Genomic DNA, 126,303 nt, shown 5'->3' on the forward strand with positions numbered 1-126,303 from the left:
CGGAAGAATGAAAAATGCAAAAAAAAAAGTGGAAGATATCATGTAGCTTGATTGAGTTTTTCCTTCTCCCAATCATTTATTCTTTCTTGTTGAATTTTCTGTTTTAATTATAATGTTCCATTTCACTTTCCAGAGTTACGCATCGATTCTCTATCTAAGGCTTCCTCCTAGCTTTCGAATAATTCTCCGTGGGAAAGATGTGGAGCACCACAATATAGTGAATGACATGATGATGTCTCAGGAGGTTACATACCGACCACAGCCTAGTGGTGATGGGGTCCCAAAGGATACAAATGTAACACAAAAAAAAATAATTTTGATTTTATATTCTTTTCTGCTGTGGTACATAAATTCTGATTGTATGCAATTATTGTCATCAGATGATTGCTGTTGTAACTATCGGATTTGTTAAGGATGCGAAATATCATATTGATGTTCAAGGATTCAATGTTTATCACAAGAATCGGCTTATTAAGGTATGATTTTCTATAATTACAATATGGAATTATATTGTTTTTTGACAACCCACTCCCCCTCCCTTTTTTTCCTTCTCTTTCTTTAAGTTCTTTAAGATTTGACATCCTCACACAAACTGGATCCTTGCATTTGGTAGAATGTCTTCCAAACTAAGTCTATTTTAACAAACAGAACCTTGTTGCTGTTATGTATGAGAAAACCAGTTGAGATGCGTTAATGACTGAAATATTAGAAAATTGAGGAAGGGGTGTGGAACACAAATAGGAACTTTTTGCAATGGTTGATATATTAGCCTTGTGGCAATTTCTTGAAACAGTATTGTTGACCTTCTCCTTGCGTTACTGCTGATTTGATAATTTCAGGTTTCATCAAGTTTTCTACTTCTTTTTGGTTTTTCTTTTGGCTTCTGTATTCTTGGAGTTTCTGCATCTTACATGAGTCTGTTTGAGGCATGATAGTCGTTTCATTGTCTGAAATTCAAAATGAGGTTCTTCTTGAAATCGTTGTTAAATAAGGTTTGTTTTTTGCCAGCCATTCTGGAGGCTTTGGAATGCTGCAGGAAGTGATGGTCGCGGAGTTATAGGTATTGTTTTTGCTTTGAAGTTTTAGATTGTTGACTCAAGCTCACTTCAGATGCACTTCATTTGTGCTTTGCAGGTGTATTGGAAGCTAATTTTGTTGAACCGGCTCATGATAAGCAGGGATTTGAGCGTACAACTGTTCTTGCAAGACTTGAGTCACGGTTAATACAAATGCAAAAGAATTACTGGTTTGTTTTTCTTGCCTCTCACTTGACCATTACTAGTTTTACTTGCAAAGTTGATATCCTCTTGTCGTTACTAATGGCTATATTTCTTTTAGGGGCACTAACTGTCATAGAATTGGTTATGCTGCACGGCGTAATAAAAAATTTCTAGCTTCAGCAGACAGTGGTAATTTTATGAATTTCCAGCTTATTAGTTTTTTTTCATTAATTTTGGAACCAAATATGGTGCTTGCTTTACTTATCTGGTGGTGAATTATTTCTAGAATGACACCTTTTCCATTTCTTACAACTGTCTGGCTTTGCAGAAACTTCTCTTGATTCCCTTCCCCCCCTATCTCAGTCAAAAAAGAAGAATAATGCCTCAAGCAGCAAGACCCCGTTTTCAAATTTAGAGAAATACTCATCACGGTTAAATCAGAGGTACGGACGTAAAGAATCAGAGAATTTCCAGGGATATGGGGATGGTCATTTGTCAAGTAAAGGGAAAAATAGAGTGAACACTCCTACAGAATCTGGAAAAAGACACGATTTTTCTGAACCATCATCACCTTCTGCAGAAATTGAAAGTGACAATGACGTGCATATAGATCTACCTCAGAAACAATCAAATGGTAGTGGTCATAAGGCATTCCCTGGTATAAAATCTTTTGGGAAAAGTGCCTTGCATACTAATAGAGCATCTTCAATCATGGATGATGCTGAATCTCAGCAAGATTGTGCATCAGGTGGAATAACTGTTCGTCCCTCCATGCAATCCCATTCAAAGGTAATTTTCCAGTCATTCTTTTTGAACTTATTTTGTGTCGAATTAGATGATAATAGAAAGTATGCTAATGCAGACCATTGCTTAATTGTTGCATATCTGGAGATTCTTCCAATGCAGAAAATACCTTTGTTTATCATTGCTAACTTCCATTATGTTCATATTTTTTATAAGATTTTATTAATATTTGATATCCAAGTGAAGTGAGGTGTCCTTGAAGAGATGTTTAATACACCAACCACTTTAAAGGGAGGGTAGGGAGTTGTTACCCTTGCTTCATGCTGAAAAACGTTTTCGCCTGCACTTATAATATAAAATCTATTGAAGCTTTGTTACATCTTAATATAATTGGTGGGCCATCATTGTTCTATTTGATGGATCTTTGGGTTTGAGTCATCCAATTGGTCGTCTTCTATATAGGTCAGTTAATAGAATCTGCAACTCTCAAAGATGTCTTACTGTATTAGGTAAACTAATTTTACAGACAATCTCTTTATGGTTAAAGTTCAGCATTGGTCTTATAGTTGATTAAGTCTGTGATGTGCTCAATTGCTCATTGTTATGAATCAATGATTCTAAGGTTTGTCAAGATGAGCATTACTAATGCCTCTGTTGAACTGGCAGGTAGGTGATGTTAATTGTAGTGCACCTTCACTTTCAGACTCTGATTTACGCACTATGGAACAATTGAAAAAAGAGAATCAAGAGTTGAGGAAAAGGTACTCATTCTGTCATTTATCAAACATGAGTTATAAATGTTCAATGCAGTAACTACGGCATCATTATGCTCAAACTTAGCTTCCCACCCAACCCCCCCCCCCCCCCCCCCCCCCCCCCCTTTTTTTCATGTGGTGTAGATTTGAGAAAAGGGAGGGAGAAGTTTTAGGTGAATTGCTGCACGATTTGCTGTCTGAAAGAGACAAGTGTAAATCTCTTGAAGCTCAGGTATGCGCCTTCTATCTTGGTAACTATATGCTGGAAGACAGAATAATTTTCAAGTAGAAATGGCTCTGTTTTGTTCGGATGATAATTGAATTTCCTTGTACAAAATTTTTCAACTTGGATCTGTGCCTACCATTTATGCATCCAAAGGGAATTTTATTTGTTTTAAAATTTAGTTGGGCAATTCCTGTAGGAGGTTTTTTTTTTTTTGAATCCTGTAGCAGGTATCATTTGACCTGGCATTCTCTTGTTTGGGGCTTGATCGAGTTTAGTAGCCTTCTGAATGACCATTTAATTGCACTTCATAATTACACTTGGGTTGGACTTCATTATGACAAATTTGGCAAGTGCCTTATAGTTCAACTGGTTGGCACCTCATGGTGTTTCTAGGGTTTCAATCCCCCCTCCCCTAATTATTGAATTATCAAAAAGAAAATGAACCCCCCCCAAAAAAAAGGAAGACTAAAAGGGACTGTGTACCAGAGTACCACTGTGGGATCTTTAGTATACAACATCAGTTAATTTCTCAAAGCTTGCAATGTAATCATTTGGTTATCTTTTAATTTTAAAAAGTCCTTATGCTCTTTGATCAGCTCCTAGTGGCGCAGCAAAAGATTGATGACTTGACCAAGGAACAAGAAAGTTTGATTGACATATTTGCAGAGGAGAGGGATCGAAGGGAGAATGAGGAGCTAAAATTGAAGAAGAGGCTACAGGTTCAATTCCCAACCAAAAACAATAAGTTTGGAATTGCATATTTGTATTTTTGTTTTGCGATAGTCCCTTTTATTGCTTGTGAGGATCACTCATGTGTAGAGCAACGTTGTTTGTGTAGGATGCAAATTCTACCATCGAAGTGTTGCGTGACAAGATAAGGCAGCTAGAAAAAAGGCATTCTTCTGTCAGCAAACATTGAAGAAGTCGTGTATGATGTATGAATAGATACTATGCCCCATCTGCATCTTTGGCTTGGCAGGCACAAGGGTTTTATGATGACTCTGCTAAATATAACTTAAGCTTCCTAACTTAGATATACAGTCATTCATTTTGTAAAGTTTGTTGACACTAGCCGTTGGTAGCTTGATCACCCCCAATTGTTTTCTCGTAGGCTAATAGGTTAGTGTACAAAGGTAAAGAAAACAGAGACGTGAGCCCTTGGGTTGTTATCCTGAGTTGCAAATGCTGAAGTTGGTGCCAAATTTTGAATCCAAAACGCATGATAGTGCACTGATGTATTTAATATGTGAATGTAATTATTGGTAGTTCCACACAAAGAAAATGAAAAGAGTAGTTTATGGAAGTTTCCATTACTGTATCAAGTATCAAAAGTATATCTAACCATCACATCATTTTCTTTGGAGTATAAATACTGATGAATGGTATTCCAATTTATAAATTGGCAAGGAAAGGTAAATTTTTATTTTTATTTTTTGAGAGAGGTAAATTGATTATGTGAGAGTGAGAGTGTGAGACTACTCAACAAGTTTGACATTGAATCATCAAAGGGTTAAAGTAGGGAAATTGACTATTATAAAATAGTTTGCAAGTTGAAGAAAATCTGTTCTTGTAATGCTAAACTAGATTTTTTTTTTGTATTTAGCTTTAATTTTGAAATATTTTAGTTAATTACCATGTTTGCAAAATTATTCAGCAAACTAGCATCTTGAGTCTTAGAGACTTGAGTTCCATCTTAGAACTCAAGTTGCATGTGGTAACAATTTGATGTGGAAAAAAAATTCATGTGGAACTCGAGTTTTAAATACTTGAGTTCCTGCATTCACCTACTATTCTTCTTCCTCCTCTGTGGGTGTTTGGGTAGTTCTTTCTTCTTCCGCTATTCTTCTATAAGTTCCCTTTCCGTGGGTTCTTCAAATCCTTCAAATCATTCTTTTTCTTCAGATTTTTCGTCTGTTTTTCTTCTTCCTCCATGGGTTCTTCTTCAGATCTTCTTCTTTCTTCTTTAGATTCTTTATCTTTTTTTATGGAACTCGAGTCTTAGAAACTCAAATTCAGGTGGCAAAAATCTCCATTTTAGCAATGAGAACTTGAGTTTGTGAGGCTTGAGTTTTGTCACTGAACTTGAGCCTCTAAGACACGAGATGTTACTTTCTTATGTTGTTTCAAAGCCTTGTTTACTAATGATATAATTTCTATATATGATGCTAGAGGGAAAATATCCCTGCTAAATTTTGTACCCATTTCCATCACGTAGTAAAAGCTTTTGCTTTCAGTCAAACTGTGCAATCTAGATCTAGTTGCTAGCAAGTGTTTGAACTTTGAACTAGTGAAATATGAATGAAACATTTTTTTTTTTCATGATTTTTAAAAATATGGTTTGATGTGATTAGGGTATGATAAAAGTGGTGTCGATGATGAAACAAAATATGCCACTGATTGTGAACAACATTATATTTTCAATATTACTCGTTAATTCTATTAATTCTACTTTAGATAACGAACATTTTGTCTATTGGAATGAGAATGTAGGAATAAGATTGTTCGAGTATATTTGGGGGTGGAAGGGGGGAAGTTTTGGTGGGGCCAGGGGCAATTATCTTGGACTTTTCCCTTGCACCTAAGTCCAAATAGGGTTGTAAACGAGTAGAATTGAGTCAAGTATTTGTCATTTAATTATTTTTTCAAATAAGAGTTGAGCTCAAACCTATCATCAAGCTAAAATTAAGATGACATGTTTAAAGTTGATTTAATATTTGTTGAATAAGTTTGAGCTTTATTCGTGATTTGTTTGTTTAGTTTATTCTTTTTCTTTTACCTATCAAAAGAAAATTAATTTATTTTTATCCTATATAAATAGTAAAATGCCATAAGTAAATTTTTTATTTTTTATTTTTGATACAAGATAGAATTCTACTCTAGCCTAATCTAAGTATATATGTGTGTGAAGCTCCCTCCTAGAGACTTGAATCTCGGCCCTTGCCTCTCACACCCCACAAGCACTTATACTTGTGGAGTGACCATCGTACCAAGGGAGTGCGGTGGTATAAGTAAAATTTGTTATCGCTTCACAATTAGTAATTAAATTATAGTTTAATTATGGTAATAGTTATGCTTTATAATGTAAAATAGTACAATCAAACATAATAGAATTTTCTTTCTCAAAAAAAAAAAAAAAACATAATAGAATTTTTATCAGCTAAAAATATAGATTTATTAATTCAAATATTCAATAGAAAACAAGGGTTATATTTTTGAAATTTTAGTCTATTACAATTTTTTTGTTATTGGTAAATATTTTTAGTTTAATATATCCTTTATTTTTTTTTTCTATCACTTATTCTTTATAAAATAAAAAAATAAAATAAAAACCATTTTTAACAACCATTTTTTTCTATCTTGATAACTGTTTTCAATTAATTCAGAAATTAATCCTGAATAGTTGTGACATGTCAACCGCAACAGTCTAGAGTTGTGGTACGATTGTTTTTTTGTCCCTACTTTTTTTAGAAAAAGGTAAATAAATCTTATTAATGAGTAAAATCCAATTAAAATACATTATACAAATCTGATGTTAGTTTATCTAACCAGATATCAATATTTATAAGTCAAAATTGATTTTCAAGTGAGGGATGACATAACCAAGCTTGTTACCATTTCTCTTATTTGTTTATTTCTTCTAATGAGTGCATAACCAATGTTCCTGGGTAGAGTACAATTGAACTTGGTAAGAGTGTCTACAGATTTGGAGCTAGAGACACTTCTCATTTGCAAACCAATGAAATTATACAGGATTTTGTGATGTAGAATATAGATAAGGTCAATATCTAATCTAAACTTGATTTGCTTTCATTTTTTCATGTAACATGGTTGCTTTTTTACAAATCAATACATTAAACAGGCTAGTTTTATGAAGAAAAAAAAAAAAAAAAAAAAACTTGCTGCCTTTTCCTCTTGTATAGATTTGTTTATTTTAGTAATAGTGTTTTAATTCTTCCTATTTATCCGTTAAAGATCTAGTTGGTTGCTAAGAAATCAAAATATAAAGTATTATCCTGTAGCAAATTTATTTTTCCCCAAAACCGCTCATTCCAACACTTTGAAAAAGACTAATTTTCTCCACTTTCTAACCAAAATCTTGGTTCCTCATTGTGCTTTTCGTAAGTGACATGATGTATTGTACCACTTGAAAACCCCAATGTCGGTTGGGGCAATTGAGAGATATGCAGGTTTGGGGTTATCCAATTGTGTTTAAGAGGTGGACCAGGTGGTCATGGTCGTTCATGGAAGAGGGGACAAGGTAAAGTAAAGATGGGAAGGGGGAAGAAAAAGAATAAAAAAAAAAAAAAAAAAAAAAAAAAAAGAGAGATTTTGTTTATGACAGAAACTATAGGAAAAAAAAAAGAATAATTAAATTGAATAAAGAGAAAAAAAAAATGGTAAGTGTGTGTAGGGACACGATTTGCGTTGGACCACGGTAGGGTTGGGTTCGCACGTAAATGGACCCGTGCAATATCATTTGTAGAGAGTGGGGTCGAAAGGCTAAGTCATGTTTACTCGGCTGTGGTTTTGTTAAGTTTTTTTCTGCATGATTTAGAGGTGTTCACCCCTTTGGTCCTCTCCTTTCCGGAAGCCCCCGTTCTTTAGGTTGCAAATTTTCCTTTTATATTAGCATGCATTCAATTTCCTTCGTCCACGTGTAGGGTCGAACTTTCCTAGCCTGACACTTGTCCCATCAGTTTAAGACATGAGTTGTTGGGAGTGGTTGAGTAGGCTAAAGAGACACGACTCTGTGAGAGGCAAGGCTCCGTCTAGGGCAGGTAGTTTGGGCAGCCCTTCCTAGATATTTTAGATTTCTTACAAGATTATCCCTATGCCGCTTTTACCCCTTTCCTTAGTGTAGTTCTGGGCTAGCCGAGGGCTGTACCCTCCTCGGCAGTTTCTATGGCCCATTGGTGCTTTGCGTTTATTGGGCTGGGACTACTATCCTCTTCGGCCTGGGCCTTAAACATTCCTGTGAATAGGTGGATCTGGCCCATCTGTCGTCGGGCCCCACAGTGTGAATCATGCTATGGTCACAATTTTTTTACAACCTAATTTATATGTTATAAGAGTAAAAGAAAGTCGTGAATTTCACACTTTAAATAAAGAATTTTTTAGTATCTAACTCGTAACTTGTAAAAGAAAAAAAAGAGTAATTTTTTTAAAATAAAAGAAACAAGTTTCGTGCTCAAAATAAAAGAAACAAGTAATAAATAATTTCATCAATTGAACCAACTAACAACAAGAACGAACAATAAATAATAATTACAGTTGAAGCAAGCGTTGAAAAACTCCTCACCTCTGAACTTGCCCCATTATTAAACCCACATATTCATATTTGGTTCCTTGATATTGACCCCCAATGCCAAACAATTTCAATTTGACCTATCTTTGAGAACCACAATTTTTTTCCCTTGGGACCACATTTTGTTGCGTGGGTAATCGTACCGACGTTACATCCATTCAATACCCTGAAAGGGAATGAATCCCATCTATACACAAATACTTCGAAAGAGAAAAAGGTTGTGGGCCTCTATTATAAAAATCATTCTCTAGTGACATTCTACGAATATCAACTATAATGCACTCAAACAAAAAAAATTCTTGATTCTCCAATCACTACCCATGTATCAAAAATGTGTTTATTATAGTATGCATTAGGCCAAAAAATAGTATCTCCTGTATTAAATATATAAATCGTAACCCTATTTATAAAAACTCATGTTATAAGAGGGAATATGTGTATAATAATTTATCTTAGTTTGCAGCCAAATGCAAAATAAAAAAATAAAAATGGCTCAATTTGACTAATACTACTGTTTTCGTGTGTGTTCAAATAAGTATTATTGTGTTTACTAAAAAAAATGGATGTTTATCTCACATTGATTGTGTCTCTCTAGTGTCCGCCGTTTATAAATTCAATCTACAACTACAAATGTTAGACCCTTTTATAGATAATTATATAATGTATTATAAACCCAGTTTAAAACACTAGTATTACTATTTTCGTATATGTTCTAATAAGTATTATTGTTTACTAAAAAAAAAAGGTTCTAAAGTCACCCATATTAATCAAGTATTCAAGTTACACGTGTAAATTTGCAAAATTTCTACCATAATCATGAAAAATTTACATTGACACTATTTAATTTTTTACATATCCTAATGATGAATGAAGAGAGTAGAAGGTGGTTGTTGATTTTTTGTGTGTGAAGAAAGAAAAACAAGTAATATTTTAATGAAATATGGTTTAGAATCAATAATATAATGTGAGTATTTTTTTTTTTTTTAAAGTAGTTATGTAAAATGAAAAATAAATAAAAGTTGGTTTTTATGTTAATGTAAATAGGAATTTTTGAACCAAACTTATGAGTTATTGAGTTATTGGGTATATTTCCAATTCTGTTATTTCTGTATACCTTGTATGCCTATAGATTATAGTGATGACCAAATCCGTACATGTACTATTTTGCTTTCTCGTTACATCACGGTGTAGACGTGTACTCTTATGTCACATGCCAATTAAAACAAAGAAATAAATTGCATTATTCTTTTTTCATGACTTTCAGTTTATCATACAAGTAGTAAAGAAAATTTAAAGTTACTGTTTATGCACCTTGTCCTAGATGTGGAATATATCAAATTTTGAGTTTTTACAAAAATATCTATTCTGACCCAGAGAAGAATTTTGTGGTCAATGCAAGGATTTAGCATAGAAGAAGGCAATAGATATTGGAAATGAGTGTAAAATTGAAAAGACCTACGTGTGAGGAGAAGAAATTAATGAAACATTAAACAACATGTTGTAATTTAATGGTGAACGTGCCATTTAAGAAGGAAAAATGGTAGGTTGTTATTGATGGATATTGGTTGATAAAAATTGGGGCATTTTTTGTAGATAGGTACAATGGCCAAAATTGTGGTATATTCCCATTTAGGCCATTATACTTGTCTACAAAACATGCCCAAAACTATCTCATTTTTATATATTTAGTAGAAACCTTAAAATGAGTTTAAAAACTATCTTTTATTTTCCGATTTGAAAACTTTACGTGAGATATAATTGTTCTTCAAAAATATTTAGTATAAAACAACTTTATCCTCTCATGTCAAGTTATATAAGAGAAGTTAAGAGATAATTTTCCTTTAACCTATTTTTTTTATACTACTAAACATAGGAAAATACAAAAAAAAAAAAAATCTTCATATAAGATTTTTCGTTGAAACAAATTGAACCATGTCAAATCCACTATAGAATATCAAAATCCCTAAAATCACCATCAAACACTACTTAAGAATAATAAGAAATCAGTTTTGGTTTCTAACATGTATGTCTTAACCCATATCTATTTATGTTCAATTTAAATCCACTGTCCTTAAAACCACTTTTAAGAGGATTATTAAGAATAGTGATTCGTTTTAATATAAATTGTTTACATTTGGTATCCATTTTAGCTTCTTAGCTCAACCAGTTAACACCTTCTAGTATTTGCAATACATTCAAGGTTCAGACCCCCTCTTATCCTCTGTGTCAAATTCGAACTAGTCTAACCCGATCCCATCCCACTCTAGCACATCAAATTCCTAGGGCACGTTTGGTACACTGTAATGATTATTACATGGGAATAGGAATAAATATTACAAGGAATACATTAAGTTGGAATGTAATAAATATTACTATTCATTAGTTTGGTGACTATTTAGGAATAAAATTCTGAATATGCATCCACAATTTAGTAGAGTATAAAAGGAATGTGTAATTAAATCATTTTTAAGTCAAATTTCCTCAAATACACTTATTTTAGAGTGTTCAAAATGGAGCTAATTATTAACAATAAAGAAAATTTATTTTATTTCCTTTTGAAGATGTGACAATTAATGGCTTTTTAGAAAAATTTTTAAAAAAGTTATTACATAACATGAAGGAATATATATTCAGTACTTTTGATAAGGAATAATTATTCTTCATTTTGAAGAATAGTTATTCATAAGGAATAACTATTTATTGTAATAAAAACATAACCAAACAACGGAATAGTTATATCATAGGAATAACTATTACATTACAGTGTCTATTACAGCCTACCAAACGTGCCCCTAGTAACCAAACACCCTCCTAAGAACTCCTTTTAACCCATAATCAACCCCCACGTAATGGAATGCTCTCTCTCTCTCTCTCTCTCTCTCTCTCTCTCTCTCTCTCATAGCTCCCACATCCCCACCCTAAAATGCGAGTCAGCCAATCATTACCCAATAAACCCATCATTCCCACTTTAAACCCTAAACCCCACGTGCAACCTTAACCCTAGTTAACCCCTTAACCCAACCTGTTAAACACGCCCTAATCCCCCTCACTATATATACCCCACAAACCACAAAATCACAAACTCACTCTTACATTGCCTCTCCAGACTCCAAATTCTCAAACCCGAAAAAGGTTCTCTCTCTCTCTCTCTCTCTCATATAATCATACATGGATTTTCAGGCTGCTTTAGCAGTGTGTACTGTATGTTTTGTCATTTGTGGCTTAAGCACCACCACCATATCTCACTCTGCCATGTTTGTCTCTCTTTCTCTCTCTCTCTTTTTCTGCTTTTGCATGCATACACACACACTAAAAAAAAAAACCGCCTCGCTCTCTGCGCTCTCTGTAGCTGTTCGCTTTGTCTACTCTCTCTCTCTCTCTCTCAGTACTGCCAATTTATAGGGTTTCACTCTTAGTTTCTCTCTTAAATCTGTTTTTTCAAAACACTTTCTAGAGAGTTCTGCTTTAGAAAGCTCTTTTTTGTTGATGGAGATTTCGCTACGTGGTGGGTTTCACTTTCAAATCGCCGTCGTTTTGAGCCTACTTCTAGTGTAAAAGTCTCTGTCTACGTACTCTAGACCTTTAAAAGCCTAGTCGGCTAGTCCATCACCACCCGTGAGTTTTGGCCTTTGTTTTTTTTTTTCTTAAACTTTTTTGACTCTTTTAAGTTGTCAAATCTGAACCATTCTTTTGCTCGGATCGACGGCTCTGGTTCTATTCTTTGTGCCTGATTTCATTGATGTGATATATATGCATATTTCATCATAGCTTTGTTGACCATATCACTTCGTTGTTGTTGTTTTCAGGTTTTCGTATCTCTGTGAAAGAGAGAGAGAGCAATTTGGCCGAGTTTTTGTCTGTGACTCATAAAAAGGAAGGATGAGGAGAGAGTTGAAACTCGCTGTGGCTCTAGCTTCGTTGTTGCTGTTGTTGTTCTTAGCTGCTTTTGTTGTTGTTTCTGGTTTGCTTCTATATTCCTATTTCTCACTATTATTCTATTTAATTGAAGAAGAAAAAAATGTTTGTTACATTCTTTGTTTTTGTATTTATGTTATTTTTTAAGTATAATATTTTTTTAATGTTTCAATAATTTCTATGGTGTCTCAAAAATAGTAACAATTTCTGTGGGTTTGGTTTGTGGTTCCTCTTTCACAAACACAAGGGACCTCTGTGTTCTCTTCTTATATATAATTCAATTTCCTTCTTATTTTGGCAACCAAAAAAAAAACAAAAAAACCAAGTATAATTTAATCTCTAATTTTTTTATTATTAAGGTGTGGAGAACTCAATAATCTTCCAAGGAAAAACCAATATCATCAAGCATCCACATCGCAAGCTTCTCGGTGAGATTCGAATTCCTTAATTAATTTAGTTTTTTTTTTTGTTTGTTTGTTAATGCAGGTGTAAGGATTTTTGTTTTTTTTTGTTTTAAATTATATTTGGGATAATTGTTTAAGTGTCAGATGTGCACGACTCAATTATTTTATAGTTATGGGTTAGGCTATAAACGTGTGCACGAATTGTTAAATTAGAATTGGACCCCTCCTACCTAGGAATATTATTAGGACTGTTTAGAATATCTTCTTGACAAGATCCCAAATATCTTTGACCTTTTTATACCCCTTTGTTCTTCTTCTTTTGGGTGTGTGTGTGTGTCACTTTTTTAATTTTTTAATAATTTTTTGATTGGGATTGGTTTGATTGATTAGCTTGTATACTCATAATAGCCCTTCTAGATTCTAGGTGCTGTGCGCATTGTGCCTAGTGGACTTGGCGCAAACTAGCAAATAGCAACCCATCTCTCCTTTGTGTGTGCTAGCTGTAAGCTTGACATGTTTCTTTGAATTGTATAATGAAATTTGAATTCATTAATTTTAGTACAAACATTGCTATTATTACCATGTTAAAAAATTTTCATAATTTTTGTTTTTGGGTACAATTATTGAGTTGAAAAACTGTAATCATATCAATAAATATTTGTTAAACAATTTTTTCAACGACTTGGTTGAAAAGTTGGGATATGTGGAAAAGCAAAGTGGCAAAGGTGACCCTACCACATTGGCCTTTTGGGGTTCCTTTGTCTGTTTCCCATTTAATTTACACACTAGAATTCCCGTGAATTCACCTCCAGAAAAGTGTATTTTGTCTGTAGATGATGCAAGTATGCAACCCAATTGAAAAAAAAAGTTGGTGGGTGTGTAAGTGTGTTCACACTTTTAATGCTTTATAGTTTATACTTTTGTTGTGTATTGTTAATAGTGTGTGTGTCATCAATGTTATAAGCCGTGTCCTTTCACCATCCAGAATTTATTGCAAAGATCCCTTTTCTTATTTGTTCTTGCTTTACACAGCAATTGTGGAACCAAACCGAATATTTGGCGAAAAGTGTACCAAATCGGACATTGTGGTGAACCAAGGCCCCACAGCTCCACTGCCTAGCGGCATTCCCACCTACACAGTTGAGATATTGAATGTCTGCGCTACTAGTTGCAACATTGCTGCCATTCACTTGAAGTGTGGATGGTTCAGCTCAGCCAAGCTTATCAACCCCAAAGTTTTTAGGAGGCTTGGATTTAATGATTGCCTTGTCAATGATGGCAAATCTTTGGGTGTTGGTGAATCTCTCTCTTTTCAGTATGCCAATACTTTTTCTTACCCAATGTCGGTCTCTTCAGTAGCATGTGTTTAGTAAAAAACTAAACACATTATAGTTTTTGCTAGCCCAACCCAAACTATACCAGTTTACATTCATATAAAAGCATACAAAGCATGACCAGGTATAGTTTTTTTTTTTAAAAAAAAAAAAAAAAAAAAAAACTCAATACCCTTGTCTTGTTTTGTTTTGGCTTTATATGTTTGTTGGGGTTTATTTCCATTTCTGGGGCTTTTGTATACTGTAAAGGGGTCTGATTTGGATTGAGGGATAGGAATTTGGTGGATAATGACTGATGTTTTTGTTTTGGAGTGGATATACATTGTGATATAGACCACATGGTAGTAGTATTACACATATATGGAATTTTACAATGCGAGATTTGAAACTGTGATTAGAGGGAATATTTTGTTTGTCTTGTTTCATGATGAGGATGTGGTAAACAGCATATTAGATATATATATATATATATATATAGTCGAATTATGCTTTGATTCGGACAGTTTCTTTTTTGCTGTCCATTGTTTTTGGACGTGGTAATCACTCTATGTGCATGATGACTATTTGCTTGTGGTGGTGGCCTTATGTTTGTACTGTCTGTCTCTCTATTGTCCCCACTGTTTTTGTTTATTTGTTTCGGTAATCCCTACAACATTGATATAAATTCAATGCCTGGCCCGTCAGATAAAGTTATGTCCATAATTTGCTATTAATTAGTCTTATTAAAAAGTGAGGCTTAAAAAAAAAACATATATTTGCAATTGGATTAGGTAAGACAATTAGATTGGAGGCCTAATAATAGACTTTAAAATGGATATTGAGGACAATCAACTGGTAGTTTGGCAAGTTTCTACGTGTCATGTATAGAAAGTTGAAAAAGTATGGTGTGTATCCACTATCCAATCATTATCCATCCTAATTGTACTTTTCGGCGTACAAAATGGTAAACAGCAAGAAATTTGGCTCACACTCCAAATTAATCACAAATAGATCTGGTCATGTACCATGGTACAGTCTCATGGATATTCAACAGCTCAATTTTGCCATCCTTTTCTAACTCTAACTTTTGCATTTATTTTCTTCTCGAAAAAAAAAAATTTGCATGTTTCTTTTTGGAATAACACGTTTAGTTAAAGTTGGGGTTGCAATGGAGTGGGGTAGAGTTAGATCATGGGTGTCACAACCCTGTGATGGCTGTGAGAATGTTAAAATTTTAAATGATAAATTATAGGTGAGATGTGGATGAAAAAAAAAAGATTAAATTATATATATATATATATATATATGAATAATTTAAACAATAAAATATATAAACCTTTGGGCTGGAGTGGGTCAAGATTCAAGAAAGATGGGACTAGACTAGCAAAACCTATTCTTGCCTAAAATGGAGTGGGACAACGTGAATCATGAAGGATGTGGAATTTTTTACATTCCAAAATAAAGTTCTTCGTGACAACTTTTAGAAGTTTCTCTTCGAACCCGTATGTTTAATCTGAAAAGGGCTAGATTGGGTTTGCCTTCTTCCATCTATTACAAATGGATAGTAGCTAATTCCACGAAGCCCAATTCAAACTTGTAATAGGAGTCTTCGACCCGCAAGAGACAATGGAGGCATGAAAATAAGAAATCTTTCTTTATGCCCTAAATGAAATCACTGATTTTTATTTTCTATATATATATACATATATATTTTTTATATATTTTTCTGTCTCTATAATTAAATATCTATATAATAATGCTATCAATACTTTTTCAATTCCTGAGAAATTTTTTTTAAAAAATGGTTAATTATTGTGTGCCCTAAGGGCACATATTAGCAAAATCCATAGTAATTATATATTGAATAATAAAGAGGTATAAAGAGAGGGCCCTTTTTCAAGCCTTACTGTTTTTGTGTAATATAATCTAGTAATTATCTTTTTTTCAATTTGGGGAGACTGCTGAGTGGACTAAAGCGTCAAATTGCTAATTCGTTGTACGGGTTTTTTGTACCCTCTTTTCATATCCTATTTGACTTATGTAGTAATTTTTATTTTATATATGTTTTTATCAATGAAGTTTTTATTTATTTATTTAAATAAAAAAGATAAAGCTTTCAATTTATTTTCTGCCTCTTGTCTTTTATCTGATAAGAAAGGGAAACAAAACAAGAGGAATTGTAGAAATTGGGGAGCTATAGTAATTACAAGCTTAGCTAGTGCCATACCTGTAGTAGGAGATACCATAGTGACTTGGCTTTGGGGTGGTTTCTCTATGGACAATGCCACCTTAAATCGTTTTTTTAGTCTTCATCATTTACTCCCCTTTATTTTAGTAGGCGCCAGTCTTCTTCATCTAACCGCATTGCATCATTCATTGATTGATTCAAGGTAGCTGTAGCTTGCTTTCAAGTCCAAGCGCTAGTGGTAGAAGCTAGTAGCCAAAAACGAACTTCCAGGCTGGGAAGGAGCCAACAAAGGGTCAAAAGTCCAAAATAAATGATTTTAGCCCTTATAAAAAGAAAACGGATTCTTGAACCCCTTTCACGCTCATGTCACATCAAGGTCTAAATTTTCTCTAGATTGATAGATGATGCTAAACCAAGACATGTGCTGCAACCTAGGGATCACCAGACAGCTCTTTCCCTCTATAGAAAATAAAAATCAGTGATTTCATTTAGGTAAAGTAAGGGCTTGAAAGTGATATCTCTCTCGAATGTGATATCTCTCTTGAATGTTCTCAGTTCCGGTATGTAGACCAAATAATACAATGCAAGCAAAAGTTCCTATATTCATGGAGATATAGAACAGCATATAAGTTATCATGCTTGAATATCCACCATTTGAGTCTCCAACAATTATTCCAATAATTACATATCCGATTTGACCTATAGACAAAGTCCTTTCCAATTTCTAACTGTGAAATCCAACATCTATACCTTACAAATCTCATCGGGCCCAACCAAAATCCCATGCTTTTTTTTTCTAAAAGAAAAAAGCCAGTGCTTTTGTTGACTAATGAGTAATGACACTATTGTCAAATTCAAAGTAGTACACACATTATGCTTATATTTAATAAAATTAAATTAAAAAAAATAGCCGAAATTTTACTTCCAAAAGTTTGTGGCTCCACTGTGTTTGAGTGACGAAATTGGTAATTTTATATAAATTCTTAAGTTAGCCATTCCTTAGTTTAGATATGAACTAAGAAATTAACAAATTAAACTGAAGGTTTGACTCATTACCTTTTATACTTCAGGTTTTAATTTGTGACTTTTTTGAAATATTAAGGTATAATTTGCTACTTTTCAAAACTCCAACCATGTTAATGCCACAACATGTTTCTACCTACAAACTTAATTCGTTGTTGTTAAAACATACATATACATTCCAAACCTTGGCTTCTTAAATCATCTAATTAATACAGGACAGTTACTTAAGGAGGGGAAGCATTGAATGTCCATAGAGATCAGATAGCTAGCTTCATTGGTGTTTTATATAACCCAATCAAGATATTTTAGGGGCAAAATGTCATTGCCAATGTGATACAAAATGAGATCTGTTAGGTTGGCTAAATCAAAGATTAAATCAAATGATAAGTTGAATAGTTTTGGGTTGCCACTCAACTGGAGGTAGCGGATGCCACTCAACGCTACTAATCGTGGATGTCACTCAACGGTACCAAGTCACACACTTGATTGTTAGGAGGAATTGCTCAACTCCAAAGCAAGGACACTTGCAAATAATTTTCTGAATAAAAACTCCCTACCTTCTTCTAATTTCTCATTAATATTTATAGGTGAATACATTGCATGTGAAATAGATGCTTAGAGCATCAGCAGTGGGCCTTCTAAATGTCAAATGTAAGGTACATTTAGCATTTAGGCCCAAAAACATGCTAGCAACTGGAAGGTTAAAACTGAGAAATGCCAAATTTTTTTGGCATAGCGCTACAGTGCCATCTAGGATGGTAAGATGGCACTGTAGCGCTATGCCAAACCAAAATAATATATTTTAATCCTTTTATTTTTTCTCTCTCCTCTGTGTCATTGTAGCATCTCTGAGTATTTCGTCTCCCTCTCTCTCTCTAACTTCTCTCGTCTCTCTCTCTTTGTGCTCCTCCAGTTGAAGAACTCGGTCTTTGACCCATTAGCTTTGCTCTCTACTTAGGACTCTGATGATTACTGCCCGTGGTTTGGTCTCTCCTGTGACTATAATTCCCGTGTAGTTTCACTGAACATTACTGGGAATGAGCACAAAGGTAATTCTTGTTCCAACTTTGCTCAATTTCCGCTTTATGGGTTTGGGACTAGGAGGGACTGTTGGACTAGTAGTGGAAAATTGGTTGGGAAGCTGTTGCTTGTGATTGCTCAGCTTACTGAGCTTAGGATTTTGTCACTGCCCTTTAATGGTTTTCATGGTGAAATTCTTGCTGATATTTCGTCTCCTTGGAGTCACCGGTGGCGGCAGAAGGGATGAGTTTGGTGTCAAGGAGCTTGAGGATTTCATCGCAGATGTTGGAGAGCTCCGACTCGATCCGGGTCAAAAAGCGCCGCTGAAGTGGGTTGTGATCCGGGTTAAGAGTGGGTTGCGCCGCCGAAGTAGAGAGTCTGGTGTCAAAAAGCGCCGCCGAAGTGGGTTGCGATTCGGTTCTTCTGGGTTGCAATCTGGGTTCTGTGTGTGTGTGTGTGTGTGTTTTTTTTTTTTTTTTGGTTGACCGACGGCTTAAGGAAGAGGTGGATTTTGCTGTGATTTTTTGTGATTTTTAGATTTGTTCTTCTGGGTTGCGACATGTTTAGATTTGTTGTGATTTTGTTGGGGTGGCAGGTGGATTTCTGGTGCTTGTTTGATTTGGGTGATTTTTTGTTGTGATTTTGCTGGGTATGGGTTTGCTAGAGGTTGAGGCCGGTGCTAGAAGTTGAGGGAGAAGAGAAGAAAAGGAAGAGAAAAAGAGAACTATTATGGTAAAATAGGAAAATAAAAGTTGGTGGTGGTGGTTTCAGTGGAAGAGAGACAAAGGAAGAGAGTTAAAAATCAGAGAGAGAGGAGAGAGATGGGAGAGAATAGATATGGATTTGGGATATATTATTTTAAAGAGTAGAATAGGAAAATAAAAGTTGGGATGTTGAGTATGTTGTAAAATTGTATGGTATAATTGATAAAGTTGCTTTTTGGGATGGTAAAATAAAATAGGATGGGATTTCCGGCTGCGGATGCTCTTACAATTAAATGCTTGACAACTTCCGACACAGATGACAATTCCTTAGATTGACTTCACATCATCCTATGATCAAATTTATTAAGCTGGAAGTCTGGAACAACTACCAGCAAGACTCATAATTAACTTTGACTGAATAATAAAGATAAATAAAAGACAACTGGACTTAAAAATAAATGACACATGTCACCTATGTGGCTGCCAGATTAGTTGTCACTATGCTCTGCATCATAGTGATGACAGCAAACTTAAAGATTTGAAGAGAAAAATCACATCATGAAATCCTAAAATGAAACTTATGGTGGGAAAGCATTCAGAAAGAGGCTTAGGTAGGCTTAGTTGACTAGAGTCTCAATATCACTGATCTAAACACAAACCTACTTGGCATGCCATCTAGTGAAAGTAAAAACAATTTTATGATTTGTTCATCCATATCATTGTCAGCACACTAAATTCAAGGATTAGCAAACTCAATTCAAGGCTTGTTTTTATTATTTACAATTTTTTATTTCTGTTAATGGGTACTCAAAGATTAGCAAACTAAATTCAAGGCTTCAATTGTAACAATTATTACAAATATTATTATTTAATAAGCATTCGATTGACACCATGAAAAGCAAGACCTCATACCTACAATCTTAGCATTCGACCAATCCCAATTGAAGGCATTAACAAGACTAGTGGCAATTTTTGGGTTTCTTGCATATAATTATGGTGTTAGAAGCATTTGCAAATGATCTCAACCCAACATCTTTTCTAGCTCACTCAAGAAGAATATAATCAGGATTACAATTACAAATTATCTTCTATATTTTAGGGCTTCATGGGGCCCATGGCCCTTAAATAATATCCTTGACCTTAAGTCTTGACATTGACAGACCACAGTTTGCAAGTTGCAAGTCCCATAAAAGATTTAGTTCAGAAATATATACTTAATCTCCTTAATATCATGCTACATTTCTCAAAATTTTTGCATTCATGAATCACATGCTCCAATAAACAATCTGCCATTCAGTGTGATTGAATCTTGTGATATAGTTTCTTCCTAGATTCAAAAAAGTTCATGAAGAAAATTTTCATGAAAGAAAAGACCAAAGACATAAATTCACATTTTGTGTGTTCGTACAATGACTAAGATTCTTACTCTATGATTATTAAATGCATGGTATTTTGTTTTAATAAATTCAAGCAGCATTGCTATTCTGATCATCTCTTCTCAAATGGCACAGAAATTGTTGTACGAAGGGCGGTATCACAAAGGATGCTCGATCTATGATCAGTCCAAAAAGAGAGAGAGGGAGAGGAGTCCATACTTCATTTCAAAGAAACTTCATTAAAAAAACTCTGTTTTTTTTTTTTTTTTTTTTTGGGAGTAATGTTATAATTTGGAAATTTTTTTTTTTATTTGGATCCACTACTAATATCATTTTTTTTAAATAAATTTCCTAATAACTATTCACAACATTAGTTGTCGGTAAAAAAATTTGTAAAATAGTTTATCCACTATTGATATCATTTTTTTTTTTTTTTAATTTTCTAATAACCATTCACCACATTAGTTGTCTGTAAAAAAATTTGTAAAATAGTCTATGACTTTAGCATTTTTCATTTTTGTTGGAAATAGCCAAATTAGCCATGGCCACCTCAACTGTATTAAGTGAGAACTCGATTTTACAAACATTGAGTTCTATTACAAAACAGGGCTTTTCAAAAATAAAAATATTATGTCCACAATATTTTTACAACAAATTTTAAGTAACAAGCTATTACTAGTTGTAATTGGTTGGTAAAAAAATAATTTTAATAGTGAGTCCAGATTAGAACAGAATAGATATTGGGAAAAAGAGTTGGTTTTCAATTCTTTTATTCTATCACGATTAGACCGATCGAATTAGTGATGTAGTAAATAATTTTATTCTTGTCTTCCTTCCATTCCACTCTAGAATATCAAATTCCCTAAAATCATGGTCAGAGAGTTACCCAACGAACCATCATTCATTCTCACTTAAAACTTAAAACAAAGAAAACCCTAACCCCACGTGTGCACCTCTTTAACCCTAGTTAACCTTAGCCTTAACCCAACCCCAAACTTTGTCCTTAATGCCCTTTCTATAAATACTTATATATATATATATATATATTGAAAAAAGAAGAAGAAGATTTTAGGTATTAGTGTTTTTTTTTTTTTTTTTTTTTGAGAGAGTTTCAAACTATGTTATCCGCTCCTGATTGTAGCTCTTTTATCATCAAACTAAGATATCAAACGATTTTTGACGTAGGAAGGGATTAAAACTTAAATCTCTTATTCAATCATTAGAGACTTTATTAGTAGAACTAACTAAAACCAGAAGGGAGAGGGAGAGGGAGAGGAATCGCTTGTCACCCACTATTAGTGTCCTTAATGCCCAAACTTTGTACTTTCTCTCTACTCAATGCAGATGGCATCATAGACTTAGTGTTTATTTGGCATGATTAATTTTGCCTATTTATTTTACTATTCAGCTTATTTTTGCTACTATTTATGGGTTCCATTACACTTTTTGGTACTATTCATGAGTTCTACTGTACTATTTTAGCTAATTTTTACTTTTATCTACAGTATTTTCAGCAAAAAAATTTCAGTTTCAACAAAATAAGCGGATCTCAAATAGACCCTTAATTGGAATATTTCTATATGGACCATCGAAAGCCTCTTCCATCCTTAATTCTATGAGAGGAGGGTGAATGGCCTTTTCTTGATTTTGAGTGCTTGAGATCAATGGTTAGATTGTTCGATATTGAATGTGGATCATTAAAAGCACTTAATATGGTACGAATTAAGAAACACACGAAATCCTTGGCCAACATTTGCATGAGTGGCGTTTCAAAGGTCTTAGTAGAGGAAGCTTTTGTGGCCACTTGTAGTGGCCATGACCCATGACCCTGGCCTATTGCATCATTCCATTCAAGGTTATAGTCTTTAAGAGTATCTTCTTGACAAGATATGAAAATATTAGTATATGTTTAGTAACAATAGTTTTTGCTAGCCCATTTGAATTATTTTATTTTATTTATTTGTGGTTATGATATGCTTGTTCGGTTTATTATATTTTCCGGGTTTTTTTTTTTTTGGTATAGTGTAAAGGGTCTGTTTTGGATTGAGGGTAGAGAGAGAATTTGGAGGATAATGAATGATTTTGTTTTGGGGTGTGGTGTGGTGATGTAAGAAGACCATATGGTGGTATTAATAAATCTAACTTTGCATATTTATTAATAACTATTTTTGTTAATAATCTTTATAATAACCCAAAATGTCATCAGATTGACACCCAAATGCCTACCTTTTAAATATCATTAAAAATCTCATTTGTTGACTACATGCATTTCTTTCTTTCTTTTATTTCATATCTTGAAAAATATGTTAACTTCTATATATAAATATAAATAAATATATATATATATATATATATTTTAATGATTATTGCATTAACTTGATTTTAACCAAATCAAGTTGGGAATATAGCTATTCTCGCTCCATCCTCTCGTTGGAGTGAAAGTGGGACAAGTTAAGGGTGAGCTGGATTTGAAATATTTTGTCATTTCTAATTAGGTAATTTCAAAATTGACAACATAAAGATAAAAAATGAGGAAATATCGTCATGAGAATGTGAATCACGAAGGTATTTTTTGCCATTCCCATTAATCAAGTTCGTTGTGACAAGTTTTAGAAGTTTGTTTCCGAACCCATTAGGTTTAGTTTGAAAATGGCTGAATTGGGTTTGCTTTCTTCCATCTATCACAAATGGATTGTTACCGATTCAATGCAGCCCAATCCAAACCTCATATGGTCATTCCCCAAGTCCAACTGTCAACTCCAACATCTAGACCTTACAAATCTAATCAGGCCCAAACAAAATCTCTTGCTTTTGACTAATGAGTAATGACACTACTACCAAATTCCAAGTAGGAGAGAGTAGAGACATTGTGATTTCAAAAAATAGTCACTTCATAGATACTTGGGTGGTATAGATACTTGGGTGGTGTGGCTCAATAGACTTAAAAAGATGTGTCACATATTAGAAACTCTTAAGTTTTATTTATCACACTATCAGTTTATGGGATTTTCGAAGTATCTTATAGGCAAAGAGTAGAATAAACAAACTTAAGGTTAGAATCTCATTTCCTTGAAATCATCCCATTTTGGTTTCATGTTTGTGTTAGTGTGGCTTGAATTTTACCACAAGCCCATAAGGCCCAACCAAGCCCAATCCGGCCATAAAAGTGACCTAATACAAGTTGAAAAAGGAATCCCACTTCTGCCGACTTTCATAAAGTAACATATATATATATGCTTTATTATATGCGGCAATGTTGTAGAGAATTGAGTAGAGAGAAATTCTAATTAACCTAGTAAGGAGCCACATGAGAGGAAATAGAGAAAAGAGAGGCAGTCAGCTTCTATTCTTATTTTTTCTGTGAGAGAGTGCTAGGGTGTAATTGGGATTTGGGTTTCTTGAGAGTGTTCTTGTGCACTATTGTATTTTCCCTGATAATAGTGAAATCCCTGCAACTCCGTGGACGTAGGCAAATTGCCGAACCACGTAAATATTGTCTTGTGCGTGTGATTATTTTCTTTGACGTGTGTTTTCTCTATTTGTTTTGTTTCTCACAGGTTGGGATTTTTGGTTAAATTCCCTACAACTGGTATCAGAGCCTAGGGTTAGGTTTAAGTGAGAGCAATGGCAGAAGAAGCAGGAAAGGCGTCTGGAATAGAAAAGTTTGATGGCATAGACTTCGCGTATTGGAGGATGCAAATTGAGGATTACCTTTATGGGAGGAAATTGCATCAACCGCTTCTAGGGGAAAAACCTGAGGCTATGAAGGCTGAGGAATGGGCTCTTCTTGACAGACAGGTACTAGGAGTTATCAGGTTAACTCTGTCTAGGTCTGTTGCACACAATGTTGTAAAGGAGAAGACCACAGCAGATCTGATGAAAGCTTTGTCTGGTATGTATGAAAAGCCGTCAGCAAACAATAAGGTGCACTTGATGAAGAAACTGTTCAATTTGAAGATGGCAGAGAATGCATCAGTAGCACAACATCTGAATGAATTTAATACTATCACAAATCAATTGTCGTCTGTAGAAATTGATTTTGATGATGAGATTCGTGCTCTGATCGTCTTGGCTTCTTTGCCAAACAGTTGGGAGGCAATGAGGATGGCAGTAAGCAATTCTACAGGAAAGGAAAAACTCAAGTACAATGATATACGAGATTTAATTCTGGCTGAGGAGATTCGCAGAAGAGATGCAGGTGAATCCTCAGGATCTGGTTCTGCCCTAAACCTTGAGACAAGAGGCAGAGGTAATAACAGAAATTCAAATCGGGGCAGATCAAAATCCAGAAATTCTAATCGGAATAGAAGTAAATCTAGATCAGGCCAACAAGTACAATGCTGGAATTGTGGGAAAACAGGTCACTTTAGAAATCAATGCAAAAGTCCTAAGAAGAAGAATGAAGATGATTCTGCTAATGCTGTAACAGAAGAGGTACAGGATGCATTACTTCTTGCAGTAGACAGTCCACTTGATGATTGGGTTTTGGATTCAGGAGCTTCGTTTCATACCACTCCACACCGAGAAATCATACAGAATTATGTTGCAGGTGATTTTGGTAAGGTGTATTTGGCTGATGGTTCAGCCTTGGATGTTGTGGGTATGGGAGATGTTCGAATATTGTTGCCCAATGGGTCTGTTTGGTTACTGGAGAAGATTCGACATATTCCTGACCTGAGGAGGAATCTGATTTCTGTTGGACAACTTGATGATGAAGGACATGCAATACTATTTGTTGGTGGTACTTGGAAGGTTACAAAGGGAGCTAGGGTATTGGCTCGTGGAAAGAAGACTGGTACTCTGTACATGACCTCAAGTCCAAGAGACACAATTGCAGTTGCTGATGCAAGTACTGATACAAGCCTATGACACCGAAGACTTGGTCACATGAGTGAGAAAGGGATGAAGATGCTGCTGTCAAAAGGAAAACTACCAGAATTGAAGTCCATTGATTTTGACATGTGTGAAAGTTGCATCTTAGGAAAGCAAAAAAAGGTGAGCTTCTTGAAAACTGGCAGGACACCGAAGGCTAAAAAATTGGAGTTAGTACACACTGATTTGTGGGGGCCTTCTCCGGTTGCATCCCTTGGAGGTTCAAGGTACTACATCACTTTCATTGATGACTCAAGTAGAAAGGTATGGGTTTATTTTCTGAAAAATAAATCAGATGTATTTGAAACCTTTAAGAAGTGGAAGGCCATGGTTGAGACAGAAACAGGTTTGAAAGTAAAATGTTTGAGGTCAGATAATGGAGGAGAGTACATAGATGGAGGGTTCAGTGAGTATTGTGCTGCACAGGGAATTAGAATGGAGAAGACCATTCCTGGGACACCACAGCAGAATGGTGTGGCTGAGCGCATGAATAGAACTCTCAATGAGCGTGCTAGGAGTATGAGGTTGCATGCTGGACTACCAAAAACTTTTTGGGCTGATGCTGTTAGCACTGCAGCTTACCTGATAAACCGAGGACCTTCAGTTCCCATGGAGTTCAGACTTCCTGAGGAGATTTGGAGCGGTAAAGAGGTAAAGTTTTCACACTTAAAAGTTTTTGGTTGTGTTTCCTATGTTCATATTGATTCTGATGCTCGTAGTAAACTTGATGCAAAGTCTAAAATATGTTTTTTCATTGGCTATGGTGATGAGAAATTTGGCTATAGGTTTTGGGATGAACAAAACAGGAAAATCATTAGAAGTAGAAATGTGATATTTAATGAACAGGTTATGTACAAGGACAGGTCAACTGTAGTGTCAGATGTTACAGAGATAGATCAAAAGAAATCTGAGTTTGTCAACTTAGATGAATTGACTGAAGGTACTGTCCAGAAAAGGGGTGAAGAAGATAAGGAGAATGTAAATTCACAGGTAGATCTGAGTACACCTGTAGCTGAAGTCCGCAGATCTTTCAGAAACATTAGACCTCCACAGCGTTATTCACCCACTTTAAATTATCTCCTGTTGACTGATGGTGGTGAGCCAGAATGTTATGATGAAGCCTTGCAAGATGAGAATTCAAGCAAGTGGGAGATAGCCATGAAGGATGAGATGGATTCCTTGTTGGGGAATCAAACATGGGAACTGACTGAATTGCCAGTAGGAAAGAAGGCTTTGCACAACAAGTGGGTATACAGAATAAAGAATGAGCATGATGGTAGCAAACGTTACAAGGCCAGATTAGTTGTTAAAGGGTTCCAGCAGAAGGAAGGCATTGACTACACAGAGATATTTTCTCCAGTTGTGAAGATGTCAACAATCAGACTAGTACTGGGAATGGTGGCTGCAGAAAACCTACATCTTGAGCAATTAGATGTGAAGACAGCATTCCTTCATGGTGACTTGGAGGAAGACCTTTACATGATTCAGCCAGAAGGGTTCATTGCTCAAGGACAAGAGAATTTAGTTTGCAAACTAAGAAAGAGCTTGTATGGCCTAAAACAAGCTCCTAGACAGTGGTACAAGAAATTTGACAGTTTTATGCACAGAATTGGGTTCAAGAGATGTGAAGCTGATCACTGTTGCTATGTTAAGTTTTTTGACAATTCTTACATCATATTACTGTTGTATGTGGATGATATGCTTATTGCAGGGTCTAGCATTGAAGAGATTAATAATCTGAAGAAGCAATTGTCCAAACAGTTTGCAATGAAGGATTTGGGAGCTGCAAAGCAAATCCTTGGTATGAGAATCATTAGAGACAAGGCTAATGGTACATTGAAGCTTTCACAGTCAGAGTATGTGAAGAAAGTTCTCAGCAGGTTCAACATGAATGAAGCTAAACCAGTGAGTATACCCTTGGGTAGTCATTTCAAACTAAGCAAAGAACAATCACCGAAGACAGAAGAAGAAAGGGACCATATGAGCAAGGTGCCCTATGCCTCAGCTATTGGCAGCTTGATGTATGCTATGGTGTGTACAAGGCCAGACATTGCACATGCAGTGGGAGTTGTGAGCAGATTCATGAGTAGGCCTGGAAAGCAGCATTGGGAGGCAGTCAAGTGGATTCTGAGATATCTGAAGGGTTCATCAGATACATGTCTTTGCTTCACAGGTGCAAGTTTAAAACTGCAGGGTTATGTAGATGCTGATTTTGCTGGTGATATTGATAGTAGAAAGAGTACTACTGGGTTTGTTTTTACTCTGGGTGGTACAGCTATATCATGGGCTTCAAATCTACAGAAGATTGTTACTTTGTCTAGTACAGAAGCTGAGTATGTGCAGCAACTGAAGCTGGAAAGGAGATGATTTGGCTACATGGTTTCTTAGATGAATTGGGTAAGAAGCAAGAGATGGGCATTCTACACAGTGACAGTCAGAGTGCAATCTTTCTTGCCAAGAATTCAGCTTTTCATTCAAAGTCGAAGCACATACAGACAAAATATCACTTTATCCGTTACCTTGTTGAAGATAAGCTGGTAATGCTTGAGAAGATTTGTGGATCTAAGAACCCGGCAGACATGTTGACTAAGGGTGTCACTATTGAGAAGTTGAAGCTGTGCGCAGCTTCAATTGGTCTTCTAGCTTGAGGACAGGAGGACGAGTTGCAGGGATGAGGGATTGTGTTATGGAGGATTGTGGTTGATGTTTGCAGCTTGTGAGCCCTTAAGGGCTAAGGTGGAGCTGATGGAGGAGTTTGCTAGTGTATCTTGATCAATTCAAGCCAAGGTGGAGATTTGTTAGTGTGGCTTGAATTTTACCACAAGCCCATAAGGCCCAACCAAGCCCAATCCGACCATAAAAGTGACCTAATACAAGTTGAAAAAGGAATCCCACTTGTGCCGACTTTCATAAAGTAACATATATATATATGCTTTATTATATGCGGCAATGTTGTAGAGAATTGAGTAGAGAGAAATTCTAATTAACCTAGTAAGGAGCCACATGAGAGGAAATAGAGAAAAGAGAGGCAGTCAGCTTCTATTCTTATTTTTTCTGTGAGAGAGTGCTAGGGTGTAATTGGGATTTGGGTTTCTTGAGAGTGTTCTTGTGCACTATTGTATTTTCCCTGATAATAGTGAAATCCCTGCAACTCCGTGGACGTAGGCAAATTGCCGAACCACGTAAATATTATCTTGTGCGTGTGATTATTTTCTTTGACGTGTGTTTTCTCTATTTGTTTTGTTTCTCACAGGTTGGGATTTTTGGTTAAATTCCCTACAGTTTGTAGTTGATTAAAGTAAAACACATTGGCTCCTATTATTGCAAACCCCATAAGAAATTTTTTGTTAAATAAAACATTTAATGTATCGTTATTAGATTTATAATCCATTCATAGAGCAAAACAATCATAAAAGAATCTATCATTAACAGACAGGCATTTCTTATTGAAATTCCATTGCAGATTTTGTCTTTCCATAGAGAGATGTATACGGTAGTATGACAAATCATTCAGGCTAACTTAGAAAATTCAAGAAAGAAAAAAGAAAGCACTTAATCCATAGTCGTAAAAATCAATAGGGTACTTGATGTTGTCAATCCTCCAACCTTCTGTAGAAAACTCTGACACTAATCAAAACTTACACAACAAATTTTTTAAATACACATTGTTAAAAAGGGTTTGCTTTTTGTCAGCCATTCTGGAGGCTTTGGAATGCTGCAGGAAATGATGGTTATGGAGTTATAAGTATTGGTTTTGCATTCAAGCTCACTTCAAATGCACTTCATTTGTGAAGCTAATTTTGTTGAACCGTCTCATCATAAGCAAGAATTTGAGCGTGTAACTGTTCTTACAAGAAAAGCATTACTAGTTTGTTTTCCTTGCCTCTCAATTGAATATTACGAGTTTTACTTGAAAGCTGATATCCTTTAGTCATTACTAACGCTTATTTTTCTTTTAGGGCCATTAACTGTCATAGAATTGGTAATGCATAATAAGAAATATCTAGCTTCCGCAGACCGTGGTAACTTTCTGAATTTCCAGTGTATTAGTTTTATTTTTCATTAATCTAAGAACCAAATATCATGAGCGGAACACATGTGCAAAAGGGTATGCATCATAACTAAGGAACGAAATAAAATATCTACACTAGTACAACTCAATATATTTTATCTGGAATATTTTAGAGTATTTGCATTAATTTATTGATCAGTACAAATGTACAATATATACCCCAATCGTATATGAAGAAGGTATTGACTACCTTAGTCCTAACTAAATAATAATTAATTAAAATATAAATAATTTACTATAAGCTTATAAAATTAGTAAAATTGGCTACCAAAAAAAAAACACACATTTAAGTAACTTTTAAAATGTAAGTTTACAATTTTTATAAATCAAATCAAATAAAAATAATTGTAATAAAATATTTAGGCGTTAGATTAGTTAAAATAATATTTATACTAAACTATAGTAAAGAACAACGCCAAGACACACCCTTTTGAGGTTTTTTTTTTTTTTTTTAATTTTTATTTTTAAATTGGGTAATTAAATATGGAGGAAGGCGGGAGATAATGGAAATGGTGGCACCAGCAGGACCAATGTTCCAAGTTGTGACCTTGAGTGGAAACACATTGACAATGACCTCAGGCACACACTCTTTCAAGGATTGGAGGAGCCAAGAAGTTAACAAAAATTTAGATAAGATCACAGGTACTCTTGTTCAAGTTATATTTGATGTTGGGAATAAGGCAGTGCATGCAATTTGTGGTTGGTATATAAGCGGAATGTTTGTGTTTTTCTTCACAGAAGAGCCTCTTTGCAACGTTTGGGATGCAAAGAAGGGTGATACTGCATAGTTTGAAAGATTCTAAAGTGTGATGCTGAAGCAAGGAATATATTTTGCTCCTTCACATTTTGAGACTGCATTTGCAAGCTTGGCACATACTCCTGAAGAGTGAAGATATCCAAAAAAAAACAATAGCAGCTGCTGAGCAGGTTTTAGTGCAGATTTAGGGTGGCAATTCCTGCGTCCATAGCCTTTGATTTTCTGTTGCCCCTCAAGCATAATTGTTGTTTTGTAGGCGAATTGAGAGTGTGTATCGCTATTTAAGTTTATAATCGATTTTATGGAGCAAAACAATCATAAAAGAATCCTCATTAACGGACGGGTGTTTCTCATTGAAATTTCATTGTAGATTGTCTTTACATAGAGAGAGATGTATACATCAATATTGTGAGTCTCTAGCAAATCATTCAGGCTAAACTTAAAAATAGGCAAGAAAGGAAAAGGAAGTACTTAATCCATAGTTGTAGAAATCAACAAGGCATTTGATGTGTCAATCTTACTACCTTCTGATAGAAGAACTCTGACAGTCATCAAAACCACAGATTTTTTTATAAACACATCATCACCAATATGCACTTGTACAGATGAATGCTGGAACAGACACAGTATTCTTCTGTAGCTAAAGCTTGGACACCGGGGCAGGCTATTCCCCAACTCTACACAATTGCTTTTACATTATAGAATACGAGCAGACAATTTTTCTAGGTGTATCATCAATCTTCTTTTCTGTTCAGACAAAGCACCACGCAATATCAAACTAAGCAGCATTCAGCAATCACAAGCTTAAAAGAAATTCTTAGGGCTGGTGAATCATGGATGCCCTAAAAATTGACTCAATCAATATCCACATGTAAGCAAACACACTTGTCAACACTAACAAAAATCAGCATAAGATACCAATTACCAATTACCAACAACTTTCAATATTCAATTAGATTAATAATAAAAAATTAAGAGGCTAAAAGATAGGAAAGGCATCCAACAATCTTCTTTTCTGTTCAGACAAAGCACCACGCAATATCAACCTAAGCAGCTTTCAGCAATCACAAACTTAAAAATAAATTGTTAGGGATGGTGAATCATGGATGCCATAAAGAGTCAACTAACAGTCTAACATCAGGAATGAGAGAAGCTTTGCAGACGAAATATATTCAAAGAATGGTTGGAAACTATCTGTACATACCTCAAATGCAGGGCAATGAAATGCTTGCTTTTCATCCTCATCCTCCCAACCAACTTTTTTCCCATTTCAACAATAGAATCGGTAAATGTTAGAGCATGGTAGTTAACTAAAATTTCTTAACAATCACACCCAAGTTAGACTAATTCAAACCTAAAAGTCTACATCGAAATCAAATTTGGCAACTGAATCTTATACTAATAAAAAAAAAAAACTCACCCCTGTTCTTTGTTGATTCAAGCCTCCGCTAGTATCAATCAACAAGTACCGATTTGGAATGGTTTTCACATTAGTCTTGATTTGCAATTGTTGAGGGCTGAGGCCAATTATGAATCAATGTGGTACATGTAATTTAATCTAAAGATGCTCCTCCATTGGACATTTGATTGCACACTTCATCTATCTGAAAGCATCAGGGAGAATTCCCCTTTCTACCATATCATCATGTAAAAGCTTAGTTGCTTCTTTTGTTTTGCCCAATTTACAATACCCATCAATCAATCATGACAGTGCAAATGTAATTGTAAAAGAAGAATATTGAGTACAGTACAACAATGTATCATAAAATTAAGCAAAACCCACGAACCGCAGTTAACTTATAATAATAAGACATAACACATCAAAATTATAAAAAGCAAAATCCAACAATTCAACGAAAACCCAGATGCCATAATTATCCAAACATCAATAAAAACCATACAAAACTTTTAAAAAAATAGAGTCCATTGATTGAATCTAAAGACTTCAGAACCTAAGCTTGGTGAAGAACCACCTATTCTTCCCAGTCTTGAAACGCTCCTCGAGCCTCTTCTTGGTCTCTTTGGCCGCAGTGACTTTCTTGTCCTTGGACTGAAGCGAGTCCACGGCGACCACGTCTTTCAAGTCCACGTCCAAGGTGTAGCGCGTGGGCATCAGGTGCTGGAAGTTGACGAGCTTGACGAAGGCCTTGACGCGGGACTTCTTGGCCGTCTTCTTCGCCGAGTCCTTGCGGATCACTTTGCTCGGGTACTTCTTTATCCCCGCAACCAAACAGTGCCCGTACGGCCTGTCCCGGGTGCCTTCGTCGAAGGATCGAACGATCACTGCCTTGCGACCTGCGTACCGTCCCTGCAGGAGTATCACCGCTTTGTTTGGCTTCAAAAACTTCACCATTTTTCTCTCTCTCTCTCTCTCTCTCTGAATGTACGCTCTTTTGGAGGCCGAGAAGGAAGAGAAACAAAGAGTGAAACCCTAGGGATTTATGGTGGGTTTTTACTTTCCATTTGTTTCTGGGCCTTTTTAGCCTTGGGCTCGTAGAGAGACTGACTGTGTGTGTACCATGGTATTGCAAAAAAGGCCCTGAACTATTTAAGTTTTTGACATCTTTTCCTTTGAAATTCTATTGCACTACGGGACTACCACTTGAGAAAAATTATTGTCTTATAAAAAAAAAAAACATTAATAATTATTCAATTCTCTTCGTAATAATCTCATGTAATTAAAATAAATTATTGTCTTATAAAATTTGGCTCACACTCCACAAATCACAAATAGACCTGGTCATGTACCATGGTACAATCTCATGGATATTCTTTTTGGAAAAATATGTTTAGTTAAAGTTGGGGTTGCAATGGAGTGGGGCAAGGTTAGATCATTTTCTCTTTTTTTTTTGGTGGAGGCAAGGTTAAATCATGGGTGTGAGAATGTTAAAATTTTAAATGATAAATTATAGGTGAGACGTGGATGAAAAAAAAAATTATATATATATATATATATAAATACTTTAAATAATAAAATATATAAACCTTTGGGGTGGAGTGGGTCAAGAAAGATGGGATTAGACTAGCAAAACCTATTCTTGCCTAAAATGGAGTGGGACAACGTAAATCATGAAGAATGTGGAATTTTTTACATCCCTAAAATAAAGTTCTTCGTGACGAAAAAATCTTGTATGAGATGGGCGCATATGCCCGTTTCACAAGATACCATCTCCTTCAACCCCACAGGCCCACACAGAGTCACACACATAGTCAAACTTTAGAAACTCAAAACTCAAGTTGAGTTACTTAACAACAAATATCAGAAGTTCAGAACACAGTTCTTAATGCCATAGCTCCCACACACAGTCACACACACGGTCCAAGATTCAAAAACTCAACAACAAAAAATCACAAGATAACACCACACAGGAGCGGCGGTACAAAACACTATAAACACACTCACATAGATTTAGTAAAATAGCATATCAAAACACTATAACCACACTCTCACAGTGAAAGAAAGAGAGAAAGTGAGCTGATAAATCAGATCAAGCGATGACAGAAGGCAAACAAAGCGGCAAGGCAAATTAGAGACAGTCAGGCGGCGGCAGATTTTGTGTTTTTCCTTTGGATTTGGAGAGCGAAGAAGGATAATGAGAAATTTTGGAGGTTAGGTGGCTACAAATTCTTAGGTTTTATTTGACCCTTTTTTTTTTATGATTTTTCAATTTTTGACTTATGGGCTTTTTATTTCTGAGATTAAAGACCATTTTTTTTTTTTTTTGGAGTTTAAGTTGGACTTTAAAAAATAAAGGGGTCAGGTTGATGGTGAGGGGTGCAAATTTGTATTGCAGGGGTTCAAAATAAATTTTTTTTTTTTAAATATTATATATATATATATATATATAAATTTCGGGTCATGGGGTTTCATTTGAACCCCTGCCGCCCTTGATTTCCCCTCACAAGTGTGTCAAATGCTATGGCATTTAACACCCTAAACTCTAAAAAATCACTTTTATCAAGTATTTTAAATGCCATAATATTTGACATTAATGAATAGTGTAATCTCAAATTTTGAGACTTTACTGTCTTATATTATTTTTTATTTAAGTAGAACCGCTTTCTTTTAAAGAAAGAATAAAAATTGTATAAAGTTGTAAAAAAAATAAATAAAAATATTAAAGAAATAATATTTAAATGAAATTGTAAAAAAACAAAATAGGAATGTTTGATGTTTGGAATAAAAATAGTGTTTTAAAATTGTAAATGTTAAAATTTTTTTGATTGTTAATGAGAATGAGAATGCTCTAATAGCCCATCTAGAATCTAGGTGCTGTGCGCATTGTGCCTAGTGGACTTGGCGCAAATTAGCAACCCATCTCTCAACTTTGTGTGTACTAGCTAGCTGTCAACTAAGTGGCAGTGCCACGTTCAGGCCAGGTGTTCCTGAAAAAAAAAAAATTATATATAATAATTAAAATATATATATATATATATTTGTTTACCCTAAAAAAAAAAAAAAAATTAGGAACACTCTCAATCAAAAATTAGGAACACCCTCAACCAAAAACGGATTCCGGGCCAAAACAAAAACTCTTGATTTCCCATACAAAATAATGAAAATATAAACCTATAATCCAAACAAAGCAGATATAGATCAGTAATGGAGGTTGAGGAGACGTTGTGTCGGGTAGAGGCGGCTTGAGAGAGGAGCATGGAGGTGCTATTAGGCATAAAACGATTCTGGAAGACAACATTTGGAGAGAAGAAAAGCTGTGACTAAGAAATAAGGACGAAGAAAGAAAAGAGGAAAGTAGAATCTGAAGAAAAATTTAGGAGAGATAGGATAAGTAAAGCACGTGTGAAGGAGCTATAGGTCTATTGTTTTCTCTGGGCCGTTCTATGCTTGTAAAGCTCCTGGGCCGGGTTTCTTTTTGTTTTTTCTTTTGTTTGTTTGTTTTTTTTTTTTTTTTTTTGATTAATATACTTCTACTATTTCAGTCAAAAAAAAAAAGAAAAAAAAAAAAAGACCTGACGGAAAAAACAAAGGAAAAGGGAAAAAAAGTTATTAAAAATTAAATTAAAGGGTGGGCCTTGGTTTATGGTTTGGGTTTTGATATGGATATAATTTAAGGCTTGGGTTTATCACTTGATTGACCCACTCAACTCTTAATTACATTATACATATTAATTATACACACAACAAATTATAGAAGACAATTAATAAACAAATTAAACAACTAAATTATGTTAGGTTAAACAATAATAAAACATTACATTATAAAAGACAAACAAATTAAATTATGTTAGACTAAATAATAATTAATAATTTTATAAGTAATGAAACAACAATATAACAAATTATAGTTTATAAAAGATAAACAAATTAATGAAACAACTAAATAACAATAATTAATAATTTTATTAATATTTCAAATGAACTTATAGTTTATTGTTTATTCTTTTGCTAGAACTTGATAAGAAAACCACGTAAAAAGCAATTGTGAATTTTATGTATTTACGTGTTTTTGTATTGTTATTGTTGTCAATATACAAAATTTTCTTTTTATTAAATTGTGTAATTTATGCTTATTGAAGAACCCCATGAAAAAAACTCCTTGTCAACTTGACAATGTTTCTTTGAATTGTATAATGAAACTAGGTTGGGTCAGATCGGCTTCTGTCTATTTTTTCTTTCCTTCTTCTTTTCTTATTCTGATTCAATTTTGGTGTTACAATTTGACTATTTTTATGAGAACTAGATTGTATTTTGATTATTCATCTTCGTTTAGAGAAAATTTTAGAGTCTGAAAAAAAGAAGGACATGGAAAGAGCGTGATACAGAAAGAAATAAAGAATTGATATAATATTTCGGTTACTGGAATTTTTATTAGAAGAAATTCAACTACTAATCTACAATAAGTCAATAACCCATCAGGGCTGGAGAGGTACCATATATGAGCCAAAAAACTTTTGAGGTTTAGAGAAACTGTTTTTGTGGTTTCACTCCTATTTTGTGTTTAGCTCTCGTGTTCGAGATGCTCTTAGTGATTGTCAACAAAATTATATACTCCTGCGTTTGCCTTGTTTCTCACCTCATATTTTGTGACTTTTGACTAGTCTCTTAACTCTTTATCTCTCATTATTTTGCATGGAAATGAGAAATCCCCCTAGCAAAAGCAGTTTCAAAGTTTTGGACCAATATGAAATAGTATTATCTCACTTACTCATAGTATTAGCTCACTAAGGCCCAGAAATCGCATTGGGCCTCTGTAAGAAGTGACGAGTGTGTCGACTACCATGGGCCTATTTTGCCACGAACACCTACCAACAAATATTGGATGACATCCCTTCCGGGATTTGTGGGACATTTGTGTATCACACGAGATTAGATTAATTGTCCCAAAGTCCCAACTCCCAACAATTGTGTTACTATATCATTTTTTTTCTCAAAGTTACAATCCTAATTAGAGCAAAAGTTCAGGCTATTTCCGACAATTTTAAGCCTCAATATGAAGCTCAATTAAAATAAAAATAAAAAATGCATATCATATATCAGCCAAAAAAATAACAAAAGCACACCACTATATTAAAAGTAATAAAACCACAAAACACAATATTTGACCCAAACAAATGGAATCATACAACACAATATTCATACATACCAGGATTGTATGCATCGCTTATTAAACCCAAAAAAAAAAACATATCATATCACTCGCTTAGGCTACAAACAAGCGTAATTTACATATAAAGTGAGAAACATATATAAATGATGCGAGTATATATATATATGCGACATCAACACCACCTAGTGGAGTCCAGGAATCTTCTCCTTGATCTTCTCCATCACTCCCTTCTTCTGATATTGATGTTGGCCCCCGTAGTTTCCTGGGGCTGTAGTTGAAGTTGTGTGACCTTGCTGGTGCCCAACACCTGGTATGTTCTCTTTTATTTTCTCTGTCAACCCCTCCTTCTGATGATGATGTTGGCCCCCGTAGTTACCTGGGGCTGTAGTTGAAGTTGTGTGACCTTGCTGGTACGGCGCTGTAGTTGAAGTTGTGTGACCTTGCTTGTTCCCAATACCTACAATCTTAGCCTTGGGCTCGTCTTCTTCTTTTTCTCTGCTGCTTCTTCTTCTTTTTCTCTTTTTTGTTTTTTTCTTTTTTTTTTTTACGTCTTACATATGTGTGTGTGGCTTTGTGTGGAGGAAAGTAAAAGAAAAAGGAAAATAAGAAGATGAGGAAGAAGTGAATGAGTAGATGAGAAAAAAGTGAAAGAAACAAAAAAAAAGTTTTTGGGTTTGGGTAAAGTAGCGTGGAAGAAAATATAGAAAGTAGAAACACATATTATTTCACAAATTTTTTTTTTTTTAATTGTGATGTTATAGAGTATGTGATAAAGAAAAAATTGTGAATATATGTATAATCCTAGAACAACTCATTTAAAAGATAAGTGTTAATAAAATTTTATTTTACAAATATTTATTTTAAATTAGTATTGTGAAAATATTGTGATATTTTATTATATCTTTAAACTTTTTAAATTAGTACTATTTTTTTTTAAAGAAAAAAATAGTACTATTGGCAGAATATTTTTATAACAATTTTATAATAACTTTCTAAAAGAAAAACAATTTCATAATAAAGTTTACATAGTAAGTTGTTATTAGTTCTCATCTAGACCTACTAGTGGCATTTTTTTTATCCTACCATTAACAATTTGTCATAAAGACTTTATTATGAAATTTTTGTGAAAATATTGTGTCCATAACTTGCATTAAGAGAGGTAATTAAAATAAAGAATTCTCTTTATATATACATTGTCATTTTTTGTAATTTAGCTCTTAAACGGCCACTTTTATAAGTACTAACCAAACACTCAGCTTTTTAAAAAATCATGTTTTAATAGTTTTTATCAAACATTCAACTTTTACAAAAAAACTCAATTTCATACCTCATTTTTTAAAACTCCAACTCTTTCAAAAAACACAATATCAAAAAGTTGAACCAAACTCGCTCATAGTCTCATAACACATTTATTTATTTGTTTAGGTGTCAGATGTGCACGACTGAATTATTTTATGGTTATGGGTTAGGCTATAAACGTGTGCACGAATTGTTAAATTAGAAATTTAGAACTGGACCCCCCATTCCTAGGAATATTATTAGGACTATTTAGCAAACTGTTTAGAATATCTTCTTGACAAGATCCCAAATACCCTTGACCTTTTTATACCCCTTTGTTCTTCTTCTTCTTCTATTGGGTCTCTGTGTGTGTCACAGTGTCACTTTTTTAGTTTTTTAGTAATTTTTTTATTGGGATTGGTTTGTTTGATTAGCTTATAGCTTATAAGAGCATTTCCATAAGGGCGACTCCAAAATTTTTTTCCAAGATGTTAATAAGAAACTTAAATTATATAAAATCTAAAATAAAAGTGAATATATCAATATCGCAACGATGCTTAGAAGATTGTTCACATCAGCACGACCATGCTTAGAAGATGAATCTTGAGTAAGATATGAATCTTGTGGCAGAAAATGAATCTTGCGGCCTACAGGGTTTCCTTATTACAAATTTATCCATAGTACTAGCAAAATAACAAAAAATAAACTATAAGTTTATTTGACATATTAATTTCTAATACAATAAATATATTAATTATTGTTGTTAAGTGATTTTTTTGTAATTCTTTAATTTATAAGTTTAAAATTCTTTAAATGTTTTATATTTTTATTGTCTTTAATATTAATGTATTGACCAAGTCACATAGCCAACAGCCACTCACAACTCACATTCAACAAAAATTAAAAAACTACTCACAACTCACAAATTAGTCAAATAGTAAAAGTGATAAGTAATAACTCAACTTTATATCAAATCAATAGACACTCACAACAACTTTGCAACACGCCAACACCCAACAGTAAAGAAACTCATGCTCAAAGTACTCAATAACAATAAAACATTGTAAACTAATAAAGTGATAAGTCTTATAGTCTATAACCCACTAACGCCATAGGCCTACACAGAGTCACACACACGGTCAGACTTTAGAGACTCAAAACTCAAGTTGATTTACTCAACAACAAATATCAGGGCTGTTTGGTAGTCTATTTTGAGCAATTTTTTGAGCATTTCAAATACACTTACACACATTTTCACATACTTTTTCACTCACACGTATATCAAAAACACTCAACCACAGCTCCCACACATAGTCACACACACGGTCCAAGATTCAAAAACTCAACAACAAAAAATCAAAAGATAACACCACATAGGGGCGGCAATACAAAACACTATAAACACACTCACACAGATTTAGTGAAATAGCATATCAAAACACTATAACCACACTCTCACAATGAAAGAAAGAGAGAAAGAGAGAGCTGAAAAACTAGATCAAGCGGCGGGGTAGATTAGGGATAGTTAGGCGGCGGCAGATTTTGTGTTTTCCTTTGGGTTTGGAGAGCAAAGAAGGATAATGAGATATTTTGGAGGTTAGGCGGCTACAAATTCTTAGGTTTTATTTGACCCTTTTTTTTATTTATGATTTTTCAAATTTTGACTTATTGGCTTTTTTATTTCTGAGATTAAAGACCAATTTTTTTTTTTTTTTTTTTTTTGGGAGTTTAAGTTGGACTTTAAAAAATAAAGGGGTTAGGTTGATGGTGGTGAGGGGGTGCAAATTTGTATTGCAGGGGGTTCAAAATAACTTTTTTTAAAAATATTATATATATATATATATTTATATATATAAATTTCGGGTCAGGGGGTTCATTTAAACCCTTAACTATATCGTACTGCTGCCCCTAATTTCCCCTCACAAGTGTGTCAAATGCTATGGCATTTCAGCATTTGACACCCTAAACTCTAAAAAATCACTTTCATCAAGTATTTTAAATTTGAGACCGCACTGTTCACAAATGGTAAAACTTATATTATTTTTTTATTCAGGTAGAGCCCGCTTTCTTTTAAAGAAAGAATAAAAATTGTATAAAGTTGTAAAAAAAATTGAATAAAAATATTAAAGAAAGAATATTTAAATGAAATTGTAAAAAAAAGGGAATGTCTGATGTTTAGAATTTGTAAATTGAGGTGTTAATATTGTAAAAGTAGTGTTTTAAAATTGTAAATGCTAAAATTTTTACAATCGTTGATGAGAATGCTCTACTAGCTCATCTAGAATCTAGGTGTTGTGCGCATTGTGCCTAGTAGACTTGGCGCAAATTAGCAACCCATCTCTCAACTTTGTGTGTGCTAGCTAGCTGTCAACTTGACAATGTTTCTTTGAATTTTATAATGAAACTAGGTCGGGTCTAGGGGTGGTAAATGGGTGGGTTGGATCATAAATAGGTTGGATGTGTAATTATCCATTTATGACCCGTTTATATATAAATTAGTTATCCATTACCAACCCAACCAATTTAATTAATAACTCACCTATTTAACCCATTATAAAATTCATATTTAGCAATTCAACAAGAAATTCTCTGAAAAATTTTCACACTAGACTATGCAAATCATTTGAGGTTTTTTTTTTTTTTTTTTTTTTCTTCGGCAAAACTAATTCACATTTCCCTCAAAACATAAGAACACTGAAACTAACTTGCAGATTTTCTTTTCTCCCAACTTTTCTTGGCAACCAAACAGAAGATAAGTAAAAAATAATAATAATTAAATCATGAGAATTGAGGTATCATTCTCAAGTCTTTATCCACCTTGACCTAAAATGTGCAAAATTGCAAATCACATAGATTTTTCAATAAAAAACAAACTTGAAATCTCTCTCACTCTCTCACGGAAATGAAAATTCTGATGCTCTGTTCTCAACTTGCTCAGTTGCTTCCTCAGCTAACTTAGCAGCAGAAGCAACTGAAACGACTTCGTTTTCATTGAACTCAGAATTTGCTATTACATTTCCGTCACTAAAATTCAAAGTTCCATCCAAAACTTCCTCAACAAAAGAAATCTTCGATTTTGAAACAGTTTCAAAGCCTTCATTTCCTTCAATCTCTTCCATAATTTCATTTAGGGTGCGTTTGTTTTAGCTAAAAATAATTTCAGGAAATCCTTTTACACTACACTTCGTGTTTATTACGTATTGAAAATTGGGTCAACTGAAATTGATTTTCTGCATTGACTGTAAAATAAGGCCTCTCTCGTGTAAAACCATTTCAGGTCTTATTTTACCTTCAAATGAATTACACCCCAAGAAAATAGAAGAGAGAGAGAGAAACAGCTAGAGGAGATCGCACATCCAAGCACTGGCTTGTCGCACCCCAGCACCAGCTTGCTCGTCGCACCCCACCACCACCATCACCACCCCCGCCATCATCCAAGCTACCCTCCTTCATGAGCTCCGATCCACATCCAAGCTACCCATCTACCCACATAACCCAATCCCCATTTCGACAAACCCACACCCACCCGATCTAGCTGCCGCCGTCCTCCGTCGGTACCGATCTCTCTCTTTCCCGATTTGGCCACCGCCGTCCTCCGTGGGTACCGAGATCGCACTTTCCCGATCTATCTCTCACTCTTTCTTCCTCCTCTCACCGAGTATATTATGTATATATTGTGAATAAATGGTTTTATTTTGATTTTTGGTTATGTTGAGTGTGTATTTTGAAATTTTTTGTTATAAAATTTGTTTGGAAGCTGAGAAAATGGCTGAGAAAATGTGAAGCATTTGTAGGAAAATAGTATTTTTAGAAGGTTACCAAACACCGGAAATCGTTTTTTAAACTATTTTCCATTGCAAAACCAAACACCGAATTTTATTTTCCTTACGGGAATTCACTTTTCCCTACATTCATTTTACACTCGGAATTCGATTTACATTGAACCAAACGCAGCCTTAGTTTTCCACTTTTGCTCTTTTAACTTGGAGCTTCTCTCCACAAAAACTCCAGCATCAACTTCAGAATTCGATTCCACACACGACGACTCAGACACCTCTGTTTCACTGACTTTACCTTCATTTTCCTTCTTTCTGTAATACGATCTGGTAACTCTACGAACTGGTGCAAAGAAACCAGAATTCTCACAAGGAAGAGTTCAATTCAGAGACGAATATAGAATGATGGAAAATGGTATGTTTTCTCTCTTCATATTGAAACCCTATAGTCGCACTAGTTGGAACTAAGAAAGACAAACTTTAGATAGAGGAAGAGGGAAAGGTGTTTAGATTTTGTCTAGTTTGGTATCTGAGAAAATGCCTAGAAAATGGAGGAGAAATTTTTTACATTAGATAGAGGAAGAGGCGGCTGTGATGTTTTATTGGTTGTTAGGGTTTTTGACTTTTTGTTTTTTTTAAGTATTAAATTTTAAATTTTAAATGGGTAATTGGGTAGCGTTTAACCATCAAAACCCATTTAATTGAATTATCCATTTGGGTCTTATCCATTTATCTCAAATATTTAATTAGATTGGGTCAAGATTTATTCAAATGAAGTGAATTTTGAATAGGTTCATGGGTTTGGATAAAAATTACCACCTCCAATTGGGTCAGATCGACTTCTGTGTATTTTTTCTTTTCTTCTTCTTTTCTTATTTTGATTCAATTTTGGTGTTACAATTTGACTATTTTTATAAGAACTAGATTGTATTTTGATTATTCATCTTCGTTTAGAGAAATTTTTAGAGACTGAAAAAAAAAAGGACATGGAAAGACCGTGATACAGAAAGAAAGAAAGAATTGATATAATATTTCAGTTACTGGAATTTTTATTAGAAGAAATTCAACTACTAATCTACAATAACCCATCAGGGCTGGAGAAGTACCATATATGAGCCAAAAAACTTTTGAGGTTTAGAGAAACTGTTGAACCAATGTTGTGTGGTTTCACTCGTATTTTGTGTTTCTCTTAGTGATTGTCAACAAAATCATATACTCCTGCGTTTGCCTTGTTTCTCACCTCATATTTTGTGACTTTTGACTAGTCTCTTAACTCTTTATCTCTCATTATTTTGCATGGAAATGATAAAAACCCCCCAAGCAAAAGCAGTTTCAAAGTTTTGGACCAATATGAAATAGTATTATCTCACTTACTCATAGTATTAGCTCACTAAGGCCCAGAAATCGTATTGGGCCTCTGTAAGAAGTGACGAGTGTGTCGACTACCATGGGCCTATTTTGCCACGAACACCTACCAACAAATATTGGATGACATCCGTTCTGGGATTTGTGGGACATTTGTGGATCACACGAGATTAGATTGTCCCAAAAGTCCCAACTCCCAACAATTGTGTTACTATATCATTTTTTTCTCAAAGTTACAATCCTAATTAGAGCAAAAGTTCAGGCTATTTCCGACAATTTTAAGCCTCAATATGAAGCTCAATTAAAATAAAAATAAAAAATGCATATCATATATCAGCCAAAAAAATAACAAAAGCACACCACTATATTAAAAGTAACAACACCACAAAACACAATATTTGACCCAAACAAATGGAATCATACAACACAATATTCATACATACCAGGATTGTATGCATCACTTATTAAACCCAAAAAAAAAACTTATCATATCACTCGCTTAGGCTACAAACAAGCGTAATTTACATATAAAGTGAGAAACATATATAAATGATGCGAGTATATATATATGCGACATCAACACCACCTAGTGGAGTCCAGGAATCTTCTCCTTGATCTTCTCCATCACTCCCTTCTTCTGATAATGATGTTGGCCCCCGTAGTTTCCTGGGGCTGTAGTTGAAGTTGTGTGACCTTGCTGGTGCCCAACACCTGGTATGTTCTCTTTTATTTTCTCTGTCAACCCCTCCTTCTGATGATGATGTTGGCCCCCGTAGTTACCTGGGGCTGTAGTTGAAGTTGTGTGACCTTGCTGGTACGGCGCTGTAGTTGAAGTTGTGTGACCTTGCTTGTTCCCAATACCTGGTATCTTCTCTTTTATTTTCTCTACCAACCCCTTCTTCTGCTGGTTTTGGTAATGCGACATTTTCAAAGTGAAAGAGCAAGAAAAGCAAGAGCTTTCTAATAAGCTAAACTCAAAGCTATAACTAATTTGGATAATTACTGACTATAACAAAAGCAAGTGTCAAAGCAAGTAGATTGTGAATATTTGAAGATGTATGAAAATTAGGGGTTAGGATTAGGATTTATATAGGCGAGCATATGTGGTATGTGGTAGAAGAGTTGGACGCGCTTTTAGATTGTTAAACGTGGCAAGAGTTTAAAGCATCTGCAACGTTTGTCCACCCATGTCGGTATTGGTAAGAATTGTGGTGACACGTCGCCATGTTCATGGAAACAAGGACCAAGTTTCAATATATGGAAGCATGAAAAAGTAGCCGTGGACCCCAGGTGGTGTATATCTTGGTCCACGTGGCCTTTTCGAATCAGCTGCCTCTCTCTCTAGTTTCGTGTTAATCCTTTACTGCAGGTGTGGGATATTTATCAAAGATATTTTGATCATCTCATAGTCGTAGGTCCCACGTGTAGATAACTTGCATATTAAGAAAGATAATTAAATAGCGAAAATGCAAAACTAAACTTTTAATTTTAATTATTTTTTATTTTAATCTTCTAACTTTCAAATTTAACCTTCTAACTTTCAAGGTTTGTCAATGCAGGATTCCGTTAAACTCGCTGTTAACCTTCTTTTTCTCTTTTTTTTTTTTTTTTTTTTTTTTAATATTTCTGAATTAAAAGAAGAAAAAAAAAAACATTTAAGGAGATTGAGACCCAAATCCCTAACGTACTAAGAGCTTGGGGTTTACTGATCACAAAGAAACACTGAGACCCAGGCAAGCTCTGCATCACAACGTGTTTCTTTGTGATTTTAGGATTTGAGTAAATGGTTTTTTTTTTTTACAGGCAAGCTCTGCATCTCTCTCTGTCTTTCTCTCTTTGACACACACACACACACACACACTGAATTTACTGATCTCTCTCTGTTTTTTTTTTTCCATTTCAGGTCCCTCAAGCTCCTCTGCTGTCTCTCCCTCGAACACCAACAACCAAATGAGCAAATACCCACCACGCAAAATGATGCCACTGACACTCTCCGTGTGGTCTTCGCCGCTGGACGAGCTCAAAATCACCAACCCCAACGTCCAAATTCACGACTCCTTCTCCAACCGCACCCTCAAGATCTCCTTCGAAAACCCCAAGCTCTTAGTACGTTAGGGATTTGGGTCTCAATCTCCTTAAATGTTTTTTTTTTTTTTTTTTTACAGATTTTTCTTTTGATTCCGACAAAAAAAAAAAAAAAAAAAAGTTAACGGCAGCTATAACTAGCGTTTAACTGAATCCTACAAAAATTGAAAGTTATGGCTTAATTGATAAAACTAAAAGTTAGAGCACTTAAATGGAAAAAAGTTAGAAGGTCAGTTTTGTATTTTTACCTAATTAAAATAAGTTTAAAATGTAAAATTGACTCTTTAACTTTCACATTTTTTTCATTTCAGTCCTTTAACTTTCAATTTTTCTCAATACAAAGCTCTGTTATAACTGCTGTTTGTTTTTTTTTTTATAGGACTGTTACAACTGCTGTTAGTGTTGTCGATAGAACCACTGAAATAATAATTAATTAAAATATAAATAATATATTATAAGCTTACAAAAATTAGTAAAATTGGCAACCAAAAAAAAAAAAATAAAACACATTTAGGTAACTTTTAAGACGTATATGTACAGAGTGTGTGCCTGAGATCATTGTCAATGTGTTTCCACTCAAGGTCACAACTTGGAACATTGGTCCTGCCGGTGCCACCATTTCCATTATCTCCCTCCTTCCTCCATATTTAATTACCCAATTTAAAAATAAAAAATAAAAAACCCCAAAGGGTGTGTCTTGGCGTTGTTCTTTACTATAGTTTAGTATAAATATTATTACTATTATTTTTATTTGATTTATAAAAATTGTGGAAAGGATTGGAGGAGCCAAGAAGTTAACAAAGATTTAGATAAGATCACAGGTACTCTAGTTCAAGTTATATTTGATGTTGGCAAAAAGGCAGCGCATGCGATTTGTGGTGGGTATATAAGTAGAATGTTAGTGTTTTTCTTCACAGAAGGGCCTCTTTACAACTTTTGGGATGCAAAGAAGAGTGATACTGCAAAGTTTGAAAGGTTCTATAGTGGGATGCTGGAGCAAGGAATATATTTTGCTCCTTCATATTTTGAGGCTGCATTTGCAAGCTTGGCAAATAGCACATACTCCTGTAGAGTGAAGATATCCCAAAAAAAAAAAAAAACAATAGCAGCGGCTGAGCAGGTTTTAGTGCAGATTTAGGGTAGCAATTCCTGCGTCCATAGCCTTTGATTTTCTGTTGCCCCTCAAGCATAATTGTTGTTTTGTAGGTGAATTGAGAGTGTGTATCACTATTAAGTTTATAATCGATTTACGGAGCAAAACAATCATAAAAGAATCCCTCATTAACAGACAGGCGTTTCTCATTGAAATTTCATTGTAGATTGTCTTTACATAGAGAGAGATGTATACATCAATATTGTGAGTCTGACAAATCATTCAGGCTAAACTTAAAAATAGGCAAGAAAGGAAAAGAAAGTACTTAATCCATAGTTGTAGAAATCAATAAGGCATTTGATGTTGTCAATCTTCCTACCTTCTGATAGAACTCTTGACAGTCATCAAAACCACAGATTTTTTTATAAACACATCGTCACCAATATGCACTTGTACAGATGAATGCTGGAACAGACACAGTATGCTTTTGTAGCTAAAGCTTGGAAACTGGGGCAAGCTATTCCCCAACTCTACACAATTGCTTTTACATTATAGAACACGAGCAGACAATTTTCCTAGGTGAATCATCAATCTTCTTTTCTGTTCAGACAAAGCACCACGCAATATCAAACTAAGCAGCTTTCATCAATCACAAGCTTAAAAGAAATTGTTAGGCCTCGAGAATCATGGATGCCATAAAAATTGACTCAATCAATATCCACATGTAAGCAAACACACTTGTCAACACTAACAAAAATCAGCATAAGATACCAATTACCAACAACTTCAATATTCAATTAGATTAATAATAAAAAATTATGAGGCTAAAAGATAGGAAAGGCATCCAACAATCTTCTTTTCTGTTCAGACAAAGCACCACACAATATCAACCTAAGCAGCTTTCAGCAATCACAAGCTTAAAAGAAGTTGTTAGGGATGGTAAATCATGGATGCCATAAAAATTGATTCGGTCAATATACATGTAAGCAAACACAATTGTCAATTCTAACAAAAATCAACATAAGATACCAATTACCAACAACTTTCAATATTCAATTAGATTAATAATAAAAAATTATGAAGCTAAAAAATAGGAAAGGCATCCAATTAGATTTTGTTTTGATAGGTAAATATCCAATTAGATTAATAACACATATTTAACATCATGGGGAAAAATGCATATATAGTCTCAAGTCTCCTATTACATGTCCCAAGCACATAAATGAAACTTGCAAGCTGCACCTCTCAACAAACCTTATAAAGTTTTAGATTGGCAGCAAGGATTGTTTAATGTGGGAAATCCATTTCAATTTGTAAGGGATTGGACAATAATTACTTAGGTAAAAGAAAACCCTCAAAGAACATAAATAAAATACTTATTTTGAGAAGAGAAAAATTCTCCAGGGAAGAATGAGAAGAAAGAAGGATCATCATCCAAGGAAATCAAAGCTTGACCTTGAGAAGAACATTGTAAAAAAGATTTCACGTGCCCCATATTAGTTGTCCAATAAAGTTCCACACAGAACTGGGTGACTCCTAAACTTGACATAATTGCTGCAATAAAAGACAGCAACATGCTAAGAATAACAGTAATTAATATAACCTCCATTCTTGGAACATTACTACAACATTTGCCATTTAGGACTTTGTGAGGCATTAAGCTTGGAGGTCCTATTGTTTGCATTTGGGTCCTTATCTTTTTCACATAAAAGACCTCTCCCAGTGAGTCTTGTGGTTGATAGTCTGACCACGATTAAGGTTATAGCTCTATCTTAAATATCTTCCTTATTGCAGTATTGACTGCACTAAAGGGGCTTTTGTTCTCCCAAAGAGCATAAAGCATAACTGGATACCCAAACTATGAACAATCGGTAAAAATAAAACCTACTCCAAAAGAATAGGGTACCATATCGTATAAATGTGAACTGAGCTATCAGCAAGTGGAAGTTTCTATTCATGTGAGCTCAACTCAGTACTAAAAACACTTTTTTTATTTAAAAAAATAATAATAATAAAATAATCAAGTTCATACACAAGCATTAAACTAAATTTCTAAGCCAATTGAATATAAAAAGCATATCATTGCGGAACAAAACATTCATCATATATTAATCCACAATGGAATCACCTGTTTTGGTCTTTGCCAGGGATGGCTGTACGACTACATGCATTATGATAACACCACTGCCATTATCACCAAAGGGCATTTTACATTGGCCGACAGTCTTGTTGTTTTCCAAAATTTTACCGGAATTAATCAGTTTCACTTCACTTGCTGCCTTTGGTATGATTGTTTTACCTAACAATCGAAAAGATCATCGTAAAAAGAGTCAAAACAAAACACAGAAAATTAAACCTCTAAATTAACAAATTTATTATAAAAAATAAAATAAAAAAATCAAAGAATTTACTAAAGAAAACATTGGCAAGCAAGATTGATCAACATTTTAACTGCTTTCAAATTCACAAAACTGAAACAACAACAAACTGTTTAACCCTCAGTATCACAAAAGTTGCCAATCAAACCCAACAGTTCAAAATACCAAATGCTGCAAGAAAATGCTAAAGCTACTTATGATTTTACTACCAAAAGATAACCTTACAGACCGACCTGACAATAAACATGATTGATGCTAAATAAACAACATAATAAATAAATTTCTAAATTACTTTTTCCTTCTAGGAAAGTGCTAAAACTATTACAAATTTTTACACAAAAGACTTACTTTTTTTTTATAGGTAAACCAGTATTTTATTAAGCAGAACTACCACGCACATGAATGAACACAAAGATGTCTAAAGAATTACAAGGGTTATGTACAGAAAGATAATGATTATAAAAACTCAAGAATGGAGTCACAATCGGTAAAGCCCCATGCTTGAGACTAATCAAACAACAATCTAGCAAACGGCTCAACCAATTGGATTCTTGAAATTTCCTTATCCTTAAAAATACGACAATTATTTTACCGCCACAAAGTCTACATAACGGAACCAAATTCCAAAAAATCTGAAAAAAATTTTACCTACCCAATTCTGCCATCAAAACAAAAGGTGAGGTAACATTTTTGGTAATAACCAATAAAACCCAAAGAAATGAAAGACAAAACTCCACAAAGCATATGTAACACTGCAATGTAACAAAAGGTGCTCCACTGTCTCCCCACTACAATGACACATACAACACCACCTACTAAAGTGTATCATTCTTCTCTTAATAAGATTATCACAAGTGAGGAATGAGGATCTTCCTCCATGTTCCCATCCACACAAAGAACCGTTAAATAAGATTATTTTACCACAAAAATACTTACAAACTAACTTTGAGATGATAATACCTATGTAAGATCACGTGTAGTAAATTTTATTAGTAACACATCAGCTTAGTAACACATTAGCTTGTAAGATCACGTTATTAGTAACACATCAGCTTGTAAGATCACGTGTAGTAAATTTTAGAATACCTATGTAGTAAACAACCTTAAACCATCCTATTTTGAATCAGTTCGAAAATATGCGAAAATCAGATTCCATATTAGCTTTTAATAGTAATCTAATTTTGCACTAAGTGTCCATCAAAACAAAAGGTCAGGGACTGTTTTTGGTAATACCCAATAAAACCCAAAGGAATGAAAGACAAAAATCCACAAAGCATACGCAACACTGCAATGTAACAAAAGATGCTCCACTGTCTCCCCACTACAATGACACATACAACAACACCTACTAGAGTGTATCATTCCTCCCTATAATCTTATGAGGATCTTCCTCCATGTTCCTGTCCATACAAAGAACTCTTAATAAAGTTATTTGCCACACAAAACTTACAAACCAACGTCGTGACGAATAAAATTGTCACTTTTTTGTCATTAGTAAATCTTATAATACCTATGTAATAAACAACCTTAAACCATCCTATATCTTAATTTGAATCACTAAGAAAATACGTGAAAATCAGTAATCTAATTAGCTTTCAATAGTAGCCTAAATTTGCGCCAAGTGTGTCCATTTTAATAATTTCATTAAAATTTCGGAGTCAAGTGATCCATTCATAATACTTTGTTACATGTTTCTGCGAATTTTATAATACCTACGCAGTAAACAACCTTAAACCATCCTATCTTAATTTGAATCAGTAATCTAATTTTGCACCAAGTGTCTATTTTTATTAAAATTTCAGGGGTCAAGTGATCCATTCATAATACTATGTTAAATGTTTCTGCAAGTAAACACGAGTTACAACCTTAAATCATTACTAATAAAGATCCACAAAACCCAGATTAACAAAAAAAAAAAAAAAAATACAATAAAAGATTAAATTAAGAAAAACCCAATTGAGAAAATTGAATTTAGGAAACTGGGTCATAGTTAAAAAGGCAAAAAGAACAAACCTTTGGGCCAATCGGAGACGATCCTCTGCTTAAGCGAATCGACGGTGGAGGTCGATGAGTACCGAAACGGGCCCAAATCAGACCCATCGTACAGCCTGAACTTTATGTCAACTAAATCCTCCTCCGGCATCTGCGACACCGTTTTGACTTTTCCTCCTCCAATCGCTTCCTTCCACGTGTCCCACCGACCGCAGCTTTATAAAAGAAAAAGATCTAGTATTATTTGGTGAAATTAAGGAAACAAAAAACAACAACAACAACATAAGATGAATGGTTTTTTTTTTACCTTTTTTTGATGATGATGATGATGATCTTTGTTTTGGCTTTTGGATTTGGTTTTTTTTTTTTTTTTTTTTTGGGTGGAAAAAATTGGGATTTTTGTTTTGTTTTTGTTTTTGGTGTTGTGTGTCTGTGTGGTGGTTTTGAAAGATCGAAGGTTGGTTTGGTGAGCTGAAGAAGACAAAACAAAAGTGGTTTCTTTTTCTTTTCTGAATTCTTCAATCCAAAAAAAAAAAAAAAAACAACTCAACTATACAGTACACAACGCGTTTATGATTACCATACAGTGGAGGTAGAAATGTCGACATCGAAACGACAGCGTTTAGTATCATTACGAAAATGACAACACCTTTTTTTAAGATATTAAAAAATAAAAAATTTAAGATTTATCTCTTTAAAAATAAAGTTATAACCTTCCTTCCATATTATATGATAGTTAAAAGACTAGGAGATTTGAACGACTAGAGCATTCATGTCAAGAATTTCAAAAAATATGGTATAAATTTTAACGACTCACTTTACCATTCATCCCATATTAATTTTTTTTTTTTTTACTATTTTATTTATAATAATATAAACAACTCATTAAAATAATAAAAAATAATAATAATTACTACAAAAACCAACTACCATAAAATTATTAAAAATAATAAGTTGCTACAATTAGCTCTCATTTATGAGAGTTCACTGTATGTCAAATTATTTTAGATATGGCATCTTTGATGGAGCATAATTTTTGTGGTTTAAGATGTTAAAAATAGCTTTTGAGTGGATTTGACACCCTTGTTGTGAATGCTCTTAATATATATATATATATATTTATATTAAAAGATTAATATATGTTTTAATCTAATCTAATAGTGTATAATGTCAGAGCAAAATTTAGGTATAATATTTAAGTATTATTTCTTAGGTTCTCATTTTAAAATTCAGCCATATGACTATACTTAACTAAAAATACACTTTCATCCTATGAGAAAAAAGCCATATGGTTGAATTTTAAGAGAAGAATCTAAAGAACAGCATCTAGGCCAAAATTTTAAAAAATTCCTTATAATGTTGCGATTAAACAAGTCATTGACTTGTTAAAAATAATCTTGTGACTAAAATTATACATGAAATATATTTTTTAATCTAATCTAATTGAGTATATAATGTTAGAGCAAAACCTAGGTACTATTTCTTAGGTTTTCCTTTTAAAATTTAGCTATGTGATAGTAATTAACTAAAAATACACTTCCATCTTATGAGAAAAAAGTCATATTGTTGAATTTTAAGAGGGAAATCTAAGTAATGACATCTAAATTTTGTCCATAATATTATTTTTAGGGGTGGAGCTACACACATGGTGGCCCCCCCCCCCCCCCCCCAAAAAAAAAATCAACTTTTAAAAAATTCCTTATTACGCGGTGCTTAAACAAGTCATTGACTTATTAAAAAGAATTTTGTAACTAAAACTACACATAAAATGTTTTTTAGTTGCCATATAATAGGTTAGAGTAAGATATTTCTAAACATATTTGGAGCCAAACTTGTTCCTCCAAGTTTTGAATCATTGATATTTTTGAAAATTTCATTAATTCAATTGAATTTTTTTTAACTTACTTTGGTTATTTGGTATACAATATGAAACAAACATAATTTTGATAGAAAATCCTAATTTTATTTATTTTTTCTTTTTTGGTGTGTGTGGAGAGTTGTCTTGATTAATATATTAGTGTCACGACTTGGCTCTCTAAACAAAAATTTCTAGCTCCATCCTAATAATTTTTGTATGTTTCTTTGGGTAACGTGTAACAAGGAGACTAGTTCCAATTTTAAAATGAACTTCTTATGTAGAGGCTTGAAGATGGTGGAGTCTAGACATGAAAACATGTTAAAGCACCATAATGATATCATATATGTGTGTGCATGCATTTGCATTGTGCATGACCACTAAAATCATGATACTAGTTCTTGGAGAAGTTAATTTTTAGTTCTTAAAGAGATGGAAACGTGTTCTTTTTGTTATAATTTTTGCTTATGTAGAAAAATTCTAAAAGTCATGTGATACTTTGTTATTACAAAAAAATTTTGAAAAAAAAAAATCCTAACTTAAATATCATTCATAACCTGTAATTTTAATAAGTTGTGCACATAGCAAATTTGTGGACAAAATGTTATGAATACAAACTACAAAGCATATATTGAACTATGATAGGGTCACAACATAAATCCCAATTTGAAAACAAAGCATAATTTGCCAAGCATCTCACATATGGTCCTACCATATTTTGCATCTTAAAGATAATTACTTTATTTTTTTATTTTATAGTATCTTTTGACAAAAAAAATGATTTTAATTTTGCTGTGAAATTATTGTGGTAGCTTTTCTGGTATATGCTTTCATTAAGTCTAAAGTTACAACATATATCCCAACTATCTAATTTGTAAGTTGTTAATCGTAGACAATAGAAAATAGCGTTAGTGGTGGGTTTACATGAGAATTAGGGATGGATCTAGGATTTTGAGTTAGAGGGGTTGAAGTACGAAATGTTTTTCATGAAAATCTAAATTAGTATTTATTTTTCAAAAGAGAACTTGATTTTTTTTTAAATAGTGAAAATCATGTATAATTCATTCCGTATTAAATGTTGCCTCAATTTCTCTTTTAATGTATAAAATCAAAGTGTTTGTAAAAAATCATCTTTCAATTTGTTGTGAAAGTCTAGTTTTGACAACATTCAAATAGACAACAAAAAGAGATGTCATAGAGAGTTTGACATTTGCTTAGATTAATTATTTATGTCTAAAAATACTCTTTTGTCTCTTTAATATAACTAGTATGTAATTCATGCAAACACATGAATGCATTTAAAATTAAACACAATTTTTATTATAAAAATATAAATAATTAGTAAAATGATTAAAAAAAATAGCATGTAACACATGCATACGTATAAATACATTTAAAATTAAACATAATTTTTATCATAAAAATATAAATAATTAGTCAAATTATTTTTTTTTAAGTGAATGTAATTAGTCACATATTAAAATTCTTACTTAAATTTAATACTACTTATGATTATTATTTTTTTTCTAATTTTTAATAAGATAGTCTGCCATTTATCCTAAAAAAAAAAAAAAAAAAAAAAAAAAAAAAAAAAAGATAGAACGTGTGTTGATCTTTGTTGTGTGGTAACTTTTATTTTTATTTTTGATACAAAATAAAATTTCAACTTTAACATAATCTAAGTGTATATATGTGTGAAACTCCCTCCTAGAGACTTGAACCTCAGCTCTTACCACTTACACCCCACAAGTATTTATACTTGTGGAGTGACCACTGCACCAAAGGAGTGCAATGGTGTGTAGTGACTTTTATTGAGTATACGTGATTGGTTTTTATTATTATTGTGGGGCCTGAGAATTTGTGGCCCCAGCCCACTTTATATTAGGGCCTAAGGCCTAAGCTGAGGAGAACTATTGCTGAGGACGCATAATGAAAGCCCAAAAAAGGCTCAAAGATATAGCCGAGGACGATCTTATGCTCAGCACCCCATAGAACGCCTAAAGGAAAGGACGAGCTCAGTGCAGGAGCCGGCTAAGTGAAAAAGCTGCCAAAACATCAATAAAGAACTCTGCGTTTGATAGGTCCATGCCTTTCACCATGCTATTCAGCTTTTACAACCACTCCAAGTATGGGCTGATAGGACAAGTCTCAACCCCAGAAAGTGGAGCTTACACGTGGACGCTAGAAGGGGAGTAAATGCTAGTATAAAAGGAAAGGAGAACCAATGGAGAGGGGGATCCGGGCCATAAAGTCTTAGAAGAGGAGAATAATAACATTAAGCTCCTCGGACGAGGTCTAAAGACCATTAAACTCGTCAGGTTCACCTTCATGCAAATTTCCATAGACACCATGGCTAACCGCTGTTTGATGACCCAGGCCTAGCCTTTCAAGCCCACACTCTACAAATGATATTGTTCGGGCCCTTAAATGTACGAGCCCAATATCTTTTTTGGGTTCGCTACAAATTGTGTCCTTACAATTGGCACCGTCTGTAGGAAGGCTTGTGCGTTGGCACAGGTGGTAGCGGAATCAAGCCTCTGTCAAACAAGGGTCTGCGAAAGCTCCTCCATTTCCAGCAACATGCTGTTGTTGTCCTGACATAAATTTTTGCTAGGGGCTACACCTCGCAGTGTCAATGGCACGGGCAGTTCTAGGGGCTTCCAACATCAAGTTAACGCCCCACACCTTGGTCGAGGGGTTAATCCTCGAAAATAAAAAAAAATAATATAAAAGAAAGATTAAAAGAGTTTTGGACAGAACCAATGCATTGTATGGTCCTCGGACTAAAGCCTATGAAGAAACTAACTACTTAAAAGAGTTTTGGACAGAACCAAGGCATTGTATGGTCCTCGGACTCGGGCCTATGGGGAAACCAACTACTTAAAAGAAAGATTAAAAGAGTTTTGGATAGAACCAAGGCATTGTATGGTCCTCGGATTCAAGCCTATGGGGAAACCAACTACTTAAAAGAGTTTTGGACAGAACCAAGGTATTGTATGGTCCTCGGACTCAAGCCTATGGGGAAACCAACTACTTAAAAGAAAGATTAAAAGAGTTTTTGATAGAACCAAGGTATTGTATGGTCCTCGGACTCAAGCCTATAGGGAAACCAACTACTTAAAAGAGTTTTGGACAGAACCAAGGCATTGTATGGTCCTCGGACTCGGGCCTATGGGGAAACCAACTACTTAAAAGAAAGATTAAAAGAGTTTTGAACAGAACCAAGGCATTGTATGGTCCTCGAACTCAAGCCTATGGGGAAACCAACTACTTAAAAGAGTTTTGGACAGAACCAAGGCATTGTACGGTCCTCGGACTCAAGCCTATGGGAAAACCAACTACTTAAAAGAAAGATTAAAAGAGTTTTGGACAGAACCAAGGTATTGTATGGTCCTCGGACTCAAGCCTATAGGGAAACCAACTACTTAAAAGAGTTTTGGACAGAACCAAGGCACTGTATGGTCCTCGGACTCGGGCCTATGGGGAAACCAACTACTTAAAAGAAAGATTAAAAGAGTTTTGGACAGAACCAAGGCATTGTATGGTCCTCGAACTCAAGTCTATGGGGAAACCAACTACTTAAAAGAGTTTTGGACAGAACCAAGGCATTGTATGGTCCTCGGACTCAAGCCTATGGGGAAACCAACTACTTAAAAGAGTTTTGGACAGAACCAAAGTATTGTATGGTCCTCGGACTCGGGCCTATGGGGAAACCAACTACTTAAAAGAAAGATTAAAAGAGTTTTGGACAGAACCAAGGCATTGTATGGTCCTCGGACTCAAGCCTATGGGGAAACCAACTACTTAAAAGAGTTTTGGACAGAACTAAGGCACTGTATGGTCCTCGGACTCGGGCCTATGGGAAACCAATTACTTAAAAGAAAGATTAAAAGAGTTTTGGACAGAACCAAGGCATTGTATGGTCCTCGGATTCAAGCCTATGGGGAAACCAACTACTCAAAAGATTTTTGAACAGAACCAAGGCATTGTATGGTCCTCGGACTCAAGCCTATGGGGAAACCAACTACTTAAAGGAGTTTTGGACAGAACCAAGGCACTGTATGGTCCTCGGACCTGGGCCTAAAAGAGATTTTTATTATTATTCATTAATTGTTATTATAACTTCTGAACAGAATCAGGGTATTGTATGGTCCTCAGACTCTGACCCATGGAGAGATTGGCCATTAAAAATTGGACTAAGTCCCGGACCGAATGGAAGTCTTGATCTATCCTCGGATCCTCAATTCTAAGGGAACTAACGTAAACGAGTGTTTAGGCCCGGTATAGCCATACCTCAATCCTTGGACCAGATGCCAAAAACGATTAAGTTCATATGTCACCGAGAACGCGGCCAAGCCCCCTAGTCCTTGGCAACCCTCTCGAATGGTTTATTTTAGGTTACTCCTTCTCGAATGACTGCCTTGCGCGCAATACAGGGCGTTCAGCTATTATCATGATTAGTCTTGTATGTTTAATTTACTGTAGGTTAGTATTATTATGCTTGACAGTCTCAATAAGTTCATAATAACAGCTTTTTGTTACAAGGGTTTTTTGCCCTAAGTATCATTCAAAAAATATAATAATAAAAAACACCCATATGAAATACATCCATTCACAAAGTAACTACTGCAGAAAAGAAAGAATACGTAGAACAAAACAAAATCATCTTTTATTAAAACAAAGAAACAGTACAACGTACAATGAGGAGCTTGAGTAAGCCTATACAAAAGCTAACTACAGAAGCAAAAAGAAAAAGATACAAGGAAGAGAAAAATCCTTCGAAACTCTGCTCTGGTAGAGATTATGCATGACAAGATGGCCCGCTAACGGAAGAGAAGAAGAAGCAGAGGAAGAAGAAGCAGAAACACCAAGGTAGCCCCGGTGATGGGAAAGAAGAAGAAACGGAGGCGAAAAGGGACACCAGTGAAGGAAGAGAGGAAGAAGCAGGGATGCTTAATCCTCGCATCAGCTCTGACTCCTAACACGCCAGTGTCATATTAGCAGCGCTCGAGAAAGAACGGATGGTACTGACGTCGAGAAACCCCACTGCTGTCGCACCAAAGATCTGACGCGACCAGCACCTGCTTCGGATTTTGACTGAAAGAGGTGGAGGCATCACTCCCACCTTGTGAAAGCAGGGAACTGTTTTGAGTCTGTGTCTCCCCTGTCCTGACCGCGCCATCTTGAGTCTCGGAAGGACCCAGTGCCTCTGGAGCGGGTGTGGTTCCTTCATCCCCACTCGTGCCTCAAACATCACTCTAAGGTTTGATTGCGCTGGAGATGAAGACTTGGAGCACAGCTGAAGGATTAAGAATTTGAAGGGCCTGAAAGATCTGCACGTAAAGGGAGTGACTCCCTACCCTGCTTCTTATATAGAGGGCAAGTGGACGGCATTTAATCTACACAGATTTCCAAGAAGCGCTATAGACGAGACAATTTCTACTCAACTCCCCACACCGTCTACAACCATAGGATTTGGGTGGCCTCATGAAGGGGACATATTAAAGACGCACCTCGAGCACTGAAACGGCGAGGACGCCGCGTGAGTAAATCTAGAGGAATGTCTCATAATCCGGCGCACCTCCCATGCAAATGGAGAGACACCGACATTAATGAAATGCGGAGCTGGGCAAGCCATGATGTGGGCCCGAAATCACCAAAACCCTCCTCCCCAACCAAGAGGTCGGGCAGCAGGATTTTGAGGGACTATTGTGGGGCTTGAGAATTTGTGGCCCCGGCCCACTTTACATTAGGGCCCAAGGCCTAAGCCGAGAAGAACTATTGCCGAGGACGCATAATGAAAGCCCAAAAAAGGCCCAAAGATATGGCTGAGGACGATCTTATGCTCAGCACCCCATAGAACGCCTAAAGGAAAGGACGAGCTCAGTGCAGGAGCCGACCAAGTGAAAAAGCTGCCAAAACATCAATAAAGAACTCTGCGTCTGACAGGTCCATGCCTTTCACCATGCTATTCAGCTTTAACAATCACCCCCAACCACTGCAGGTATGGGCTGATAGGACAAGTCTCAACCCCAAAAAGTGGAGCTTACACGTGGACGCTAGAAGGGAGGTAAATGCTAGTATAAAAGGAAAGGAGAACCAATGGAGAGGGGGATCCGGGCCATAAAGTCTTAGAAGAGGAGAATAATAACATTAAGCTCCTCGGACGAGGTCTAAAGACCGTTAAACTCGTCAGGTTCTCCTTCATGCAAATTTCCATAGACACCATGGCTAACCGCTGTTTGATGACCCAGGCCTAGCCTTTCAAGCCCACATTCTACAAATGATATTGTTCGGGCCCTTAAATGTACGATCCTAATATCTTTTTTGGGTCGCTACAAATTGTGTCCTTACAATTATTATTATTATTATTATTTAATTTTATAGTTTATTAATATTAGATTCTTAATATGTTGTACTCATTAACTTACTTCGCCTAAGTATTAAAAAACTTAATTGGACACATGACACAAACTTAAGTGGATAATTATAATGTGGTTCTCACATAAATTTAGATACATAGCGTAAAATTAGATTATAATTTCAAATTCTAATTGAACTTTCTCTAAGTTTTGCTTATTAATATATAAATATATATATAGATTTAATACTACTTATGACTTTTTTTTTTTAAATTTTTAATAAGATAGAACGTGTGGTGATCTTTGTTGTGAATTGATTTTTTTTTTGAGTATATGTAATTAGTTTTATTTATTTATTTATTTATTAATTTTATAGTTTATTAATATTAGATTCTTAATATTTTGCACTCATTAACTCACTTAGCATAAAGATTTAAAAACTTAAGTACACACATGACACAAATTTAAGTGGATAATTATGGTGTGATCTTCACATAAATTTAGACATATGACACAAAATTAGATTCTAATTTCAAATTTTAATTGAACTTTTTCTAAGTTTTACCCCTCTCTATATATGTATATATAGAGAGAGAGAGAGAGAGAGAGAGAGAGAGAGAGAGAGAGAGAGAGAGAGAGAGAGAGAGATTATGAAGATCCTAAAGCAAACACCACAAACAAAACTATATTATTATTATTTTTTTGAGAAACACAAACAACACTATTACGTTATTGACAATTCTGATTCCTAACACAAAACCCATTCACTTGGCCAGTCGGAATCGGCACCACCAACAAGCACTAAAAACCACTTTATTTTTGGATTGGTTTTGTAGTTAGGCTTTTTCTTGTTTAAGGGGGCAAAGATATTGTTTGGGGGCTAAATTTAATATTTTAGGGCCTAGCTTCTAACACTCAACCCACATATACCTAGAATTTGATAAAAAGAGTAAAATGTAAAAATATTTGGGGGGCCATGGCCCAGGCCAATGCATAGCTCCGTCACTGTCTCCCAAATGAGAATCAATAGGATTTCTAACAGCATTTACTTATAAGACGGGGGACTTGTTTTTTGCGTGTAAGACTAATATTCCAAGTATGGTTCATTTTGAAACTTTTTTGTTATGGACCACTTTTAGAACTAGAAACTTGAAAAAATATCATCTCATGAATCTTTTTCATCAAGTTCCAAAGGTTTTGTCTTTTCCAAAAGTGATCGAATAAAAAAAAAAGATTCAAAATTGATTACATAACAAATATGTTTGAAAAATTAGCCTAGCACTTTCGCAACGAATTAGATATGATAAACTATGACTGATTGTATTTTAATTTAAACATATTACTAAAATTATTTTTTTATCCACCAATAATAATTTGTAATTTTTTTTTACATAATTTATTGGGGCAAATTACAACTTATCTCCTTATGGTTTAACTGAAATTCAAGTTACTTATCTGTGGTTTAAAATTTGATACTTTACCCATCTAAAGTTTGATTGAAATTTAAGTTGACTACTTGTGATTTGAAATCTTATAATACAAGTATTCTGCTGGATATAATTTTTTTTTTGTATTTTTATATTTTTTATGTTTTTGGGGAGAGAAACATAAAAATGAAATAAAATTACATAATTAGTTATATGTTTTATCTGAGGTGAGTTAAAGAAATTTAATTGAACTTATTTAAGTGGATATCAAATTTCAAACTACAGTGTAAGTAACTTAAATTTGGATGAAACAATAAGTGGGCAATTCCATTTCAACTCACTGTGGCTGAGGCTGACAAGTGAAGTTTTAATTTTTAGTCGAGTCATTGATTTGTTTAAATTATGTCGACCATATATAAATAGCTTGAAAAACTCAATGGGAGAAACAGAAAATGAACAAGAGGAAGCGGGAAGAAGAGGCGGGTAATAGCAATAGCAATAGCATGGAGATCGTTTGGCAAACTCCAGCCAATCGTTATCCAACAAAAAAAAAAAAAAAATACTCCAGCCAATCCACCAGAGCCGCAAGATTACATCTTACTCAACGGTAACAACCAAATTCAACAGAACCCCACCATTCCAACCAAAACATATCAAACACAAATGATAAAAATTGAATCTTAAACTAAACTAAACTAAACAAAACAAAAATAAAATCAAACACTTTTCAATTCAATTTTATAAATAATTTGCAGGGAGGCGCCACGTCAGACCGTACTACTTCGAGTTCATCTCTCACGTTAGTAAATTAATCGAACTATTTTAATGTTTAATTATGTTTCATAAACCCGAGTTTAAGCCACTAATTACCTTTTTTTTTCTATTTTTTTGTGTGTGTGTGTGTTTAAGAATCGTTGGGCAGGCAAAACCATTGTCGATTTGTTCGCAGAGGAATTCAAAGGCCGACCATATGATTACTATGTATGATTTTTTTAAGGAAAAAATATCATCTCATGAATTTTTTTTCATCAAGTTCCAAAGATTTGTCTTTTCCAAAAGTAATCGAATAAAAAAAAAGTTTCAAAATTGATTACATAACAAATATGTTTGAAAAATTAGCCTAACACTTTCACAACGGATCAGATATGGTAGTTATAATTTAAACATATTACTAAAATTATTTTTTTACCCACTAATAATAATGTAGGGACACGATTCTCAAACGGCCCAACAAGGACGTTGGGCTCGCACGTGAAGGATCCCTCACAATAAGATTTGTAGAGAGTGGGCTTGAAAGGCAAGCGTTGGGTCACAGGGCGTTGGTCCAAACCGGACTTTAGGGAAACTCGGATAAGAAAAGGCTTCAACCTGGATATCCAAGCCCTACAGCTTTGTAACTTGAGGGATTGGATTCCTCGGATCATGTCCGAGGAGCACTAATGTCTTTCTCCGGTTATCCGGCGGTGGGTTTTTCGTGGTGGTGTACATATATTGTCCGGTCATTCTCATCCCTGGAGTTTTTCTCAGGAAGTGAGATGGGATCTCCCCTTTTTCTAATTAGTCTACCTTTCCTTTTATACTAGCCTACGTTTGCTGTCCCTCGTCCACGTGTAGGGTCAACTTTTCCAAGACTGATATTTGTCCCGTCAATCTAATCCCGGAATTGTTGGGGATGGTTAATAAAGCCTAAAAATCAGGTTCTGTTAGGTGCAGAGTCTTATCAGTGAAGGGTATTAAGGACAACTTCCCTGAGATATTTTCTGATCTTTAGGGTTTGCCCGTATTCCACTTTCATTAATGAGACTTTGGGTCTGCCGAGGACCAAGCTGTCCTCGGCTGTATCCCCGGTCCATTTTGAGCTTCTTATCTTTGAGCTTGGGCCATGGCCTTCTTCGGCTTGGGCCTGTGGACTCCCCATAAGCAAGCGGGCCGGGCCCATAAATTATTGAGCCCCACAAATAACTTGTATTTTTTTTTATATAATTTATTAGGCAAATTACAACTTACCTATTTATGGTTTGATTGAAATTTAAGTTACTTAGATGTGATTTAAAATTTGACATTTTATCCACTATGAGGATCTTATAATTTATCCCATCTAAGGTTTGATTGAAATTTAAGTTGCCTATTTGTAGTTTGAAATCCCATAATACATGTAGGGACACGACTCTCAAACGGCCCAACAACGACGATGGGCTCGCGCGTGAAAGATCCCCCACAATAATGTTTGTAGAGAGTGGGCTTGAAAGGCCAGCGTTGGGTCACAGGGCGCTAGTTCAGGCCGGACTTTAGATGAACCAAGACAAAAAGAGGCTTTAGTCTGGATATTCAGGCCTTACACCTTTGTAACTTGAGGGATTTGGCTCCTCGGATCATGTCCGAGGAGCATTAAAGTTTTCTCCGGTTACCCGTCGATGGGTTCTCCATGGTGGAGCGCATATACTATCCGGGCATTCTCATTCCTGGAGTTTTTTCCAGGAAGTGAGATGGGGATCTCTCACTTTGTCACCTTACGTTTTCTTTTATACTAGCCTACGTTCATTATCCCCCGTCCACGTGTAGGGTCGACTTTTCCAGGACAGAGATTTGTCCCATCAGTCTAATCCCGAAATTGTGGGAGATGGTCAATAAAGCCTGGGAATCCGGTTCTGTTAGGTGCAATGTCATGTCAATGAAGGGTATTAAGGACTATTTCCCCGAGATATTTTCTGATCCTTTAAGTTTGCTTGTATTCCAGTTTCGTCAATGGGATTTTGGGTCTTCCGAGGACCGAGCGGTCCTCGGACGTATCTTCGGGCCACTTTGGGCTCACTATTTTTGGGTTTGGGCCCTGGCCTCCTTCAGTTTGGGGTCTGTGAACTCCCCATAAGCGAGCGGGCCGAACCCACAAACTATTGGACCCCACATTAGCCCCTCAAAACCCTGCTGTCCAACGTCTTGGTTGGAAAGGTGGGTTTTGGTAATATCAAGCCTTTATTGCGGTTCATTCAATTCAGTCCTTGATCAACGTTTGCGACTCTTCACTTCCCCGAGGAATGCGCCGGTCTACAAGACGTTCCCTCAATTTGCGCACGTTGCCATTATGCTGTTTGGTTATCTGAAGCGTGACTTTAATATTTTCCCATTTACGAGACCTCCCAGATCTAACGGTTACTGATGGCGTGGGAGAACGAAACGGCGCGTTCTTCTTTATAGATTTCCCTGGGGATCTGATTGTGGTATATATCCTTTTCTTCGTTCCCTATATAAAGAGAGAAGACAAGGCGATTTTCTCATATCTGAATCCCTCAGGCCCTTCTCAAAATTCACTTCGTCCATCTGGTTATTCCCTATCCCCTAATACATCCGCCATAATATTCAGCCATGAATAAACCCTTTATCTCCCAGAAACGCCATGTCCTAATAAAGCTTGAGATGGCTCGGTCGGGGCAAGGGTGGCGGAGACTCAAGATTTGCCTCCCCACTCTTTTAGCCAAAATCCGAAGCAGGGACTCGTCACATCTCACTTCCGGTGTGACTGAGTCGAAAACCTCCCTTGTCATCTCCATCCGCTCTCTCATGAGCATACCTAATATGGCTCCAGTGTGCTAAGAGTTAGGATTGAGGCAGGGATTAAACGCCCTTGCTTCTTCCTCTCTTTGTTCACTGGCGCCATCCTTTGATTCCCCTTCTCCCTCTTTTGCTCCTTTTTATTTTCTTCATCTCTTCCCTCTTCTTCTCCTCCTTCTTGCTCATGTCCTCCATCTTCTTTTCCCTTTGCCCTCCTCAGCGACAAGAGCTTGCTGAAGTGCTTCCATGTGTTCCAATTCTTCTTCCTTCTCCTTCCCCTTTTCTATATAAGGTTCTTCTCCTGATATGAGCAGTACTGAGGCAGAGATTTTAGAGAGACTTTGAAGACGAGTCTAAAGGACATCTGACGGTTTACTTATCTGTATTATGGATGTTATTACTGCTTTAGCAGTTCATCATTTTTTTTTTTGTATAGGCTTGTTTAAGCCCTTCTTTGTACGTTGTAATAATTTTTTATATTAATAAAAGTTACTGTTATTCCATTTCGCATGTTCTGTTTATTTGTTTTAATAAATTTGCAAGCACTGCTCGGTACAATAGTATAGCATTTGAATCAATGATAACTAAGGCTACAATACTCGCTAATAAAAAGACGCCATAATAACTATAACAATATCATCATTCGGCATAACAATCCGACCAGTGAGAAACGAGACTTACCTTGAAATTAGTCGAGATGGGGACTAAGTGCTCAATAAGATGTAAGAAATAGTTATCCGAGGACTCGTCGCCCTCCCAATGCACAATTTCCTTAGGCTAACAATTATCAGTTCGTTTCGCCATCTTCTTAACACACTGACCTTTACCTTTTCCAGTATTTGGGCCGAGGAATTTGTCCATCCGAGCAGTTGATTTCACAAAAGGCCTAAGTCCGAGGACTTCGCAAAACCTGAGTTTTACTTAAAACTTATGCTTTTTCTTTTATGTACTTGGCTTCCCCCTAGACTTGAGTCCGAGGACCATGCAAGCCCTAGGTTCTGTCCAAAACCTCTATGTCTTTGGTTTCCCCATAGGCTTGAGTCCGAGGATCATACAAGTCCCAGGTTCTGTCCAAGACTTTTACTTCTTCGGTTTCCCCTTAGGCTTGAGTCCGAGGATCATACAAGTCCCAGGTTCTGTCCAAGACTTTTACGTCCTTGGTTTCCCCATAGGCTTGAGTCCGAGGATCATACAAGTCCTAGGTTCTGTCCGAGACTTTTACGTCCTTGGTTTCCCCATAAGCTTGAGTCCGAGGACCGTACAAGTCCTAGGTTCTGTCCAAAACTCTTCGAGTTCAGATTCTCCCTTTCATCAGGCATTTCATAAGGCGCCGAGCAGGGGTCGTCCTTGGCGACGGCTATTTCTCGGCGGGGGCCGCAGTCCCTGGGCCCTCATGCAGAGCGGGCCTGGGCCGCGAATTCACTTCGCCCACGAATTAAGAGATATTTCTGCAACCTCTGGCCACGCGGTACTCTCTGACGTCACAATGATCGAGGTGCGCCTTTACGAGGCTTCTTTAATCTTGGGGCTGCAGTTGACGTTGGAAGTTGAGCCAGAACCCTTTTGTCTGTAGCGTTCCTTGGGACGCCGCGTGAGTTGACTGCCATCATCTTGTCTTTTCAAATAAATGGGAGGGAGAAAAAGTTGCTTTATATATGCGCACAAATCCTTCACTTTTCTCCCACATCACAGCTTCCATATCCGGAGCTCTCCTCCCTTAGCATAACATGTTTAAGGCAAGGGTTGGGAAGAAAGAACTTTCTCCGCCGCTGATACGCCGTGCCTTCATGAGACTCAGAATAGTACGGTATGGGCACAGGAAGCATAAGTTCAGGAGAGTACTCCATTTCGTCCTGGGGGGAAAGGGGTCTCTCCCTCTTTCAGTCAAAATCCGAAGCAGGTTCTGTTCATGCCAGAATTTTGGTATGTCAGAAGAAAGATTTTCCGCCATCAGCGCCTCTACTTTGCGGCAGGCGTATATTTAGAGAAAGCCCCTCAGCCTCCAACTCCCTGCACCTTTCCTTCAACGGTGTCAGGCCCAAGTTGGGTCTCTTTTGCTGTTTGAGTTGTGGGCATGTGAAAGCATTGAGGAAGAACAAGGTCCTGGGGCTGTAGCCAACCTCTCCTCTGACCTACTTCCTCAGCTTCATTTTATTCTCTTGTATCTTCCTTTCTTTTCGGTTATGTAGTGAGCTTTGACGCAAACTGATTCCAGCTTTTCATTGTACGCTGTACTATTTCTTTGTTTTAGTGATAATGGAAACTTCTTTACTTGTTTTGGATACTGTTCTTTTGACTACACTACTTTGTGAGTGAGTGTGCCCCATGCGTGTGTTTCTTTCAGAATATTTAGAGCAAAATAGTTTGAAGCATAATCTAGCTAACTCCAATTTATCAATATTACCAGGCATTATATCGATAATTCATAGTAAATCAAACTTAAGAAACTAACCGGGATAACAGTTGAATATTCTGTGATAAGCGCGTGAACATCGTCCAAGGCTGATAATCTCGAAATAATCCATCCGAGCAATCGACTGGGGAGTACGGAACTCCGATGGTGCTTTTGTGTACTCGGTTTCCCCATAGGCTTGGGTCCGAGGACCATGCAAGGCCTTGGTTCTGTCCAAAACTTGTAAGATTTCTTTTTGTACTTGGTTTCCCCATAGGCTTGGGTCCGAGGACCATGCAAGACCTTGGTTCTGTCCAAAACTTTTAAGATTTCTTGTTTGTACTTGGTTTCCCCATAGGCTTGGGTCCGAGGACCATGCAACGCCTTGGTTCTGTCCAAAACTTGTAAGATTTCTTTTTTGTACTTGGTTTCCCCATAGGCTTGGGTCTGAGGACCATGCAAGGCCTTGGTTCTGTCCAAAACTTGTAAGATTTCTTTTTTGTACTTGGTTTCCCCATAGGCTTGGGTCCGAGGACCATGCAACGCCTTGATTCTGTCCAAAACTTGTAAGATTTCTTGTTTGTACTTGGTTTCCCCATAGGCTTGGGTCCGAGGACCATGCAACGCCTTGGTTCTATCCAAAACTTGTAAGATTTCTTTTTTGTACTTGGTTTCCCTATAGGCTTGGGTCCGAGGACCATGCAAGGCCTTGGTTCTGTCCAAAACTTGTAAGATTTCTTGTTTGTACTTGGTTTCCCCATAGGCTTGGGTCCGAGGACCATGCAACGCCTTGGTTCTGTCCAAAACTTGTAAGATTTCTTGTTTGTACTTGGTTTCCCCATAGGCTTGGGTCCGAGGACCATGCAACGCCTTGGTTCTGTCCAAAACTTGTAAGATTTCTTTTTTGTACTTGGTTTCCCCATAGGCTTGGGTCCGAGGACCATGCAACGCCTTGGTTCTGTCCAAAACTTGTAAGATTTCTTGTTTGTACTTGGTTTCCCCATAGGCTTGGGTCCGAGGACCATGCAACGCCTTGGTTCTGTCCAAAACTTGTAAGATTTCTTTTTTGTACTTGGTTTCCCCATAGGCTTGGGTCCGAGGACCATGCAACGCCTTGGTTCTGTCCAAAACTTGTAAGATTTCTTTTTTGTACTTGGTTTCCCCATAGGCTTGGGTCCGAGGACCATGCAACGTCTTGGTTCTGTCCAAAACTTGTAAGATTTCTTGTTTGTACTTGGTTTCCCCATAGGCTTGGGTCCGAGGACCATGCAACGCCTTGATTCTATCCAAAACTTGTAAGATTTCTTTTTTGTACTTGGTTTCCCCATAGGCTTGGGTCCGAGGACCATGCAACGCCTTGGTTCTGTCCAAAACTTGTAAGATTTCTTGTTTGTACTTGGTTTCCCCATAGGCTTGGGTCCGAGGACCATGCAACGCCTTGGTTCTGTCCAAAACTTGTAAGATTTCTTTTTTGTACTTGGTTTCCCCATAGGCTTGGGTCCGAGGACCATGCAACGCCTTGGTTCTGTCCAAAATTTGTAAGATTTCTTTTTAAGTAGTCTTTTCTCTATACTTATTTATTTTTCGAAGGTCAGCCCCTAGGCCAGGGAGGGGAGAGTTGGCCTGAGGCCGGAAGCCCCTGGAGCTGCCCGCGCCGTTAGCGGTGCAAGGCGTAGCCCCTAGCAGAAGTTTATGGCGGAGCAACAACTGCACGTCGCCGGAGATGAGAAAGACTCGTGAATCTCTGCTTGCTAGAGAGCTGACTTATGCGCCACTCGCGCCAACGCGCAAGCCTTCCCACAGACGGCGCCAATTGTAGGGACACGACTCTCAAACGGCCCAACAACGACGATGGGCTCGCACGTGAAAGATCCCCCACAATAATGTTTGTAGAGAGTGGGCTTGAAAGGCCAGCGTTGGGTCACAGGGCGCTAGTTCAGGCCGGACTTTAGATGAACCAAGACAAAAAGAGGCTTTAGTCTGGATATTCAGGCCTTACACCTTTGTAACTTGAGGGATTTGGCTCCTCGGATCATGTCCTCGGAGCATTAAAGTTTTCTCCGGTTACGCGTCGATGAGTTCTCCATGGTGGAGCGCATATACTATCCGGGCATTCTCATTCCTGGAGTTTTTTCCAGGAAGTGAGATGGGGATCTCTCACTTTGTCACCTTACGTTTTCTTTTATACTAGCCTACGTTCATTATCCCCCGTCCACGTGTAGGGTCGACTTTTCCAGGACAGAGATTTGTCCCATCAGTCTAATCCCGAAATTGTGGGAGATGGTCAATAAAGCCTGGGAATCCGGTTCTGTTAGGTGCAATGTCATGTCAATGAAGGGTATTAAGGACTATTTCCCCGAGATATTTTCTGATCCTTTAAGTTTGCTTGTATTCCAGTTTCGTCAATGGGATTTTGGGTCTTCCGAGGACCGAGCGGTCCTCGGACGTATCTTCGGGTCACTTTGGGCTCACTATTTTTGGGTTTGGGCCCTGGCCTCCTTCAGTTTGGGGTCTGTAAACTCCCCATAAGCGAGCGGGCCGAACCCACAAACTATTGGACCCCACAATACAAATATTCCATTAGATTCTTTTTGATAATTTTTTATCTTGTATTTTTATGTTTTTGGAGGAGAGAAATATAAAAACGAAATAAAATCACATATTTAGTCATGTTTTTAACTGAGGTGGGTTAAATAAATTTAGTTAAACTATCTTCAAATGAATAAAATATCAAATTTCAAACCACATTATAAATAACTTAAATTTCAACCAAATTAGTAAATTGTAATTTACCTCTAATTTTATTTAACTCACCATGGCCGCCGACAAGTGAAGTTTTAATTATTAGGCCAATTATGTGATTTGTTTAAATTGTTTAAATTGCAGTGACCATATATATAAATAGCTTGAAAAACCCAATGGGAGAAACAGAAAATGAACAAGAGGAAGCGGGAAGAAGAGGCGGGCAATAGCAATAGCAATAGCAATAGCATGGAGATCGTTTGGCAAACTCCAGCCAATCCACCAGAGCCACAAGATTACATCTTACGCAACGGTAACAACCAAAAATTCAAAAACACCCCACCATTCCAAACCAAAATATATCAAACACAAATAATAAAAATTGAATCTTGAACTAAACAAAACAAAAATCAAATCAAACACTTTTCAATTCAATTTTATAAATAATTTGCAGGGAGGCGCCACGTCAGACCGTACTACTTCGAGTTCATCTCTCACGTTAGTAAATTGATCGAACTATTTTAATGTTTAATTATGTTTCATAAACCTTGATTTTAAGCCACTAATTACTTTTGTTGTTTGTTAATGTTTAGGTTAAGAATCGTTGGGCAGGCAAAACCATTGTCGATTTGTTCGCCGAGGAATTCAAAGGCCGACCATATGATTACTATGTATGATTTATTTTTTATTTTTTACAATTTTCAATGTATCAAAAAAAAAAAAAAAAAAAGAAGTTTAGTAAAGTGCATATAAGGTGTTTGATGAAATGTCACAGTCATATAAATGTTTGAGGTTGTTATGAATTATATGATTACTATGTATGTTTTTACAATTTAATTGTTTCAAAAAAAAAAAAAAAATTAAGTTTAGTAGAATGCATATAAGGTAGTAGTTGATGAAATGTTGCAGTGATATGTTTGAGGTTTTTATGGTTTGTAGGTTAGTGCTGTTAAATGTGGAAGGATACAAGTTGATGGAGAGATAGTGCCCGTTTCGTATATAGTTAAGCAGTCGCAAAAGATTAGCCATTTTTTACACAGGTTTGTTGTTATACCTCATCATGTGTTGAAAAATTGTATTTTGAGTACTTTGAGGTTGTAATTGATGTGGCAAAGATTTTTAGGCATGAACCGCCGGTGATGGCTTATGATGTTTCTGTTCTTCAGAACGAACTGGATGTGCTGACGGTTTGCAAGCCAGCGTCTGTTCCGGTAAGTCAGCTGTGATTCTTGATGGGTGTTTGTTATTGTGTCTGTTGGTTGATTTGATAGTTGGAAAAAGTTGACCTTTGTGTTAAGATATATGGATCTTTTGGTATTTACTATTAATCTAGATTAAGGTGATCACTAGGAGTATCAAGCTTTATTATCATTTGAGTCAAGTACTTTAGTTTGATGAAAGGTCTGGGACATGCTACATGAGGGTTGTTTGTCAATTCCCACACTGACTTGAACTCATATATTTAACTTTATGGTGTTTTAATATTTGAGATTTTACTGCTATGTAGGTTCACCCCTGTGGTCAATATCGTAAAAACACCATTGTTGGCATCCTTCAAGCAGAGTATGGATTGGCACCTCTATTTCGTATCCTAAAGATAATGATATTGGAAACGAATGTTGGATTTGAAATGAAAAATTTGTTCTAAAGTCTAATCAGGTTTCTGATTTTGAAGTGAATTTAAGTTAGCTTCTTATTCTATTGGAATTGTTTGGCTGCTCTTTTATTGTCCAATTTTGTGTTTCCCTTGATGCAAGCGTGTTAGCAATTCATCGGCTAGATCGTCTTGTCTCAGGACTCCTTATTTTGGCCAGAAATGCTTCAAAGGCTGACTTCTTTAGGCAACAGGTAAGCCTCATACTGCCATATTTGTTTTATGAAACTTCTAGCGAGCAAGATACTGAACATCTTTACCTGAAAATGTGAGCTAGAACCATATTATCTGATTTTGATTGATATCAATATTTATTGTTTAGGAAATCTCTATCATTTGAGCTTTTTTGTTTTTGTTTTAAAACAAGTTTCTTTGTTAATCATCAAAAGAAAAGAAGTTTACATCAAGTACTCATACAATACCAATGTGAATCTTCTTATTGCGTACTCTCTTTGGCATACTGATCATGGATTTCTTTCATCATCATATTTTTAATATGAACCTTTTGCCATGTTATATGGCTGAATTTAGGCCTGGTTGTTAGAATGCATAGGTTATTGCTGTATAGTTGATTTACATTTATGGTCAATTTCTGTTGTTGAATGTAATAACTAGAAGAAAAAGGATGATTTCTCGAACACAATAAAGGTAAGGACTGCCAGATAAATTAAATAACATTATCAATTGTTGTGCACTCTTCAAACAGCAGAATGCCATTTCATAATACTAAATCTTTTCTTTCCGAGATCAAAATTCTTTATCCTGTCACTAGTATTTTCTATGAAAATTAGAATGTTCAGTAGGTTCATCATATAAAGTTTACTCACTCAGGATTAGGGCTGTAAATGAACTAGTTGTTTATAAATGAGTCGGCTCGACTTGAGAAGAAGCATTTTTATGTTCATTTATTTTAACAAACAAGCCAAACTCAAGCCCAACTTTAGGCTTGGTTCTTAAACAAGCCAAGGTCAAGCATAATATTGTGTCTATGAACAAGCTTGTGAGCATGAGACTCAATTTAAGTATATAAAATATTATATGCTTATATGTTTACATGCATAAAAATATAATTATATAGACTTGAGATTGGTTTATGTAAGTTTATAAATAAGTTCATAAACGAAATCAAATTTTTATTTGTTGATAATATAAATAGTCCATTTTGTAGTAAAAATTAAATATAATTTTAACAATACAAGGTTGGTGAATGTAATTTTTACAAGTTCATAGACAAAATCATTCAATATAATTAACTCAAACAGTATAATTTCAACCAACATTTAGTGATTAATATTGGCATAAAGTTGTGAAGATGTAAAACATTTTTGTGTTTTTTACCATATATGGGAAAGAATAAGTTAATCATGTATCTTGTGAACAAGCTCGAGTTTGGTTCGAACTTGTTTGGCAAGAAAATGAACCAAGCTCAAACATGTAATATAGTTTGCTGACAAGCTTGAGCTTGGTTTGTGTTAGAAATAAAATTAAATGAATAATTTTGAATTTTTAATACTCGGCTAGTACAGCACTATTTAGGACTTCCTAGCAAATAGAACTAGTAACATGCCTACAAGTTGCCAACTCCTTGAACAAACTATTGCATAATGTTATTTTATGACAATGTCTTCTTTCTAAGATCAAAGATCTCTATTTGGTCACTGTTATTGATGATGAAAATGGAAGAGTTGCATAGGAGCAGAATCTATGTGCTTCTTTGGACTTATATTATTAATGTATTTAAGTAAAATGTAATTATGGCAGATTGAAGCTGGGTTGGTGCAGAAACAATATATTGCAAAGGTCATCGGGGTATTTCCAGAGGATGAGGTATGGTCTTTTTTTTTGTTGTTGAAAAAATGAGGTATGCTTTTGTTTAAGATGACAGAGGTAATGTGCATGAAATATTATACTCTAATACAGAAGAAAATTTACACAGATACAAAAAGAGAAGGTTACCAAGGAAAATAATTTGAATTTTCTCACCAAATACCAATAGATTGGGAAAATTCTAGATACACTTTAGAATAGGTATGTTGCATATGATTCTAGAAAGAGAACGTTTAAGATAGAGAGAAATAGGATGAATGTGAATACTTGAATATTAAGGACACCCTTTTTTTTTTTTTTTTTTTTTTTTCCTTCTGGTATGCCCCGTGTGATGAATTGAACTGCGTAAAATTAAAGATCAATCTGTGCATTTTCTTCCAATTTTTTCTATTATCTTTTTTGAAAATTTGTTTTCTATGAACAGTTTCCTTCTCAAGTCATCCTATTAATGTGTATTTATTTAGGCCTGAGGATGTGGAGAGTGTTCTCCGTAGTCCACCTCCTTGAATGCAGGAATGGATGATTTGGTCTTTTATAAATTTGAACAGTGTACAAGTAGATTACTGTACTGCAGTCCACTTTCTCTTTCCAGGGGGATGATGCAATTCTCTCTCTTCTTTGCTTTTGTGTGCCTGTGTTGCTCACAATCATCTGCAGTTATGGTGCTGGATCCCTTCTTTTCATGTTGCTTGTTGCAGACTTTCTGGTTCTTTACTTTAAAAAATGTTCTATGATTTCAAAAATATTTGAGTAGGTGTGGTAATGATATTGAATTTTTTGAGGCATATAATGCATGCTACAGTAGTAGGTACATTTTGTAAAATTCAACTGTATTCTGAGTGTGTTCCACTTAAACCACTTAAACTTGGTCAACTTGATATTTAATTTATATGGCTGACATCGTTAAAATCTTGAAGCATAGGTTAGACATTACCTTATCCAAAGCACCAGGAAAAGTTGAACACAATTAGTTGCTGCTTAATTACAGAGATAGATCTAGTAAGCCCTTCACCAAGTACCAAAAAAGGAAGGGTCCTCTTGTCTAGGGCTTCTCTGAAACCCTAGCCACCAGTAGAAGGTACCCAATCTTATTTTATGCAAGGTATTGTCCCCTTGGTGAAGGGCTGCAGGATATGGTAGAGAATATCACACTGGGATGGAGGATATCCTGGTTGGGAAGTGAAAAACACTGTAGATGTTGGCGACGGAAAAAGAGGAATTGGTAGTTGACGAAGGGAGTTTGCAAGCCATGAAAAAAAAAAAGATTAGATCAGCATGGTTATGTGGCTGTCATGTAGAAAAGTTTCAATGGTGAAGCTATGAAAGTGACATCGAGAACGCTTTGGAGACCAATGGGCGCTTTATACAGTCAAGATATAGGAGATTACTTGACCCTTTTCATCTTTAACGAGAAGGCAGATATGGAGAAGGTTCGGCTATAAAGCCCATGGATGGTTGACAGACACCTAGTGCTATTAAAGGAGTATGATGGGCTCTCCCAACCCTCAACAATATAGTTTGACATCATCCCTCTTTGGGTCAAGATTTCTAATTTGACAATAACAGGGATGAGTTGGAACGTAGGTCAACAGATTGGGAGGACATTGGGTGAAGTCATTGACATCAACATCCTCTAGATGGAGTGGGGCAAGGATGTTTTTTATGCATAAGAGTGGGCATGGATTTACCTTTGTTACGGGCAAGAAATTATACTTGGGGCAGGTGCACCTATTTGGGTTTATTTCTAGATTGAGCGATTGCCATTGTTTTGTTACTGTTGTAGCTGGTTAAGCCACCAACAAAGAGATTGTGTAGAGAGGAAGCTAACAGGGCAATTGAGCAACCCTTACTGATGAAGAATATTAGTTTGGCTTAGGGTTTCAAATGGGCTCATGAAAAAGAAAAGAGAGGCAGCAAAAGGCATAATACCATTTGATGCGGCATTGTCATACAGGGCATCAGAGATGGAATTGGACCCATGCTTAGTTTACGAGCTTCACATGATAGTGAAGCGTGAAAACCCCATTGTCTTGTTCCTCGTGGAAACGAGACAACTCTAGAGGCATATATAAGGTATGATGTAGATTGGACTATTAGAATGCTTTAGCAATGGATCATATTGAAAAGGGAGGTGGTTTAGCAATGGTATGGAAGAATAAAAGCGAGTTGGACATGAAATTTTTCTCTAGTCACCATGTTGATGTGTGGATCAAATTAGACGGGGCACCATCCTGGTGCCTTGTCTAATGGCTTGTATCACCTCTGTAACTTATGTTGTACTACTACTACTAAATGGGGGACTAAAGGGGTATATTTGCCCGTCAATGGGGCTGAGGTAGAGAGACCCACTTTCTCCATGCCTTTTTAGTTATGTGTAGAAGGCCTCATGGTCATGCTTGGACAGGTTGAGGTTGATAGAACGATCACAAGGGTTGCAATAGGAGGCCCTAAATGAACCCATATTCTTTTTGCAAATGACCTTGTTCTTTTTTGTTGGGTCTCAATGGAGGGATGCCAATCCCATTATGCTAGTGCTCAAGGTCTATGAAGAGGCATTGGACTAGAAACTCAACTTGGACAAATCCACATTGTTCTTCATCCATAGTACTCCTAAAAGACACTGTGAGGCTCCACCATCAAACACATGAAGGTCTTCGTCAGTAAAAATACTAGAAATACTTGGGCTTGCCATCATTGGTGGGAAGGAAGAAAAAACAGGCATTTTGTGAAATAGAAAGAGAGGTTGTGGAAGTAGTTTGGGTGGAAGGAGAAATTTTTTTCCTGGGCTAGATGTGAGATCCTAATCAAATTATTGGCTCAAGCTATCCCTACGTACGCAATTAGCTGTTTTAAGCAACCAGACAGTTTGGCTTTGGTCTAACAACCATGGAGAGAAGCTTTTGGCCGGCCAACAGGGTCTAAGGGAGCAAATTTCACTGGATAAGCTGGGACAAGATATGCAAACCAAAAATGGAGGTGGCACTGGCTTTAGGAATTTCAAAGACTTTCAACCTAGCTCTACTAGCCAAACATGGATGACTCTTAATCATAGACACTCACCCATTACCACATCAAGTGATGAAGGACAGACACTTCTCTTCGTGTTTTTTTTGTTTTTGTTTTATGGAGATGGAAATAAGCCTAGACACATCATATTCATGGCGGAGTTTATGGAAGCCACACAGGTCCTTGAAGTTGGGTTAAGATGGCAAGTGGGGGTGAAAATTTGGCATGACAAGTGGATACCTGCGACAGCTATGCACAAAGTAACTTCATCACAACATATAATACGGCCATATGCAAGGCTTGCGACCTGATAGACATAGAGTTGCACACATGGAAGCAGAAGCTAATTGATGATATTTTTGTGCCCCACAAGGCCATGATAAAATCTATTCCTCTAAGTAGGGGGCCGTCTATGAGATATGCAAATATGGAGAGCCATTGCGAGCAGTAGATGCACAGTGAGAGAGCCTACATCATGTGCATGGAGGAAAAATGAAAGACCCAAACAATAGAGAGTTCAGACCCAAGGTGAATGAAACCCTTATGCACCCAAATCTGGTCCATCAAAGTCCCCAGGAAGTTAAAGCTCTTCCCTGAGAGAGTGGAGCACAACATCTTGCCCACAAAATGTCAACTGATGATGAAACACATACTATCAAACCCAATCAGAAGAACTGTATCTTATATAGCGAATGCCACAAAATCAGATCCCCCTGCCTTTGAACCGGTTTAAAGTTAACTTGGTTGCTGTTCAAATGAAAGATTAACAATGCACAGGAATTGGAGTGCTGATACAGGATTCAAATGGAGGGTGCATAGGGGCACTGTGAGAAAGGTTACAGATGGGGCACTCGAATAATGAAGCAGTAGCGCTAGCAGTACAATGGGCATTAGTGTTCATGCCAGAAATTGGGGTGAGGGAAGCAACTTTCAAATGAGACTCAACACCTGTATTCTCAGCCCTGCAATTGTGTGAATGCTCCTTCACAAGCTATGGATGCTTAATTCAAGAGTCCAAGAAGATGGCTAAGTATTTTTGTTCTGTAGATATTCACAGTGGTTCCAAGCTGTGCAACCCAGCAGTCCATGTGCTGGCTTTAGAGGCTCGAAAATTAGATTCAGCAGGGATATGGTTGGAGGACATTCCTCTCTGTATCACAAATCATTTGCTCATATATGTACAACCTCTCTCTTATTGAGGCAAAAATCTGTGGCTTGACATTAAAAAAGAAGCAAAATACAGAGATAGATGCATTCATTTCTTAGCTGCTTTAGTTCTGAGTAACAGGGTTTAGTTGAGCCTATCAATTCGTATTTTGTGGCCTTCAATTATATGATCATGATTCTCTGAGCTTTCATTTGCAAAATCAAATGATATTAGTGATGGATGCTAGAAGTGTTGTTCTTTCATACACTTAAATTGCCTCTCTTTTTTACTGTTTGACAGTTATTATTAATTTTCTTTGCAGATAATGGTTGATGCTAACATAGATTATAATGCTCGAGAAGGAAGGAGCACGGCAGAGGTGAGTCGTTTTATTTAGCCCTCTGTAATAGCAGAACTATAGTTGCTGTTACTGTGAGACAGTAGAAGGAAAAAAAAAAGAAAAAGAAGGGGGGGTGGGGGGGAGTGAATTGAATGCGTTGTTATTATTGATTTTAACTCCTTGCCATGGACCCTTATTGGTTTACTGATTTGTTTATCAAGGCATTTGATTTAAATAAGAGAATTAATAAAGTGCTTATACTGAATCCAGAAATGTTTTTCCCTTTATGCAGGTAGAAAATGCTAATGGCGCTGTGAAGGGGAAGGCTGCTTCTACTAAATTTACCCGGATTAGTACAGATGGCACTCATAGCATTGTTTTGTGTGAACCAATAACGGGCCGAACTCATCAAGTAAGAAATTTTGACAGGCTAAAAAGGGGATTTTACATAATCTGTAGCAACATTTTAAGAGAGATTTCTGCGGCTTCCATGAACAAAAAAAATCTTTTTGCTGGTTTTTTGTTTTGCCTTCTTAATTTCGCTGTCAGGTTCAATATTATGTATGCTATAATTTTTTAAAGCTGTCTCGTGTTTCATTTTCAGTAGTCTGAAGTTTCCATTACAAGCTAATGTTTTAGTGGCCTGGTTATATTTCTGTGCTGAATGAATTAAATTCTAAACTCTCTCTATCTCTCTGTGGCGTAGATCCGTGTTCATTTGCAGTATACAGGTCATCCAATTGCCAATGACATGCTTTACCTCTCAGAACATGTAATTGGTCGGTCTGCTGGAGGAATGAGTGCTGATAGAGCTGCTGCTAATTCCAGCCATTCACCAGAGTTCATTTTTCATGATAATTGTCCTGGTGAAGAGAACTCTAGAGATGATTTTAGCATTGATCCTATGTGTACAAATTGCCCAAATCTGGCCCCAAAAGGGTAAGAGGCTTGCTCTTATGATAAGAAATTTGTTAAAATGTAGACTGATAAGCAAATGTCATGAATATATTCCATTTTTTTTTTTTTATGGTATCTGCTGAGTGAGAGTATGTGTTTGCTTTTGGTTGAGCCTTTTGTCAGATTATCCATTATGGTATATGGGAACAGTACCAAGTTGTTTCTGATTTTCAGCATGTCATTCCATTTCTGTGTAACATGTAATGGTCACATTATGAGACAAGCACAATTGATTGTTTGAATAATTGATTTACTATTGCATGGTGGTTGAATTGGGGAGAAAGAAAGGGAGGGGGGGGGGGGGGGGGGTGGGTCAAAACAAACCCTTTCATTCTGAATTAAAGAGTTCAGAATGAATCAAATCTCCTCAAGTAGGATTTGAACCTACAACCAATCAGTTAACAACTGACTGCTCTACCACTAAGCTATTGAGGAACAATGGGAGATTAGATCTCATAGAGTTCAATTCCCGTTCTCAACACATGACCAATATGAGCTCAAAATTTCCTTCGTAACTCCAAGAACATTTTTGTAGCGTCTCCGTTCCATGCCTCATCTATCATGGACTATAGATCAGACCGATGTTTTGTGATTTAACTACGACAACTAGGTTAGGAATTTTCTTTCCAATGAGCTCTATCCCCTTGGTAGTACAAGGTAGAGGGTTGAAGTCATAGGTTCACAATCACAAGGTGTGTGTAAACTAAACAACCAAAAAAGTTAGAATCTGCTTAACATTATTTACCAGGGACTTGAAGCATGTTTACAATTGAGGCCAAGTGATCTCTCTCTCTGTTCTGAACAGAGGATCTATTAGGTTGAGATTGCACTTGGCCTTGCAGAGCAATTAATGTAATGTATTCATTTTGTTTCTAACACTTTTACAGAAAGACTTGACAAAGTATCGTTTTAACATTTGTGTATAAGAAACAGGAAAAATAACACTTGCGAGATTAACCATCTATGGTTGTTTGAGTGGTTTTTCATTTGGGAGCTGAATCCCTTACTACTGAACATTCCATATTTCTTACCTGAATAAACCTTGTATTTTCTTTTACTAACCCCCACTCCCAAAGAAGAAAAAAAAGGGTATGCTTTATTTACTAATAAACCTTACTTTTTACATTGCAGATATGATGGGCTTGAAGAGGGTTTGTGGCTACATTGTTTTAGGTACTCTGGACCTGGATGGACCTATGAATGCCCATATCCAGATTGGGCATCACTTCCTGAATAACTAATCATTCTATTTTTCTTTTTTAGTTTTAATTATTTTCCTGTTCCTAAAATATTGTGAAAATTGTAAAAATGATTAATTATTTTATTTGTACGAAAAGTACTTGACCACTTGGACCAGTCAGTTTATAGGCTATAGGTGCGTCCTGCTAAGTTGTAGAATTGCAGGTTCAAAACGTGAAGACCATACATATGTGCTTTTGTGAGTCATAGATTCCAACACTAACACTAACACTGCCTGATTCTCTCTGCACATTCCCTTATGCTTTGCTAGACACCCCAGAAATGGGTACGGACAAAGTAGAAATGAATTTACCTGGGCTTTATATTCTTTTGTTATTTCTTTTTCAGTGTAAAAGATCATCAGATTGTGCTATAGTGAATAGTATTTTATGGTGATTGCTGACTAGAGGCTTCAACTGTATTTGGTCAGCATGTATTCCAAATTCATTTGTACTGCTAATTAATCAGTGTGAGGGCTTCACATGTTTTATTTTATTTTTTAAATTTATTTATTGGAGAGGGCTTCGCATGTTACTTGCTCTTTTGATTAATAGATCCTTTTATAATGGCTCTGAATCTTATTAGAGTTGCATCCCTTCGGTGCCTGAATCTTTGTCCTTTCTCTCATAAAACACCAATTCTCATTTTTTGGAAATTTCACTTTTTAAGCATCATAAACTAGTAGCGAGTAATGACGTATGCATTTTAATTAACTTCACTGATAAAAACTTTTGTTATCGAATAAGATATCTATACTTTAAATTTTGGTTATATTATAGGAAAAAATTTATTAATGTCTTGATTTAATAATAAACAATTATCATTACAAAGCAAATTTTATAAGTTAAAATTTTATATTTTTTATATATACAAACAATGATGCACATTTATTAACTTTTGGTTAAATTAAGATTGAATTTGTAGTGCCCACAAGTCGCAACAACTAAAACACTTAAGGGCTCTTTTGTGGATGATAAAAAAATTTCCCACCAACGGTTCTTGACTTGTAGCAATTTAACAATAATTTGACTGACGCACTCTCTGACTTTGTCTCCCACTAAATTTGTCTGATACTTTTGATAACCTACCTTCCCGGGTTCATGGAGGGAACTTTTGAAATCATTCAATCAAGCATTGCTTTCAACTCTCAATCATTGTTCTATTTAATTTATGAATAACTCTCAATCATTGTTAATGCCAATATTTATTATTTTTCTTACAACAAATCAAGAAAAGGGGATTTCGACTCAATGTCAATACTATGTTAACAAATGACCCTGTTAATCACAAGATTCTTGACATTATTAATGGCAATACTATGTTAATAAATGACTCTAGAATGTTAATTACATTGATGTATGCTCTTTCTTTTGATAATTTTATAGTTACAATGGGAGATAGAAAATTTAAACTTTGGATACTAGAAGATGTCAATCAATTGAGTTACAAGACTCTTGACATTTATATATTTTCTTCTTTAATATTGACTAGCTAATAGAATACTTGTGTGATGTGCACGCTAATTATATTTTAAACTCTTCTTTAATTTTATCGCACATGGTGAAACTTGAAGTGCTCTTTACATTAGAATACTTGTGTGATGCACACGCTAATTATCTTTTAAACTCTTATTTATGCGTTTTATTTTCACTATAATAATAAAAAAGATAGTTATGATCCTTTGTTCATTAAGGAATAAACTCCATTTTAAAAAGTAATGCTGTTGACAGTTAATATAAGAATTGTAAAAAAGCACCTCGGCCGTTTGAGCTATAGATCATTCCATAAGTGCTACCGCACCCATTTGATTGTTTTACGAATCAACATTTATTAAATTTCCCACCCAAATCTTCATACCTTAACAATTAATTTACGTGCACTTAACTTTTTTTCAATAAAACATATTAATTTTCAGTCAAAGATTTTCCAAGGATTTGACTTTTGGAGTAGTGTTTAAAGCCTCCAACTTTCAGTGAGGAAAAGTTTTCTTTGAATAAAGTGGTTGAAAATTTAATATAGCTTTGAATTGTCGTACGTTAACGCAGTCGCTAACACTATATCAATGTACATGAATTAATGATTTTTTTTTTTTTTTTTTGGTTGTTGAGAAAGTATGAATTAATGATTAGATGATACTGGCTTAGTGAAGCTGAGTCGTTAATTACCACCCACATTCTTTTGATTATTAAAGAATAAAAATCATTACGAAAAAAGTAAGCCTATTTAAAACACACAAAAAAAGAGAGAGGCAAACTTAATCATTTTTCACAAAAGGCATCAAGATTCAAGATTGGTTGGTCTAAGCTAAAAATCAAAGAAATTCAGATTTAAGAATTGAGCGTCAAAAACCAAAAGAGATCTTATAGAATTCAAGAATTGTAAGAGAATAAGGACATGTATTATAGAATTACATATATAATATGAGAGAAATGAGGAATATGTCATATTTGTACGCGCGATACTAATTGGTCTAAAAGAGCAACCTAGCTTGCAATCTATGCATGTTCACAATTCACGTACCGTCCAAATTGGCTTCAAAAAGTTAGAATCTATTAACAAGAGTGAAATGGAGAGAAAAACGAAAAGCACTATACATCTAAAAGTAGAGAAATTCTATACATCAATGATTGTAAACAAAGATATCAGAGACAAAAGAGCATACCATAGAAATCGAAATTAATATCACTTGATTTGAATATATTCTTGTCGGTCAAACCTAGCCGCCAATATTGTTGTAGCCAATTGTGTGACTTTAGGGTACACGTGCTTATGCATCCATTGAGATATTTAGGGTCTGTTTAGGATCTGTTTATTTTGTTGAAATTGAAAACTTTTTGCTGAAAATACTGTAAATAAAGGTAAAAGTTAGTTAAAACAGTACAGTGAAACCTATAAATAGTATTAAAAAGTGAAATGGGGCCATAAATAGTAACAAAAATAAGCTGAATAGTAAAATAAGTTGGCATTTTAAGCTGGAGCCAAACACACACTTACTTTACATGTATATTTTTTATCAATGGCATTTTTAGTTGTGTTGACACTTTGAATTATATATAGTAAATTTTATATGTTTTATATTCTAACTTATATCCTCAATTATAAATATAGGGGTAAGCTACGTTTTTTGTCTCTATTCTATACACCATAGTTCAATTTGATTATTAACCTTTCAATTGTGTCAATTTGGTCTCCAACCTTTTAATACCCTGTCAATTTAGTTCATACTGTTATCTTTTAGATGAAAATTGATAACGTGTCTAATGACTAAAATAAAAAATTAATTTCTGTTGATGTAAAAATAAACAAAAATTCTATTTTGGTAGTTTGCTATGTTAACAATTTTCATTTAAGATATAACAGCAGAGACTAATTGACACTACACTGAAAGGTTAAGGACCAAATCGATACAATTAAAAGGTTAGGGACCAAATTGACACAATTAAAAGGTTAGGGACCAAATTGAAATATGGTGTAAAGGATAGAGACCAAATATATAGTTTACCCTAAATATAATAAGCATAACACAACTAATTTGTGAGATTGATAATTTATCAAATTAATCATTATGTGTTTTAATATGGTATCAGAGTCACTTAACTCTTATGACTTTTTTCTTCATCTTCTTGTTCCACGTTGTTCACCCAACTTATTCTTTTCCACAAATGGATCCTATTCCTTCTCTATCAAATGCTCACTCTTTTTTACCCATCAAGCTTACCAACAAAAGTTACATCTATTGGAAAAACTCAACTTATTCTATATATAGAGTTTAAGGTATTCTTGGCTTTGCTGATGACTCTAACCCATGTTTCCCTTCTACAATCTCTTGTAGCTAAACTAACTATAACTGGCAGGCCTCTTTTTACTTAGGACCTTAACATTTGTGCTTTCAAAGGCCTAAACCTTACTTCTGTGTTTTGGTCACCACCTTATTAGCTACATGTTTTAGACCTATTTCTTTCCTATAACTACACAATCTAATCCTTGGTCTTGGCACAACACTACTGATTTTCGTTACTCATAGGCTAAGTTTGGATACGGCGTTGCGTTTGCTGCGTTTAGTTTCTGCGTTTTCCCCCTTTTTTTTTTTTTTTTGCACGCGTTTTCCCCCAACATGCGGCTACTGTTCATGCACTGTACATGAACAGTAGCCGCAACTTTTGACTAGTCTTCCGTGAACAGTGCATCCGTGCACTGTTCACAGACTCATAAATTTCATTTTTTATCTACTTTTTCATTAAAAATGGGTCCCACGGTACTATTCATACATTTAAAAATTATTTTGCCACAGTGTTTTCAGTTTTCAGTTTCAGCAAAATAAGTTCTATCCAAACAGACTCATAATGTTAAAAGCTAATATAAATTTTCTTATAAAAGATTTACTAACTATGTAGTAATTAATGAACGTGATTAATGTCATATCAACAACATAATAAATAAATTATTTAATTTTTTTTGTATGTTAAATACACCAGTTTGTAAAACTTATATCCATTCGGTAGCACTTGTTCAAACTGCACTTTTACAAGGTACAACTTTTTTAACTTCACATTTTTAAAATAATTTTTTATAGGTATGTCAAACAATCCCATTTTCAAAAAGTTAAAAAAAAGTATTCCTTATTGAGTGATGCTAGGGTTAGTATAAATTTTATTACATAAACCTTATAACCTATGTATTTTCAGTCGTAAAAAAGTAATTCAAATATTAATTTATTATGTTTAAGTGGGCACCAATCATTTACAACATTATTAATTTACAAGGGTTTTTTTTTTTTTTTTGGTACTAAATATGTTGTAGGTTTAGCGTTTTCTATTTTCATTGCTGTGTTAGTTAGTTTGTAAGTTATTTTATAATAAAATTCATATTAGTTTTAAAATAATAATTAATATTCCGGATCCAAGAAATCTGCCACCACTGGACTTTTTAAGAACTCAGATTGCTTTAAGAAACCATTAAGCACCTACACCAGTTCCACACTGCTAGGTAGCAGAAAAAACAAATGATGTTCATGTGCAAGTTCAGGGAAACAGTGGAAAGCACCATGAAGTTCATGACATAGACAGTGTTCAGTGGAAGCACCTGAAACAGTGCAGTCAATAGTGTTGAGAGACTAATTACTCAGGCTTTAGCAGACATTAGCTAGTGCTTTGCAATTTGCAATTTGCATTACTCTCTGATCACCCAATTGCATATACATGTGCACCTACATTCTAGCAATACACAAGTGAATAGGAACCTACAGGAAACATAGGCATGGGCTACTCTTGGGATCGTCATTTTTGGACTACTTGACTTTACACCGACCTAGTTATTTTACTGGTCTACTTGTTCCTACCAGTTGGAGCACAGCTTGGCGTTAAGTGTGAACACAAACGAAATATTAAGTGAAAGCAAAGATGTTGATGAATCTCCCTTGCATTGGTGGAGCTCATTTCACCTGGTATATTATACATTTCTATAATATATAAAATATAAAAATAGATTACAAGATAAAAAGCAAGTAATGGGGTGGTAACCTCAGATCTTCTTCATTTAAAATTGATCTACTTCATAATAATGTAACACTTTCGTATAGGTCAAAATGAAATGATAATTTTAACCATATAAGTGGATTCTTTCCATTTTAAGTGATATCGAAAGAAAGAGGGTTGTTCTTAATTACCTCCTGCAATGGGTGGAAAATAAGAATAATATCTTCTTCCACCTGACCATATAATTAAAAACTTCTATAATCATTTGTTTAGTACAAAGTAATCTAATATAGGACTTAATAGTTAATAACTTTATATGCACCCTTACATAGCACACTCATACAACTTTTATTTTTTGGCTTGGTTGGTAAAAAGTTTCACTTTTTTTTTTTTTTTTTTTAATTGTTAAAGTAATAAATTGTAATTATAATATTTCTTTTGGGTCCAACACTAACATACTTATTTTTTATTAGCACATATTGCTTCAACAATTATAAAGAATGATTGTGAAAATTTTAATGTCATAAGACTAATTATTTTTCTTATTTCTTTTCATTTCTTTCCCTCACTATATATGCCTGCCCAGCTGGTGCCTCTGAACATTGATTTGGTGGGCCATTTAGATCTGAAATTCTTCATTATTTTGGATTTGTTGGAGCTGCTGTGTAATATTTTTCGTTTGTATTTCCACCAAGGATAACAAAGTATCAATTCAAAACATACAATCATGATATCCAGAGATTTTTTTTTTCTTTCTAAATAGAGTAACTTAGAAATTGAAAAGTATCACAAGTGGGTTAGCCAAAAACATAAAAACATCAAGCAACTTTTTTTTGTTGCTTTGGCGGTCCTACGTACGTTTCTTTTGACCTGATATGAGTTTTAAATATTTGGGATAGAAATTTAGTAATTAATTTTAGTGCGTGCAAGCTTTACGTACTATTTCAAGTAGTGTGCGTGAACCTAAACTATTGCATGCAACTTTGGCATTTACTATACACTTGCATCTCGGGTTTTAAGGTCAACTACCTATAAAAGAGGCAGCCTATATGTCCAACAGTCCAGGTACTGAGGGACAGTGGGAGCAATTTGGTCATGAAAGTAAAGGGAAACAAAGTTGGCCAAGTAGTGAATACTTATAGTTAGCTTATATATATATATATATATATATATATGTACATGCACGCACATGTTTGAGAATATGGATTTTAGTTAGTTTGGTAAAGTTTATTGTCGTCACGTCAAATACAAAATTTAGATTGAAGGGTAGATTTAAGTATAATCCTTTACATATTATACTTGAGTAGGAGGGGTAAATTTAGGTATAATTCTTTACATATTATACTTTAATTTTTTCAAACAATATAGTTGTGTTAATTATTAAATCATATGGATAAATTTAATTGTCTACAAATAAGAATTTTTTTTTTTTTTGATGTGTTTCACTGATCAAATCTAAGATATTTAGGAAATTGTACACGGAAAGTTTTAAACTCATGGGAAATAACAATTATTATTTAACTGTGAAATTAAAGCCAAAGGCTGAAATAAAGTTGGCATGCAACTCATTGCTAAATTTACTTGGAATGCTCCCCTCTTTTTCTGAGAAGGCTCAGAAAGTTTTTTTTTTTTTTTTGGTGAAAGGCTCAGAAAGTTAATTAATATAGGATGACATATATGCAATAATGGAGCTTTGGAATTCATGTATGTGGAAACTATATATATAATTGCATGGCCTTTCACCTCATAGACATGACAAGTAGTACTGCTTAGAATAAAGCAGTTAAGGTCAATAAATTAGCTAGCTTTTTTGCATTGCATTAGCATGATAAAAAGACAAATAAAATTACAGAGAGAGACCCTTGCCTTCCTTGAAGACTTACAAGTACTTTTTTAAAGAGGTAATATTAGGTGTTTCGGATATTTGTATTCTTATACTCACATGAGGGTGAGCTCCATAAATGTGAGACTTATCCTTATATGAGTGAAAGAATACATACATCTGAAATATCTTATATTTTCTCCCTCATAAAACACTAATTAAATGACTAAAACCCTACACACTACAACATGCAAACTAAACTTTAGAAACACATACAGTCATTAATTAGACCAATACCATGGATAGCTAGCTAGCAAAGTACAATAATATTAAAACCACAAGTACGTCCCCTTGAAAAGGCTAAGGGTTAACAGCTGACTGATCATCCTTGCGTTTATTGGGTTCTTCTGCTTTTTCCTTCTCACTTATATCTCCATTTGCATGGTCATTTCCATTAACATTTTTAAGTGCAGCTACAGGATTCAGTTCTGGACACCCAATTGTGCCTAGCTTAACTACATCAATGATGTGCTCGGATAATTGTTGCAGCTTCGGCTCCTTCATCTTTTTGGCATTCTTGTAAAATACGTAGAGGCTCATCTGAACTATGCCGAAGATAAATCCCACAGTATTTGGAAGCTTTTGATTATGCAAAAAAATAAAAAATAAAAGAATGATGTTAATAACAATATAAAAAACAACGAAGGATAATACTAAAGTTACTATCAATTTCACTACAAGATATTTATAAACTGATTTAAAAGTTACACATAAGTTGTAAAATCTATATGGTAAAATTTGACGAGTATTTGGAGGTTTGTAATGCACTTACAGCAATGTAATGGTCCTTGAGAAGAAGGCCATAAAAGAACCACATCACTGCACCTAAGGTCAGGAAGAAAGATAAAGGAAATGGCATGTACTCCACGCTCTGGGTTCTTATAACTTGTCTCTGCAGAATAAATGATGGTTGTAAATACATGAGTCATTTTTCACAAAAATAAGATAGGTCCAAGAAAAAACTTTATAAAGCAAAAGAAACATATATTCTTTGAAGTAAGGCTCACCATGATACAAAGTGGGGCAGCAAATACACATAGGTTGAATACCAAACAAATCCATCCAATAATTTGTAAACGCTGGGAGCCTTTTGCCAGGAAGAGAGTAAGTAGAAGCATGAGGCCAAACCCCAAAACGTTTAACAGAAGGAGAAGCTTCACAGTCAGGATCTGAAAGATTTAGACCATTATTCAATTAGAATACAAATATATTTTGATAATTAAAGAAGAAACTTAACAACTTAGTAGGAAAAAGTTGTGAAATCTATATTTTTATACCCTGGCATTCTTGGTTGCATAAAATACGAAGACGCTGAGGTAGATTGTTTCGATTATGCAGCCAACTGCGTTTATGGTGATGAGAAGCTTTGCATCCATCTTAAGCAATGCATAATAGATCCACAGCATTGAACTGAAGAGTGCTACCACATATGGAAGTGATTGAAATCCTGCAGTAGATTTCTTCTTGTATATTTGAAAAAATGTTGGCCTGCAACGAAAACCAAAACATTGAATCATATATTTAGACCCTTTCTCATTGATTAGTCAACTTTGAGTTGGAAAGAAAAAAAAAACAGTGAGCTAAAGCAGCACTTACAGTGGAGCTAGGAAGACCATAAATGAAATGACGTTGCCTGCAACAATTAGAAAACATGAATAACAAAGTATGTTATTAGTTCTTTGAAGAATTTGCATAGTCATATATCACCTTCCTAGCTACAACTTCATATACCAAATAGTTAGGAGAGAATTTTTGAAATATGAATGTCATGAGCAATGCATGTCCATTAAATTACTTAACGGACTAAAAACGAATGTGCATGCACAAAGTTGCATTGAAGTATATGATGTTAGAATATCCAAAATAATGTTTTCAAGCAAATAAATTTAAATTTTCTAACACACATACAATTACAGTTTGTGACTACGTACCTAGTAGCCCAAAAGCAAAAGTCAAAGTTTGGTGAGGGGCCATTTTTCAAACACAAACTAAAAATCCTCCTTAACTACAATTGCCTAAAGACCTTTGATACTCTCTCTATCTCTCAATAGCTGAAGTATTCAAGAGAATGCTTAGCTGCTATCTACTAACTCTCAATTGACAATGGTACGAGTTTACAAGGTGTGGGCGAGAGTGAATTTATAGTGAGTAGGGAATGGTCAAGTTGCAACTTGAGTGTGTGTGAAGCATCATGTAACTTTCGGCTTTTTGTCTATTTGTTAAGTCTGAATTGTAGCCCATTGAGCCTCACTTAGTTTCCTTTAATCTAACAAAACTATACAGTAGCTAAATTAAGTCATAATCTCTCCAATTCTTAGTATGCAAACATATGCCATTGGTCCCACTTAAGTCCTTTATGATGTGTCGTGGTTTTGGAGGTTTCCAGTGAAGTTCTAACTAGGAGCTTATTAAGCTCTTGAAGCTTCCATGAAATGTATCATGGTGCAGCTCTGCTTCATCTAAGAATATTCATATGGTGACGAGGTAAAAAAAAAACTCCATTTAACAAACCAAATGACAGTAATAATTATGCAATGACCAAAACCAAAAGGTTTCATATGTTATCTAATGTTTCAATAAAATTCTCATATTAATTCTATGACAATGACTAGAAGAGAGATTAGATTATAGTATTATACTCTAAATGGGTAAGCAATGTGAACTTATTACATATATTTTTAGCTTGTAGTTATAAACAGTTTTTTTTGGGAGTTGGTTATATTTGTGTGAAGTGATGTTTGGCTTACAGCTACTACAAACTTATTATCTGTCTTACACATTGATTTGAGGGAATTTCTTAAAGATGAAAAAATCCAATACATTCGAGCTACTTTTTATGGACAATTGCACCATTTTCAATTAAAAGTTCACATTTTAATTAACTTTTGTCCCTTTTACTAATTCTTTCTTAACTAATGTCTAATAGTCCCGTTAACAAAAAATTAATACTAAAGACATATAAATTTTACAATAGTTAAATTGACAAATTTTTATTGATTTTTATCTGAACTTATCATTGACATTATTTTTTTATTACCGCTAATAATCTGTCATATTAATCAATTGGGTATAAAATTTTTTGGGTCCATATATTTTCTCTTAAAAAAAGCCCTAGTATTTTCTTTTCGATAGGTTTAGAGGCACAACAAATTTTCAGTTGTTAAAGTAACAAGTTATTATTGGTAGATAAAAAAATAATACTATATAAGAATTAGTATAAAAAACTTGTTAAGTTTAACTGTTGTAAAAAATGTAATGAAAGTATTGTATCTGCAGCATTACCCTTTTCCTTTTCATGTGTGATATGTTAGTAGCTGCAATCATAATGTTTCTTATTTCATAAAAAGACATATACTCTTCCGTTCCACACAGTATGTTTTGTTTTACAAACAAAACATGAGTTAAACCTACATTTTTAGTTAAAAAACACGCAGTATTATGCAAAAGAAACATGCCCTTCATAAAAAGTATTTCATTCTGTCATTCTAAAAAAACAAAATAAGAGAAGAAGATATATACAAGGTGGGGCCTATATTAAAATGGCATATTCTCTTGTACAGTACGAGACAAGTTTTAAGACTTAATTCCTCTCCCCATGGAGAGTCCCTTAATAAGCTTTTTGATGTGTAATCGCACTTGATGGGGATTGAGTTAGTCATTTTTACTGATTTGGCATAAAAAAAAAAAAACAATCAAGTTGTGAATTAGAGGCTCAACATCATGATGAAAGATGTGCACTGTCTTTGCTGTCCAGCCAAGACAGTATGAGACAAGTTTTAAGACTTAATTCCTCTCCCCATGGAGAGTCCCTTAATATACTTTTTGATGTGTAATCGCACTTGATGGGGATTGAGCTAGTCATTTTTACTGATTTGGTATAAAAAAACAATCAAGTTGTGAATTAGAGGCTCATCATGATGGAAGATGTACACTGTCTTTGCTGTCCAGCCAAGAAATACCTTTTCTTTGTTGATCAACCGCGTGCTTCACATACTAGGTACTGTTATTTCTGTCTTTGTATTAGTTTTCTGTGTACTCCTAGTTTTAGAATCTCGTAGCCACTTCCTACTCACATGCTGACAATTATTTCATGTCTTCCCAAATTGTGTGTACAAGTGAACGGGATGTTTCCTATAGAGAGCCTAACATCCTTTTTAAATCATTTAGCAAAAGAGAGCCTTATAATACCATTTTAATCCATCCATTATTTCTCTTGATATTTTCAGGGCTAGCTAGAAACAAGCTTTACATGCATGCTTACAATTATTACAAGCGAAGGGGATGTTTTCCTATAGAGAGACTAACATCTTTTTAAATCATTAACAAAAGAGTGCCTAATAAATACCATTTTAATCCATTGATTCTCTTTGATATTTTCAGGGCTAGCTAAAAACAAGATTGACATGCAAGGACTTCACCGAAGAGCGAAGACAGCTATAAATGTTTTACAGTATTTTTCTTTCGGTGCATGTGTTTTTCAGTGGGGGTTTATTGGTGACATTGGTAAGCCTAGTTGACATCAATATTGTATTTTCCATTGGAATTGGTAACAGTTCTTTAAAAACTTTGACATCACTGATTCACTTGCTCCTAATTTCAGAGACAGAAATAATCTTGAAAACTTCAATAGGGCCCATCAACAGCTAAAGAGCCCCATAAAAGGCACTTTCTTTGGGGGGTTCGAGCCTTGGGGGCGAATTTCGAAATGCATGAACTTAACACAGCTATAAATTATTTTCAGGTTTTTTTGTGTGTTGGTGGGTTTTAACGGTGACATTCATTTATAAACTGGCTGACAATATTAATGCTTTCCCATTGGAAATGATGATAATTCTTTAAACTTTGTCATTCAGCAAAAAAAAAAAGAAAGAAAGAAAAGAAAAGAAAAGAAAAGTTATAAATTAGGACATATATGTGCGTGGAAAGGTTGATTTGTACCCTAAGAGAGATGGGCAGGTTAAGAATATAGGATTAAATTAAGGTTCCTTAAGAGTTAAGATGATGAATAAGCATTTTGGTTTCAATTTTTTTTTTTAATACAATGGTTAAATGAGGTCATGCCAATAAAAAAGGAAAAAGGAAACTCTATAAAGGTTCCCTTACACTGAAATTATTACATTTGAAACAGGAAATCTTTTTTTTAAATGGTAGATTTGCATTTTAGAATCAATATGTTCCTATACCATTCAAAAAACAAGACTTGATCAGAATAATTAATAGATAAAGGTTACTGTAAAAGGGAGAATCATTCTCTAGCTAGAGTAGCGTGTTAGTGCACTAAGGAATAATTTATGATTATTCTATTTTTTCATATTACTTTGTTTCCTTAAAACAAATAAGGAATAATTAACATTGCGTCAAGTTTTGTCCCTTGGTTTGAAGGGAAAGTCAGATGGAGGGGCTTCCACTAATAAGTGCTTTATGGTGTAATTTTTGGTTAATATTACACTAACCAATTCTTTTTTAGTAACCCTAGTAGTAGTTCTTCAATTCCACTATTTGATTATATACGTTACTTTTTACCTGTTAAATATCAAGAAATCATAGTAAAATACAATTACTAAATTTAATATCATTTTATTGGATATATATTTCCTTTAATCCTCTGTGTTTTTTTAGAGATAATTACAACTTGTTGCTAATCCTCTGTGTTAGATATTAGTGATTTGGTCTTATCCACAATTTAGTTCATAAATTTTTAATTGTTACATTTTACCTACCAAAAACTTATGTGATTAGAAAATGATTAATTTTATCATTTAGCCATTATTTCAACACTATTCCTCATGTGTTGAGCTAAATTCCTCTTAATAAGTGAAACTATGCTCTGTTACTATGATAATTACCATTTATCTCAAAAGTTAAATTGTTAGTGACGATGAATTTAATCATTTAACCATTATTTTAGGTTTTAGCAAATTGATATTATTACTCAAAGTGATATGCATGAATCTGATGTAACACTCGATCGTGGGGATGTTCAAAAAGGCGACGACGCCAACAGGTTTAATCAACACATCCCAATAGATGAGTAATACTAGGTCGTAGTCAGGCATGCACATTCGTTGGTATCTCAAGCACATTACACATCTTGACCTTTTCATCTCCAAGAACTCACCATTGATTGGTGCTTATCAGTGGTTATGCCATTGCCATCTTTTTGTAAGAATCTCATTTCCTAGTCCTCTAAAAGTAATATATTGTCACTCATCATATTCCTCAACTGAGTCTAAATACAAGGCCTTATCTGATACTACGACTGAGCTTTCATGGCTCCAGTATTTATTGTCTGTGCTTGGTCTGGTCCTTCCTCATGCTCCAATTCTTCAATGTGATAATGTACTTAGGACCTAATTACCTCATAGCAAACCCTGTGTTTCATGCCAACACTTGAAGATAGATTGACTTCCATTTTGTTCATGACAAAGTCGCCCATAATGCCTTACGACTTTATTTCATATCGACTAACTGGCTGACATCAATACATCATGACCAAAAGGATTCTTTTCACTAAGATTTTTCTTCCTACATGATAAGTTGAGTCTCTCTTCTCAAGACTCTTCAACTTGAGGGGGCATTTTACACAAACCTTAACCCTTGTATTTAGCTCCTAAGTGTTTTTTTAATCCATCCACAATCTAATTTTGTACTCTCAAGTATATAAATACAATATGCTGAGTGACAATATATTCAAATTTATTGTGTACTTCAATTAACAGAATGTAATTAAATAATGCGTTAGTCTTTGATGGAAAATACCATAGGATAATGTTTAATTTGTTACAAAGCTAAAATATAAGGGTTAATTGTTCATTAAAATTTCAAGAATGAAATTGTTACTTACATTAATGGCTGACCTATGTAAAAACCCTCAATTATTTTTTTACAAACAACTAAAACTTTTTAGTATTTTTAATAGAGACATCCATAATTCAAATCTTTTAACCTCCAACTATCGTATTATCAAAAAAATAGAAAAAATTGTTATTGTTGCCTGATCATCTTGACTCATTACCATTCTTAAGATTGAATCTTGGCCCTAGAACTACGAAGTTCTAAGGACTATTCTTTCTACTGCATGCACTCAAGTAGTTCTCCAACTATTTTGTTTTTGGTCTAGATAAACAACACAATTCATGGAGGCCATGATATGGGTGATTATATGCGAATATCATAGAATTTAATGGTACATTCGAAATTTTCTATTATTATTTTGACGTAAGATTGGTTTCTTTCCAGTTTCCACTCCTGTAGTCATGTACTGAGATTATTGTCTGCTAGTACAGAAACTTTGTGCAAGACTGATGGAATTTAAAATTTATATCCATAACACGATATATATTTGAATTTATTAGGTTTATTACGATCTATACATGGAAAATAACAATGAAAGAAACACATAGTTGGAGATGATAAACTATGGTCGAATTGAAAACACGTGCATAATTAGGATGAATATGCCTTTTCTTCTATAAAAAAAGGATGAATATGCTTTTCAGGCTTTTTTATTTTTATTTTTTATGAGAGCTTTTCAGGCTTTTATTATTAGTTTTTGCCCTTGATGGAGTCGTTATGTTGGGTCTATATGGCTCTAACTAGCTACTTAATTTGTAAACTTAATTGATTCTTAAAAAAAAAAAAATTGTAAACTTAATTGTGTTTTTTAAATGTAAACTTATTGGTTCTCAAAAAAAGAAAAAAAAAACTAATAGTTTTTTTGAATAACTAATAAAGTTTTTTGTTATCAAATAAGTGAGTTGAAATCAAATATTGTCTACATAAAAAAAAAAAATCTATTAATGTCTTGATTCGATGATAAAGAATAATAATTATGGAGATTATAAGTTCTTATTGTACTTATATTTTTTTTTTTTATTTTTTTTTTTTATATAATGAAGTGATGTCCAAACATTTGGCTAGTTTTTTTTACTCTATGCCCATAAGACATCCCAAAAATCCTATAGATTGATTGTATCTATATGGTGGATTAAATATAAAACTTTTAGCTCTACAACATGTCTTATAGACTAATGAACCGACCTTTTGAGAATCTCACTGGGAGTACCATACTTATAAAGGTTAAGCACAAGTTTTGCTGTATAATCATTAATCCACCCTATTATAATGTATACTACTTTCGTCCCAATTTATTGATTTATTTAGAAAATTCAACTTTAAAGAACATCATTTGATATGTTATTTTTTAGTTAAAAATATTCAAATTACCAAAACTACTCATATTAATTTAAACTCTAGCGAAATAATAGTATTGACTTTTTAAATGAAATAAAACATAAATTAGAAATTTTATTTATTGGTTTTTCAAAGATGATTACATTTTGGGATATGTCAAAATAAAATAGAAGACCAACCATTTAGGACGAAGGAAGTAGTGTTATAAGGAAGTAGTATTATAAGCGGTCACCTTTTTTTGAACATTACATGGTCCACTGGGATTACACAGACATAGAGAAACACCTGAAGATTAAATAACACTGACCATTACGTACACCATCTTCTCTATTACACATTTTTTTACAATACTTGAGAGAGAGAGGTACAAGCAAACCAAACACAGCATGGAGATGGGTTTGGTACAAGTCGAGTAATTAAACTTCACACTTAACAGATAATAACTGGCCTTGGTTGGATGCTTCCGTGGTTTTCACATCTTGATCTTTTTGTTCATGCTCATTTTGAGTGTCACTCCCTTTTTCATCTGAATTGGGCTGAGAGCACACATTTGTCTCAGACATGCTCAGGTTTACAATATCAGCTTTGCTTTCTGATAGCTTTTCATCGTCTATAACTGTCTTGTAATTCTTGTAGATCATATAAAGTACCATCTGAAGCACCCCAAAGATGAAACCCAATATGTTTGGAAGCTGTAAAGAAAAGAGACAGAATATTATTAAGGACTTGCCTTGGTGAATTGGATTTTACTTAAAATATTATAGTTTATTTTCAAGATCTCTATCTTATGTGCGTTTTTTTGGTTGTATTTTTGAACAACATATTTATTTTTTTAACCAAAACAGACCAATAAAAATAATTTTATTGTCCCCCCGCACTTTAAGAAAAATATCTTTTGGAATAGTCATTGCTATAAAATTCTTAGGTTTCCAAATTAATTTCACTATTTTAGAAAAACATTCACTGTATGAGAATTTGATCGCGACTCAAATAAGAAGTTGATGAGACATCACTTTCTATTACCTTTTTGATGTGGTAAATTTTTTTGATAAAACAAAGGTATTGTCACAGTTAACGTTTTGAGAATCTTTTGATTGCTTTTATTAACATAGAAAGCAAAGCACTTTGTTTGTATGTTATATATACAAATTTGAAAATACAGAAATATATATATAAACACATATACACCACACACACACACGAATATAAAACACTATTTTAGCAGCCAACAAGTATTAGTGGATTCGCTCCAAAGTTAAGAGCAAAAGAGGTATAGAGTTTTCTTTTTGCTTAAACTATAACAACTTTTGTTAACGGTGGAAAATTTCATTAATATTTTATAGTATTTAGCAGGAATTCAGGAATCCCAGAAAGATTTTTCTCCTGTTTATTAATTCAGAGATCGAGGACCTTCTCTCTCTCTCTCTCTCTGTGTGGCTGTGAGGCTGAGATCGAGAACTTACCGCAACATACAAATCCTTCTGTAGTACCCCATATAAATGCCACACGATTGCGCTGAGTGTGAGAAAAAGTGATAAATAAAATGGCATGAACTCTACGCTCTTCGTGCGTATGACCACCCGCTACAAAAGTAGTAAAATCATGCCTGGATAGTTAGTTAAACATAAGTGAAAAATATAAGCAATAAATTAAACGATATAACATTTTTTTTTTTAACTATTAATATCACCTGGTGTAATCAGTGTATAATAGAAGTACTGTAGGTGATAAATCATGTGAAAATTATGTTATACTAATAAAGTTGTATCTTTTTTATTGTTCAAATATAAATTAAAGAAGAAAGAGTAGATTCCATTAAAAAAAAAAAAAAAAAAGAGTAGGATTAGGTCCCTACCATGATGCTTAGAGGTGCTGCAAAGACGGACACAGAAAAAGCTACACAAACCCAACCAAGAACTCGGACACGAGTTTCTCCTTGAGCTAAGAAGTGTGAGAGAAGAAGTATCAAGCAAAATCCCCCGAAGTTCATCAGAATAAGAAGCCTCAACGTGAAAATCTATAATCCCAAAGTCCAAAATATTTTGTTAGTGCATTATTTGAGAAATAGGTCACTTCAGCATGAAAGGGAAATATATGGTTCTAATTGCAACAAATGTACGTACCAAAAAAAATAACAATAAATACAAAGAGAGAGAGAGAACGTGAAAATCTATAATCCCAAAGTCCAAAATTTTTTGTTAGTGCATTATTTGAGATAGGTCACTTCAGCATGAAAGGGAAATATATGGTTCTAATTGTAACAAATGTACGTACCAAAAAACAATAACAATAAATACAGAGAGAGAGAGTTTTATTAAGTACCCTGGCTTGCTTTGGTGCAAAAGCGATGTAAATGGCAATGTAAATGGTTTCCACAACACAACCGATTGTGTTTGCAGTAATAAGAAGGATTTCATTAGATTTAAGTGATGCATAGTATAACCAAACCATGGCGCTAAATAGTGCAACCACATATGGAACTGATTGAAACCCTTCTGTTGATTTCTTCTTACAAACCCTAATAAAGGTTGGTCTGCAATGGATTTGGAAGATTTTATTGTAATTAGTACTTCATTTCACTGAGGCTAGAAACTTTAAAAAAAAAAAAATTTGAGCAAGAAACTTACACTGGGGCTAGAAAAACCACGAAGGATATAATGTTACCTGTAAAATTGACATTAAAGAGAGAAATTTAGCTCTTCTAGCTTCTTGCATCAAGAAAATGTAGGCTTTTGAAATATACATGCACTTGTAATGAATAAATTTAATTATTTAACCATTATTCTAATATAGAATTACGTAATATATTAAAAGTTAGAACTCTCTAAGTTTTCGTATATGTTTTCATACTTGAAATATTTTTGCTTTTGTTACGTGAGACAACTTGAAAAGAAAAAAAAGCAGAGGAATAAGAGAGAGAATATTGATAGAATTTAAGCATAGCTATATACCAAGAATGCCAAACGAAAAGACCAAGGGACTGTGAGTGGAAACCATCTCTATCTCTTTTGGTTAAAACTTTCTCTTTCTTTGTGTCAAACACAAAATTGAAAACTGAAGGAGCAAGGTTTGAAGGTGAAGCCCTAGCCCTAGCTTTCTTTGACTCAAACTTTGATATATATCTATGGACAGTTGTTGCTCATATTAATAGAGGTAGTAGTCCATGTCATTGCATGAAGAGTAGTGATCAATGAATCATCACTTAGGTGGCCATAGTACCAAAAAGCCGTGCACCCCACAATCAACATTATGTGCCAACTCAACATAATAAATTATTTTGTACATACCTAACAGTATTTTCTACCCTTATAAATGCCCTCCTTTCATGTCACCATCCCAATGTACTTACATATCCATAATATTTTATCTTTTTTTTTTCACAATTATTGGAATGGTAAGTTATAACTACATCACGTTTATATAGACTAAATAACTGATAATTAAGTGAACATTTGGATAGAGCTGAAATGATTTTTCAGTTGTGTTTGAGACCAACTCAGTAGATCCGTGCACTGTTCACGGGACCCACAAGTATTTTTTTAAACAAAATTGTACTATTTACACATTTAAAAATTACTTTGCTATAATGTTTTTAGTTTTCAGTAATAAGCGGTATCCAAACAGATCTTAAGTGTGCGTTTGGGTTAGGATGAAAAATGAAAATTATTTCACTTTTCAGCTTATTATTGCTACTATTTATAGGCCTCACTGCACTTTTTGGCACTATTTATGGGTCCCATTGTACTATTTCAACTAACTTTTACATTTATTTATAGTATTTTCAGTAATAATTTTTTAGTTTCAGCAAAATAAGCGGTATCCAAACACACCCTAAGTCTAATATCATTTTTTATTAATTCTATTCCATAGTGAGAAAGATTGTGAAAACTTTTTGTCCCTATTGATGGGCCAAAAATTTATTGACCCATTGTGATAAATTAATTGATTGATTAGTCAAGTTTATTAATTAATCAAATTAACATGCAGTATACGTGGCAACACAAACAAATCACCAATTAAACTAAGTATGCAGCATAAATTAAATTGACACGGTGATTTATTTACAAATGGGGAAAACCTACACGGCAAAAAACCCACCAGGTGATTTTAAGATCACTACTCCCGAGAATCTACTATTATCAAAATAAGCGGTTACAAGTAAAGGAAACTCAGTACCTTATACCAACTTACAGTTGGATCCTTACCTCAATACTCAATTGGACTTGTTCTGTAGTGACAACCTCTCATTTTAATACACGGCTCCCAATACGTGACTAACCAATTGCGCGGATCCCAATACACGACTTGATCACCAACTTGAGAAGGATGTTGGCTGCAAAGTTCTTCAATTCATCCAGACAATGAAGATCATGAAGTTTCTTAATCACAAAACCTTATGGTGTACAAACACAGCAGCTTCTTCAAGAGAAAGAAGAACTAGGGCAAGCTAGGTTTCCGGTCACACTCATCTTTACACTTGTGCAATTGTGCTCTTGTGCAACTTCTGTAACCTTTTACGTCCTTTAAAATAATCTTTATATATGTTTAGAGTTGTGAGAAAATTAAGAAAGCCCAAACGTACATTCACGGATTGGATGAAAAACAGTCCTGAAAAACTGAGTTTCATAAACCTCGAGCCAGCTGTCGAGCCACGGGTTTCAGCAGTTTTTTAACCTCGATAGATGCTAGCTGTCAAGTTTTAATGAACAACACTTTTTGACTTGATTTTTGGACTGATTTACATGGCTTTAATACTTAAACTTGAAACCTTATTTCTTGAAGCATTAAACACATCCTAGATCTATCAAATTTCAAGTAAAGTGCGTTTTGTCAAAAGATTAGCCAATTACATAAAATAGTGACATATGTTCCTATCATTGAATCACATATGTCTTAACACCTATACCAACTATTCTCCTCACAAACCATTTAGCAATAATTTCATCATGTACAACTACCAAAACAAAACCCAACATCGCCACTTAATGACCTATAATTGCACAAATGTTTGATACATCGGCAATGTTCAGCTTATGACATGTGTACGTGACATGAGGTAGTGAAGATGCACTATTTCAAAGATAACCTAATTTTTTTTTCCAGTTAAGCTTGTTTATTTGGTTGATATATTATCAATGTTATTGCGGTCTATCTCATATAGCTTTTGACTCACGCGTGAACAGGGGATTCAAAGTCTTGTTTTTGTTGTTCCAAGTGGATCCATTCGATTGAGTGACAATTATGTGTATCTACCAGTTTCGTTAAGAATATTGGCAAACCCCACTCAATTGTTTTTTAATTCTTTTTTTGATTGAATGTAGAAAAATTGTAATAGAAAAAGTGAGAAATATTATATTGAGTTCGCGAATGCATTTCGTTATTAATTAGTAGGTAAAGATGAGGGTTTGAACTTTGAAGTGGTAGGTGGAAGGGTTAAAATTTAATTAAATTTGGGCACCTGGGAGGATAAGATCTGCTAAATAAATACACTTATGATTTGAAATATTTAGGATTAGCTAAGCCGATCCCAAATCATTTGTATGATTATAATGCATTAAATTTAACAATATATAATGTGAGATATTTTCATCACAATATCTTAGAAGATTGACAATGATCTCTGCACGTGTCTTATATGCATAAGTTTGGAGATTCGCGATGGTATTAGCACTTAAAGGCATTTTGATTAACTTTTTAGTGAGTCCAATTAATTGACCAAGTTTAACTAATTATGTTGTGATTTAAATGCATTATGACCAAACTGAAATAGGTAAGAAAGCCTATTTTCAGACAAAGAAGATAAAAAAATAAAACTATAGTAGCTAGGAATAGAAAAGGAAGGTCCCTTCCTTTCCAAATTTCTCCTCGATGAGAATATGACGGTCGAAGGATATTCATGATATTAGGTTGGATTTATGTTCAGTCGCTCTACTCGCGGAGTAGATACCTAAAAAAAGAAAAGATCGGATTGGAATCGATGAATGTAACGTAACTTTTTATTATGATTAATAATTAATGAGTCTAATAGACCAAACTTAACTTTGCTACTTAACTTATGTTTAGGTTGTGGTAAGTGGTGACTACAGTAACGAAACTATTCATATAGTATAATAATTTCAGGTTGTGGCAACTACAAAAAGGAAACTTTTCATTTATAATTGTGCAATTAGTTCAGATTTGTGGGGGCTAGAGGCTCAACGTTTTGTACCTTAGCTTTCTAACTTCTTTGCCAATTTGTACTTGAAAACTCCATATCAACAACTAAATGTACGTGGCCTAGTTTGCAAATCAATGCAACTTCATAATGCTAATTCGATTGCATATGGTAGGTGTGAATGATTAATGAGAACAGTCGTATAAGGGTCCTACCTTTTTCTTGGTGGTGTACGTATGACCTGATGGCTTAAAGTTATGGTCCCTAATTAATAATCTTTTCTATAACAGTAAATCAGTCCAATCGGACAGATGTATATAACAAATAATTGCTTTTCCTTTGTGATTTTGAGATTGATACGCAACTATCTCTACATTTTGATGTTCAGAACGCTGCCTGGCCTAGATACGCCAAGGGGGATTCGGTACTTTGTTGGGAAGAAAAATCGTAGAAAATCATGTGATAGTTAAACAATAAGCATTTGTGGCATGGAAAAAAAAAAAATACCATTGTTATTAGGACATGCAGCTAGGATTGGTCGATGTAAAAATGATATTCTACTGGTCATAACTGATATTATGCACAACTTTTGTAAAAGTATTATGTGTCTCTAACTAAGACCTAAGAAAGAAAGAATAATGCACCAAAATGCGGGTGCTACAACAAACATTGGTGATTGTTTCTATTTTTTTTTTTTTTAATCAAGAAATTCATTGAGAACAAGCTGGAACCTAACAACAAAGTACAAACAACAAACAAACAAAGCTCCTAGAAACATTAATAGTTGTTTCTTGTTGTAAGTGAATACGGCAAAATCCAGAAATATAGAATCATAAAACAATTCATATACATATCGACAACATTTCGTTCTCATAATAAAATTAGAAGCTTCCAGCATGTATGAATTATGAACATTGTCATTACACAAAGATGGCACGCATGAATGATGAATTATTGTGAAACTTGTCCCTACTGGTTCCATGTTATCTTCAACGGAAAGGGGTGGGTTGCAAAATTTATTATGTAGGACAAAAAAATTAGCAAGGCCAGGTAGAGATTCTAGAGAAATTGGATAAGTCACCATCGAAATAGAGGGTTTTTGACACTTGGAAGACTGCTGCATGGACACAACATTTTCCAGAAATTGATTGACCCCATAGCTTATAGCTAGACACCACTCTGTGTTGTGATAAGCGATAACCCTTGTGTCAACATCATTGCAGAACCAATGCATGGAGCATGCACAAGTACGTGATGTCATTCAAATTCACTCTGTAAAATTTTTTTAGAAGAAAGTTATAATTTACTGCTAATCTCACAATTTGAATTCTTCAATTCTTAAATTTTTGAACTTTGTGTATAAAAATGTGTCAATTGAGTTACAAGACAAAGATTATCTTGAACATTTGAAGTTAATTTTCTTTTTTTGAAACAATTTATAGTGTAATAAGACGTGACATGAAGCTAATCATGATCACTAGCTAATTTTCTGTTTTACTTATTAAAGTTGGATATATAAGATGGATTATCCCAAACGTTTTGAAATTATTTTTTTTTCTTTTCCAAACCATTAATGATTTAAGACGTCACATGAAGCTAATCATTGATCATTAGCTTTTCTATTTTTGTTGTCTTTCATGTTCACTACTCTGTAATCTGTATTATGAAAGCTGGACAAGAGATTATCCCAAACATTTGGAATTAATTTTCTCCTCAAAACAATTAATGATTATGATGTGACATGAAGCTATTCATGATCATTATCTATTCTATTTTCGTTATTTTTTTTATATGTATTCTATACTTGTTTTGTTTTATTTATTTATTTATAAATAGATATTAAGAAGTATAAGATATAAAAAATTTATTAGAAATACTAAGACATGTTAGTTGAATTACAAAACTTTTAGTTTATTTATGTTATTTTTATGATAGTTTAGATCTTCTTCGTTAATTTTGTCATATTAGATTAGTTTGACTAATTTAGAGATGTGTTAGGACTTAGGTTTTGAATTTTTTTCAAAGATAATTTATTTTATTTTTGCATATTTGTTTTCTATAATTTTTATAGATTAAAAGTTTTTTTTTTCTAATTTATTTATAATTTTTCAAATAAAATACATTTACTACTCCTGAAGTTTGAACTAATGCTAATCAGGTCTATACGACACAAGGGTCCTTCGGCCCACTTGGGCCATGAATTTCAACCCTACAGTGTGGTCCATGGCTCCAACCCCTTTGTCCAAAACTGGGCCCTAGGCCCATTGGATCCATGCCCCTATGCTTGACCCAAAGCCCAGTGGGCATGCAATCCTGAATTGTACACCTCATAGATCATAGTAAGAGACTTGCCCGGCCAACACATCTTGACTGAGAATGTAATCACTCAAGGATACTATATCTCAGCTGCTCAGTAATGCCCTAGGGAATATCGCTGCCAAACATCCCCCTTAAGGTGGGAACCAGTTCCAAGGCCCCCACTCCCACTCCTAACTAAACCCCTACTTAAAGGCAATGGAATTGGATCTCCATATCCACTAGTAACTTCGAGTAATCATAACCCCTCCACTAATCTTGCACTATAAATAAGAGATGAGAATGAGAAAGTAGTGGGGTCTAGGGGGGGAGGGGAACGATTCTAAAAAGGAGGTAAGAGTAGAGAGAAAGAGAGCACTAGAAGAGTAGTAATAGAGAAAGGAGAAGGAATCATAGTGTAAGGTTGCATAGTTGGGACTTTGTGCTAGGAACTACCAAAGGTAGGAAATCCAAAACCCACATCACAAATAGATTGTGAGCCCAAGTGAGGACTAACCCTTTGACCTCATTTTTGGCACGCACAAGGTCTAAAATATTTTAAAACTAATCAACTTGGTTCATAAATGGCCAAAATTCCTAAAAACCGGGGGGGGGGGGGGGGGGAAGAGAGAGAGAGAGAGAGGTAGGTTATGGGTTTCACCAGTGTTATTGTTTTCGCTGGTGACCGAGCTTATGGGTTTCGCTAGTGACTAGGGTTTGGTGAAAGAGAAAGGGATGAGAGAGAAGAGAATAAGTAAAAGCATTTAGCCATTTAGGGACCAAGTTAGTTAGTTTTGAAATATCTTGAACTTGGTTAATGTAGGGTCGCAATTTGAGGCTCAAGCCCAAAATGTATGGAGTCTTGGTCCAATGAGTCCAATACAATGAATTTGTAGAGAATGGGTCAAAGAACTAGGTCCTAACGAATTCGAGAATGGCTAGTATTGGACTAAATGACAATCAAGCACAAATAAGAGATATTGATGTCAGTGGACTTTCAGTCCAAGGAGGCCATAATTATTGTATATTGATCACAGTTGGATACTAAGACAGTTTAGATTGCTACAATGTTCTTTCTCTATTCTTTCGATCCCCTTTCCATGAAGAGTCTTCCAACTTATATATCTTCTTTTGATTCATCCTCACCTTCCACTTGTTGATTATTTGAACCCTTACTTGAGTACTTATCCCATCAGTCACCTTCCCTAGCTCTCTATGAGTTGCGGTAGCCAAGGTAACACTGTTCAGAGGTCTTCTCCACATAAATACGGCTAGTAAAGTAGCTGTTGTGCATTTAATGCGATGGTGTCAGCCTTCTCTTAGATATTTTTAGGTTCTCTTCCTTCTCACATGTCCATGAAGCACATCCCTATCATTAAACCTTCTCGGTAGGTCACTTTAATTGTTGGGTTATATATTTTGAACCATATTCATCAAGTCTAAGGAGTATGTACTCCTCGGACAGCCATTCATTTGCTTTCCACTTATGGAACTTGGTCTGAGAATATCTAATAATTATTTGCTTCTCCTCGGACCTATTTATCCCCTCAGATAAAGCCCAAGGTCCAATATACAATCTTGGGCCCTTGCCCTTACAATAGCCCCTCAGAACCTCGGGTTTCTTATTATCCGAGAAGAAGAGTGAGGTTTTGATTTTTTAAGAACTAATACCATTTGATTTTGTTGCTCACACGTGCGAAAATTCAGTTTTCTGTGCGTTATGGTTATCTCTGACATTTCGCTGCCCACGAAGCATCATTAATTGCTCTAGGCAGCGTGTTGTCCCCCAGATCCAATGGCGAAGCTCAGATCCAATGGCTAGGACTCTTCATGGAAATTTGAGTGGGATAACTCCCTTTCATTTCCATCTCCTATATAAAGCCTTGAGGGTATGCATTCTCTTTTTACTTTACCAATCTTCAAGCTCCCTAGTGATCTCCAGCGCTCTAACTCACAGAATTCTCTAAATTGCAAAGCTTTTGAAACCTTTTCTTCGAGATCTCTTCGTAAAAGCAACAGAGATAAACATACTTATTCCCGTAAGTTCTTATTCTTTTATATTCTCCCTTTTAATCTCGACCATCCTCCTCGGCCTTCTTTTCTTTTGTTTTAGCATCTTCTTTATGAGGTATTTTCGTTCATTCAAATGGGTAGATTCAAGTATTTGGTAGATTCTCCGGCTAGCATGGAGAGTTTTAGGGCTAGGTACCACATCCCCCTAGGAGTAGGTCTACGGTACTATCCCCTAGAAGGTGTACATTTGGATAGAAAAAGGGGTGAAGTTGTCATTCCGATGATTGCCTTTATAAAGGGAGGAATGACACTTCCTATGGGTAGAATAACTAGGGACTATCTGGTCAATCATAGATTATGTCCACATCAATGTGCTCCCAATATGTTTAGGGTCTTAGGCTGTGTAGATGCACTAAATGCCTAAATGAACCTCGGTCTCACATGGCACGATATTGCCCATTTGTACGAGTGTCACTCCCTTTCAAGAGGATATTACCTCAAATCTCGGTTTGATGAGGTGAGATTGATATCTTGCCTCCCAAAGTCCAACAAAGGCATGAAGGACGATTACCTAGTTGTCTCCGGGGGATGGCACGACGATCTTCACTGCCTAGTGAGGGTAGGAACACTAGGTGGGGTACCCTAAGACCAGGCCTCTCGGTCGAGACCTTAGTTTTCTAAGCTTTCTTTGTTCATTTTTGATAGTTTGTCTCCTCGGATAATGTTCATTGTTGGTTTAACAATGTTTGCCTTCTCGGATGTTTTTGCAGATAAAGAGCACATCTCTTCAAAGCTCAGCTTTGTCAACGTCCCCGGGCTCAACTTTTTGTTGAGATTGGAGACATTCGTGAGCAAGGACAATTAGCTGCGGGCCACTCACCTTATCTTAGGTTACAAGCCTTTATCGTGCATCTACCAGGATGCATGCCAAGCGCTGAGAGCAGGTAACCCCTGTTTTGCTCAGATTGATGTTTCCAAGCCAGGGTTCCTTGCGAGGTGGGATCTACCTCCCATGGTATTGCCTACTCAATTGAACCCTTTGCAATTTGCAATACCGCTTCAACAAGTTCCACTTGTAGCCATACCAGCAACGGAAGAGATAGCCTCCTCCTCACACTTGTCTCTTAAGGAGGAGATATACAAATTTCAATTTGCTGAGGAGGAGAGAACTCCCAAGAGACCTGTGGAGATTTTGGACTTCGAGACAGAGTCCGACAAGCTTTCTATAGCTCATCAGCCAGGGCAGACTGCTACTTTCGTTGAAACAAGCTCCGAGGAAGCAGAGGTTATAGACCTTAAGAAGAGGCCGAGCTTAAGGGGTCTGATGACTAACAGGGGTAAGGGAGCAACTCCACCTAAAGTTCCTAAGACCCAAACATCTGCCAACCTTCCTCCTCCCCCTCATCTTCCTCCTATTAACCAAGGTCCACGCGTCAATCCTGACCCGAAGAAGAAAAGACCTCCTCAGGAGTTAGAAGAGGGGGAGATGCCTCCAAAGAGGGGCGTAAAACGAAAAATAAACAAAAGACCTTTGAGACAAGAGGTCGAAGTCTGTAGAGAGCCGAGACGACGTTGAGACACGTTGTCAGCAGCGCACGTGGGTTCCCGTGATAGAGATGGACGGGGCCTTTATTCCCTATGAGTCCACGATAAGGGAATCCAGCAGGGGGCACTCCATGTACCTGGCCCAAGCCTTAGAGCAGCCCCTCCTCCACATAAAGGATATGGATGCCCTTAGGCAGATGAGGCAGCTTAACTAGTTTATGTCTCTAAAAAGAGACCTCGTGATGGTGAATATAGTTTCATCTGCATCTCAACTCATTTCCCTTTTCCATTCATATATACTCTTTATGTGTAATCCTTTTGTTGTTTTATGTAGGTCACTCAACAAGTCTTCGTGGCCAAAGAATGCGTCAGAAGCGCCCACAATAAATTCGAGGCCGAGTCTAACTTCTGGCGCGAGGTGGAGAGGGCGCTTGGGTCTGTCAAGGAGGAGAAGACTTAGCTAGCCGAGAAGCTCAAAACCTCTGAGCATGAACGTCAAAGCGCCTTGGTAGGACTTAAGACCGCCGAGTCTCAGGCTGAGGACCAGCGTAAGCTTCTCTTCACCATAGAGCTGAATCTAGCCACAGAGAAGGCTACGGTTCTGAGCTTGAAGGCCAAGTTGGAAAAGGCTAAGAGAGGTCCAGGCTGTCAAGGAAGCTGTTCAGGCCACGAAGATAGCAACCTATGAGCAGGGGATGCTTGAGACAGAGCAGAGGTTGGCTGAAGAGGTAGCCGAAATGTGCAGGGACTACTGCACTATGACCTGGAATGAGGCTCTTAACAGTGCAGGGGTCTCGGCAGACATTGAGTTGAGGAGGGCAGAGAGAATGTATTTTCCAAAGCCCATCAGAGAGATCCCAACCGACCCTTCCTCAACTGCTTTGCCCTTACCTTCTCTTGAGTAGTTTCCCAGTGCTCAAGATCTTACCGTTGACGTTGGGACCTCTACTGGAGCAAGTATGGGTAAAGAGGGCCTTCCTCCAGCCAGTGACGCTTCGTCGGAGGATACCCTCACCATTAGGGACGTGATCTCTCAGGCTAAGGTAGTTGAGAAGCCTAAAGATGGGGATGCCCAGTCCAAGACTGCCACTACCAAGGAGGATCCCCATCCAAAGAAAAAGAAGTTGTAGGGTTTTACTTTTCTTGTTTTCTCTTCTTGAAATTTTTGTAGCTTATAATATATTTTTGAAATTAATGAATGAACCTTTCCTTTTGTTCTCCGAATCTTTATTTTTTGCGCTCTTAGAATTTGTCATTATTATCGCAGATGAGTTTAATAATGTATTTAGCAATAAAGAGTTGCTATCCACTTAGACCATGGATTAATCCTCATATAATGAGTACTGAATTTAGGGGAGATAAGTAATATTCCTCGTATCTTGAGTTCTGTTTAACATTTATAAGAGTGCTCTTGTGTGTCAAAAGTAGTTAATTTCCCCTAAGCCTGTGCTTCGAGGATTCATGCAGGACTTAGGTTTTGTTTAATACTTGAGAAGATGTCCGAAGTAGTTAATTTTCCCTAAGCCTGTGGTTTGAGAATCCATTCGGGACTTAGGTTCTGTTTAAATACGTGACTAGATATCTAAAGTAATTAATTTCCCCTAAGCCTGTGGTTTGAGAAGCCATTCGGGACTTAAGTTCTATTTAAATACTTGAAAGGATGTCTAAAGTAATTAATTTTCGCTAAGCCTGTGGTCTGAGGAGCCATTCAGAACTTAGGTTCTGTTTAAATACTTGAAAGGATGACAGAGTAATTAATTTCTCCTAAACCTGTGGTCCGAGGAGCCATCCAGGACTTAGGTATTGTTTAAATACTTGAAAGGATGTCTAAAGTAATTAATTTCCGCTAAGCCTGTGGTTCAAGGAGCTATCTAGGACTTAGGTTCTGTTTAAATACTTGAAAGGATGATAGAGTAATTAATTTCCCCTAAACCTGTGGTCCGAGGAGCCATCCAGGACTTAGGTTCTGTTTAAATACTTGAAAGGATGTCTAAAATAATTAATTTCCGCTAAGCCTGTGGTCCGAGGAGCCATCAAAGACTTAGGTTCTGTTTAAATACTTGTAAGGATGACAGAGTAATTAATTTCCTTTAAGCCTGTGGTCCGAGGAGCCATTTAGGACTTAGGTTCTGTTTAAATACTTGTAAGGATGAGAGACAAAAAGCACGAGGCCTTCATACAACAAAAAAACTTATTGAGAAAGGAAATTTTCATTAATAATAGTACCTTTTTCAGATTTTTTACATTCCAAGGGCGTGGTATAACATGCTCATCTAAATCTTCTAGAAAATATGCCCCAATACCAGCCACTGAGGTGATGCGATATAGCCCTTCCCAATTTCGTCCCAGCTTCCCCCATGCTGGATTTTTAGCATTGCTCAAAACTTTCCTCAACACTAGGTCCCTAGGCACTAATGGCCTCAGCTTTACTTTGGCACCATAACGTTGTTTAAGTTTGTGTTAGTAGTACTCTAGTTGAACCATTGTTTTTTCCCTTCTTTCTTCAATAAGGTCTAAGCTTTTTTCTAGCAGCCCATCATTGCTGCTCGGACAGAATGAGCTGATTTTTAGTGTTGAAAAACATGTTTCTAGAGGAATAACAGCCATGACTCCGTAAGTCATCGAGAAGGGGGTCTCTCTAGTTGACCTGCAAAGTGTGGTTCGATACGTCCACAGGACATGTGGCAGTTCTTCCACCCACCTTCCCTTCGTGTTATCTAACCTCTTCTTAAGTCCATTCATTATGACCTTGTTAACAACCTCGGCTTGCCCATTCCCCTAGGGTAGGCTGGGGTAGAATATCTATTCGTAATCCCTAATTCGCAACAGTACCTCTTGAAGGCCTTACTATCAAACTGGAGACCATTGTCCAAGATGAGGGAATAAGGGAACCGGGTAACAATGTTTTTCCAGACAAACTTTTTGACGTCCACATCTCTGATATTCCCTAGAGGTTCAACTTTGACCTATTTAGTAAAGTAGTAAGTGCCGACGAGCAGATACCTTTTGTTCCCTGTTGCCTTGGAAAATGGCTCAACGATATCCAAGCCCCATTGAACAAACGGCCAAGGGTTGGACAGTAGATTGAGGATTCCTCCAGGTTAGTGTATGTTTGGCGCAAACCTCTGACACTGGTTGCACTTCTTCACGTATTCGTGTGCTTCTTTCTACATGTTTGGCCACCAGTAGCCTTGGGTGATGGCCCTATGGGATAAGGACTTGCCTCCTGTATGTCTTCCACAAATTCCTTCGTATTATTCCTCCAGGATTAGTTCTGAGGCCTCAGGGTATACGCAGAGCAAGTATGGTCCAGAAAATGAGCGTTTATACAGCTTCTGGTCCTCGGATAGCCAGAACCGAGAAGCGTTTCTTCGTATCTTGTCAGCTTCGTTCTTCTCTTCGGGTAAGATGTCTTCTTTCAGAAACAGTATCAAAGGGTCCATCCAGCTAGGTTCCACTCTGACGTGGTGGACATGGATCACTTCTCTTTTTGTCACTGAGGGTTTGTATAAATTTTCCACAAGGATAACCCGAGGTAAACATTGAGTTGAGGAGGTGGCAAGTGTGGCCAAAGAGTTGGCATGTATGTTTCCACTTCTAGGGATGTGTAGTAAGCTAAAAGAATCGAGACGTGATCGCAGGCATTTAGCTTGGTCTAAGTATTCTTGCATTCTTTCATCTCTTGCTTCTAACTCCCCATTTACTTGGCCAACAACAAGTCTTGAGTCCGAGAACATGTTTACAGCTTTTTCGCCCAGTTTCTGAACCATGGACATTCCTTCCAGCAGGGCTTCATATTCAGCCTCATTATTTGTGGTCGAGAAGCCCAGTCTTAGTGATTTTTCAATGGTAATCCTTTTAGGGGAAATCAGGACTAGCTTCACTCTAGAGCCCCTTTGGTTTGCCACGCCATCAACATATACCTTCCAACAAGTGGGCCTTTGTAAAGAGATTGCGCCAACTGATTTTCCATCCATGCCTTGCACCCCTACTTCTTTTTCTAGTGATGGTTCAGCAAATTTAGCCACCAGATCCGCAAGGACTTGGCCCTTCACGGAGGTACGAGACATGTACTTAATGTTAAAAACCCCTAGAATCATGCCCCACTTAGCAACTCTCTCTGTATAATCAGCACTCCGAAGTATGGACCTGAGTGGGAGTTGGGTTAGAACAATAACTGTGTGGCCTGGAAGTAATAGGGAAACTTTTGTGTAGCTTGAACCATTGCTAGGTGGCCTTTTCTAGTGGTAGGTAGCGAGTCTCAGCCTCATGCAATGATTTGCTCACATAATAGACTGGTCGTTGTACGCCATTGTCCGTTCGTATCAGCATTAGGCTTATTGCATGAGGGGCCACAGCAATGTAGGCGAACAAGACTTCATCGGCCTTGGGACTAGACATGATTGGTGGCCAAGACAGATACTCTTTAAGTTGTTGGAAGGCCAAAACACATTCTTCGGTCCATTCAAATCCCTTCCATTTATTCAACAAGAGGAAGAAAGGTCTACACCTATCTGCCGACCAAGAAATAAAATGGTTTAAAGCAGCAATCATGTCGGTAAGCTTTTGGACCTCCTTGGGATTCTGCAGTGGCTGCATGCTGTGGACAGCCCTGATTTGATCGGGACTGATCTCGATCCCCCTGTGGGTCACCATATAGCCCAAGAATTTTCCTGATCCTACCCCAAATGAGAATTTGGATGTGTTGAGACACAGCTTGTGTCTCCTCAGAATTTCAAAGATGTCACCGAGGTCTCTCACGTGTTCGGACACCACTTTACTTTTTACCACTATGTCATCTATATAGATTTCAATGTTCTTACCTAGCTGCGGCTCAAACATTCTGGTCATCATTCTCTGGTAGGTGGACCCTGCTTTTTTCAAACCAAAAGGCATCACCTTGTAATGGTAGTTTCCAATGGGAATGACAAAAACTGTCTTTTCTTGGTCGTCTATGGCCAGGGGTATTTGATAGTATCCTTGAAAGGCATCTAAGAAGCTCATCCGAGGATGTCCAGTGGTCGCGTCCACCAACTGATCTATCCGAGGCATAGGGAATGGATCTTTTGGGCAGGCTTTATTCAGATCCGTGAAGTCTACACAGACTCGCCATTTTCCGCTCTTCTTCTTCACCACTACAGTATTGGCCAACCACTCAGGGTAAAAAACTTCTTTGATAGCCCCTGCTTTCTTAAGCTTCATCACCTCGTCCCTAACAGTGTTAGCATGCTCCTTTGACGGACGTCGGGGGGCTTGCCTCTTGGGGGTAACGGATGGATTAACGTTTAGATGTTGGCAGATGAAACTCAGATCAACCCCTAGGGCCTCATAGGCATCCCAAGCAAACACGTCCACGTTTTCTCTGAGAAAATCAATTAGTTCTTCTTTCTCTTAAGGAGGTAGTTCCGAGTCGATTTGAAAGAACTTTTCTGAATCAATGCCAACAGAAACCATTTCTAGATCCTCGCATTTTGCCTCCTCAGCTGATTCACCACCGGGCAATGTCGGGGTGGTTGATTGCTACAAGCCACTTTCAGTAGAGGCCGAGGGCTCAACATTGTATTGGCGTGAGATGGTGGCCACCATGCACTGTCTGGCCATGGGCTGGTCCCCCATAATCTTTTTGACTTGGCCCTCCGACAGGTACTTCACCTTTTGGTGCAGGGTAGAAAAGACAGCTTCTAGGGCATGAAGCCAAGGCCTAGCTACAATGGCCGTGTAGGGTGAATAAGCGTTAACTACGATGAAATCCACCTCCACCACGTCCAAACCTGTTTGTATGGACAGTCTGATCTAGCCCCTTAGAGTAACAGTCTTCTCTTCAAAGCTTACCAAAGCAAAATCGTATGCTGTTAAGTTCTCAAATTTTAAATTCAGCCTCTTGCGTAGGTCAGGGTACATTACTTCCACAGCGCTGCCCTAATCTACTAGCACTCTCTTCATATTATATCCTCCAATCTTGAACGTGATAACCAGAGCATCATCGTGGGGTTAGATGGTTCTGACCTTATCTTCGTCTAAGAAGCCCAACACAGGTGAGGCTATTTTTTTGGCCTTTTTGGACTCTCGATCGTCATGTTCGACGGGAAGCCAAGCCACAGATATTACTCTGGAAGAACAAAAGCCGGTCCTTCCCGAGGTGGCAAGAATGACATTTATCGTGCTTATAGGAGGTCTTAAGTAGGTGTCCTCTCGTGTCTCAGCATTCGTCTGTCCTTGTCGGCCACTGGAATGATGTAGGAGGTGCCTTAATTTTCCCTCTCGGACCAATTTTTCCAAGTGGTTCTTTAAGTTCCTGTAGTCTTCAGTGGTATGCCCCGGTTCTTGATGGTATTGGTAATATAGGTTTTGGTTGCACTTCGTGGGGTCTTCTATCATCTTATTTGGCCATTTGAAGAACGACTCATTCTTAATTTTCTCTATAACTTGATGTATCGGATCTTGGAACACAGGGTTAATTGCCTGCGCGTCGGCAGATCTGGATTGCTCTGCATAGTCTCTCCTCGACTGGTTGTTGTTGTTAAATTGGTTCGACCTGAAGTCCCTTCTCTCCTAAGGGACAACCTTCGCTTTACCCTTGCCCAACTGCTAGTCCTCTTCAACCCTTTTATACTTGTAGATCCGGTCCATGAGTTGGCGTAGGCTGGTGACAGGCTTCCCTGTTAGGGATTTTCTTAAACCGTGCTCAGTTGGGAGGCCGCTCTTGAAAGTGATGATGGCAACGTAATCATAGTTGCCCTCTATCTCATTATACATCTCCCAATACCTATTCGAGTAGGCTTTTAGGGTCTCCCTTTCTCGCATGAACAAAGACAGAAGGGAATCCAAAGGCCGAGGAACCCTGCTACTCGTGATGAAGCGAGAGGCAAAGGCTTGGGTCAGCTGCTTAAAGGAATCTATAGAGTTTGGCCTGAGGCTATCGAACCATCTCATCGCCATTGGTCCCAAGCTGGACAGAAACACTTTGCATATCAAAGCCTCATCTTTGGAGTGGACGGCCATCCTCTGGTTAAACTGGCTTACGTGCTTTACGGGGTCCGTTCGACCGTTGTACATGGTGAAAGTAGGTTGATGGAATCGCCGAGGAAGCTTAGCCTCTTCTATCTTATGTGTGAAGGGCGATTTGGAGATCCGATCCAGGGCCTTGCTCATGGCGTCGTTCACTAGGCCTTTATGGGACTGACTTCTGTGACTGCATTTATGATGGTGTTCTTCCTCATAGGAAAAGGTCTCACTTGGTGGAGTTCTTGACCTTTGCCTATAATTGTCGTCCTCTTCATCACTAGTGTCTGAGCTGGAAAGGGGACGCTTCCGTTGTGCACGACGCAGTTTCCATTTCAAGTCGTCGATCTCCTGTTGCAGGGCTCTGTTATCATCCTGCTTTTGGGATATGTGACTTCTCACCTTAGAATGGCTTTTGCTGTATGGGTAGTACGTACACTACCTTCTCGACGTTTGTCCTGATCTCTTTCCCGTTCAAGGTTAAGAAAGTTGTCCTACCGTTGAGAGCCTGTAGGTTCTATTCGGTGTGGACTTGATCCCACCATGTTTAACCATTGCACTCATTGAGGCACAAGTTCTTTCCCACAAACGGCGCCAATTGTAGGGACGCAATTTGAGGTCTAAACCCAAAATGTGTGGAGTCTTAGTCCAATGAGCCCAATACAATGAATTTGTAGAGAATGAGTCAAAGAACTAGGTCCTAACGAATTGGACAACGACTAGTATTGGACTAAATTACAATCAAGCACAAATAAGAGATATTGATGTCAGTGGACTTTCAGTCCGAGGAGGCCATAATTATTGTATATTGATCACAGTTGGATACTAAGACGGTTTAGATTACTACAATGTTCTCTCTCTATTCTTTCTATCCCCTTTCCATGAAGAGTCTTCACCTTATATATCTTCTTTTGAGTCATCCTTACCCTCCACTTGTTCACTTGTTGATTATCTGAACCTCTACTTGAGTACTTGTCCCATTAGCCACCTTTCCTAACTCTCTGTGATTTGCGGTAGCCAAGGTAACACTGTTCAGAGGTCTTCTCCATATAAATGTGGTCAGTAAAGTAGCTGTTGTGCATTTAATACGGTGGTGTCAGCCTTCTCTTAGATATTTTTAGGTTCTCTTTCTTTTCACATGTCCGTGAAGCACATCCCTATCATTGAATCTTCTCGGTAGGTCACTTTAATTGCTGGGTTATATATTTTGAACCATATTCATCAAGTCCGAGGAGTATGTACTCCTCGGACAGCCATTCATTTGCTTTCCACTTATGGAACTTGGTTTGAGAATATCTAATAATTATTTGCTTTTCCTCGAACCTATTTATTCCCTCGAATAAAGCCCAAGACCCAATGTACGATCTTGGGCCCTTGCCCCTACAGTTAACATTAGCCTAAACCTCAGAGATAGTTAATATATTTTAAGATTTTGATGATTTGATTTAGTTTATCTATATAGGCCTTTTGTTTTGTATTAATTAACAATTTATATGTTGAATTAATTTAGATTTGTCAAACAACAATGGTGAATAGACTCTAGTCTAATACTGTATGAGAAATGCTTTAGCTGATTAACGAAAGTTATGAGTAGTAATAAAGACGGATCTAAGATTTTAAGTTAGCAGGGGTCAGAATATAAAGAAAAAAAAAAAAAAAAAAAAAAAAAAAAAAAAAAAAAAAAAACTCCAAATAAGCATTCATATAGTATTAAAAAATTATAAATATACAAAATCATTATTTCTAAATACATTAAGATGCAATCATCTACCAACAAAGACAACTTTAAAAAAAAAAAAAAAAAAAATACTAGGCTGGCTATGAATTTTTTTTTTTTTTGGTTGAAGTTAGAGCATTCACAGTGGTGGTGCTAAAAATCTTAGCTTTTAGCACATCAAAAAACTATTTTATTTATTTTACCACCTCACTTTACAATACACCCAATATCAAATGTTATATTTTTTTATCACTTCATTTAAAATAATATAAATAACTCATTAAAATAATAAAGGAAGAGAGAAAATTTGAGTTTTTTAATTGAAGGAAGAAATATAATCTTTAAAAAAATATTTTATTTTATTTTTAACAATATGCTACATTCAACTAGTATTTATATCAATTTACTGTAGTTGCAAAAAATTTAACCCTAGCTTCTCCTATAACACATGATTTTTTGATTATTTGGTGGTAAGTTTTTTTTTTGGCTAAAATACAATCACTATTATGACTGTTTTTATTGTTTTTGTTAAGTTTTTAAATTGGATAGTTACTATTTGAGTTAGACTAGCTAAGCTGATTGGAGAAAAAGGGTGTCTAAGGTTTTGAGAGGGAGTCCAATTATAAAAATAAAATATATAATAACAATATATATATATATATATATAATTGGACCAGGGGACCCAGCCCGGGCCCGGGCCCCCACTTAGGTCCATCCCTGCAATAATTAAGGGGTTCACATCAACTTAGAGAACGGTTAATACTAATTTGCGGTCGTTTTATTATAAGAATCAACATCCTGATCATTTAGAATAAACTAAATAAAAAAATAATCAAACTAAAGGTAGTCCACTAAGGAAGGAGGCCTGCAATTTCGTGGTCTGAATTAAGTTCTTGTTCATAGGTTGGCTCCGAGCTAGAAAGCATTTTTCCACTGTTTAGGTCTTATCGAAATTTTGGCAAGGGTGTTATCTTTTAGCTTCTTTGTTTTTATTTATTTTTATCTATATAATTAGATAGTCGCATTCGCAATAGTGAAATTTGAACCTTTTGATTCTTTTTATAAAGAGAGCAAATAATGACATCAAGTTGGCAGTCTTTGACGTGTTATATATAATTTAAATGGGAAAATTTGGCATTCTTTGTCTTACAACCTTTACTCTCTTTTTTAATGATATGCTTTTGAGTTTAAAAACAATATATTGTGTTTACATTTTGTGGTTCTTGCAATTTTTTTAAAAGAAATTAAAGCAAAGTGCAATATGTTAACACACTTTCACACTTATATATTGAATATTCTATTGTGCGTAAAACTAATAGTAGGAACTTTTTTTTATGTTTCCAATAAAGACATTTAAAATTCAAATTCACTATAAATACACAAATAAATAACATACTATATATATATATGTATATATATATTTGATGAACCGAGTCATTTATCTTTTTTGCTAATTGAAAATGGAGGGGATTTAAGTCGCCTCATTCAACCCCTAAATTTCAATTTACAGATGAGAGAGACGTGCCACAAGACTATATATATCTATTTCATTACTCATTAGTCCCACGTTATGATTCAAGAGACATTACAAAATTGATATCTTTAGGAAAAATAAGATATAGGAACACTATTTGACCCAAAAACTTGAATCTATAAATTTGGGTCTAATATTATGTTATATTAATTATTCAGTTTCGTAATTTTTTTTTTATGTGAGATTCTTTTTTATATATAGAATTCCAATGTGTAACTTCAACACTTAAGTAGCTACATCATTTATATGTAAAAAAAAAAAAAAAAAAAAAAAAAAAAAAAAAAAGCAAAATATTTCTGTGTTTGAACCATACAGCTGCTTAGACATTATAATATTAGGAGTAGTTGTTGTGAACTTTTAAATTATTATTTAAAAGACAAAAAAAGGGCTATTGGTGAATACTTTAAGCTGTGTTTAAGTAAAACTTAGCTATAGCCGGTCTATAATCGAGTTTCTGCAAACGCGGCTAAGAAAAATGCGACTATAACCCGCGTGCTTTGTAGTGTTAATTTATATTGAATTGTTTGGACCTCATTAATCAATAGGCTTCCATGCATTTTTGTTGGTTATTTTGGTCAACCATATTTTGGTTTCTAAATACATCATTATCATCACTTTCATGTGGGAGTCAGGACCAATTTGCATGTTGCTAAACATTCTAAACCGAACGAAGCTTAACCACATATATAGGCAGGCAGCTTCAATATTCTCTAAAACTTTCTTGCTATCATTCTAGACCTCTCATCTTACATTATATCATTATTGAACTGGTCGTTAGAGTATTACAGGCTCTTGTTGGTACATCTTTCACTTTCTTATATACATGAGAATTATTTTCTACATAAATTCAGTGGTCATCACAACTATTACAGCTCCCTCAAGTCCTATTATATATTGAGAAAAATGTTTCGCTTCAACCACAAATGGAAAGATGACATGTATTCCATCATGTGCAATACAAATGACTTATTTGTCTGATTAGGTTAAGTGAGTTATGTGCATTATATATGACAAGAACAAATGTCATCTCTCTATTAGTAGTTGGAGTCCAAATTTCCAAATATGTTTGGCGTCAAACTTTGTCCATATATCAATAATTTTAAGAACACAAACTTCTTTTACAATTTTTGACATTATTTTGCGGTATAGATCATGGTTAATTAGTGTATAAAAGATTTGGTGTCAGTGGTGGACTCAGGTAAAAGTGATGTTGCTTTAATCATAACAAGTTATAATAATATTTACAAAAAAGAAAAAGAAAAAGGAAAATCTTTAACATTAATATGTTTATCTTCTTTTGAAGTGCTTCTACAAGAACATCTGCTATTTTGTCATTTTCATGTTGGAAGTAATATATAGTGGTAGGTAGGATAATATATGGAAATGCAAGATTCGAACCAGGAAGGTTTTATATAAGCTTATGGTTATGGTTAGTTTAAGTTTAGACGATTAGGGTCCAAGAGATGAGATTGAGCAATCTAGGTAGTTCTTTTGGTTTAGAACATTTTTTGTCCATGACTGACTCACCTAGTAATCAAATTCTTGTGCGTTATGATGTGTTGTCAACTAATTTTTAGGGTCCATGCCATAAATTTCATAGGCTTAAGAAATAAGAATAGTCCAGGGAAGATTTACTTTGAGGATTATGATACCACCAAATCAAATGATTGATGAAAGAGTTCTAGATCGAGACGCTGCATCTATGAACTTTGATTGGGTGTTTATGGCAGACAGGTACGATGAAATTAGTTTTTTCTTTATTATTATTTTTTTTTTTTTGGGGGATAAAAGATTAGAATACGATGAAATTAGTTAGGCACCACTAATTTACTTTTATTTGGTCTGTACCTTGTTTGATAGTAGCCTGGATTTGGAAACATCTTTTAGGATAACATTTAATGAAATTTTTTGAAAATGCTTCCTTTAATATTCTAATTATGGATTGGATATGATCCTCATCTATTAGAAGTGACAATTCATATTGCTATTACTTTTGCTTTATTATTCTACTTATTAATATGATCCTCATCTACTTAGAGGTGACAATTCTGTCTTGCTAGATTGCATTTGTGTATATAAAGATATTCAACTATACATTGATGAACCTAAATACGATTCATTTTGTTAGTTTTTAGACCCCTTGACACAGTATGTTTAACCTAATATTAAGCCAAGTTGATTAACAAGTTTGTTAATTAGATCTAGGTTAAACCAATATGTGTAAAAAGATATAATGCAAAAAAATAAAGAACACACAGATATGATGACCCAAAAAAATCTGGGGAGGATTTAACATAACTATCCTCAAGGTAAAAACAAATCAACTACGAAAGAATTGAAGTTTTTACAATAAGACTTTGACCACTAACATCTTATTGTTACCTTGAGTAAAAAACTTACTACCACGACTACGTGACAGTTCCGAGTCTACGAACTACTTCTTTCTTTGTTCTGTAGCAACCACAAGTTCTCCTACTTGTGACTTTGAGACTTCACTCAAAGGTTTCAAATCTTCTTTAAAGTTCTTTATGCAGCAACTGAAGAGATCATCAAGTTCTTGACATGAATCTTGATCTTGATAACTCTATGTGTGTGTATGAAGGTAAACACCTCTCAAATCTCACAAAAAATTCAACACACAACTCAACAAAAATTCTAAAATGTAACTAGGGTTTTTTCTTTCATACTTGGAGTGAAACACAAAACCCTACACATCATACGGGCTTGGGCTGAATTGGAAATTCTGCAAAAAATTACATCTGCACGACTTTCGATCGATCGAGTCTAATTTTCGATCGATTGAGTTTTGCAGATTTTGAATATTAATTCCTGCAATCACTCGATTCCAATTTTACATTAAACCACACTTTGAGCAAACCTAAACCTAGACTCTATGTTTTGATCATGGTTTGCCAACATAATACACATTAAAGTTCTAATACATTATTTCCTAAAGTCTTAGAATCTAACAATCTCTCCCCTTGGCAATCCGTGACAAAACACATTACAAAAAATAAAATGCTAAAAGTAAAATAGACCAATAACAAATTGAAGCCCTAATTACAATTGAACCTAACCTCTATCTATCAGTTGCAAAAGTAGATAGTAGCTACGACTGAATTAACTTGTAAATTCCTAAAACACTAAACAAAATATAAACGCATGTGTGAAAAATACAAGTAAACCAAAATAAACTTCTTATTTTCACAAAACATAAAATAAAAAGACATATACCATGAATAACCTTATAATATAAATCAAAACCAATGTACCACAATGTGAAACAAGAACATAAAAACAATAAACATAAAAACATAAAAACCATGTCTCCCCCTAACACATACAACTCAATATCAAGAATAAATACATCAAAACCAAAATACATATCATATGTCTCCTAGATACAATCTATATCTCCCAAAATATCTCCCCCTATCTCTATGTACTCCCCTTTTTTGTGACGTATTGCCAAAGGGCAATCATGACTCATTAGAGGGTGGAGCTGGTGGAGTAGAACCTCTAGCATCTGCCAAATCTGCCCATAAGGTCGTAACCTTATTGAGCAAATCCAACAAGAGCTATTCATGTGCCGCTTGAACAATGAAAACCATATCTAACATAGTACGCATAGAAGAGGCGCTAGATGTAGATGGTGGAGGATCCACAGCAGCTGTGGGGTCCACAAAAGCCTCAGCAGAAGGATCACCAGAAGGAGGGGCTCGAGATGTATCAAGTGTAGAAGACTCGACTTGAGGGTGTTTAGAGCTTGCTTTCAACTGAGCAGCCTTTTGCCTAAGGAAGATGGTACCTATGGGAGCAATGATATGTACAGGTTCGGACGTGGGGAAGTTGTCTAAACCTAAATTTAACAGAATCCTATGAATGAAAACTAGGAAAAACAAACCATGGGATTTTGCACTACTCTTATGAACCTAAACAAGAGAACGAATAAAAAGAGTAGGAAAACTCATACAAGCATTATTGATGAGAGCGTACAAGAACGCACATCTCTCAATAGGAATAGTATGAACATGAGAAATAGGCCAAATGCTATGACAAGATATCCTAAAGAACAAGTAATTTAGCTCAGTAAGCTCATGAGAGGTAACCCTAGGATCAGTACCCTAACTAATGGTAGTATCGGTAATGAGTGACATGATATCATCGAGAGGAGGGGACTCTGTGTAAAGATACACAAGTTGTTGTACCAAAGGTACACCAAGAGTAGATGCCACTACCTCAGGGTTAATGACAAACTCTTCACTCCTTATCCAACTCTTCACAAAGTGAATGTTGGAATCATCAGAGTGGATAGAAAGGTTCGAATAGAACTCTTTAATCAAAGCAATCGGAGGGGGATGCTCTGCATCTAAGAGAGATAACCAACCTCAACGCTCAAAGCTCTTATGGATCTTGGGATTTACCTCATCTAGGATAACCTTACGTTTAGCCCACACAGGTCTAAACAGATTAAGCTTTTCATAAGTTTCTTGGTTTTTCCTAAACCTAAACCTATCACTTTGGAAATCAGAAGAGGATGGAGTAGTGGTTTTCTTTGCTCAAGTTTTCCTAACCATTATTCTAAGACTATAGAAGAAGAGGAAAACAAAAACAAAACAAAAAACCAAGGGTAGACTGTATTAGAAAGGGTTAGAGCATAAGGTATAGAAATAAATAACAATCTATATGATGCATCTAATGAATGCACATATGATGCATGCTCTAATGCACAAAAACTTATTCAATTTCTCAACATTTACCAACAATTGACTTGAACAAAGAGTTTTAATCCAAAAAACCCCAAATTTTGAAAAACCCAATTTCAAAACCAAAACAAATTAATCAATTAATCATTACACTAGTTAGGAAACATCATATATTGATAGAATTTATCAATTTCACAAGCCAATTTCATCAATTTAAGCCCAATTGAACAAAAACCCCAATTTTCTCAAAATACCAAACCCTAGAATTTCCAATTGTTCTCTAATCACAAAATTGATCAAATTAATGCATGGGAATCATGTTTATAACATCTAAGAACAAAAACCCAATGATCAAATATGATTAAAAACAACCTAAAAATCAAAAACCCAAAATATTCTTTTGTTCGAAAATTTTAAAGAAAAATGCATGAGAATGCATGAATAATGTAATTAAAATGAAAAGGAAAGGGTATTTAAGTCTTACCAAAGCTTGAGGACAAAAACCTTCAAAAAATTTGAGGCAAAAAACGACAAAGAAGCTTAGATTGGATAGGTCAAGAAAGAGAAAGAAGAAAAAGGTGGATAAAATTTTGGAAAAGAGAAGAACACGTGAGGGAAAGGACCTTTTTGTTCTTTTCATCTGAAACTCGATCGGTCGAGCACCGACCGGGTACCAATCAAGCTAGGTAGAAAGTTTTCTATAAAAACTTTAAAAATTTCGATCAGTCGAGAATTGGGTTCGATCAATTGAAAAACAGATTCGGTTGATTGAGTGCCAATCGAACCAAGTAGAACCAAGCTTAAAAAATTTAAGGAATTTTCGATCGGTTGAAAAACACACTCGATCGATTGAAATTCTGAAAAAATTGAATTTTTGAAAAACAGCAGAAGTTTTATGCAGAAAACACTCAAACCAATTGATTTCATGAATGAAATGCATGAGTATGAGTTTAAAAGTTTTTCAAAAACACTTGCTTTCAACCTAGAACTTCCAAAACCAAGATTATGACACAATTTGTCCCCAAATTTCAATCAATGAACATATTTTGTATCAAAATCAAAGAACATATAATCTTGGATGGCCAAACCAACTTCACACACAATTTCATGTACTAAGTTTAGTAAAGAATAACTTGTGAAGTGTGTGCAACTAGTAACAACATGAGATACATGTGAGATGATATATAGATAGTAATTAATCACAATTTCTACATTATTCATCACATAAGTTTGAAAGTGACTATCACTTAATGAGTTACATCATATAACTCCCATATTTTCTAGAAAACAAGCTTGCAATCATGTACTTTTTTTTTTTTTTTTTTTTAAAGCCTTATAGTGTACATGAATTTTTTTTTTTTTTTTTTAATTTCTTTGCTTTAAATTTTTTTTTTTTTTTTTTAAAATTTTAAGGCTACACATTTTTTTTGTGTGCATGTGTTACACTTTCTCGAGCATATAATCTTACGATATGCACTAAGGTGTTCATGATTGGCAAGTAAATAGTGGTGAGACAGTTATTTATGTCTTTCTCTTAAGATTTTTTAGTCTTTACAATCAAAAGTATATGACTTCAAAATCAAGATCATGTGATCAAAAACTATAAACAACTCCCACACAACATACACTATATAGCAAAAATTAGCAAAGTGCAAAAAAATAAGCTCATCCAAGTTAAACAAGGTACACACGCATGTTATGTAAAGATAATATGGCCAACCTTAACTACACATCTAAGATATGTAATAAAAAACACATCCTTCCACATCACTTTTTCCATTTTTTTTTAATATTTATTTAAAAGAAACAAACAAAAACAACCTAATATGAAATGCATGAATGTTATGCAATGTAATCCTAAAAACAAAGGAAAACAAAAACTTAAAAAAAATGGTCACAAAGGATTTTGCATCCAAGGACCATGTCCGAAAGACTCAATTAGATTGAGCTTTTTGCATCCAAAACTTCATAGATGCAACTCTGGTTTTGGAGTTATTATTCATATTAAAATTATGAGCAACTCCAGCATTGGTATAAAGATTTAAAGCCTTTATCAATTCACCAATAAGTACTAAGTACCATAGGATCTTGTGCTTGAGGCACATGAACTTTTTGCTTATTTGCTTACTTTGCAACTTGCAACTTGAAGTAGTTTGGGCGAGTATGCCTAGCCTTTTCACAAAAATGACAAATCCACAAAGCTCTATCATGCTTCTTGTCCTTAGGGAGGTTAGGATTCTTGGGCTTAGACTCTTTAAGATCAATCCTAATCTTCCTAGGAGCAAGAGTAACTTCTACTAGTTTGACAACCTCTATATTGGGTGGCTTAAAAGAAAGAACAAAATTTGTGGAATGAGTTTTAGACACAGAGATGCTATCAACAAAACCTAAACTCATATTGTCTAAGGGAAACTTCTGAATACTCAACATGTGATCAAGTTTAGAACTAGCAGACCTATTTGTTTGTTCTCTAGCAACAGATAATTCTAGTTCTAGGTTCTTAATCTTATCAAGCAACATCATATTTTCAGTCTTCACCTTATTAACCAATTCATTAGCATCAAGCAAGTTCAGCAACAAGTTTTTCTTTTCAAGTTCAAGAGTAGCAATCTTCTTTAGACCTAAGTCTACACTTATTGCATCCTTTGCAGCGACCTTGCATAGCTTATTATAAGCTTCTTGCAAGTCAGCACACTCAGAGAGTTCCCCATTAAAAGGGTTCTCTTCAATCAAAACACTTTCATCAACTACAGCAGTAGTTGTGAAAGCAAAAAATTATCCATCTTCATCACTTCTAGACTCGTGATCAGAAACTTCCTCATCACTAAGGGTTACAACCATAACTTTACCCTTTGACCTTAAGAATGTAGGACATTCAGATTTTACATGACCATACCCTTGACAACCAAAACATTGTTAACCTAGAGAATTACTAGAAGTTTGACCAACTTTTTCTTTTGATTTATCAGCATTATTGACTTTGGTTGGTTCATTTTTCTTAAAATTCTTAGGTTCAACATTGTTTCTACCTCTTAACCTCTGTTGTTATTCCTAAGAAAGTTTCTAAAGTTCTTGGCAAGATATGAATATGTAATGACCTAAGGAAAAATGTTAGCCACATCTGCATTATACCTCAAAATGACTAATCACAATTGAAGCTCCTCATTGTTGTTAATAAAGCCCAGATCTACCCAGTAAATACCCGATGTAAGACTCATCACACATCCATACACATTACAAAATCAATCAAATTGGGGCATCACAATCTCCCCCACTTAAATCCCTAACGTCCTCGTTAGGGCCCACTTTGTGGGGTAGTGTCTCTGAGCTCACACGGAGTTACCGAGCCGGCTCTAATACCATATGTAACGACCTAAGGACTAGTCACAATTGAGGCTCCTTGTAGTTGTTAATAAAGCCCAGATCTACGTAGTAAATACCCGATGTAGGACTCATCACACACCTACACACATCATACAATCAATCAAATTGAGGCATCACATAATCTTTGTAGAAGAGAGTTCATCATCAAATCCATTCTCATCAACATCATTAACTGATTTAAGAGCCATTGATTTGGATTTGTTTGTTTTGGGTAGGTCTAACTCATAGGACTGGAGAGATCCTACAAGTTCATCAACAGGAATGGAGTCCACATCCTTGATTTCTTGTGATGATAGTCACTTTGGGTTTAAAGTTCTCAGTTAAGGATCTAAGTATCTTCCTAACAATCTTAGGTTGATCATAAATTTCACCCAAATTATAAGCATCACACAATCTTTGTAGAAGAGAGTTCATCATCAAATCCATTCCTATCAACATCATTAACTGACTTAAGAGTCATTGATTTGAATTTGTTTGTTTTGGGTAGGTCTAACTCATAAGACTAGAGAGATCCTACAAGTTCATCAACGGGAATGGAGTCCACATCCTTGATTTCAGTGATGATAGTCACTTTGGGTTTAAAGTTCTCAGTTAAGGATCTAAGTATCTTCATAATAATCTTAGGTTGATCATAAATTTTACCCAAATTATTAGCAGAATTAACAATATTATTAAGTTTAGTATAGAATTCATCAAAATTTTCATCATCAGACATTCTAATGCTTTCAAATCTAGTTGTTAACTACTGCAACTTATTAATTTTAACTGTCTTTGTGCCTTCATGCACAGTTTGGAGAATATTCCATGCAGTATGAGCAACCTCAACATTTGAGATTCTCTTGAATTTCTCCATAGAATATTAAAAATAGCATTCATGACTTTGCTATTAAAATCGGCTGCCTCTTTTTAGGACGTTGACCACTCACTAATAGGAGTAGTTGGTTTCTCCCATCCATATTTAACGGAGTTCCACACTCTCTCATCTATAGATTTCAGGAAGACATTCATACTTACTTTCCAATAGACATAGTTGTTCCCATCAAAGTGAGGAGGGATCATAAGAGAGTGACCGTGCTCCATGACAACAAAGGTCAATGATCAACTCTTAGATCAAAAGATCTAAACATGAGTTAACCCGCTTTGATACCACTTGTTAGTTTTTAGACCCTTTAATACAATATGTTTAACCTAATATTAAGCCAAGTTGATTAACAAGTTTGTTAATTAGATCTAGGTTAAACCAATATGTGTAAAAAGATATAATATGAAAAAATAAAGAACACACAGATATAATAACTCAGGAAAACCTAACCGGTAAAAAGCTTGTGGAGGATTTAACCTAACTATCCTCAAGGTAAAAACAGATCTACTATGAAAGAATTGAAAATTTTACAATAAGACTTAGACCACTAACATTCTATTGCTACCTTGAGTAGAAAACTTACTACTACGACCACGTGAGTACGTGACAGCTCCG

The 126,303-nt window shown here is 35.4% G+C and overlaps 8 protein-coding genes, 1 long non-coding RNA gene and 1 other non-coding gene across 17 annotated transcripts in view; 4 read left to right on the plus strand and 6 right to left on the minus strand.

Annotated features, from left to right (window-relative positions):
- The window catches only part of LOC126701693 (protein MICRORCHIDIA 7-like), an 11,038-nt gene extending 6,780 nt beyond the window's left edge, over window positions 1-4,258 (plus strand). Inside the window, exons 11-20 of the mRNA XM_050399999.1 lie at window positions 134-295; window positions 381-476; window positions 1,009-1,060; window positions 1,135-1,246; window positions 1,339-1,409; window positions 1,549-2,009; window positions 2,631-2,725; window positions 2,864-2,951; window positions 3,542-3,664; window positions 3,784-4,258. Coding sequence (XP_050255956.1) covers window positions 134-295; window positions 381-476; window positions 1,009-1,060; window positions 1,135-1,246; window positions 1,339-1,409; window positions 1,549-2,009; window positions 2,631-2,725; window positions 2,864-2,951; window positions 3,542-3,664; window positions 3,784-3,864 — 1,341 coding nt within the window. The 3' untranslated portion in view covers window positions 3,865-4,258. The remainder of the gene's footprint in view (window positions 1-133; window positions 296-380; window positions 477-1,008; window positions 1,061-1,134; window positions 1,247-1,338; window positions 1,410-1,548; window positions 2,010-2,630; window positions 2,726-2,863; window positions 2,952-3,541; window positions 3,665-3,783) is intronic.
- Window positions 4,259-11,320: 7,062 nt separating this feature from the next.
- LOC126703211 (TPD1 protein homolog 1-like) lies at window positions 11,321-14,300 on the plus strand. 2 transcript variants are annotated; one of them, XM_050402167.1, is made up of 4 exons: window positions 11,321-11,382; window positions 12,057-12,211; window positions 12,525-12,593; window positions 13,602-14,300. In XM_050402167.1, exons 2-4 carry the CDS (start codon window positions 12,130-12,132, stop codon window positions 13,937-13,939), a joined length of 489 nt encoding a protein of 162 aa, XP_050258124.1. In that variant the 5' UTR covers window positions 11,321-11,382; window positions 12,057-12,129; the 3' UTR covers window positions 13,940-14,300. The 2 variants fall into 2 exon arrangements, with proteins under 2 accessions (XP_050258124.1, XP_050258125.1); XM_050402168.1 differs by lacking the exon at window positions 11,321-11,382 and adding an exon at window positions 11,439-11,865.
- A 15,354-nt stretch (window positions 14,301-29,654) lies between these two features.
- LOC126702473 (uncharacterized) lies at window positions 29,655-46,252 on the plus strand. The gene is made up of 2 exons (XR_007647760.1): window positions 29,655-29,779; window positions 45,885-46,252. It is a non-coding gene; the product is annotated as an uncharacterized LOC126702473 (long non-coding RNA).
- Window positions 30,241-50,957, minus strand: LOC126702472 (membrane-anchored ubiquitin-fold protein 3-like). Of its 3 annotated transcripts, none has more exons than XM_050401172.1 (4): window positions 50,738-50,957; window positions 50,452-50,645; window positions 48,189-48,359; window positions 30,241-30,641 (listed from the first exon to the last, which is right to left on the minus strand). In XM_050401172.1, the coding sequence occupies exons 2-4, from the start codon at window positions 50,579-50,581 to the stop codon at window positions 30,586-30,588; spliced, it is 357 nt and encodes a 118-aa protein (XP_050257129.1). In that variant the 5' UTR covers window positions 50,582-50,645; window positions 50,738-50,957; the 3' UTR covers window positions 30,241-30,585. The 3 variants fall into 3 exon arrangements, with proteins under 3 accessions (XP_050257129.1, XP_050257128.1, XP_050257130.1); XM_050401171.1 differs by lacking the exon at window positions 30,241-30,641 and adding an exon at window positions 46,234-46,660 and having other exon boundaries at window positions 50,738-50,951; XM_050401173.1 differs by lacking the exon at window positions 30,241-30,641 and adding an exon at window positions 46,671-46,920 and having other exon boundaries at window positions 50,738-50,956.
- Window positions 31,638-32,320, minus strand: LOC126702471 (60S ribosomal protein L27). Its single transcript, XM_050401170.1, has one exon. It carries the CDS (start codon window positions 32,245-32,247, stop codon window positions 31,840-31,842), a length of 408 nt encoding a protein of 135 aa, XP_050257127.1. The 5' UTR covers window positions 32,248-32,320; the 3' UTR covers window positions 31,638-31,839.
- On the minus strand, window positions 36,403-44,067 carry LOC126702470 (dehydrin Xero 2-like). Of its 3 annotated transcripts, XM_050401169.1 has the most exons (3): window positions 43,726-44,067; window positions 43,576-43,689; window positions 36,403-36,902 (listed from the first exon to the last, which is right to left on the minus strand). In XM_050401169.1, exons 1-3 carry the CDS (start codon window positions 43,805-43,807, stop codon window positions 36,646-36,648), a joined length of 453 nt encoding a protein of 150 aa, XP_050257126.1. In that variant the 5' UTR covers window positions 43,808-44,067; the 3' UTR covers window positions 36,403-36,645. The 3 variants fall into 3 exon arrangements, with proteins under 3 accessions (XP_050257126.1, XP_050257125.1, XP_050257124.1); XM_050401168.1 differs by having other exon boundaries at window positions 36,403-36,866; window positions 43,576-44,014; XM_050401167.1 differs by having other exon boundaries at window positions 43,576-44,013.
- Window positions 50,958-60,487: 9,530 nt separating the features above from the next.
- LOC126702756 (RNA pseudouridine synthase 7) lies at window positions 60,488-79,461 on the plus strand. 3 transcript variants are annotated; one of them, XM_050401578.1, is made up of 13 exons: window positions 60,488-60,557; window positions 68,987-69,070; window positions 69,212-69,255; window positions 69,351-69,428; window positions 69,697-69,797; window positions 69,881-69,968; window positions 70,265-70,343; window positions 70,523-70,605; window positions 72,173-72,238; window positions 76,714-76,770; window positions 77,024-77,143; window positions 77,438-77,670; window positions 78,820-79,461. In XM_050401578.1, the coding sequence occupies exons 1-13, from the start codon at window positions 60,527-60,529 to the stop codon at window positions 78,923-78,925; spliced, it is 1,170 nt and encodes a 389-aa protein (XP_050257535.1). In that variant the 5' UTR covers window positions 60,488-60,526; the 3' UTR covers window positions 78,926-79,461. The 3 variants fall into 3 exon arrangements, with proteins under 3 accessions (XP_050257535.1, XP_050257534.1, XP_050257536.1); XM_050401577.1 differs by lacking the exon at window positions 60,488-60,557 and having other exon boundaries at window positions 68,909-69,070; XM_050401579.1 differs by lacking the exon at window positions 60,488-60,557 and having other exon boundaries at window positions 68,909-69,070; window positions 70,265-70,320; window positions 70,515-70,605.
- On the minus strand, window positions 78,052-78,123 carry TRNAN-GUU (transfer RNA asparagine (anticodon GUU)). Its single transcript has one exon. It is a non-coding gene; the product is annotated as a tRNA-Asn (tRNA).
- Window positions 79,462-86,184: 6,723 nt separating the features above from the next.
- Window positions 86,185-88,405, minus strand: LOC126703143 (bidirectional sugar transporter SWEET12-like). Its single transcript, XM_050402062.1, has 6 exons — window positions 88,215-88,405; window positions 87,880-87,916; window positions 87,561-87,771; window positions 87,291-87,452; window positions 87,056-87,175; window positions 86,185-86,862 (listed from the first exon to the last, which is right to left on the minus strand). The coding sequence occupies exons 1-6, from the start codon at window positions 88,255-88,257 to the stop codon at window positions 86,584-86,586; spliced, it is 852 nt and encodes a 283-aa protein (XP_050258019.1). The 5' UTR covers window positions 88,258-88,405; the 3' UTR covers window positions 86,185-86,583.
- Window positions 88,406-94,565: 6,160 nt separating this feature from the next.
- On the minus strand, window positions 94,566-97,574 carry LOC126702994 (bidirectional sugar transporter SWEET12-like). Its single transcript, XM_050401877.1, has 6 exons — window positions 97,428-97,574; window positions 97,104-97,140; window positions 96,799-97,009; window positions 96,332-96,493; window positions 95,940-96,059; window positions 94,566-95,168 (listed from the first exon to the last, which is right to left on the minus strand). The coding sequence occupies exons 1-6, from the start codon at window positions 97,471-97,473 to the stop codon at window positions 94,893-94,895; spliced, it is 852 nt and encodes a 283-aa protein (XP_050257834.1). The 5' UTR covers window positions 97,474-97,574; the 3' UTR covers window positions 94,566-94,892.
- Window positions 97,575-126,303: the final 28,729 nt, after the last annotated feature.

The sequence above is a fragment of the Quercus robur genome, chromosome 10, assembly GCF_932294415.1.
Source record: "Quercus robur chromosome 10, dhQueRobu3.1, whole genome shotgun sequence".
Classification (NCBI taxonomy): Eukaryota; Viridiplantae; Streptophyta; class Magnoliopsida; order Fagales; family Fagaceae; genus Quercus; species Quercus robur.

Excerpts from the sequence above, each read along its gene's own strand:
- LOC126702472 (XM_050401172.1), bottom strand. The coding sequence starts at position 50,581 with ATGCCGGAGGAGGATTTAGTTGACATAAAGTTCAGGCTGTACGATGGG. Across the intron at positions 48,360-50,451 it reads CGTCTCCGATTGGCCCAAAG|GTAAAACAATCATACCAAAG; the intron begins GTTTGTTCTTTT and ends TTCGATTGTTAG. Across the intron at positions 30,642-48,188 it reads CCTGGCAAAGACCAAAACAG|AAAAGAAGATTGATGATACA; the intron begins GTGATTCCATTG and ends TTGTCTGAACAG.
- LOC126703211 (XM_050402167.1), top strand. The coding sequence starts at position 12,130 with ATGAGGAGAGAGTTGAAACTCGCTGTGGCTCTAGCTTCGTTGTTGCTG. Across the intron at positions 12,212-12,524 it reads TGCTTTTGTTGTTGTTTCTG|GTGTGGAGAACTCAATAATC; the intron begins GTTTGCTTCTAT and ends TTTATTATTAAG. Across the intron at positions 12,594-13,601 it reads TCCACATCGCAAGCTTCTCG|CAATTGTGGAACCAAACCGA; the intron begins GTGAGATTCGAA and ends TGCTTTACACAG.
- LOC126702471 (XM_050401170.1), bottom strand. The coding sequence starts at position 32,247 with ATGGTGAAGTTTTTGAAGCCAAACAAAGCGGTGATACTCCTGCAGGGA.
- LOC126702470 (XM_050401167.1), bottom strand. The coding sequence starts at position 43,807 with ATGTCGCATTACCAAAACCAGCAGAAGAAGGGGTTGGTAGAGAAAATA. Across the intron at positions 36,903-43,575 it reads AGGTGTTGGGCACCAGCAAG|GTCACACAACTTCAACTACA; the intron begins GTCACACAACTT and ends GGAACAAGCAAG.
- LOC126703143 (XM_050402062.1), bottom strand. The coding sequence starts at position 88,257 with ATGGCCCCTCACCAAACTTTGACTTTTGCTTTTGGGCTACTAG. Across the intron at positions 87,917-88,214 it reads TTTTGCTTTTGGGCTACTAG|GCAACGTCATTTCATTTATG; the intron begins GTACGTAGTCAC and ends TAATTGTTGCAG. Across the intron at positions 87,176-87,290 it reads CTGCCCCACTTTGTATCATG|AGACAAGTTATAAGAACCCA; the intron begins GTGAGCCTTACT and ends TTTATTCTGCAG.
- LOC126702994 (XM_050401877.1), bottom strand. The coding sequence starts at position 97,473 with ATGGTTTCCACTCACAGTCCCTTGGTCTTTTCGTTTGGCATTCTTG. Across the intron at positions 97,010-97,103 it reads GTGGTTTTTCTAGCCCCAGT|ACCAACCTTTATTAGGGTTT; the intron begins GTAAGTTTCTTG and ends AATCCATTGCAG. Across the intron at positions 95,169-95,939 it reads AGAAGGATTTGTATGTTGCG|CTTCCAAACATATTGGGTTT; the intron begins GTAAGTTCTCGA and ends TTTTCTTTACAG.
- LOC126702756 (XM_050401577.1), top strand. The coding sequence starts at position 68,950 with ATGAACAAGAGGAAGCGGGAAGAAGAGGCGGGCAATAGCAATAGCAAT. Across the intron at positions 69,071-69,211 it reads AGATTACATCTTACGCAACG|GGAGGCGCCACGTCAGACCG; the intron begins GTAACAACCAAA and ends AATAATTTGCAG. Across the intron at positions 69,256-69,350 it reads ACTTCGAGTTCATCTCTCAC|GTTAAGAATCGTTGGGCAGG; the intron begins GTTAGTAAATTG and ends GTTAATGTTTAG.